Source organism: Phlebotomus papatasi, chromosome 1 (genome assembly GCF_024763615.1).
Source record: "Phlebotomus papatasi isolate M1 chromosome 1, Ppap_2.1, whole genome shotgun sequence".
NCBI classification, from domain to species: domain Eukaryota; kingdom Metazoa; phylum Arthropoda; class Insecta; order Diptera; family Psychodidae; genus Phlebotomus; species Phlebotomus papatasi.
Window position 1 is genome coordinate 47806579 of NC_077222.1, and position 121896 is coordinate 47928474.

General features: G+C 32.9%; 4 protein-coding genes and 1 long non-coding RNA gene across 23 annotated transcripts in view; 3 read left to right on the forward strand and 2 right to left on the reverse strand.

Moving 5' to 3' along the window:
- LOC129799485 (SRSF protein kinase 3-like) overlaps window positions 1-34818 on the reverse strand; it is a 50196-nt gene extending 15378 nt beyond the window's left edge. Inside the window, exons 1-3 of one of the 5 annotated variants that reach the window (XM_055843406.1) lie at window positions 34663-34818; window positions 19838-20592; window positions 7745-7960 (exon numbers count right to left, since the gene is read on the reverse strand). In XM_055843406.1, coding sequence (XP_055699381.1) covers window positions 7745-7960; window positions 19838-20460 — 839 coding nt within the window. In that variant the 5' untranslated portion in view covers window positions 20461-20592; window positions 34663-34818. The other 4 variants (XM_055843404.1, XM_055843407.1, XM_055843405.1 and 1 more) reach the window with 4 other exon arrangements.
- Window positions 27530-34661, forward strand: LOC129799489 (sulfite oxidase, mitochondrial). Of its 2 annotated transcripts, none has more exons than XM_055843426.1 (8): window positions 27530-27993; window positions 31097-31290; window positions 31363-31480; window positions 32952-33290; window positions 33360-33675; window positions 33733-33925; window positions 33990-34190; window positions 34245-34661. In XM_055843426.1, the coding sequence occupies exons 1-8, from the start codon at window positions 27959-27961 to the stop codon at window positions 34550-34552; spliced, it is 1704 nt and encodes a 567-aa protein (XP_055699401.1). In that variant the 5' UTR covers window positions 27530-27958; the 3' UTR covers window positions 34553-34661. The 2 variants fall into 2 exon arrangements, with proteins under 2 accessions (XP_055699401.1, XP_055699402.1); XM_055843427.1 differs by having other exon boundaries at window positions 27535-27993; window positions 33378-33675.
- A 41-nt stretch (window positions 34819-34859) lies between the features above and the next one.
- Window positions 34860-43438, forward strand: LOC129799499 (cyclin-dependent kinase 8). The gene is made up of 5 exons (XM_055843450.1): window positions 34860-35165; window positions 35254-35695; window positions 35759-35972; window positions 36029-36299; window positions 42664-43438. Exons 1-5 carry the CDS (start codon window positions 34962-34964, stop codon window positions 42865-42867), a joined length of 1335 nt encoding a protein of 444 aa, XP_055699425.1. The 5' UTR covers window positions 34860-34961; the 3' UTR covers window positions 42868-43438.
- Window positions 43439-52993: 9555 nt separating this feature from the next.
- Window positions 52994-113188, reverse strand: LOC129799487 (LIM domain-binding protein 2). Of its 14 annotated transcripts, none has more exons than XM_055843416.1 (10): window positions 110745-113188; window positions 108593-109286; window positions 66435-66528; window positions 66211-66313; window positions 61441-61613; window positions 61049-61267; window positions 60566-60689; window positions 60049-60078; window positions 59587-59714; window positions 52994-54992 (listed from the first exon to the last, which is right to left on the reverse strand). In XM_055843416.1, the coding sequence occupies exons 1-10, from the start codon at window positions 110749-110751 to the stop codon at window positions 54741-54743; spliced, it is 1824 nt and encodes a 607-aa protein (XP_055699391.1). In that variant the 5' UTR covers window positions 110752-113188; the 3' UTR covers window positions 52994-54740. The 14 variants fall into 14 exon arrangements, with proteins under 14 accessions (XP_055699391.1, XP_055699390.1, XP_055699389.1 ...); XM_055843415.1 differs by having other exon boundaries at window positions 60557-60689; XM_055843414.1 differs by having other exon boundaries at window positions 59584-59714; window positions 60557-60689.
- Window positions 90452-91343, forward strand: LOC129799502 (uncharacterized). The gene is made up of 2 exons (XR_008751516.1): window positions 90452-90606; window positions 90671-91343. It is a non-coding gene; the product is annotated as an uncharacterized LOC129799502 (long non-coding RNA).
- Window positions 113189-121896: the final 8708 nt, after the last annotated feature.

The following is a 121896-nucleotide window of genomic DNA, read 5'->3' on the forward strand; positions in this document are numbered from 1 at the left end:
ACTAAAATCCCAAAAGCCAAAAATCCGAACGCCGATATTGTAATTCGATTTACGAACGAATTTAATCGTTAATAAACCGGAATACATCCAAAAAATATACAAAATGATAATTCGTATGTTCGAGCATTCCGCAAAGCTGGGACGCTTTTCCATCTCTTTTTCCCAAGAAAATCTCTTCATTGAATTAGAAAAGATAGAAAAAGCGAACTGGAGACGATGTAGGTCGATAACATATCTTTTGATTTTAAGGAGGATCTCACTCCAACTTTCAATCAAAGGTGTTTCCTATTTCTCACAGTTCACGAAGAAATTTTTGGGTTTATCGGGTTTAGAAAAATCTCTGTGTAAGGTAAATGTACCGTCAGTGTTCCTCGGATCGGAAGGTTGTCCCGCGTATCGACACCCCAAAGTAAAATGTACTTTTGAAAATTATTCATTGTATTTTAGAAATTTTCTTTAGCAAGATGCATCTCGATAGCTCATATTTAATCTACAGAACCAATTTAATCGTCGAGTTTCAAACAAAATTGCTATTATTTACCTAATTTATTGAATCACTGTATCAGAGTCTTATCAAAAAATCCTCCATTCATCGCTTTCTTTATATTTCACGCGAGAATTCATCTGCAAGAATATGAGGAATTAGGTTTGATTAAAATGATTTACAAATCTGTCTTAATTAAAAAGTGAATATTCAGTGACTCTAAGCTCACTATCAATACACATTTTTAATTGTTTCGGTAAGGAATATTGAAAATAAATAATTTTTTGCGAACAAGTACGTTTTCTTTCATCTGTTCCTCGAACCGGCACATTTTTTTTCGTGGAAAATTGCGCTCAACGCGCTCAGCTGTCATCTTCACAGCCATTATTAGATGTTTTTGTTGTGATAGAACAATTTACCAGTGAAAGTTTCATTAAATTTAACAATTTTAGAAGTAGTATCATGTGAATACATAGTACACAGTGTAAAGATGACAAAGAAGCTTCAATGAAGCCTTGTAGAGTGATTTAGATGCCAAGAAAGCAGGAGAATCCGCATCAAAAACATCTGCCGATCCGTGGCTCACCCCTTTCCGATCCGTGGAACACCTGATTAAGTCCCTTCCGATCCGCGGAACACATTGCATCCTTACAATTACACCTATATATTATTAATTTCCGTAATTAGCAAAAGTGTCAATACACGAAAATGATTAAATGGATAACTAATATATCAATTGGCATGTAAAAAAATACCAAATAGTGTTTTGGAACTCATATATTCAACTAAATATGGAACACGTCTCTTAACATTTCGATCCGTGGTACACTTCCCTTATATCTCTTCATATCTCTCTTGCTTTACTGCAAATTTTCGCCAATTATCTAGCGATAAAAAAATGTGCAGGAAAAACTCATCGTATAATCCTAAAACGAACAACTAATTGGTGTTTCGCAGATCTAATTTACACTAAAAACACTTTGCAATGTAATATTTTTTTAGAAAAAAAAATTTCAATTTTTACCTAATATTTTATGTTGTGATTTCACTTGGAAATTCTGAGGAAAATAATGGGGAAATGTGCAAATCATTTAATCACATTTGCATGATATTTCTATTAGAAAAATGTCCTTTCCATTCATAATTCTTTTTATTTTTTTGCTGTTGAGGAATATAATGCGATTCTTGGTAATCCATCATAAAATGGGAAATTATACATTTTAAGCTGTCTTTCACAGATATATCCAACATTCGAATTGTTTCCTTCTATTTTCTTCTCATATACATACCATTTGATAGTTCAAATAGTGAATTTTCTGAAGGGTATTTCAGTGTCAATTTAGTTAAATTAAACTTAATTATTTCCAACCAATTTTGAAGTTATTATCTTTTGCGTGTGTTTACCAATATAGAGTTGTGTTTGCTAAATATTTTCCGACCTAATTTTCTCACAGAAACCCCGCAGAAATTGTAACTTCGTAATCGAATCTAGCAGAAACACCACTCCTTGGTAGATGAAAAATAATAGCTTAGGAACAAATAAATTACTAATTGGAAGTTCTTCAACTCGATCTAGAAATGTTTATTTTTTCTTTTTTTGTGTGCAAAGTTTGGTAACATCGTAATGAATTGAAAAAAAAATTATTGATTTTGTAGAGTGAAGAATTTCTTTCAAGCACCACATTATAATTCCATTAAAAAGAAAATTCTTTTTGCAATTTCTATAAATAAATTGCATGAAGTGAATGCAGGAGAGAGCCCTATTGAGTGGCACTGAGTTGAAACATTTAATTTCATTACTTGGTGAGTGCACTATTGCCGTTGCACTCACTTTTGTTGAGAATCTTCCTATTTGTATAAGACACAATTTTCTGATTTTCTACCAATAGTCTTTCCCAACTTTATATTTTTATGAAAGGAAATGAAAAAGTATGAATTCCCTTTCATGAATTCTCCTCTTATATATGTTGTTATTGACTATTGAAAATATATTTGATTTCACTAGACTTCTTTTTATACTCTTTTAATGCAATTCAACTCTCTTCATCTTTGTAATTTTATTTATATTCTGTAAAAGGAAATAGTTCTATTTATATGCAAGATTATCAAGCTGTCTGAATATTATAACTTAAATATATGAGTTCTTTATCTAAAATGTTTGACTTTCTTAGAAAAAAAAAATTAAGAAAACTTTGTTTGATACCAAATTTAAACATAAATATGCCTAAAGAATTAAAAAATCTTAATTGATTTTTACATTACTCAGTTTTTTTAATTTCCATTAAAATTAACTACAATAGAGAGAAAATATTATCTGTTTTCAAATCAATTTTGATCTGAACATGACAGTGAAAAGTTTCATAAAATTTAACGCTCTGAAAATACGTCAAAAGTGCCTGATGCTCATGATAAATTGCAATCAGGTGGCACACCTGAAATGTTTCATATTTTCAGGATTGAAAACTAAACGTCTATAGGACACGTATTCTATTTATCTATGGCAAAATGGTGTATTATATGTTCTTTTGTAACAGTCAATAAACTTTACGCAATAAAATTAAAGATAATCAATCACGCTATTGAATTAGAGGGAAAATAGACATAATAAAATCGATAAAAAAATCGAGGTACATAAAAATGTCAAGATAGAATGTGTTTTATGTAAAAGCAAGTCAAATTATTTTAATGAGAGAGCTACAAAAGTTATAAGGGCAAAGTGTGTTCTGTCACAATTATGAACTCATAAAGTTAATAACATCAGAGAAATATTTTATAACACGTATTAATTTTTAGATCACACATTAACCGATTTAAATTATCTTTGACGGAATTAGATAGGAAATCCTATGCTCTCTAACTTTTTACAGCATTAAAAGTTTGTTCATTAGCGTTATTGGGGTTACTGGCGCTGAAATATCCATTTCGAACTTGTAAAATAATAAAGCTTTTAGTAAAATGTACATAAAGCATGGTTAATGTTGTGTTTTCAATAATCATAAAAAATAGTTATAATTATTATAAACAAGAAACTTAAAAAAGACCTCAGTATTAATTAAAAAATTCTGAAGAATGCTGTTTAACTTGAAGTAGGTGTATAAAGTTTAGAAAGTAGTAAACAAAATTATTTTATTAAGGAAATTTAAAAAATTCTTATCAGAGTTCCAATAGGGATAAACGATTTTGTCCAATAATTAACAACTTGGGGAGTAAAAAATCAAAATGGTTCGTAAATAAATTCAAAAGTTACAGTAAAAATTCAATTTTCGTCAGTGTAAAAAGTAAAAGTGATCAAAAATCCTTTTGAATCCAACCGACGATTCCAACTCCTTAATTTTCCGTTTGCCAAGAGTATCTCAGTAGGGGAAACCGGGGCAGAATTTGCCACTGATAGAATTAGACAGTGGCATGTTATAGTTTGCTTTAGAAGGAATATTGAGGAAACCATTATTTATTCAAAGAAAATACCTTGACCTTCCTTCCTATGAAATATTTATCAGCCTGATACAAACATTTTTTCTACGAATTATTACGCAATGAAAAATTTGATTTGCTGGAGAATCTACCCCGGTCTCCTCTATTTGTATTTAGAATGTTTAGAATTAACGATTTCTGTTTCATTTCAAATTAATGATTAAATTTTATTTTTGATGCTCAATCTGCTGCAACCAATGTATTGATTTAGTTGTATTTTTACCGACTTTTAAACACTTGCCAAACACATACACACAAAAAATTATATCAAAAATTGGTCAAAGAAATATGTTTAAGTAGAGTTTGTGAGAACAATGGTAAAAATATCTCAAATAAATTTATTTTCAGCAAGAGAATTGTGTTTATTTATATATCTAATTAAAAATATGTCAGTGTTTCTCCTAAAGAGATAATTGAAGTTTAAATGCAAAAATGTGCTCTCATCAAGTTTATAAGAAATGTTAAAATTTCAATTATCTTTCTACTACTCGAACACCATAGAGAATTTATATATAATGTACCGTAAGTGCGAGTGACTTTGTCCCACGAGGGTGACTTTGACTCCATCCTATTCGTAAGCCTTTCTTTATTTCTAACATTTAAGAACGGTTCTCACCGATCAGACATGGTAGATTGGATTCTCAAGTTCTAGAAGTAAAGAAAAGCTTACGAATAGGAGAGGCTCAAAATCACCCATAGGGGACAGCCACCTGCACTTACAATTTTGAGTTATATATAGTTCGACTCCTTATCCCCTAAGAGGCCGTATTTTGACAAAATTTTGAAATCTGAAGTTTTGAGTTTTTTGACGTCACAGAGTTCTTCCGTCCGTCCGGCCGTTACCACGCCTAGAGCCCAAATGGTCAGAGACAGAGACTTGGAACCTTCAGTTGACTCTGGGACCATTAACATGCCCTTCGCTTTTCTCCCACTCTCCCTCTTCCCCTCCGAAACCATGTTCTTTTTGGAATTGATCGAAAACGCGTCACATGATTTTTTCCCTTTTCGATATATTTTAGAGGTCATCTTAGGAGGAAATTTCGTCCATAAACGAAAATACAGTTGAATCATTCCTAAAAATGTTATTTCAAGATCGAAAATCGAAAAGCACTAAGAGCTCTAAAAAAAATTCTGAACCGTATGGTATCATGATAGGAGTTCGTTGGAAGGGTCTTGTAATTCCTGACAATCTTAGGCCAATTTCAAACTTTTATGAACCGGCCATAAATCGGTTCATAACCGATAACTAATTTTTATCCGATATTCAATTGTATTATGCCTGAGGTATTTTGGGAAATGTTTTGAGAGATTTATAAATCGGTCCAAATCGGTTGTAAACCGGTAATGAACGAGTTATGAACCGATAAGCAATTTTTGTCTGAAAAGCATTTCTTTGGTATCACATTTCGGCTTATTAGAAAACTCTTGGAATTTATAACAAGTCTGAGACGGTTCCAATCGGTTACGAACTGTTAAATGGTAATAATATGAAAGTACTTTTGAGGTATAGCATTTTGGGTACGTGTTCGAGCATTTCGCAAAGTATTTGCTTTGCAGACCTTTCTTCTTTTTAATTTCTTCTCTAAATTCCTCATGAGCATTTTCTAAATTGTTCGTTATTGAATTATAATAAAATCTTTGAAAAATAAGGAATAAACATAACGGATTTTGGGCTAGCATCATAATATTTATTCAACGGGCTCTCTTAATCAATTAATTTAAATTTCAATTATCGCTTTAATTCTGAGGTGTGCAAAAACCAATGAAACCGAATTAACGTCAAAATAAGTTTATTACAGTAGAGTTTTGACGATTTACGTACGTGTTTCATTTGACGTTTATTCGGTTTCAACGGTTCTTGCACGCCTCTGCTTTAATCAATCTACTTGTAAAATGTTGTTACTGAAATTTAAAAAAAACCGAAATTTTTTTTAAGTATTATCAACTTAAAAATCAATGTTAAATCCCTTAAAATATTTATGTTCTATCACATTCTCTCATTGCTTTACGCTTTGAATACTTTTAAGCACTAGCGAATCAGATAATGCGATGGGTCTAACATTCTTCCTGGGATTAAATATTTAATTATTTATGAATAATTGTTTAAATTTAATTTTCTTTTAACAAATCTACTTCCTGGAGTTTGCTGGAGTAACTTTTTTTCTTATTAAAATGGCTAATCTGTTAAAAATAAAAAATTGTAAAATAATTAATTTCAAAATATTAAGCCTTCTAAATAGAAAAGTACGTATAATACCGTAGTTTTTTTCTCAAAATCATTAACGAAATAAAGATTCAGAGCTATTAAATAATTTTTATCACACTGACTGAGAGATATCCGAAAAAGTTAAAATAACATTCCAGAAATGTTAATTGTACCCTGCATTATTGATCCGAAATCGGTGTAAATATTATGCTTTTTAGGTGTATTATGGCTTAAGGTTACCCTCTTTCATGTTAATTTAACACTTAAAAATGTGTAAAATAACATTAAAAAATATTGATATATTTTTACACCTAAACAGTGTTAAAGTTACGAAGAAAAAAGTTAATCGCATCCCCTTTATTTCCTCAGTGCATGAGAAAAAAATATTTATTGAAAATTTAAATTAATTTCTCACTTGTGTGATTCGAAATATATTTTGAAATTTTCCAATGAATTTAACGAATTTAACAATCAGTAGGGGAGACTGGGGCAAAAAGTCACAAATTGAAAATTTGAAAATTCAAGATCTTCCAAGATAAATAAGATAGCGGCTTAATTTTTTTTCCATAGATGGCCTCCATAGACCTTCTTCAAAGTCGTAAGTTTCTTGGAATTCGAATAAGGTATTCAGAAAATAAAAAATATTGAAATTTTTAGCACTATTTTTGAAATGTTTTCCTTGCAACAGATATCAATTTTTACCTATTTATTTTCCAAAATTGATGCACTGGTAAGTATTTCCTAAATGATTTGGATTCTTTGAATACGAAACCACTATCTATTTTAGAATTTTACAAAGATTCTTTTTTCCAGAAATCCTTTTATTAAAAATGACCACTTGGGGTGAAAAGTAACAAAAGGTATGGAGCAAAAAGTAACAAAGACGGAAGCAATTTCTGATGTCTCACGGCGAGAAGAAACATAATTTCCGCATCTCGCCGCTTTTTGTTTGCATTGGTCAAACGATTAGTAGTCTCTTGTGTTTTTTTCTTCTAAAATAGCTTGAAAAGCGCTTTTCTCGTTCAGACAGAGAAAACTATGTTTTAAAAAGGTGTAGAGGAATAAATTTCCTATGAAATTATGTCACCTAGCTATTTGTTTTTAAATTTACAAAAGCTCGTAATAAAGGAAATCAAAATGTGATAATATCCCATGCCTGGTACTATTTGCTCCAGCATTTTTGAGAATGGTCACAAAATTACCTTTTAGAAAACAGCTCGATAAATGTATTTCCTTACAAAATAGAGGAAAATGACTTTCACAAAGCTGTAGAGCGGTAAATTTCCTATAAAACTGCACTAATTAGAAATTTCTGGGGCGGTAGGATAGCTTGTAAAAAAATCCGTTTTGTTACTTTTTGCCCCAGTTTCCCCTATTGAGATTTTTTCCGTGTAATCCTCCCATGTAATATCCTCTCTAAAATATGCGAGATACAGTTAAGACAATAAATCACTGTGTGTGTGAAATAGTGAGTATAATTAAGCTCTAAATGCTTTGAGTTTTAATATGCCATTGTAGTGCAGCATGCACGCAATCTCAGAGCAAATCTGCAGGGATTACAATAGGATTTGAACATCACTCACTCGATATCCCAGCAGAGCCATACGGTGGAAAAGTGTCCCCATCCCAGTTTCCTCACGACACGGTAGCGATTGTCGAATACGTCACCAATCACGATAGGATGGTAGCCTCCTCGACAATACTGAGACACATCCTCCTGCTCTTCATCACTCCCATATAGGCTACTGTCCGGGGACTCTGCGTACAGTTCATCCGTTGTTCCGGATCGTGGCTCGGATCTAAGGACAAAAAAAAACAGCAATTTTTTTTTAAATTCATCAAATGATTTTGTGTATGGAAAATTTGGAAAGGAGGAAGAAAAATTTCACACACACATAGCTTGATGTTGGTTGAGTCATTTTGGGGCTCTTGATACGAGGTGGTGGTTTTGGTGGCAGAGGCGGTGGAGAATCGCTTCTATCGCGTCCATGGGCCACCATGATGGGCCCCATTGAGACACATTTTCTCTTTTTTGTCAATAGACTTCTGTCCCATTTCTTCTTAGCTCCCTTAGGCTTTTTCCCCAATTCACCTTCACCCTCAGTCACTGGGGTCATTTTTATCACTTCTTCAACATCATGGTAATCTTGGGGAAGACGCATTGGAGATTGAGTGGCTTTTCTTAGGCCCTGCAGCACATGGACACCCATACACCGGGACAGAATAACCAGGAGGGCTATGAAGCCAACAATGTGAGTAGTGCAGAGAGTGAGATGACTGAAATCTTCCAAGGAATCAGAAGATGGTGGTGTCATCTCAGCTATTTGAGTCTCATGAAATCGCTGATGGAGACTCAAGTGGGATGTTATTACGCTCGAATGCCTGTACTTCTCTTCAGTCGGCAGAGCAAAGGACTGTTTGGATGGATTCTTTGGTGTTGAAGGTGCTTCATATGAGTCCCGGCTTGGAGTATCATGGGGATATGAAATAAACTCATGACCCTCACATGAGGAAATGGATGAAAAGGTATTGATCATTGAGGTGAATTGGTCTCGTTTCGTGAGTGAAGCACAAAAATCACGACTTGTATCACCCGTCATGGAAGTTTCCTTGTCAATCAACTCTCTCTCTCTCTGTCCCCAGGAGAAATGTTATACACAACTTCCTCTTCGTTCTTTTCCTCGCCCACCCACACAGCACAATCACACTCGAAACTCAACGTCAATCTTTGGCAAATTCACGCGTTTTGCCATTCATACACCAAATGCTATACAATTGGGATTGCACTTGGTATATCTTTTTTTTTTGTTTCTCTCTACACTAACAGCAACCATCCAATTTGTTATTATTTTATTTTCTATTTCATTGCATAATACACCCCCGCCAGAAAGTGTGAAATTTTGCACAGTATATATGTTCCACTTTACTAATTTTGACGCCAATACCAAAGCAAAGAAGTTGCATATATTGGAAGTTTTTCTCAACAATTCACTCTACTATTTTTTTTTTCTTTTGAGATTTACCGACAAATATATATATATATAGCTTTAAATCACTGAACTGTATCACAAAATAATCAATGCACAATTACTGGTCAATATTTTAAAGAAAACTTTCCATCCACCTTAATTTGAAACACAACTAATTCACCGAATTGAAAAATTTTAATTTATTCGTGCCATTATGTAATACACTGAGGGATATTCCTCTGCAAAATATTCATATTATTAGCATAAAAGTCAAACTGGGAGGAATTGTGTCACCCTACATAGACAGAGGAAAAATTATCACACATTTGAGACACATAACTATTTGAGAGTAAGAAAAACACTCCTCTTGGTGCCCTGCCCAAAAAAGAATTGCAGAAAAGAGAACACAAAAAAAAACCGAGGCAATACCAAGGATTCTTGTGGACAGTGAAAAAAAAGAACCCTTCCCTTTGCTGTCCTTCGAGGACTGAAGCAAACACACCAATAGTGAAAATGTAGGACACACAAATCACCCCGGAAAGATATAAAAAAAAAGTAGAAAAATTATGTAGAGAACCTCAATGTAGACCTATTTCGCGCAAATGACTGAGGTTTGGGGGATATTTGCTGAGAAGTATTAGATGAAAATCACATGAAATTTACACACTCCCAAATGCCATTTTTCTCATCCGGCCTACAAAGAAAAACTTTGTATAATATACCGACACTGGTAGCACAAAAATTTATTTTTAGCAATAGACGCAGAATGTTTTCTCCCATAACTAAATTATACTTCGTTATTTGAAAACACAAGAGTTGATACAGCATTAAACAAACACTAGCTGAGTACAACGCACCTCTCAAATGGGATGACTACAATTAGATATTCGCATGAACTTTCCCTTCACATTGAATTTTCCACACCACTAAATTCAAACCCATTTTCAAAGGGTTTTTAATTGCATCGACAAATTCACTGAATATTTCACGGATACAGCACAAATAATCCCTTTCTAAGCTTCCGCAGCAAAGAATAAAAAATCACGTAGGGTAAAAAAAAAATTCAATTAATATTTACCTACCCCAATTGAGGAGCCATATCTAAGGAATATCTGCAGGATAGCTTTTAAAACAAGAGTCACTTGACACCCAACACAAGAAGAGATTGATCGGGTATGAGTGCCAACGAGGACGTTTAGTCTGAAGGAAAAAAAAACCGGCACGGGTCAGAGAACACCGAGAACACTGACAAAATGCAGCAGAAGTAGTAGAAATCTCCCAGGGAAAAAGCCACCCTTTCTCGTACACTGCAGCCCCAACTGTGGAGCCAGCGAGAAGTGGGACACACACTGCGAGTGTCTGACGTTAACTTTGAGTGCTGGAGTCTCTAGCGCGGACGCGCAACTGTGATGATGGTAGGGTGACCATCATGCTGTTCGTCAGAAGACCATTCACCACATTGCTTACATCCACGACGGACCAGTTCTGTCCCCAAAGGAATTAATGATCACGCCACCCAAACATAACACATAAGGCACGTAACATAAAATTTATGAAATACGTTTCTTTTAATACATCATCCATTTTCTTCATGCAGAAATTTGCAAATTAAGCATTATTCCCATGTAATTGAATTATTAATCATTTAAAATATTTCAGACCAATCTCGTGCTCTGATTGGCTACATCTTTGCATACTTTCAAATTCTAGCCAATCAGGAAACACAATAGAACTAAATTATTAAAATCTCATAAAATATTTTAGTTGCACTGTGTTCTCGAGTTGGCAATAGATCTTAAAAGTATTCAAAGCATTTTAAGTTCTATCCATACACAAAATGAGATGGAACTAAAATATTTTATGGAAATAAATAATTTATAGTTTCTTTGCAGTCTCTGATTGACTAGATGTAGATTTTTAAAGCATTCAAAGTATTATCTACTAGATCCACTAACTATGTTATCACACTTGCACATTAAAATTTTAATATGATTCACATTAATTGTCGCTGGTGAGAGTCCAAATGTGTAATTTGTGTGTTTCAATCATTTTATATTCAAAATTTGATCTATTTGTTGATAAAAAGGTAGACTTGGCCCGCAAAATTTGATGTAAATTGATTTATAGCATTAATGCGAAAAATTGATGCGATTTTCTCTTTAATTTTTTAATGTGAAAAATATTTATGCTTTAGGTAAATTTAAATTTATTTTTGCAGGCCAAGTCCACTTCTTTATCAATAAATAGAAAAACCCCAAATATTAAATGACTCAAAGACACAAATAACATATTTGGACGCTCAGAAACTTTACATTATGAATCACATTAAAATTTTAATGTGAAAGTGTGATAACGCCGTAAGAGAACAAAATTGCACTGCAATCAAGGGGGAGATATTTAGGCGAAAATGTGTACACCACTTCCAGGTACTTCCACAATTTGTATGGAAGAGGTCTTCGCACTACCAAAACTTCACAACACTCTCGAAAATGTGGCAATACTTCCAACACTTCCTGCACTCCCATGCACTTCTATTACTTAGAAATCAGAAATTTATTTAATCTGATGAACAATCTAATTAGGAAAACTTTAAAATAATTTCAAGAAATTAATTTTTACACATATTTTTAGAATTTGTCTTATATTTCGATTTTCTAGCGCCAGATAAAAGGAAATCAACATATTTTGATTTTTAATTATTGAAACTGTGCTGAAAAGTCTGCAAGAGTCTAAAAGTACGAGTGCAACAACTAATTCAGCACATCAGATGTATTTTCACTTTTTATTAAGCTTGATTCTCAGTCTGGTTTCAAAATTCTTTAAAATTTAAAGGAACGGTTTTTGATGATTTACTAATCAATTTTTGTAGCAAACTTGGCTAGTTTTTCTGGATCTTTTTCGCTATTGCGATATTAGTGCAATTTCTAATCACCTATCGACAATAGATCCAGAAAAGGTTCCTCATAGCAACATAAGGGAAGTGTACCACGGATCGAAATGTTAAGAGACATGCTCCCATATTTAGCTGAAAATATGAGACCCAAAAAACTATTTGGTAGTTTTTCGTATTCCAATTGATACGTTAGTTATCTATTTAACTATTTCCGTGCATTTACACTTTTATTATTTGCGGAAATTACTAATATATCGGTTTAAATTTAAATGCAAGGATGCAGTGTATTCTACAGATCGGAAGGGGGTGAGCCAGGGATCGGCAGACGTTTTTGTTGAAGATTATTGTGCTTTCCTGGCATCCAAATCACTCTACAAGGCTTCAGTGAAGCTTTTTCGTCACCCTTACACTGTGTTCTGTATATTCACAAAAAAACACTTCTAAAATTGCTTAAATTAATGAAATACTCATTGGTAAATAGTTCTTTCACAACAAAAAAGGGACAGATAATCCTAACCGGCTTATGTAGGTGAGATTCTTAACGTGAGCTAACTCGGAGTGCATGCAAATTCGATTTGATGCTGAAGTAGGGAGACGCCATTCAGTTATCTTGAATCAAATTCGTGAAATTATACAAGTTTTGTATTTGAACCAAAATGTCAAGGATTTGGATGAACTGACAGAAAAATGTTATATGCGTGAAATGTAGACCAGAATGTTCTCTATAATTTTGCCGTAGAACTTGAACTCATCGACTACTCAGAAGCCAAGATAAGCGAGGTTTTTTGTTTCTTAACTCGTTTTTTCATCCAGAGTGCCCCAACTGTTCATTTATTGAACTTCACCAAAATTAAAGAATTGTTGTATTTTGCGGGACTTTCCATTTAAACCCCTATTTTAAGTGTCTCGGTGGAGTAGAGGCAGTCAAATTGGCATCTGAGTGATTTCAAAGCGTTATTATGGGAAAAATCATTTTTTTCACACTTAAACGGCAAAATCGGAGTGATAGCGTAGTCTGAGTGGAAAATGATGTATGGACGAAATGTAGAGACAAATGTGCTCTACAATTATGTTGAAGTAATCATCAAAATCGGTTCAGCGACAGTCGAGATAATTGAGGTTATGTGATATTGAAATTGGTTTTTCGACTGTGGCGCCCCTGGTGTTGGTCCCACGAAGTTCAAATATTTTAGAAAGTTGTAGTATTTGGTGAGATCTTTCGTTTAAGCCCTTACTCATCAAAATCGGTCACATAGAACCGGAGATATGATTTTTTGAATTTCGTGAACTTTGACCCCTCATATCTCCGGTTCTATTGAAACCACAGCGCACATACGCACCATTTTGGAAACGTCCTAGACTGGACTACAACATACTAAAATTTCATTAACTTGCACAATGCCGTTTTTGAGAAAAGTGACTTTGAATTTCGATGAATTTTGACGCTATCACAGCGCCACCTGTGGTGACTTTTTGAACTTCCATCTGAAAGTGCTCATCGATACGAAACCAAAAAGGTAAAATTTAGGCCGCTATGTTAATTAGAACCGGAGATAGAGGCCGGTCAATGTTCGAACTTTGACCCCTTATAGCTCGGGTCAGGGGTTATGGATCGACTTAAGGTTTTTTTTTGTTTGATAGGTATAATCAACGGCTACAACATACTAAAATTTCAGCCCGATGCACAATGGAATTTTTGAGTTATTCAACTTTTAAGATTTAAAAATTTTCTTTTTAATAATAGCGCCCCTAGCGGTGGTTTTATGAACTTGCGATGTTAGAAGGGGAAGTGGCATTTCACGAGAGCTTTCCAAAAAGCCCTCACTTTTTAAATTCTGACGATTAGAACCGGAGTTAGGGCCATTTTAAAAATTTTTTTTTGGACCCTTATAGCTCGGGTCAGGGGGGTCGGGGGACCTTAAGTTGGGTATTGATGGAAAGCTCTAAGGCCCAGCTATAACATACTAAAATTTGAGCCCGCTCGATGCCATAGGGACGGAGCTATTGAGAAAACAAAAAAAGGGGGGTCTTCAAAATGGCGGAAGGAGGGGTGGGGGGTGGGGGGTCAATGCACCAAGTTGCAATTTTCACCCGATATATAACCTTTGCCGAAAACCGCAAGTCGATATCTTTTTTAGTTTAGGAGCTATTAAGCTCCAAAGAGCGGCCGGCCGGCCGGCCGGGAACGTAAAATAGCCACATATATATTCGTGATCAGGAAGTGCTGAAACACGTTTTGGCCAAGTTTGAGCGCGATCGGACGACATGAAATTTTGTTAGGATTATAGTAGGTGAGATTGTTAAGAATCTCACCTAATACCAATATTGGCCGTGAAGATGACACCTGAGCGCGCAGGTTTAGCCCACAGGTTTAGCCTTACGATTTAACCCTTTAACGACGAGACACTTTTTACAGACTGAAAATCAACAATAAAAATTAAACTGAGAGACATAATCAATGATAAGTCTTACATCTAACCTTGGAAAGTCCAACAGAGTCTGATTCGGTGTATTTTGCGCTTCTATGAACGACAGGGACAAAAATAGCTCAAAAATTTAAGTAATTTTTCTGACAATACCAATGAATAAATATTACGCATGAGTATCGTAGTTTTTATTGTAAAACGGGTTTTGCTTAAAAAAATTAAAAGTATAAAAAATAAATAAAATTAATTACGAATTTGAGAATTTAAAAATTCGCCATTTTTGAGCTCAAATATTTACTAGTCAGGAAAAATTATTTACTTTATGAGACACCGGTGTTCCAATCGTCCTTAATGGGTTAAGTTCTCTAATTTCTTATCAGGCAAAATATTTTGGAAAAACTTTAACCTTATGGGGAATGTATCCATTGATTACAAAAAAAATGCTTGTGTTAAGATTTCGAGGCATTTGGCAACTAAACTGAACATCCAGTTTAAAATCCATGTATAACATGTATCCATGTATATATCCATTTTTTTTTAATTGGTGATTTATATATATTTAATATATATATTATTATATATATCATTTACAATCACTCATATTGTAGTATATACTAAACAAATATATTTATTCTAAAAAATTGTTAAAATCATATTTTATTCTATTTAGTTACTATCGTATAATATGGAAACGAGTGGTATTTTTGGACAAGGTGCTTTTCGGGACATAATATGGGTATTTCTGTACACATAAAAAAATCCTCTAAATATTTGTTTTCTTATTATTTTTAAGTTCTGAAATTTTAAGCTCTTTACCTATCAGACAAACATAAAACTTCTGAAATTTTATTTAATTTGAAGTGTGAAATACGCGTGAATTGTGAATATCACATTCCACTTTTTACAAAACCTTCAGTGTGATCAATTTTGCAGATGTCAACACAAACAGTGCTGAGTTTTTTTTTCGATTTATGCCACTTTACAAGTGAAATTTAAACAAAATTTTTATGAAAGAGTGAAGTTTAAACCTTCTACTTAAAGGTAAATAGTCAGGCTCAGTGACATTTATTTGCTTAATAGCGATTTTTGTCTGTCCAGAAATACCCAATTGTGCCGAAATACACCATACTTACTTCTTTACATTTTTTGCTATTTTGAATAAAAAATTATGCATTTTTCAACATTTTTCGGTAAGAATCTTATTCTGGATAGAATAAGGAGCATAAATATTTGTATCAACAAAGAAAAAATAATTTGAGAAGTCATTAGGCTGTTTCAAATTTAAAAGTTCTAAAAAGTGTCCCGAAATACCACACGTTACCCTATATCAAAGGCAAACTAGACGATTTGGAATAATTGATTTCGACGTAATTGATATGCCAATTGTTGCCAGGAAAAGAATTTTAGTTGCTCTAATCCATCAACGACGTGAGAAAAATAGCCCAATGAAGGTGAAAACAGTAGAAATGCATTTTATTTGCTCTTTTATCGCTTCATTGCAATACAACGCTTCGCTTTGCGCAAAGTTTTGCAAGAAGTTTGCCATCGCTCCTCGATTTTTTTATTTTGATATTTGCTTTCAATCTCTTTCCAGATTTGAATTCTGGATGACAAATTTTTTTTTCTTGAAGTTAAATAATATTATGGTTTATAGCGTGAAGCGTTTGAATAAAATGACGAAAAACATTCGTGTGTTACAGTGTCCCGCCGCACCCTATTGGGCATAGGGGAAGGTTCTCAGGCTTTGCAAATAGTCTGGCTTCGCACACTTCATATTTTTCATATTAGGGCTGAAGCCCATATAAGTCTCGAAAAAATTCGGGACCTTAAAAAACTCTATTTTGTCTTAAATTAAAGCCCTTATACCTTTTCATCGGCCAAACATTTCTTTAGCTGATTTTGAAATTTCGTATAAATCTATGTAATTATCTATATATATACCTACCTATAAATCTAATTGTCTTGATTTGATAACGATATCTATTTCTGTTTGGGTTTTATACCGAATGAGACGGAAGATAAACAGATTCTCTAAAAAAAAATGGTTAATACGTAAAAATGTACCCCTTATGTCTGGGTAGTTGATATACGGAGATTAAATTAAAGAATTTAGGTTGACGCCAAGGGGGAGATATTAGGATCGGAAGTGATGTACAAGTGAAAATGAAGTGCTTGGAAGTCTTTGGAAGTGAGAGTGCTTGAATATAAAGTCTTTTCCGTCTGATCCCGTATTTTTCAGATTACGTTACTTTAGTTGAGATTTTTAATTCGAGCGGGAGTATAATTTGAGAATGTTTGTTGAAATTTTCAAGTTTTTTTTTATAAGAATGAAATGGAGCAAATATGCTCAAATTTATTATAGCTTAACCCTCTATCAGGTAAGACCGTCTCAAGACGGTCTTGACAAAAGTCACATTTACAGCTATTACAGTTTTTATTTATTTAAAAGTGATATAGTGTCCACGAGGTCCCCGATAATAGTCCTACTAACATCTTTTGAAAGTATGAGCTCATTTTGAGTCTTCGTTTAGTTGCTATTCCCAGTTCTGTTTGACAGGTCAAAGAAAAAGCAATAAAAATTATTTGTGCAAAAAAACTCATTTCCAATTTCAAAAATACTGATTTTAAGTTAACTGACTAAAATAAATTAATTTTTTACTGAAAGATATGCCATTCTACTTTGTATATTTTATTTAAAAAATTCTAAAAAAGTAAGTGTGAATTTTACAAGAAAAAAAAGTTTAGAAAAAATATATAATTTCTCACCTAGCGCTTAAACTAAAAGAGATGCTGAAGAATGGATGATTTTTTCGACTTTAAATATTCAGTTGAATAATAATTTTCAAATTCATGTAGTGCCGTGCAAATAATGACATTGCTATTGCAGGTGACTTTAAATCAATTTTATATATATATATATATATATATATATATATATATATATATATTTTAAATTTATCTTAAATATGTATGTATTGGATTATTGCATAAGTTCGCAGGACTTTATCGCGAATGTCGTTAACGGGTATCCCATAAGTTACTTCTGCCATTCTTTTATTTAACTTTTTGCATATACAGGAAAGGTTTTAATGTCTTACATCTCTCCAATGCCAAAACTATTCTTCAAAAAAGTCGATTTGTGCTTTTGAGGACTTTTAAAAAATAAGGAACGAAAAAGTGCATTTATAATATTTAATGTTAGACTAATTTTGGAAAGGTCTAAGTAATGGACTTCTATAAAAAAAAAGCGCTTTAGGAGTTCATTTAGATGGTGTCCTTGCTCTTAGGATGATTGAAAAGTGACTTTGAAAATTTCGAAATAGGGATTCATGCTTCAAAATATCAATTCCATTTTAAACGGTCTCTAAAATTGGTGGTAATATTGTGAGTATCCTAGTGCAAGAAAATTTGTGGAATACAGTTGAAAAGACTGTTGAATATTGGAAAACAGTAATTAGATTATATTTCGCTATTAAGAAAAGGTTGGATGTATTTAAAGGCTCGATAGATGGATGCCACATTCTTTCACTGAATGAAATAAGGCCAACATTATGAATGTGGCCATTTTTCTCCTAATGTGTTGCGATAATGACCCTTTTCTGGATCGATTGGCGACAGGTGATGAGAAATTGATCTAACACAACCATAACGAAAAAGATCCTGGAAAAAACCCAACTTGTCGAAAAAGTTGATTAGCAATTGTCATAAATCTTTCCCAAGACTGCAAAACGTTACAATTTTACAAATTTTAAAATCAGGGAGAGAATTAAGCTCAATAAAATGTGAAGATATTATACATCTGCAGTACTGAATTAGTTGAGACATTCGTACTTTTGAATTCTTACAGACTGTCCAGCACAGTATAAATGATTGCAAACGACAATACATTTTTTAGAGACTATTTTCCAAAAGTAACTTCACTGGTCTCAGAGGAAAATTCAAAATATAAGCAAAATGTTAAAAATATGTGTAAAAATAAATTTCCTGAGATTGTTTTAAAAGTTGTCCTTATTGGATTTTTCATCAGATTAAATAAATTAACACTTTAAAACCCAAAGTGGCATTTTACTCCAATTTTAAATTTGGAGCTTCATATTAGAAATTTTATTCAATATTATGCTAAAGTGATAACACGAATGTGTAGAGAATTTAATTAGCTTCCTTTAAGTCGAAAAAATAGTTGATAACTTTTTTATTATTTAAAAAATAGGCAAAAAACTAAAAAATGGGCGCAGAATACCAAATTGGCGTAAAATGCCACCTTTTTTATATGGAGTTGGCGTTAAAAATGGACATTTGAATGGCTTATTCAACCTAAAAAATTTAACATTTTTTAAGATTTGTCACGATTCGAAAAAATCCCAAATATCCGTGAAAATGTTAAAATAATAATTAATTTAAAAATTAAATAATATAAAACCTAGAATTGTTGTAAAGTGGTACTGTAGAGAAAAATAAGGTGAAAATTCACTTTACGGTTTGTTTTTCTTTTTCGAATTTCTGTTGGAATTTCACATATAATTTTCTTTAAAAAAAACGCAAACTATTAAAAATTTAACAGGAAAATATATTTATATTAGTCCTAAAATGCTTGCCAAATTGCTAGGAAAAATGAAATTCAATGGAAATAGGCTTTTTGCTACGAGAATCTGTAAAAATTCACTTTGGCACTTTTTGTAAATTTCATAAAATTTATATATAAAAAATACAAGAAAATGGAAAAATATTTATTGGAAAAAGAATTTATGAGTCCTAGAACTGCTGTGGAAGTCTTACGGAACGAAAAACTATGGTAAAAATGATTTTTTGTTGAGAATATCTGCACTGACATTTTATGCCAGTTTGGTATTTTACGTTATTTTTTGGCACGGGTCTTAAAATGTTTATGATTTCTAAGTAATAGAAGTGCAGGAAGTGCTGGAAGTATTGCAACATTTTCGAGAGTGTTGTGAAGTTTTGGTAGTGCGAAGGCCTCTTCCATACAAATTGTGGAAGTGCCTGGAAGTGGTGTACACATTTTTACACAAATATCTCCCCCTTGGTTGAAGCAATAAAATTAACTATACATCCTGTATTTTCTTTCTAGAGACTTGAATTTAAATTTTTCTCGAAAATTAGAATGACGTAAACCATAAGTTCTTTTAGTGTGAGCAAAAATAATTTGCAAAAGAACCCTGCTATCGAAAATGCATTTGGATGATGGGGAGATTTAAATTGGAAGAATTGCTGTAAATGGAAACCTTGAAAAACAACCAAGTGCCAAGGAAATATCACTCACTCATCTTTCACGCTGAGAATTAGTGCATTAGACAAAGTTAATCTGCCCTAAGGCATTGAGGTACTCAATAGGGTCACTCTGTGGGAAATGGTTTCAGGGGCAATACTCACAGGCTGACGAAGGGTCCCCGTAGTGCTGGCATGTCGCGGCGTCTGTTGAGTGGTGGCGATAGCGAGAGCGACAGAAAGTCTTGCTGCTGTGCCTTACTCAGCGCCACGTCCACGGACGACAGGAAGAAGTGCCCGCTGGGTGTGGAAATAGCCGAGGACGATGCTACGCGATCACCCAGGAGACTCTGGAAGCGCGGAAAGCGCCGCGGATGGTGATGAAAGAGTGGTGTGAGAGTGGGCGGCTCAGCAGGACAGGATCTGTTGAGAGGGGACGGCGGCGGGAAAGTGATTTGCGGCGGGATAAGCGGCGACGCCACGGAGCAGCGAATGGTGGCGAGGCAGTTTTTCAGCGGATTCATGGAGGCCGCCACCTCCTCGATGGTCGATCGGTGGTGCAGTAGCAACGTGGGTGGTGCTGTTGGAGCCGGTGGCTGAAACAGCAGTGGCGATGTCGTTCGACTGCCGGCCGAGGTGCTGCCACTGCTGCTGCTGATGACAATGGCACTGCCCAGAGCCGCCGATGTCGACGAGATGGTGTTGGCTTGCGGTAGTACTGGTGCCAGGGTGGAAGTCTTGCAGTTGTCGGTGGTCTCGTGAGTGACAATCCGTTTCATCCACACCATAGACAGAGCCTCGGAGTCTTCTTCTCATGTTTCGTTGTGGCTTTTGGGGGGTGTTTTTAGGCTGTCCCTCTCATCTCTGCCACATCTTCTCAGTCTTTCCAGCACCATTCATGGGCTTCTTATCTCCACATTCTAACCAAGAGAAAGAACGATTTCTTTTTCTTTCCTCATCCCAGCTAGCTTTTCACAAGTTTCTCCCCCCCCCCCCAATAAACCAACCCACCCTTTGGACGCACGTCACGGAGAAAACCCCCTTGTATAATTTAACAGGGTCCTTCAACAATCAACGATAATTGTGTTTTTCATAAAAAGAAATATTTTAATGTACTGTAACTAAAAATATCAAGTTTGGTAGTATTTTATATCCTAAATAAGAGTTCTGCTCAAAATCAGTTTCATGTCGTAGGCTCTTATCCAAGAACTAAAGCAAATTGAAGCCAACCCTGAATAATAAAATACTTCTGCACTTTATGTTAAAGCCACTCCTACTAATTTAATTATGGTCAGAATATACAATGGTGGAAATAAGTATAATTCAACCCTATTATCCTTAAATAAACTAAACAAAAAAAGAAGTCCCGAAAAAATTCATACGTAGACCATAACTTCTTTCATGCCAACATAAAAAAATCGACATTTTGATTTTTTATTCTAAGTATTTTTAGAAATACTATAGAATTTAGTTTTTTAGGCTGGAAATAAGTATAATTCCACCACTGTATTTAGTAGCCCTGTCACTAAGGCAAAACCTAGCACATATTCCGTAAGACTTGTTTAGAAAAGCATAGCAAAGTACATTTCAAAAATGCACTTATTATAAAAGTGAGAAACAAAAGGACAAAAGAGAGGCCATCATCACCATTTGGAGACTATTCTTATTTTTAAAATTAAATTTTTATTAGTTGACGTGTAAGTTTGTTAAAAGTGATAGAAAGTTCAAAAGGTTCAAAATTTATTCTGGGCAAGATATAATATTTCGTATTTCTCACTATTCGGGGCGTGGCCTAATTTAATAAATAACTGGTACCTGTCAACTTTCGATGAATGCAAAGTCGTGTCTTGCTTAAGGGAAATTATGATAAAATTTTATTTTATTAGATTTTTTCAGTTCAAAACAGTCAACTTTAGTTGGTCCTAATTCTCGAAGGGGCGTGGTCTAAAATTTAATTTTGAAAGATATTACTCAGGACATTAAACACTTTAAAAATAGAGTGAAGATATTGCACCAGTATTAAATATAAAGAATTATATAATATAATATCTATAAATATTAAAATTGTACAAAATAAATTATGATTATTATTTTAGATATATAACTGAAAACTACGTTAGAAATTAATTTGAAAAATCATCTTTAAGTTATTTTTGAAAGACCCTAATTTTCATCAACAACCACCCACACTCGAAACTCCTTTCCAAGAACAGATCCCGTGAAAAACAAGACCTTTGGCACTCAAGACGTCAATAAAGGAGAGATTGTGGTGCTTTAATGAAATCCTAGTGCAGGACGAAGCCCATTCTAGCGATCAATCAAAACACCTCTCTGCACTTCCGTGACGTCCACATTAAATCGATTGCTGGCGTCCGTTCTTGTCTTCCCAACACAAAGGAAAGTTCTCACCGGAAAATTTGCCACAATTCCCCCCAATTCCACCAATAAAGATAGTCTCCAGCCCGGCCAGTGATAACGAATAAATATTATTTTGACCTCCAAAAAGAAGCTCAATCGAGAGAAATTAATTATTTCTCATTCATATTCATCCATATTTGCCCACAAAAATTTTCCGCTCCCCTCTTTCTTCTTTTTCCTCATATACAGCACAAAGCTTTACTTTTATACACAATGCACCATTTTAGCAATGCATCCCACGACTGTGGTTAAAGCTCTTGGAATAACCATCGGAATCTCTAGACACCACAGAAGCCAGTAAAAACCTCAAATGGATATAAGAGTCAATCACTCCACTTCATTCACAATAAAACTATATACCTATACTTTTCCAAAGAGTAAAATTGCAACTCTCACCCCTAAAGCCCCACAACACTTGGCAAGAAAAGAGAACCACAAGTTATCGTAACAATATAAAAATTTCCCACCCTTTAATTTATTTTCCACGGATTATAGAATAAGAACCTCCTTGGAGGAGTTGCTTCGGCAAAAAAAACAAGCAAAATTCTTCACAATTAGAGGAAAATTTTTGGTAAGACGAGGCTTTTTTATCAAACATTCGCACACACTGACTTTTCTGGAGAAATTTTCACACAGAATATCGAATATTTTCCACACGTATCCATCTCACTCTCATCAAACAGACACCCCCCGTAAAACTTTGACGCTTACTCACTCACACGCCTCAGCTTTTCACTGGAAATTTCACCGGATAGAGAGTATGGATGAAAATGTTTTCTCACTCCGGCACACGATTGCCGTGTATTGAGCTTTTTCCTCGGTGATTTTCAGGAAAATTCCCGCTCATGCGCTCTCATACACAGCAGCAGGTCTTCTATTATCAAAGAAAACACTGACATGGGAAGAGAGAGAAAAAAAAGCCCAAAAGCCCAAAGAAAATATTTTCCATAGCCAAATTGGAGAAAATGACCACCTAAGTACTTTTTCACCTGAGCTTTTTCTATGTAAATGACTTCTACAGCACAGAAAAAATTAATCATTGAACTTTAATAAAACTTGAAACACTAACCGGCCTTAAATTATTCTTCGGATTCTTTGTCTCTGCATCCCAAAAGTCATCCAATTTTGCAAACATTTGTAAATTTATATAAATCAAACAAATACAATTCAAAAGCTGCTCTTATTTTGAATGTCGCAGGTGCCTTTGCACGTGAGATAATAAGAACAGCTATTTGGTAAAAATCTTTTCGATGGAAAGTGGGCAATTTTTTCTGCACGTGCTTCTTTTACCAAGTACTGTTTATCTTTCATAAATATTCTCAAACAAAATCCATTTCAAAATTTTACAGACTTATAGTACTTTAGCAATCGAAAATCATGAACTTTTTACAAAATTTTTCTAACAAAGAAAATAACAAATTTCAGTTAAGAGACACTATAATGTAATGATTCTTCTATCCTCTTTTATTATACGATGATGAAACAGCTTAACCCTTTGCAGATGAATGGATTATCCATCGGTTTTTTACTCATACTTCTTAATGCAAAAGATAACATCACTGAGAAAAAAAACGGGGGTGCGATTAACTTTTGTTCCTCATAACTTTAACAGTTTTAGGAGTAAAAATATATCAACATTTTTTAATGTTAATTTTACACATTTTTTAGGGTAAAATTAACATGAAAAAGGGTAACTTGAACCCCTAATACACCTAAAAAGCATAATATTTACACCGATTTCGGATCAATACTGCAGGGTAAAATAAACATTTCCGGAATATTATTTTAACTTTTTCGGATTTCTCTCAGTGAGAATAAACAGTAACAAATTAATTTTGAGTTCACTAAGCAAATTCAATTTTTTTACTGTTCTTTTGGTTTTGGCTAGGCATCCATAAAAGCAATTTTAGTTTCCAAAAAAAAACTTTTTTTTAAGGAAATTGACTCTGTCGAAAGAAATGTCAATTTTTTTTATAAATTCATTTTAGAATTAAATTTATAGGTCATTTAGAATTAAAACTATACGAGTAAACAATTATATTTCCGTAGTCGTTCTTAAACGGTTGATCGAATATAGAATCCAAAGTCGAAAAAATGTTTCAGAAAGCTACAGATGACAAAAAAAAAACACATGTAACTAAAAAAATCTAGTTTTTAATTTCCTCTATAAGTTTTGTAAAGTATCCTTTACCCATTATTGCTCAATTGATTATCACAAAAAAATTACCAAGACCCGGTTGCATTGACCGGTTTAAATTTTTTTTAAATTAACACATATTTAAACGGTACAATGTCACTATCAAACTTAATAAATTTCTTAAAATATGCAAGTAATATATTTTTGAGTGTTTAAATTTTGTTTTTTTTTCTTCATTTCCAAGAAAAGATTATTGAGTATCCTACTCTACAGCAGTCTATTATTTGACCAAGAGCGCTAGGAAAAGCGGCCAAAAACGGTCGATAGGTTTAGTATTAAATTCTCTAAAACCCTTGAATATACATGTGTAGGGGAAACTGCGGTACTACCGAACACGGGGTATCACTGAACATTGCGATTTTTTAATTAGATAATTAGATTTCAGAAGACGATACCTGTATGAATTTATAGATACTATGGGGATACTCGTCCACTGAAGAATAATAAGTCGTCATAGTCCGAACCGAATAGTTTAAAAATAAAAATCAGTGTTTCGGTGCTACCTTATGTTCGGTGGTGCCCCAGTTTCCCCTATATAATTCAAATCAGCAACAAGTAATAAAAAGCACACTTCTTGTATAGTAAGGGCGTTTCAACTAGGAAAAAAATTTTTTGGCACTATTCTGAGGGTGCTCTACATGATGAGACAAGAAAGTTTTTCTTCTACGACCATATGATCAGACGCTGTTTGGAGGTGGCTGAACGACCCTCTCCTGTAGTGTAAAATCCGGTAAAATCAGAAATTTGTTCTACAGAGAGGGTCGTTCAGCCACCTCTAAACAGCGTCTGATCATATGGTCGTAGAAGAAAAACTTTCTTGTCTCATCATGTAGAGCACCCTCAGAATACTGCCAAAAAAAATTTTTTCCTAGTTGAAACGCCCTATTGTATAGTGACCCCAAAAGTACGAAAATGATCATTTTTTCTTTAGCAGGAAGCTTTAGGAAAGCTCCTACAACTTCTAAATATAATAGTTTTAAAATCATTAGAAGATAGAGGACACTTAAACATCTCTATTTCTTCAAGATTTATTGGGTTTAGACAAATAATGAATGAATTGAATTGTAGTGAAATATTTGTTTCCCTCCGGATTTCCCCTGCATATTAAAATAAAGATTTATATTGTCATATACATGTTATTGATTTAACCCTTCAAATGATATTTCCTAAAGCTCTGTAAACTACCGTTAATTTTAAAAAAACGAATTAGAATCAGTAGAACAAAAAATTAGTTTGAAATTATTGGGAAAAAATGTAGATTTACATTTTATTCACCACTTCCAAAAAATTCAAAAGGTAAAGTTTCATGTTCCAAAAGACCTAAAAAGTATTGTTTAATTCAGGGGTGTGCAAAAACCGTTAGAAACTGAATAAACGTCAAAATAAGTTTGTTCAGGTAGCGTTTTGACCACAAAAGTTTAATTTGACGTTTGTTCGGTTTCAAACGGCTCTTGCACACCTCTGCTTTAATTTCATCGTAGGCCTTTGATATGTCTAGAAGAGTTGTAGATGATTAAATTACGCGTTTTTTGTGTATAATATAATTCACATAAAGTAATTAGAATTAGAAAAAAAAGTTTGAATTTTAGAAAAAAACATATTGAAAACGTTAAAATGGGTACAGAAACAGATATAGTCGAGAGTCGGATGAATAGATTTTAAAATGAAAAGATCCTTAAAGGACCTGTTCATAAGTTTAGTATACCTTACTGCAGACACCTACCCCTCGCTGCACAATTTTATAAGCACTTTTTAAGGCGTATAACATCACCGAAAAAATTCTTTTCACAAAATATAATATTTGGCTCAAACTTTTCATAATGTATTAATAATTTTTCAAATGATTTTATACCGCATAAAAACTTTTTTAAATGCTATCAAAAGGTTTTCTACAATAAGACGTGTGATATCATTATTTGAATTTAATTTATATTTACTGTAAACGTCTTTTTTTCTAAATCATTTTTTTTGGAACTATCCATATTCCTACCCACCTACAATTTTCAATCGAGTTGCACCAAATTTTAACTGAAGCTACTCACTCAGGCACATTCTCTAGTAAACGGCACACCGGATTTTTGATCAATTGAAATTTAACATTGTTTTATAATGAGAAAATGATATTATTAATAATAATTTAATACTGTTTATTACTGTTAGTAAAAATCGAATCTCGATTAAAATTTCGAATATGCTTCCTTATTAAAGATAAGTATTTCTTTGAACATTGAAAAAGATTAAATTACGTTTTATGTGCAATCCAAAATAATTCCATATTTTGATAGCTTAGTTTCGTCTGGATACTCCATCATTTATAGGAATTATCCCTAATAGTAATTCTAAAAGCACTAAAAGGAAGCTCTCCTTGCAAATATCAGCCAGCCTTTATATATTCTAGTTTTGATGTAATTAGTAAACCTTTAATTGCACCATAAATGAGTTAAATGAGTTGAGATTCCAATTGCATATCTACAGATTAAAAGAAAGGCAATGTAAAAAAATAGCAGTGTGTTTCAAAAATATCTATTCCGTTACAAATGAGTTGGAATTGCAGAAAAAGTATCACTTAAGAGCCCGGTTTCCTAATTTTAATCATCGCTCTCTTTTGTAATCAATTTTGTCAATAAAAATTTTAAATGTATCACATGCTTTTCCCTCTTTTCTCTTGATAAAACTAACATTACATGAACATATACCGCAAGTGCCTCAAGCAAACACGCCAACAAAATAGGCTTATAATATATAAAATGTTATATGAATAACAGATTGTATAAATTGATTTAGCAAATCAGAACTATTGTATGAATATTCACCAATAAAAAAAATGACCATGAAATAAAAAAAAAGTTCCAGCCCGTGACAATGCATTGAAGCATTGCCGTGAACAGGATTCGAACCTGTGTTTCCTCGGCCACAACGAGGGGTCCTGACCACTAGACGATCACGGCTATGCCGGAACTGAGAAGTGCTGGATTGGAAGTTCCACTCTTGCTCCATCCATGTAATACTTTCTCGCTAATCTCTATAAAGCTTTTTTCACCACTTCAAAATTTTTTCTGCTATTAAAATAAAATTTACAGCTTCCATAGTAATCTAAGAAAAAAATTGAGTATCGCAAAAAGTCTCTGTAATAATCTTCTACCAGAGACTTCGGAACAGAGAGAGAATAGGAGCGATAACGAGAAAGACAGAGGCAAAAATATAAGACCTAAAATTACACGGAGGGGATTCGAGTTCGTATTCCAACAGAGTTTCTCAAACCTTCCATTTCATTCCAATTTGAAAGCAATCCATTGAGTGGCTAGGAATATTTGCTGACTTGCCTCACGGTCTCTCTGTTGAGAATCAAAGAAGAAATTAGTGGCATTCACAAACACTGAGATAGTGCTGCAGAATATTTTGAAAAAAACAATCAATTTTGTCAGCATTTTCGGCGTACTAAGTTCAGATAACAGACTGCCTCGACTGCCTGGACGTGATTTTGATGGAAAATATTCGAAAATCAATTCATTTTGATCAACTGTGCGTGGAAATCGTGACAAAATACCCCTTCGAAGTGTCTAGTAAATCGCAATAAATTTTGTAGTGTGTATAAACTACAGGTTGATAACCCATACAGAGATAACCAGTGTCTGAAATCAACATCCAACTGTTGACTCCTCAGATACTCAATGGCAAGATTGTCAACAATTTTGAGATTAAAGAGGTGAGATTGTGAAAAAATAGAGCTTATTATTTGTGAGGTTTTCATAAGAATTTTCATAAAAGTTGACAAGGAACGGTTAATTATAAATCAAGGAAAACCAAAGTAATTATTTGTAGCTGGTGTTTAGAATTAATTAGACAAAGAACAAAGAATAAGAATAATGTTTGGATTTTGTGTGAATACTTTTTTTTTTTCTACGACAAGAATTTTGAGCACTTTTTAATCTGAATTTATGGACTTTAACGGAATTTTGCGTAGAAATTCAAATTTTGCAGGTTTATATTTAAGTTTATTTGAAATAATTGTATGTAACTTAGAGTGAACGAAATTAAAAGTTTTCGGTCAATTTACTTAGAACTTTAACATCGATTTATTTGAAAATTTTAAAAGTTTTTATAAATAAAATAAACATGTGATTTTAATTTACATATACCTAAAGTTCTGCACGTCGTGTCTTTTTAGTAGTTTATGTAGTTTTTAATTGTGTACTTTGATAAGAATTGTCTATAATGCCCAACGCGCAATAACTTTTGTTTTGTGAACAAAAGTTTGTTTGTAAACATGTTTTCAAAATTTCCCATGAGAATGAGCGAGACGACTAGATCTAGATCTCAGTCACTCTCATTGAAATGTCAAAAACATATTTACAAAACAAAAGTTATTGTGCGTTGAACATAATGCCCAACGGACAATAACTTTTATTTTGTAAACATCTTTTTGACATTTCAATGAGAGTGAATGAGACCGAAATCTAGTTATCTCGCTCTTCTCTCATAGGAAATTATGAAAATATGCTTAACAAACAAAAAATCTTGTGTTTGTACGCATGTTTTCAAAATTGCATTTGAGAGTGAGCGAGATGATTAGATATAGATCTCACTCACTCTCATTGAAATGTCTAAAACATGCTTACAAAACAAAAGTTATTATGTTTATTTATCTATAGTCGTTCACTCTCATACGATTTTTTGAAAATATGTTTACAAACAAAAGTTAGTGTGTGTTGAGCATAATCATTATAATTTAAAATGCGTATAATTGAATAAAAAATCTATTAACATCGTGATTAAAATATAAACTACAAGATAATTTAGTGGGAATAATTTTTCGGTCTTACTTCAATAAAAATAAAAATAAAAATTAAGCAAGACAATTATGGCAACAAAAATGTTTTTAATGCTACCTAACTATTTTTAGATATATAAACCAGAAAGAGAATAAGCAGGAATAGAGTTAACTTCTGATTCCCTTTTCTCTGGTATCGAGAAGTTACCCAAAATTTTAATATTAGGATAGAAAAAAAAACGAAATATGATGGTATAATTTACTAAATTTTGCTTATCCTGTTTAGGAATATTAGTTTAGTAGGTTTAGATTATGCGATGTACTTTTATTCGATATTTTTTTAATTATTTATTTTACCATTAACCCAAAAAACTTTGACAAAGAATCCCACTATTAATAAAATCAACAAAATTGACAAACTGTTTACCGAATCAATAAGTTTTCTATTGTTTTTTTAGCACTTTTGTGTACCCAGCTATTTTCTTTTTTAATTGTACTACTTTTCATTGTTAAATAGCATTAAATGAAAATTTTGAAACTATTTTTTCTGTGAATGAAATCAATTTTTTTTGTTCTTGGTTGCGTGGAATCATTCATAATTTTTTTTTTAATAATTTTGATTTGTTTTTGCATTTACGCTCAGCAGAAATATTTCTTCACATTTTGTTTTGAAATCTTAAATTAGAACCTATTGAACAGATTTTATACATCATACAGGAAGAAAAAAGAGATATTTAAATGATTAATAATTTTATATAGAACTAAAGAAATTCGTAAAATCAATATTAGATACGCTATTGTCGTATTTACATCATCAGGCATAAAATTATAATTTAAATCGAGACTCGAAACAGTGTATTTGCCTTCTCCTTGCGTAGTGACATTATACAAATACTATCCATCTAGTTTGATTTATTTCAATTGCCAGGAATCTCAAATATATGACTCTGACAAAGCCATATTGCAATGTCAGGGTTACAGAATCGCTTTTTCCAAAAAGCTTTTAATCACTTTTTTCAGAGTGGAAAGAAATTTTATTGGATCCATTTCGTCCGATCATTACATTTTCTCATTTCACATTTTTTTTATTCGTTATTTAATGTTCCTAATTTTAGTGCTCGAACTAGAAAGCAGTATATAATAATCCCTCGATTTTAAGTTATATATATATTTCGCCTCCTTACCCCCCAAGGGGCATATTTTGGTACAATTTTGGAAATCTGAAGCTTTGAGTTTTCTGGCGTCACGCTGTTTGTCCGTCTGTAATCAGCGATAGAGCCCAAACGGTTAGAAATAGACTCGGGACCTTCTAAGGATCCCCCCATAATTCAGGATCGTTAACATGCCACTTATTTACCCCCCCCCCCCTGTTTTATGGGGATTTCTCGAAAATGCGTCGTGCAATTTTTTCATTTTTGGATTATGTGTTAAAGATTACCCAGGCAGACATTTCGTCCATATACGAATTTCTAATAACAGTTTTTCAACGTCAAAGGGTAAAAAGGCTCTAGAAAGCATATTTCTCATCCGAATGGTATCATGTTTGAACTCATTGGAAAGGTTTCGGAATTTCCTATAAAACAGAACTGGTTCATAACCGATAACTAATTTTTATCCTAAATTTATTTATATTATTCATATGATGGTATTTTGGGCAATGTTTTGTGTGATTTATTAATCGTTGCAAATCGGTTGTAAACCGGTAATGACCCGATAAGTAATTTTTATCCGATAATTAATTCTATTACTCTTAAAACTATCTTGGGGGATTTTTGGAGTGATTTATGAATCGGTTTTAATCGGTTGAGAATCGGTAAATGAAAGTACTTTCGAAGTATAGCATCTAAGTCACGAGTTCATTGACCTCAAATAAATTGAAGTAAATGATTAATGCAAACCAAATAAAACTTTGAAATGTGTAATAAACGATTTCCATTAAAGAAAAATTTTAAAATGGTTTTTTTTTTCAATTTAAAAAAAAACTTTCAAAATATAGGAATTATTCATGAATAATTGATAGTATTTTATTTTATTACAGATTAAATTCTCTGTTGGGAATCTACAAAAGATCACCAAGTTGTTTGCAAAGTATTCAAACAAACTACCGAGAATATCACCACGATCATGATAGGGCGAGGGAAAATTGGTGGGAGATTTCCAAAAATCAGAGATTTCTTCTTCTTACAGCAGGAGCAATTGGTGGAACAATTCTAACATTGAGCAATGACTTTGGTAAATCTCTTGTGTATTTCGGAAATTGAGCTTCCTCTCTCTAATAAAAATCCCTTTTGTAAATTTTAATAGGAAATGCCTCCGTGGAGGCTGCAGAGAAATATGATCCAGATATTGAAAAGCATCATAAAACCGTCCGCACGGATCTCCCAACATATAGAATGGAAGATGTTGCTGCTCACAACAATGAGTAAGTCTTTTCTAGTTTTTACTGCTCGAACTCAAAGAGAGAGCAGTTATATAATCGACTTTTTTTTCAACTTTGCACTGTTCTGGAGCTTAAACGGTAAGAGATATCGACTTCCGATCTTCGGTGACCTTTCTTCAAATGACATTATCTCGTACCCAACCCCTTTATTTTTCCCCCGTCCTCTTTCATACGTTCCCTATCCCTCAAAAATAGGTCAAAAATGAGGTTTTTCCAATTTTGCAAAAAAATGGCCCAAGCTTTTTCAATGATTTTTGGATATGTCTTAGAGCTAGTCCTGGCGAACATTTCGTCCAAACATATCTATGACCGGAAAATTCGCCATTTTGAATTATATTGAAGGTCAAAGTTCAATCACTTTGGAGGATCCGTTTTTCAACCGATTTGGTTAAATTTGGATTTTTTGGAAAGATATTGAAATTTTGAACCCGACTGCATCGGTCATAATCGGTATTGAACCGGTTAAGTACCGATTTTTGAATAATTTTACATCCCATATTATTAACATTCCCGAAAAACAAAGTTTTTCCAATTTTGCAAAAAATTGGCCCAAGCTTTTTCAATGATTTTCGGATATGTTTTAGAGCTAGTCCAGGCGAACATTTCGCCCAAACATACCTATGACCGGAAAATTCGCCATTTTGAATTATTGAAGGTTAAAGGTCAACTTCTTTGGAAGTCTCATTTTTCAACCGAATTGGTTAAATTTGGATTTTTTGGAAAGGTATTGAAATTTTGAATCCGACTGCATCGGTCACAATCGGTGATGGATTGGGAAAGTAACGGTAATAGCTCTGTTTTAAAAATTAATGATAAAATTGTTTTTCGCACTTTTTTTTGAAAAGAAAGAATTTTTATCTATTATGGGGGCGCGGGGAGCCACTGTCAAAGACACGTCTTAACGGTCACTGAATTTAAATTCTTTATATTAATTCTTTGCAAACTCCATTGATTTAGATAGAGTAACTATCCAAGAACACAAATTGGCAACCGGAATTCAAATTAGGAAAGAGACTGAAGGCTAATTTGAACAAATTCGACGGGATGCCAAATTTTTCATCCGCCATTTTGTGCAAAAATTTTGCATGACTTTCCACAAAGCGAGAAAAGAACAACAAAATGTATTTCCAATTAATTGAAGGACTAAAGTAGCTAAAAATTCATTCCCTACAGCAATTCAGATAACAATTACCGAAGAATAAATCATCTAAAATCACTCAGTTTGCGTATGATGTATAATACCATGGTAAGGAATGGGTTAAATAATTAATGGCTTAATGGCTTTCTCATTGTCTATAAACACGATTAAATCTTCAGTAACCCTATGTGCGTACAAAAAATATGCTAACGAAGAGGACTTTCTCGTGAGTTCGAGCATTTCGCAAAGCTGGGACGCTTTGCCATCTCTTTTTTTTATGAAGTGTATTTTTATAATGTGGATTTCTCTGTCCAGGAAGACTGGCATTTGGGTTACTTATGGAATTGGTGTTTATGACATTACCGAATTCGTGCCTAAACATCCGGGAAGTGACAAGGTGATGTTGGGTGCTGGGAGTGCAATAGATCCCTTCTGGCATGTTTTCCAGCAACACAACACTCCGGAAGTGCTGACACTGCTGGAAACCTTCAGAATTGGCAATCTGAATCCTGAAGATCAAGTCAGTACAAGGGATATGGGTGATCCATGGTCAGGAGAACCACGCAGGCATCCCATCTTGAAGCCAGCAGCCCAAAAACCTTTCAATGCTGAACCTCCACCATCAATTCTAATAGATTCCTTTATAACTCCCAAGTAATTCTTTTTTGGGATCTTCATGAGAAGATAATATAATTGAGGGGGATGCAAATTTTGTGCTTTCAGTGAATTTTTTTATGTCAGGAATCACCTGCCGGTGCCTGAAATCGATGAGAAGACCTACGAGCTCGAAATTGAAATTGAGGGAGTGAAGAAGGTGACCAAAATGACTCTGAAAGACCTGAAGAAACTACCCAAGCATTCAGTCACTGCTGTTGTGATGTGTGGAGGAAACCGCCGGTCTGACATGGACAATGTGAAGAAGGTCAAGGGATTATATTGGGGACCATCGGCTGTTGGAAATGCTGTCTGGACAGGAGTTAAACTATGCGATGTCTTGGCAAAAATGGGAGTGAAATCTGACGAAGAAAAGCATGTTCATGTGAGTTAAGAATCTTAGTAAATTTCTCAGGAATGATCATCTCTCTGGGTATTTCAGTTTGAAGGACTCGACACTGATCCAACTTCTACATACTACGCAGCTTCTATTCCTCTTGCTAAGGCCATGGATCCCCGAGGGGATGTTCTTCTAGCCTATGAAATGAATGGTCAGCCATTGAGCAGGGATCATGGCTTCCCAGTGCGAGCTATCGTTCCTGGCACCGTTGGAGCCAGGAATGTTAAGTGGCTTGGTGAGGAAATAGCCTATGAGAATGATATAGAGCTCTTTGATACAAAGTTCATTTCCCATTTCAGGAAAAATATTGATCTCAGACAAAGAATCTGACTCTCATTGGCAGCAGAAGGACTACAAGGGATTCAGCCCGAGTACCGATTGGGACACTGTGGACTTCTCAAAAAGCCCTGCAATCCAACACATGCCAGTGACATCAGCAATTTGCTATCCATCCCCAGGGGATAAGGTCAAAGTGGAAGATGGATTTATCACAGTTAAAGGTAAGAAAGAAAATTTTAAAAAAATAAATTCAAAGCCTGAAAATTTCATTGCAGGATACGCTTGGTCCGGAGGAGGATGTCGAATTGTGAGGGTGGACCTGACATGTGATGGTGGGGAAACATGGCATGTGGCTGAACTTGAACAAGAGGATTTGGCCAAAGCACCACCCGGAAGGGCGTGGAGTTGGACATTGTGGTCAGCAAAGATTCCTGTTCCCAAGAAAGCACGCGAAGTGGAAATTTGGTCAAAAGCAGTGGATTCCAACTACAACGTTCAACCTGAATCTTTTAAGAATACTTGGAACTTGAGGGGGGTTCTCAGTAATGCATACAGTCGAGTAAAAGTGAAGCTTGCAAAATAAAATCATGGGGAAAATCAAGAATTTTCAGGGAAAATGTAAGCCACATTCTTGACTTGTTGGAATGTTTGGCAAATTTTACAAATAACATTCAATAAATACGTGATACTTACAATTTTAGTGATTCTTGGTAATATTGGGTATTACCAAGTGAGGAAAAAGTTAAAAATTTTCTAGAATTCTGATGAAAATTGTTGGAAAATACGAATTTTCACGCACAAACTGGCGCAAAAAACGCCGCACTGATAAGGAATTACAGCTGACTTCATAATTGTTTATATTTAGTAGTACATCTATCCACCACCGTGGCGCTGGTTGTAGGAATGCTTTTCTGAGAATTAGAAGTGTTTGGAAATTTGGAAGAAAAGTGCAATTTTGTGGTAGTTCCTGGGCAGCCGCAGCCTCCAGGACGATGGATTACGATTTTAAGATGCGCACTCAAGCCGAGCGCACAAAAGTAGAGGACCTATTTGAATTTGAAGGCTGCAAAGTTGGCCGCGGAACTTATGGCCACGTTTACAAAGCACATCGAAAGGAAGGCAATGACACAAAGGATTACGCCCTGAAACAAATAGAAGGCACAGGCCTATCTATGTCTGCATGCAGAGAGATTGCGGTAAGTCTAGACAGATTGGGAGGGCAAAAATTCCACTGCCGGAGGGTATTTAATAGGATTTTCCGGGACTGTTTGGTTAATGTTGCAGCTCCTCCGGGAATTGAAGCACGTGAATGTGATCAATTTGATCCGGGTATTCCTGTCGCATACGGACAGAAAGGTGTGGCTTCTGTTTGACTATGCCGAACATGATCTGTGGCACATTATCAAGTTCCATCGGGCAGCTAAGGCCACCAAGAAGCCTGTGATGGTGCCTAAGGGGATGGTGAAGAGTCTTCTGTACCAGATCCTCGATGGCATTCACTATCTACACTCCAACTGGGTGCTTCATCGTGATCTCAAGCCAGCCAATATCTTAGTAATGGGCGAGGGAAATGAGCGGGGACGCGTTAAAATTGCAGATATGGGATTTGCGAGACTCTTCAATGCTCCACTTAAGCCCCTTGCTGATCTGGATCCTGTAGTGGTCACATTCTGGTACAGAGCTCCAGAATTGCTTCTGGGAGCCAGGCATTATACAAAGGCCATTGGTGAGAACAGCCTCAAAACTCTTTCTGAAGTTCTCAAATAATCACCTGAATTTTCCTTTACAGACATTTGGGCAATTGGTTGTATCTTTGCCGAACTTTTGACTTCCGAACCCATCTTCCACTGCCGCCAAGAGGACATAAAGACAAGCAATCCCTATCATCATGACCAACTGGACAGGATTTTCAATGTGATGGGCTTTCCGCAGGACAAAGATTGGGAAGACATCCGGAAAATGCCGGAGCATCATACACTCACAAAAGACTTCAAGAGATCAAAGTAGGCTGCAAACAATTTTCATTTTTTTTTTTATTTTAACGTCATTTTTCCGACAGCTATGCAAATTGCTCTCTGGTGAAGTACATGGAGCGTCATAAGATCAAGTCAGACAGCAAAGCTTTCCATTTGCTGCAGAAGCTTTTGTTGATGGATCCCAATAAACGGATTACATCTGAGCAAGCAATGCAGGATCCCTACTTCAGTGAAGACCCGCTGCCAACGCAAGACGTCTTTGCAGGGTGCTCAATTCCATATCCAAAACGTGAATTCCTCACGGATGATGATCAGGAGGAAAAGTCAGACAATAAGAGGCCAAATCCTCAGAATGTGAGTCCTTTGTCATTATTTACCATTTCTTTCAAGGCTTCTAGATCCATAAAGCATATGCTGCATGCTACAAAAAAGATTTCTTAAACAAGAAAAGTATCTCAAAAGTTGCTATCACTTCATTTTGCCAATAGTGGTTAAGAGGGAGAGTGTCATAAGGACAATAAGCAATGGAATTCATACAGAGAGTTTACAAAGCTTAGAACATTTGATCTATTTTTTTCGGAACTGCAGCATATGCAGCAAGCCAATTTTACGATTTTTTGAAGGCGTCTACACATTAGGACCAATTTTCGTCAAAAATTGCGTTTTTGACAGAAATTTGACGTTTTCCCCTACAACGTTGCAGGGAATTTCCTTCAAAAAAGCAATTTTTGACAAAAATTGCTCCCAATGTGTAGAGGCGGTAGAGGCCATAACTCTTTCCGGACCGCAGCATATGCTTCAAGCCAATTTCATCATTTTTTAACTTTTTCCGGACAGCAGCATATGCTGCAAGCCAATTTCACAATTTTTTAATCAAAAATATCTAAGCTCAGGAATTAATTGAGGTCCTACAAAAAATATCTTACATTTGGACATCCTTAGATTGTAATCATTCAGAAGAATAGGATTTTTATCAGTTCTGAATACTTAAAAAACATTGTTTTTCACTGAATATTCATAATGCTGCTTTGGGTAGTCAGAGTCCCAAAAAAGACGAAAGAGTTAAAAATATCTTTGATCAGGAATTAAACTGTGTCCTATAAAAATGTCTGAAATTTGGGCATCCTGGCAAAATAAAGTTATTCTAAAAGTCGCGAAAGAGTTAATATTGGCTTTATTTTAAAACAATCTTGTGGGAATAACAAAATTCTGCCGTAAAATTGAACTCGTGCTCCATAATAGATTAAAAAAACGTTTTTTCTCAAAAGGACCATCCATTGATCTCTAAAGGAATTAATTCAAAAATATGAACATTATATCCCCAATATTTTTGTACATTGATTGAATGGGTTAAGAGTTTACAATAAATAATATTTTTTGTCGAAAAAATAAATAAAGAAAATATGATTAAAAACCCACGTATAATAACCCCTAACGATAATAAAAAGGAAATCATGAATTAAAAAATTTATAATACTGACAAAGAAGAAATTGAAATGGTTCTAAACCTAAGCCGTATTACAACTTAGCATTACGGGTTCTATTTGAAAATATTTTTCATTTTTTTTGTCTTTAGTAACCATTTCGATTTTACTATTGATCAATCTACTAAGCAACTAACTAAAAATGGTTATTCCATTTTTAAAATTGAAAAATTTCGATAAACAAGAGTAAATTGTACTTTTCGGACTCAAAGAGAGCAGTATACACTCTGTCCCGACATTATGCACTTCGGAATTATGTTCCTGACAAGATTATGCACATACAATTATGCTTATTTGCCTACTTTTGGGAGTCAATTTGTGAAATCAGTTTTGAAATACGCCTGAATGTATACTATTTTGTGATTCGGGATATTTGAAAACACTATGCTTATTTTTACTTTATTTCTATTATTAAGGTAGAAATTTTAAAAATTCTATCAATTTATTGAAGAACTCTGGCAAAAGGATATTGTTTGTTGATGAATTTCTTTTAAACAGTTTAGGGAAAAGTACTCTGCCTTCGAACGTTCATGCTTTCGAATATTGCGAATTTTCTTTTATTTTCTTAACTCTTTCCGGACCGCAGCATATCGTCGGTTGCCTCAGCAACTGTGCTAACTGCATTTGCTTTGTGTCAGCATTCGTTGTAAGCAACGCATCGCTGCGCGGCGTTTGCAATGAATGCAGACACAAAGCAGATGCAGTTAGCACAGTTGCTTTTTAATCAAAATCACAATTTTTAATCAAAAATATCTAAGCTCAGGAATTAATTGAGGTCCTACAAAAAATATTTCACATTTGGACATCCTTATAGTTTGTAATCATCCACAAAAATAGGATTTTTATCAGTTCTGAATACTTAATGTTAGAACCGTCAGAGAATCGGTAAGGGCGGAGCCCTCAATGCAATCGCGTGGATGAGCGCCTTGGCCGCCAGAGATTTCTCCAGAACCCTCAGCGTTCCTCCTAACGATCTATACCCTACGACGATCCAACATGAACTAACTCTCAAAAATACTAATCCTCTCTACGATACCCCTCCCGTAGGGGTAACTCACAGGCTAACTAGGAACACTCCCCGTCAAATCATTGCTCTACCTGCCGATTTTACTCGGAGGTTTTTTGAATTTTAACGGTATATTCTAGTACATTCAGAGAAAATCTGCAGATTCTCGGCAGAATTTCTCCCTAGAAAATCTGCATAACCTCCATTACTTCACAAAAATATTGTTGATTTATGAAGAAACTGTAGAAGTTATAAAGAAAATTGTATGCTCTGCTTAACAAGCATTACCGAGTACACATTTTAGATAAGTAAAAAAAACTGCGAGCAAAAATACTAATTTCTTAAAAATCGCCAATCGAATGATACAAAAACATGAAATTTTGGTCGACACTCTGTTTAAAGTTTTTACTTCACTTTTCTCTACTTGTAACACGGCGTCGCAGAATTCTTTATTTTATATAAACACCGTGATATCACTAAGAATAACTCTATAGAATTTTGCAAACTTCAGTGAAAAATTTTTCCATCTCTTCTGACACATCTTGTCTGGAAAGTCTGGAATGTAGAAAAAATCTACAGAATATCTACAGAAATTCGTCTAGAGATTCGTCAGAAAATCTGCCGAAATATTCTGACGAATTTTGTCCCAAGCCCAAATAAAATTCGTAAGAATATCTACAGAATTTATCTGCAGATATTCTGTAGAGGTGTAGATTTTCTCTACAGAAATCTTAAAGATATCTGCAGATATTATTTGACGGGTCTTAGGAGAAATCGGCGCCGCTCCGAGAGACATCTATGATGTCAAATTCAAATACCAACGGGGGGTTTAACCGTTGGGGAGAAGCTAGTGCTAACATTAAAAAAACATTTTTTTTCACAGAACATTCATATGCTGCTTTGGGTACTCTCGTCCCAAAAGAGACGAAAGAGTTAAGAGACTTACCCATAATTATCACGTAATTAGCAATAATTCATGATAAGCTAACTGATTTCTAATAGAAATGTGAAACTTTCTTAGGAAAATTAAAAGAAAATTCACAACGTTCGAAGGTATGAACGTTCAAAGGGAGAGTACTTTCCCCTAATCTTTTTGCTTTTGATTACTTTTACTCCGCGCAAAATTCGTTGTACGGTCGATTCATTTAAAAAAATCGTCTGCGGGTATGCAAATTTTCTCGATGCATTTGCGCGTTTTTTCGGTCCCGATAAAGTGTTTAATTCCGGTACTGAGTGTATATTATATTTACAATCCACTTTTAGCTGAAATTCTTTACCATATCAGCTTTAGTGGTCCGAGGTGAAATCCGACCTCGTCATATCCAGCCTAAATGTTGGATGTACACGTTTTGACACTCATAGATCTCGAATATCATATGCGCTAAAAATTTATTTTCGTGGACGGACCGTCCTGCCGATTCCGTCCATCATTAAGCTGAAGAGGATGTTACCTAAGCTATTAGGCAATTTAGTTGGAAATATACCTCGAAATACAATTTTATTAACAACCGGTGAGAACGGATCACAATTTTCCGTATCCGCTGAGAAAAACTGCAATTTTCTTTTGGAGCACACTTTTTTATTCTTCTTCACGTCACACTGAGAAATTAACAGTAAAAATCCATTTGGAAAATCAGCCGACTTCCGATAACCCGGCGATATTCTATCGATATTCAATTAAATCGAAACATTTAAATTGTGGAAGTTCGTAAGGGCCTTGACAGACCTGAGGATTAGCAGAGAGACGGCTTAGCGTAATTATACTCGACATAATGGTTAAACTTCATTTCCATCATTTTCCATTAAGTCGTCTCTCGGTTTAAGTCGAAAGTGTGTCTAGGGCATAACGGGTTTAAACTCAAGCACTTTTAGAAAGAGAACGGAGAGAGATATCGATAAGCGGTTTTCGGCAAAGGTTAAATGTCGATGGGTCGCTAGAAGTAGGTGATATCAAATTCATTTTGAACCGCCTCCAAATTTTGATTGTTGATCAATCTCAAATTTTAGTGTGATATAGCTGGGTCTAAGAGCTTTCAATTCGAAAAATATTGAGCCTGCCAAGCCAACCCGAAGCTATAGGGTGGGTCAAACGGGTCAAACATTAAATTTTCAAATGGCCATATCTCCGGTTCCAATTGTCAGAATTTGATCAATGAGTATGTAGAATATCAGTAGTATGAGTATACCAAGTATACCGATTACACACTGTATCCCAACCCTTACTATATCCAAATTTACCGTACTCTATCTCTAATGTTTATTAACCGATTTCAATGAACTTTTTTTCTTTTGTTGGCCTTCCGCATTCAGACTATTTAAAATAGAAAATGACCAGTGATAAGCCCAGATAAACTTATGGTAGCTGAGGATTTTTTTACAGGAAACAAAAAAAATTACAGGAAACCTCTAAGTGATTAGATCTGAGGGTGCTTGCCTTGCAACACGGAATGTGTGAAATTTCGATTTTTTGTTGAATTTTACGTGTAAATAACCGCGTCGATAAAACTGTTCTTGATGGCTGAAATGAATGGACACTATGCCTAGAATTCAACTCAAAATCTAATTCTCACACATTCCGTGTTACAAGCACTCCGAAAGTTTTCTTTATAGAATTTTAGCTATCATAAACTTATCTGGGTTTATCACTGGTTTTCCAACTTCTCCCCATCTTGGGGTGACAAAAACCAAAAACATGTTTTTTTTTTTAACTTAATTCAAAATTGGATTAGGTGATTTCGTTCCCTTTCGGATATGTTTTAGAGGTAGTTTTAGCTGAATCTTTTGTCGTTAAGATACCTCTGACCGGAAATATCGCCGTTTTGAATTATACAAGGTTGAAGGTCAATCACCTGGAGGACCTATTTTTCAACCCATTTGATCAAATTAGGATTTATGTGAAAGGTTTTGTAATTCCAAAACCGAGTGCATGGATCACAATCGATAATAATGAATCGGTAATGACCCCTCCTACATTGACCTTATTTCGAAAATAATCTCTGTCTTCAAAAATGAGGTTTTTCTAATTTTTCTCAAAATTTTGGATTAGACGATTTCGTTCATTTTCGGATATATTCTGGAGGTAGTTCAACTGAACATTTCGACGTCGACAAGTTTAACCGGAAAAATCGCCGTCTTGAATTATACAAGGTCAAAGGTCAAATCGTGGGGGAAATTGCCGTTCAGCCTCAGTGGAAATTTTCGGAGGGAAGCTCCGTCCGGACGCGGCAACACAATCTGTGGAGTCTTCAACCCTAAGATCAAAAAACTCACTCTTCTACCAAAGCTTTCGATTCGACACGTTCCGTGTCTTCCTCAGTGGTCGAGTGATGTCAAAGATCACTGGGTTTCGTTATTTGGGGGATCTTACAGACTTGGCGGGAGGGTTTCAGGTCCAGGGTGCTCACACAAAGATCTCGGAGACACAGCACCAGACACTTTTCAATCATCAGGAGGTTGATGATTGATGACTGATGATTGAAGAGTGTCTGGCGCTGTGTCTCCGAGATCTTTGTGTGAGCACCCTGGACCTGAAACCCTCCGGCCAAGTCTGTAAGATCCCCCAAATAACGAAACCCAGTGATCTTTGACATCACTAGATCACTGAGGAAGACACGGAGCGTGTCGAAAGCTCTGGTAGAAAAGTGAGTTTTTTGATCTTAGGGTTGAAAACTCCACAGATTGTGTTGCCGCGTCCGGACGGAGCTTCCCTCCGAAAATTTTCAAAGGTCAAAAATTAATAAAATTATCCCTTTCGTGATAATTTTTTTTTTTCAATTTTGAGATAGTTTTCTGAAGATTTATGAACTAATTTAAATCGATATTGAACTGATATGCGCCCAAAAACGCTAAGAAGATCAGTGACAATGCCTCGAACACTTTGCCACTCCTTTCTTTGGCCTCTTTCCGGACCGCAGCATATGCTGCAAGACAAATTCGCTATTTTTTTTATCAAAAATGTCTAAGCTCAGGAATTAATTGAGGTCCTACAAAAAATATCTTATATTTGGACATCCTTATAGTTTTTAATCATGCACAAGAATCGGATTTTTATCAGTTCTGGTTAATTAAAAAAAACATTGTTTTTCACTGAATATTCATAATGCTGCTTTGGGTACTCAGAGTCCCAAAAGAGACGAAAGAGTTAAAACCGATGTTAGCCTTAATTTTAATAATTTGAAGAATCTCCAAAACAATTTTTTGTAAAATATGTTCTTTTAATTTATCGCAGATTCAGCAACAGCAGAACAATGCGGGTCAATCGAGTTCGCATGATCATGGAAAGAGGGTTCGCCTTTCGGGACCAAGTGGGCATCCGCAGCAGAATACACAGATGAATCAACAGCAAGATTTCCATCATCAACAAACGCAGCAGCAGCAGATGATGTTTAACAATTCACAGCAGCAACAGAATAACTTCCAGCAGCGCTTCTGAATTGAGTCTTGAGGGTCCTGGCGTGAGTGAATTAGGAATCTCGAAGAGTATAAAAAATATTTTTTTTTTTTAATATATTCTTCAGTTTTTATTTCATTCAGTAATAATTGATTTAGTTTACTTTTATAATGTAAGACTTGCACTCCGACACCAATTTAAATTTTACATAAATTGCATTCACCCAAAAATGTACGAAACACATAGGACTTGTCCAGCATTGATTCTTCCTCTGTTTACAATGTGTCCTGGAATTTTCTTTATTCTTTTTTTTATGTTTACTATAGGGATTGTATTCTCTTTTGCTCATTATGTTGGTGGTTGGTAGAAGAGGATGATTCTCACTTCAATTTTCGTTTTAGCTATTTTTTCTATAAGATTTCTTTTTTTTTTTTTAAATGTATTTGTAGCTCGAAATTACATTCAGTCACAGCCACCACTTTTTTCATCTTTTTTTTTTATTTATGAGAAATTTTTTGTAGGACAGAAAAACTGAAAAATTGTAAATTTTTTATAAGAGACGCAAATTGGAAAGAAATAATAATAATTAATAATAAAATGATATACAATGACATTTGTGGCTTTTTTTCTATATTTTATGTTGTTTGAAAATGAGATGTATTTTTTTTCTAATATTTACTCATTCAATCCTATTTGTTTAAAATTCACTTTTCTATTTTATCTTAATATTTTGTTTAAAAATAAGTATTTTGGTAGCGCAATGACAACTGATAACTGGCAAAATTCCTACATATTCATCATTTCCTTTTGAAATCCTGTCTAACTTATTGACATCCTTGTTTCGTTTTCTTTTTCTATAGCAATCTTTTTGCACTATTGAGATTTGAAGGAAAACAGCAAAGAAAATTAAAACAATCATGAATTAAATGCAAAGTGATGTTTTGGATATTTTCTTTCTATCTCTTCTCTCTGTGATCTACAACTTTTCCCCCAGTGTCTCCTGTCCATCCCAATTTTCCCATGCATTATTTTTAATGCTGGCCAAATAAAGAGAAAAAAAAGAGACCCTTATGACCAAAACAAAGTCAAGAGGAGAAAATTTAGAGGAGGATGGACAGAAAAATATTCAACAATAAAAATATTCATTGAATTGAAAACGTGACGAGGGTGAAACCTTTTTCTTCCTTTATTATACTCTTCTATTTTTTCTTTTTACTTTACGAAATATGAAGAATGAGATTATTGCTAAGAATATGTTCTATACAGAAGTTCACTTCACACTACATTTAACAAGTACGTCTTCTTCTTTTTTTTTTGTTCTATTTGGATATTATTCAAAAATTGGACCCATGCACACTCTTATTCATTCTTTTACAATACTTTTTATCTTTATCTTTGATGGGAGTTGAACAATAAAGATGCTTGTTTGTCTTTTTTACTTAACTTAAATGAACTCATGAGGTATCAAAAGGGTTAGTATATATTCATGATATAAACTAATTTTTTTAACCCTCAATTGCCCTTCTAATACAATTTTTAATAAGTAATTTTATATCATTGTATTTTTAAAAATGTCTGGGTTTTGCAGTTAATAAAAATATAGTTTAAAAGTTCAGCTTTTACTATTAGTATTCTGAATTTGTTGTAGGCCTTTACAGTATCAGACTCAAACTGTAATTTCTCTTCCGACGCCATTATAGTACAGTAGACTCTCGCTCAATCGGGCGAAAAATGTTGACAATTTTCACGTTTATTTATGAAGCAAATTTGCTCAAATTCGCTGTAGTTCCTCTTATTTTATCATGATTCTTTATAATTGAGCGCCTTTCAATTTACAATGACTTTGACGCCCAAATCTATCGATAATTTGAATGACATTTCCCCCTATATGCCCGATTGAGGGAGAGTCTACTGTACATCAGCCAAAGATATTAATTATAAAAAATATCTTTGAATATAACGTAAACGCTCCCCGTGAATTACCAGGAGTTGTCTGCAAGTTTTCATGAGTTCTCAAGGTTTCTTAGATTTTTTTTCCATGAGGTTCCAACAGTTACCCGACAATGAGTAGTCCTTTAAAAGATTTATAAAAAAAAATATTGGAAGCAGGAGGATGATATTTTTTTTGGAAGCAATGCATACATTTTTCTCATTAATTGGAATGCTTATTCTTCTCACTGATATAAGGATAAAAGATAGACAATTCAGGACAATAATAGTCCTAATGATTAAAACACATTCCAAGTATTTTTGCGATTTACTGTCTCATCTGTGAGAGGTAGTATGAGAGCATGTTGATTGTTTGGTCTCTTCCAAGGGGTAGTTAATTGGCTTTTATAGTGAAGCATGAGCACCAAATCGACTAATCGGCGCTAATATTTTGTCAAAAATTGCTAAATCGGCACAATCTTTGTAGAAATCGACAAATTGGTACGATTATTAGGGTAAATTAAGCTAATTCAAAACCTGCTCCAAATGGAAATTTTTCGCTACTCCAAATGGAAACGCCATTGTTTTCATGATAAATACAGTACTAAATAATTATATTTATATATTTTCTATACCACAGTTTCATTATTTAGTTAATTTTGCTCCAAATAAAGCGAAACTCCATTCATATTCACAAATTTTCATTTGTTAATTTCTCAGAAAAATTAAAAGTGTACCTTTTGACCATCGAATTTTTCATCGATCGATCATGTTTTCCAATGAAAAATACAATGAGGTGACTGTTGTTTATTCGTTTTGTTTAATGACCAGCGCAAAATAACTATTGTGTGTAAACATGTTTTCAAAATTTTATACAAGAGTGAGAAAGATGACTAGATCTATATCTCATTTACTCTCAATGAAATGTCAAAAACATGTTTACTAAACAAAAGGTATTATGGATATTATGCATTGGGCATAACACTTATGTCATATTTCTGGCTAATTTTAGTTAAATTAAATGTTAATCTTTATTGTTAACGGTACGTGAAGTTTTCAAATGAAATAATTGGCTATTTCGTGAACAGAAAGGGTTTTTCTGAAGTGTCTGCAAATGCTTCAATAGGAAACCCCGGAAATATGATTTTTTTGGAGAGATTTTCTTATTGTTTTAGATGGGAATGGAGAAAAGACCAGGGATAAGAATAAATCCTGCACTCAGGAGCAACTCAACAAGGTTTTGGAAGCCTTTCGTCGCGGTTTTAGTTACACTGTTTGCCTCTAATTAGAAACTTTCCCTTGTCTCCATTTGGATTAATATGTTTCCAATAGAAGCATTTTACGCTCGCGTATTTTACTTGTATTTAAGAAGTTTTCATATTATATCTAAAGAATTTTCACTAAACAGTAACATTCTAGAAGAGTTAAGGAGCAAATTTATGTAATTCTCTTAATAAAAAATATGAACTTAATGTGTAATAAATCTTCTGTCAAAGTTAAAGCGTCTGGAAATGGTTTTGAATTAGGACATTTACCCTACAAAGTATTAGCAGGTAAGCACGATTTTGTAAAGATCGACAGATCGGTGCGATCTCAGATCGGAAACGATATTTTCAAAAGAGAGGTAGATCGACACGATCATTAAGGTATCATCTTTGCAGAAGTCAAGAGATCGGCACGATTTTTGTATCGATCGACGTATTAGAACGACGTTTGCAAGTTTGTCATACTAGTCCGATCTTTGCAGAACATCTAAGTATGATTTTTGCAGAGAACTGCGGATCAAAAAGATGTTTCTAAAAGAACGGTATGATCAACACGATTATTAGGCAAATATTGACAGATCGGCACATCTTTGCAAAAGTCGACAGAATAGTACGATTTTTGTATCGGTCGACGGATTAGAACGATTTGTGCAAAAGATTGGCAGACCGGTACGATCTTTGCAGAACACCTAAGTATGATTTTTGTATATATCTACGGATCGAAAAGATCTTTCTAAATAAGCGTTAGATCAACACGATCATTAGGCAAAGATTGACAGATCGGCATACTTTTCTAGAAGTCGACAGATTGGTCCGATTTTTGTATCGGTTGAGTAATTATAACGATCTTTGCAAAAAATTGTCATACTGGTACGATCTTTGCAGAACACCCAAATATGATTTTTGTAGTGATCGACGGATCAAAAAGATCTTTCTAAAAGAGCGATACATCAACACGATCATTAGGCAAAGATCGACAGATTAGCACACCTTTTTAGAAATAGACAGAAAAAAAAATTTTGAAAAAAAATCGACAAATTGAAATAAAATTTTAGACATCAACGAATCGAAATGATCTTTCTGGAGATCAACTGATTTTGCGAAAGATCTCTAGTCAATCACGACTGTCAAATTACTGATCTTTCAGTGTAATACAATATCATCTCTGTAACGAAATAGGTAAAAATGGAAACATTGTAAGTCACGTTCTTGAATTAGATTATATAATTTTTAGTCAGGAAAAAGTGCACAATTGTCCTGAACTCCTGAACTCTTCCCTACTCCCCTAAATACTTATTGTTAATATTGAAGGATGCAATACTGTAAGGCCAAAAAAAAACTCAAGATGAAGACTATTACCTTGAGATTATGTAGGTCTAGTTAATTCTAAACATCTTTATTATCAGATAAAGATTTTTATTTACACAGATAAATACAAATTGTCTTTAAAAAAAAAAAACCTGAAACTCAGGTTTTTTCGATTTTTATTTTGGAGCTTTAAAATTATCTAATATCTTGACAAAAAGATATTAAGAATTGACCTACTAACCCAAGAAATCTCAAAATTTGTAGTTTTATAATATTGTAATAAATTAATTTGGAACTCTTGCCTAAAAAGTCCGATACGTTCATCTTGCTAAATATCCTAGTATTGCAAAAATTACATAACTAAACTAACTTAGAGAGCAATTGAGGGTTAAAATATTGTTTAATTTCAGAGATTAATTCTGCATTTAATGTTTTAGAATGGATTTTCAATTAAAATGCTCTGTACAACAGTGATTTTTTCACGCAAATTTATTCCCATTTTTTGGTACTTAAAGTTATTATAGTTTTGAATTTTACTAAAGTGATTTAATTATTTGTACTGATAAAATCCAAATACAAGGAATTTAAATAGGCAAACTTGGCTAGAACTAGGAATCTAATTAGGAAAAATCTCAATTTTCATCAACTTTATACTGAAACTGCTGCAATACCGAAAGTCTTTTTGCATCTTCAACAAATGTTAAATTTCATTTATAGAAATAACTATTTATCTATGTTAGGGTCTTGACAGACTTGAGGATTAGCCGAGAGACGGCTTAGCGTAATTATATTCGAAATAATGGTTAAACCACATTGCTATAATTTTCCACTAAGTTGTCTCTCGGCTTAAGTCGTAAGTGTGTCAAGGACCTTATTGTGAGTTCATAATTTTTCAAATTAATTTCAAGCAATTAATCAAAGGATAAATATATTTTCCAATTTCAGATTTTGTGATTATTTATCGGATCCATCATTCAAAAGTATTATCGATTTTAATGAAAAAAAATCATGGACATTGATTTTACAACGTAAAAAATCTATCTTGTTTTCATACTAAAATATTTTTATTTATAAGACAAACTTTCATCCCAGAACATCTTACTTTAATTTTAAGGAACACATCAAACTTTAATAGAAATATCTTCACTGAAATATTGTCTTTTTTTGAATGAAAAATATTATCTGAACGCCAACGCTAAGTATTCGATAAATCAGAAGTGTTTATCACAGAAAACAATCGTAATTCGTTAGAATTCTTAGAAAAGGTTTCAACGTTTAATCAACAATAATAATTGAGGATGTTTCTTGAATTAGATTTCGAGTTCAATAAATATTTTCAGAGGTCAAGGTAAATAAACATGCCTATTTATTTATCCCTCATTATCTTTTCGGAAAAAATTGTTCATTTAAAATATAAGTACTTCAGAAAATATTTAAGATAATTGGAGCTGAATTTTACAAGAAAGTTTTACAACACGAATCTTAATATATTTAACGTTACACTTCAATTCAAAGACTAATCTTTAATCCTTGAAAATCCGAGTTAACTTTTGAAGACTAATTCACAGTCAACGACAAAGATCTTTAATATTAGGTTGTAAAATTTTTTAGTGTATAAAATGCAATAGCTCTAAAGTAATAGTGTTAAAATGGAATATCAAACTCTTTCAAAGTTTCTTTAATTTTAAATCTCATAACCGTAAACTTTTTTTAAATTGTAAAAATGAAAAATTAAAACTATATTGCAAAATATTCTGCAAAAACTGTAAAAATCATAAATTTCGGTTGGGAAAGCTTTAATTTTGACATTATTGCCTCCGATAGATAAAATAGATAAAAGATTTAGATCGATAAAATTCCCATTCTTTTGGACTTAAAATTGGACTGAACTAAATTGAATTTATTGTGATGGTTAAAGGAAGAAGAAGAGTGCGAAAAAGTGAGATAGACATATGCAAAGTCTGTCAGCAAGAGAGGGATTAGAATTTCGATTTCATGAAATTTTCCTGATCTAAAAGGTGTGCCGGAGCCATAAATATTAAACTCAAAGCATTAAATATTATTCATATATGAATAATAGAGGGAACTGGGGCACCTTTGAAATTTGGATTTTTCACTTATTTATAAATAAAATTGAGCCTTATCGTGATATAATTTAGCTTCACAAACAGATTGAAAAGCTACGTTATATCATGATAAGGCTCAATTTTAATTAAAAATAGGTGAAAATCCCAATTTCAAAGGTGCCCCACTTCCCTCTATATTGAAGCCAATTAAATAATTTTGTCCCATTGCATCTTCTTTATCCAAAGCTTTGAATTCTTCGAATGCTTCGGACAATAATAAGCTATGATAAAGTCACAGGACATAATGAAACTTTAATATATTAAATCCCATAAAATATTTAAGCAAGATCGTTTTTCTGATTGGCCTAAATTTGAAAACATTCAAATATAATCCAAAACAGATAAAACGATGGGATTCAAATATTTTATTGAATTGAATATTCTTTTACATCTGCCTAATGTTTAGTGCTTTAACATTTAAGCTATTTATATTCCAAAGAATATTAACATTTCATTACTTTAAAATTAAAATGTCCTTTAAATTAGTTTATAAATTAAAGAAAATTTAAAGGCGTTTGACATAATATTTAATCTCAGACATTTAATAAGACATTTTTGTAATTTTGTCGTAAAAATAATTTAAAAAAAAAAAACAATATTGAGATTTTAAAATTAAAGATCTTTATTGGAGAAGAGGAATCAGTCGAAGGTAGACTAATTTTTAAACTTTAAGATCTTTTCAATGGGTTTTATTGTGAGTGGCAAAATCGCAAAATCTCGCGATTTCTTGCACGATTGTCGCAAGATCACCCGTTTTCTTGCACAAAGTTCGCAAGATCACAATACACTGGGGTCTCCAATATTCGGGTGATTGGGGCTGAAAATGACAGATAAAAACCATGCGAGGGTATTTTTTTTCTTATGTATTTGACAGCTGTCATCTGAATCGGAAAGCTCTGCGTGAAACAGTTATTGTTAAATTGCTTGATTTTCTGCACAGATTGCGACATCACGCGATGTTTACCCAGATATCGCAAGATTCTTTACAAAAACATCACAAGATCATAAAGTTTTTGCGCATAGATCAAGTGATTTTTTGCACAAAAACCGCAAGATCGCTCAATTTTTACGAAATATCGCAAGATCGCTCGGTTTTTGTACAGCACTAGATTGGAACATGAAAAATTGAATTGACATTTCGCTGATTGCGTTATCGTATTTGCATTTTCCTTTGTGTCAACTTTCACACAAAAGACGATCTCTGTATTGCAGCATGTACCAAATGCAGATGCTAAACGAGATACAGTAGACTTTCGCTCAATCGGCTCTTCTTTATTCGGACGAAAAATTTTGTTGACAATTTTCAGTTTAATTTGAAGCAAATTTGCCCAAATTCACTGTAATTTCTCTTATTTTATTGTGATTCTTTATAATTGAGCCCTTTTTGTCGCCCAATGACAATGACTTTGACGCCCAAATCTCTCGATTATTTAGATGACATTTTGCCCCAAATGCTCAATTGAGAGAGAGGCTACTGTACGACAACAATTGATGCAACTTACGATGTCACCCTTGAGTTTATCTCTTAATCGAGGGAAATCCTCAAAATAGATAATAATTTACTTTACTTACAATAGGGCTGGATGGGGTAGTTTTACACATGCATTACTTTCGAAAATACATATTTTTGAGACAATTCATAACTATCCAAAAACTGTGCTGCGTGTACCTATTTAGATAGCAAATACTGAATAGAAAATAACGAGGTACACTCTGTCCCGGCATTATGTACTTCGGGATTATGCACCTGATGGAATTATGCACATACAATTATGCAAGTTTGCCTACCCTTGGGAGTCAATTTATGAAATCATTTTGAAATACGCCTGAATGTATACTTTATGTTGCGACACAGGAAATTTGAAAACATTTTGCTACTTTTTCAGAATAAAATTTCAATTTCTTTTATTAGGGTAAATTTTTTTAAGTATTCTAACCATTATTTATTGAAGAACTCTGGCCAAACTGTTTTGTAATGCACTTCTATTAAATAGTTGAATTTTTTGTTTTGAGTACTTTTACTCCGCGTGAAATTCGTTCTACGGCCGATTTATTTTTTCGCGCGTTTTTTTCGGTCCCGAAAATGTGCATTCCTGGGACTGAGCGTATGGTTTATTTCAATATAGTACATAATCGTTTGGCAAATAGAGTTTAGCTGGAAAAAAATCAGCTGTGTGAACTGCCCCACCCTCCCCTAATCATAGTAATAATAACAATGCTGGCACAATATTCCATGAAAGAACTAGGCCTTCCCGCAAAGGGATTTCTAGATACGCATTATTATTTTTTCTCATACGGGATGAGGCTGTCAGTCCAATGTCCCGTGTAATCGAGTGAAGCTCACTGGATGCAATCTGAACACCCTTAATACCAGAAAAAAATTCATGATGACCTAAATGGGATTCGAACCCGAGACACTTGCATCATAGTACTCTACCACTTAACCCATTGAGTGCCTTAAATTAAAAAATCTTGAGTAACTTAAAATCACATTAAGAATTTCACTGTAGCATTTTTACTACACTGAGAGAAATCCGAAAAAGTTAAAATAACATTCCGGAAATGTTAATTTTACCCTGCAGTATTGATCCCAAATCGGTGTAAACATTACCCTTTTTAGGTGTCTTGGGGGTTAAAGGTACCCTTTCCATGTTAATTTTACCCTTAAAGAGGTGTAAAATTAACATTAAAAAATTTTGATAATTTTTACACCTAAAGTGTTAAAGTTATGAGGAAAAAAGTTAATTGCACCCTCTTTTTTCCTCAGTGTAGAAAATACTAGAATAAAAATCTATAAATAAGAATTATCATGATTTTTAGAAAATCCAGCTCCTAAAAAATATGATAAAAAATATTAAAAAGCCTGCAGTTGTTCAAGACTTAAGATACATTTCGAATGGCCATTTCAATTACGTTCTTGTCCTCTTTTTTTTAGATTTGATTTTAAGTTTTGTCTAATTTTTCCTTTAACATCCCCTCCCAAAAACCAAGATAAATGCAGAATTAATCTCTCCTTGAACCTTGAAAAATCGTTTTCAATTCAATGACATTTTGATTGCTTTTCCATCGAAAGAAAAAAAAAACTAATAATTCCATTTTATTGTAAAATGTGTCCCTTACTGAATTAATTTGCAAAAAATTGTGCTCTGTCGTTGAAAATTCTTTGAAAACAATCCCTTTCTCGTCATAAACCTAAATTAGTGCTGAAACCCAAAATTTCCATCGACAGAGCGCAATTGTATTCTTCCTTGAAATCAATCACTAATTGAGAAGTAACTTTGAAAAATAAAATCATTTCTCAAAAAATGAGTGATGTTTTTCGTAATTAAAAAAAAGAAAAATAATAAAAACAGTATAGAAGAGATATTTTATAAAACAATGTCTTGTCTTTGCTATTAAAAATATTTCTCTTGGCTGTCGTTAAAAAAAACAATAATTAAAATATTTTGTTTTAAAAATTAAATTGTACATAAATAGACAATTATTTTGGTAAAAATTATACAATTACAAAAAAATGGTCATTTTTATATGAAAGATTTGTTTTCTGTTTTTTTCTTTTTACTGAGAGATGTGACAATTAAATTTTGCTACTATTTCGCACGATTTTAGGGATTTCCTTTTTTTCTCATTCATTTTTCATGTCTTCAAAATGTGTGTCCTCATAGTGTTCTGCAATCGTTCATATATCTTTTTCACTTTTTTTTTACATTACATTGCGTGTATTGATTTATACACAATTTTTTTTAAATCAATTTTATCTCCTCATTTTTCCTTTTTCTTTTTTACTTTTAATCAACAAATACTGACTTTGTAGAGAGATTCGAGTAGTCTATATAAATTTATTACAATTTCTAATCAATTTAATTAAAATTTGTTGTAAACTCTCGCATCAATTCAATCAATTTTTCACCTAAGCACTATCATTTTTTTTATAGTATTAATAATATTCTTTTTTCTTTTTTTTATAATAGTATTTATAATCTTTTGTTTTACCTCCTTTTTTTCTCAATAATTTCTTGTTTTTTTTTTTAATATTCTGGGTCTCTCTATTTTTCATTTTTTTACTCTTCTGTTTTGTTTTTTTTAATTTTTCCGTTTTGGATATTCAGTAATTTCGATTTGTTTCCTTGTTTTCTTTCTTTTTTTTTCCTATAAACAAATAAATTGATGCCGTTCTTTTCGAGTGTCCACATTTCCTTACATTTTTTTTTGTTTACTTTTACACAACTCTCTTTCTCTCTCTCACACACACATTCGACTATCGTACTGTTCTCGTGTCTGATACAATTATTTAAAAATTTTGTTATTAAGTAATTTCATTGATTTACTTATTTATACTATTTAATTTAACCACTTGCTATTTAAGTTTTCTCGTCGAAGTAATTCACTTGAAATTGTTCTTTTTCTTAAAAGAAATAAAAGAATTAAATAATTGAAAAATTCTCCTTGTGGTGGTTTCTTCTCACTTTTTGTTTTAGACACTAAATAAATGTTTTTTTTTTTCTTTTCACTTTTTTTCTCAATGTAATTTTCACGCTTTTATTGAGAAAATTGTTTCACAGTTTTTTTTTGTGTTCTTGTTTTTCTCTAGAAAAAAATCCACATTGTGCTGACGTTGGATTTTGTATTTTTTCAAAATACAAAAATGACTTTTTTATACACATTATACACATAGATTTTTTTTTAAAATTTTTTTTCACTTTCTGCATCAACATTTTTCTAGAGTTGTTTTTTGTTGTTTCCAGCAACAATTTCTGCAGCTGCTGCAGATGAAAAAAGTTCATCAAGTGGAGGTTGTGTTTAGTGGATTATTGCTACTTTTATGTACAAATTGGTGAAGGTAAATTTTCTTTTTCTTTTTTTTAATGAACTTTTGGGTGTCTTGCATGGACAGAGAGAAATGTCCTTGTTTTTTTCTAGTAACACTTCACTTCTCACTCTCACTTTTTTTCATGCAAAAATTTAGCACATTTTTTCTCAGTGCAATTTTAATAAAAAATGTTTCTTGTCTCTGGGATATTTTATCAAAGGGCAAAAAAAATCTTGTGATCTCGTGTCAGTTGCACTTCACAGTTTTCTTTAGAAAAAAAGAAGTTCTTCTTTTTTTGAACACGGATAATTAAACACACACACAGGACACTCACACGGATAATTCGGAAAGGTGGCTTCTGTTCTCTTCTCAATAAAAAACAAAAGAGAGAACATTGTTTTCTTCTTTTCTTTTTTATATATATAAAATTTTTCTTTAGCTGGTGCTGGGATAGAGAGTGGACTGTATTGTTATCCGTCACTGTGAAACGGCGGGACTCTTCTTTTCCGAATCCTGACTGGACGGTGTATTCCCCTGGGGTCCACCTCGGTCCACATTCCACGAATTGGGCCCCGTCATCGGTGAGTCGGCATGGAAACCACCATGGTTGTCGTGCTCCAGCGAATTTGCGGCATCATACTGGGTATTCTCTAGCCTTGTTATCAGTCGTTCATCCTCATCACCAAATTCACCACCCATCAGTGATGGCTCACCAACCACCATTACATCCTGCAAAACACAACAAAGATAATGCACACGTATTTCCATCATGCCAAATTCCTGGCTTAATTAAATCCTCTCGCTCTATCCAGTGCTCATGCAACAACTATCAAAAATTTTCCCTTTAAAAACTTTATCATTTCTCTGTGAGATATTAAACCCATTGAAAAGAAAATCTTCCGCTTTTTGCTTAACCTCTCTCTCTTGCTTTTAGCATCAAATTCAAATATAAAAGTATATTTTGAGCAATTAATTATGAGATTAAGAGACTTATGGTTTAGTATCACTTTGACATTTACGTTTACACCCAGAATTACATTTTAATCCACTATTATTGCTTCAAACATTTATTTTCACAAGAAGATTTACCCAAAGAGATAAATTTGATGTTTTTTTTTTTCTTGCAAAAATTCGTACAAGATTCTATCAGAGAGTACATATTAGAATATTTAAATAACATCTAAATCCTTTACTTTAAATCTAGTTAATCTTGGCTGAAACATTTTGTTAAATATTTTGATAAGTTTAGCTAGAAAAAAAGATGTCAGTAGATAGGGTAAGTGTGCCAAATTCGAGCCAGCTTGCAATTTCGGCCACATTTTTTGTTCGTTGAATTTCCATGAATTTTCAGTTTTTGCATACTCTACAGATTATACAATGCAAAAGAATAACAAAAATTGTAGCTTCGACGAACAAGATGACTTGCAAAAGAGATTGGTAGAATTTCGGAGGGAGAAGGAACTATAAGAATGAAGGTGGCCAGAATAGGCCACCTATGCTATGTCTACATTTTTATTCATTTTAAAATGTACTAAAAATGATTTTAAAGAAAATAAATATGATAAACTCTTTGCAAAGTTCCAGTAAACACTCCTGAAGAAGAAGTAATAAAATAATTCAATTTCTATTAAAAATATTACATTTCAAACTTGAGACTTTGGCGCTTGCATGCAACTATGCCGAAATTTGGCACACTTAGGGGAGACCGGGGTACCTATAGCCAGGGGTAAAAGTAGACAGTGGATTTTTCTCGTTTTTCTTAAAATGTACATCGAGCAAAGTATTTTTTAATGAAAGTAGGAACACATCCCCATATTCCCAGAAATATTTATAACTCTGATCCTGTTATCCTACAATTTAGAAGCATTTTTATAAAATGGGTATAAAATTGTAGTTTGGATGTTACAGTTTTTGGACCAGCATTTGGTTTTCTGAGTTTCTAGTCAAGATTTCATAGTTTTACCTCGTTTCTGGTTTAATAAGCCTAATTAAAAAATATTTTTCACTTGGATAATAATTATCCACTTTTTTATATAAGATGATAAACACTGAAACAGCCCTCGGGGCAGTTGTAGTCACTCTTTCGTGGCGGGCTAAAACTATCAATGATTTTTCACTAATAGATGGATAATTGTTAGATAAAAAGTACTATTGATATTCCAAGCAATATTGCCATTTGTATGAGCAACTTGAGAAATAGATTTTTTCAGAATATTTGCATTAATTTTGCCTCAATTACAAAAATGTCATAAAAAAGTTGGCTAAAGCCCTTTTCTTTAGGTTTAAGTAACATATTTAGCATCAGTGGGCTTCAGTGTATCAAGTGAAACAATATTTGGTATCTCCAGTTTAAAATTTCATCTGGGAAACTAGTGGCAATTAGTACCCCAAAAGTGGCTATTTCTACCCAGGCAGGGGTAAGTGTAGCCAATGTGCAGTACTTTTTTCATTATCCTCTCAAGAAAAAGCCAAGGATTTTAGAGCTTTGAACTACACTGTTTCATATAGCCAATATCCTAATGCTACTTATGAAACATAAAAATATTAGACAAAACTTATCATTTTTTCACAAGCCACTCGCGAAAAAAAAGCTTCATTTGCTGGCTAATTCTACACTTGTCTCCCCTACCCTAATTAAAAACAAACCGTCTAAGCTTTGCAGAATGCTTGAAATTGTATCACGTCGCTAAGAAAGCAGTATTTACAGAAAAAAAAATATTTTGTAAAATTATTTGTAAATGTTTGTGAAATCCTATGGCAGACTTACGAAATGCTCGTGAATCGTATAACCCACAAACAAGTTCGTAAAATTTTGTACTTTTTTCACAAACATTGTTCATATAATGATTATTTGACGAAAATTTTTTGTACTTTTACAAACATTTGTCCGTAAATGTTGGTAAACACACAAAAAAAATGTTCGCAGAATTTTGTCATTTTTTCCTATTTATTCGTAAATTTTTGCCATACAAACTAAAATTTACGAACAAATACGAAAAAATGACAAAAGTTTACGACCATTTTTTTGTGTGTTTACAAGCATTTACGAACAAATGTCTGTAAAACTACAAAAAATGTTCGTCAAATGACCATTTTACGAACAATGTTTGTGAAAAAAGTACCAAATTTTACGAACTTGTTTGTGGATTATATGATTCATGAGCATTTCGTAAGTCTGCCATAGGATTTCATAAACATTTACGAATAATTTTACAAAATATTTTTTTTCTGTGTTGTAGGAGTGTTATTTATTAAGAAACATGTGTTTAAGTACGTCTGTGACCAACTACTACTACCCTTATCGGATAACCGGAAAAACTCCGAATCACACTGAATACAAACCGTATTATGACAAATATTAAATTTCAAAATAAGTAAAGGGTTCTCACTTAAAAGTAAAGGGTTCTCATTTAAGAAGTAGGGGAAAATGCCCATACTTCGTACGATCCCCAAGTTTCGTAACTAAATTTTTCCAATGTTTCTGAATAAATGTGACATTTGCAGTATTTATGTATAAATATCGTTCGAGTTGGTCACAATCCAAATTTGTAATGAAGGAATCGTACCTTTATAAGCTGGATTTAGGCTTATCATTGGCTCAGCTTATAGAGGTGCGATTTCTCCATTACAAATTTGGATTGTGGCAAACTCGAACGATATTTATACATAAATAATGCAAAATTTCGTTTAATAATTCTAAAACTGTATGTAACATATTATCTCGAAAATCCGTGAAAAATTTCGCGGCGCGTAAAAATTCACGAAAAATTTCGCTACCCGTGAAAATCCGCGAAAAATTTCGCCGACCCGTGAAAATCCGTGAAAAATTTCGCGGCGCGTAAAAATTCACGAAAAATGTCGCTACCCGTGAAAATCCTCGAAAAATTTCGCGACCCGTGAAAATCCAAGAAAAATTCCCAACCCGCGAAAATCCAAGAAAAATTTCGCGACCCGTTAATGTATAATACAGCGATGGCAAGAATAATAGGACCATCTCTGATAAATCTACTTTTTAACTCTTGTAATTTTCTATTCCAATGCGTTAAAATAATTTTGATGTAGAAATGTTCAAATGATATCCATACGTCGAATAAGTGTTATTTTGTTAAGGCCTCTTTGTTAAGTTAAGGCCTCTACACATTGAGAGCAATTTTCGTAAAAATTGCTTTTTTGACAGAATTTTGACGTTTCTATCTACAGTCGTGCAGACAATATTCTTCAAAAATACAATTTTCGACGAAAACTGCTCCCAATGTGTAGAGGCCTTTAGAGATCTCTATTTTGACATAATAGTACGTGAACAGTGATTCGGACAATAAAATAGGACCACTGTAATAAACTCAAATTTATTTCAAGCATTTAAAAAATAGCAAAATTTTTGTGTAATGTCAATAATTATTTAGCGGCTTGACAATTAATTTTCGAAGTTTGGATAAAGAAAACTATGAAAAATTGGAGCAAATATAGAACTTTCTTGTTAGAGGCTCTATTAGGTTTTTGAGGCTACGAAAGCATATGGAATGATCGTGAATATCTTAAGCTGATTACATTAAATTACGAAAATCAATAATCCATAACACAATATAGTGTTTACGTAAACATAATGGCCAGCGCACAATAATTTTTGTTTTGTAAGCATGTTTTTGACATTTCAATGAGTGTGAGTGAGACCTTGATCTAGTCATCTCCTTCACTCTTATAGGAAATTTTGAAAACATGTTTACTAACAAAATTTGTTGTGCACTGGGCATAAGACTCAGAATTTTGGTGGTCACCTAATACATATAATAATAATTTAAATATTTACTTTATGCTTTCTTTATCACAAAATTGTAGGAATATACCTCAACATTACTAAATTAACACTTTAGAAAATTGTCATTTTCTTTCCTTAATTTTTTCCTACTTTTGAAATTATTTTAAATTAAGGATTTTATACCCAAAAATAGAAATGTATGATAAAACATCCGAATGATTTATTAAATTTAATTTTCTACTAAATATTATTGAAAATTAAATAATTTTAAGTGCAATATACCATTACCGATTTATAAATTCTCAAACAAGTTTCTATAGATATATTTTTAAATTTACTCTATCTTTAATTTTATTAGAAACATTTCATTCAAAACTAATTAAAACCAAACTTATCTCCTTTATACAAGTGGGACACAATCACACTGAATGCAAATCCGAGGAAAGTTCTCTACTGAATCTTTTTTTTTATCAAATAATTCTCTAATTTTTTCTTTTAGCTGCACGAGCACCGGGAGCAACTCATTTAATGTGAAATGACTAAAATTGCTTTACGAAATTCAACTACCTGCGACGCTAAGGAAAAATTTGGTCCTGGGGAACGTTTTTTGCTTGGCACGGGTGGGGCATTGTTTGCCGCTCCTCCTGAATTGGAGCCTTTTCTTTTTCGTCTCTTATTTGCCGGCCTTTGGGTGTCTGCAATGAGAGAAAAGAGAAAAGAACCACATAGAGTGTATTAATTGTGTAGAATTTTGCAAACAAATATATTTTCTAAACTTAAAAAAAAACTATCAAAAAAACTACAATGAAATTGACTGTGCTTATTCTTTCTACGAAATTATTTTTTATCAAACTCAAATTTTCTTTTTTTTTTCTTTCACTGAATGTGATTATTTTTTGCAATTAACTAAGCAAAGGTATAATTTGTTTTCTGCATGTGATTTAATTAGAAGATAAAATTTTGCGATGATTTCAGACGATCATCCTTTTATTTTCTTTCATTCTTGGCTCAACATCTCAATTGACTAACCTTTTTTGCCGGTCTGATTTGGAAGTTTTTCTATAAATAAGAAAAGAAAAAGGAAAAGTCATGATATGTCTTTTCATAACAAAATTAATTAATGATCGTCTGAAGTCTGTCTTTTTTATATTTCTTTCTTTTTTTTTCAAACATTCTCTGATCAAATACTTCAATATAATATCATTGTATCTTTTTGCTCAAACATTAATTCAACTCTTCAATATTTTTTTTTCTAAAGAAATAGAAAAACAACAAAACAAAATTTTCTATTTGTATAGCAATTATACCTTATTGCGCAAAACTTTTTTCTACTTTTGCTATTAACTTCCTTTTTTTTGTTCAAGGAAAGTTTTTTCACCCTCTTTCTCTCTCTCTCTTACTCTTTTCAAAGAAAGAAACTTGAGAGTGGGTTACTATATTTTTCTTTGACATGGCTCATGCTTTTCTTTCTCTCTTATGGATTTTTCCTTTTATTCTTTTTTTTTCTTTTTTTTTTGGCATGAAACATAAAAAGTACCTCTCTTACCCGGCGGTGCAACCATTCGCTGCCACTTCTGAAATAACGTTGTCTTCAAGCAATCCCGCGGACTAAGCGCATATGCTTTGTGGCGCGACATCAGCTCTTGCATTGGTTCCAGGATAACACATAACTGTTTATAGTGTAGTCCAGAATGCCCAGGAAAGAGGTAGTAGTTTTTTGGGGTGAAATTTTTGTGTTGTCGCCAACATGAAATAGAAGAAAAACAGAGAACAGGGATAATATTGATTTCCACGCTTGGGAGGAAAATCATCCCAGACAAAAAAAAGCATTGCAAAATAAAAAAAGAAACATGGCTAGTATCCAGGAAGAAATTCACACAGAATTTACCCAAACAATTATCCAAGGGCCATTTAACCCCTTTCTCTCTTATCACAAAACTCAATAAAAAAATATAAGAAAAAATAAATAAATTGGGCTTTTGTGTGAATTGTCTTCATGTGGAGCCAGCAGCAAAATATCACCACTCACGCGTAGATAGTTAAGTGTTGAATTTGTGATCCCCTGTCGTGTGATATTCTTTGTCAATTGCTCTAAAAGTCCAGGATCTGGTTGAGGTGAATGTGTATGCATCCCGACGACGGTGCGTGGTATAAGTTCTTTGTGTGCCCGCACAGCCATATGCCACGATTTAATTCTCATGTAGTCATCGTACATGAATTCCAATATCAGTCGCCCTTCGGTGCAAACCTACATGGCACGTCAACAATTTTTTTTTTTCGTTTTTGTTTTCCATCCAGGAAACACATCCACAGCACAAACAGTAAGATAAAAAGGGAAAATAAAAATTAATTAGAGGACAAGAGTCAAAAATTGCAATTCCTTGGCTCATAATAGAAAATACTAACAATCTGCTGAGCTACCTTGGTAAACATGGGCTTCCCATGGTGCGTCACCATCGTACATTGTTCACAGTCTAATGTTATTGATGTATTGTGGAAGGACTCTTTTGTATGTTTCATATGGAAGTAGAGTTCTGTGACACCACCTTCAAATATACTTCGAAAGTACCGTGGTATCAGCGTTCGTCCTATTGCTGTTTTAACAACAACAAAAAAAAACACACGAAAAAAAAGAAAGGCAATTAGCATTAAACATATTCTCCAAAGTATCCAAATGCAATTGTGAGAAAAAAAATATTGTTGGTCGAAGAAAATTACACACTTAGAAAAAAAACTATAGTAATTGTTGAGGGAAAACTGAAAATGTGTCAAAAAGGTAATCATTATTCATCAAGTGGAAGAGAAGAAGTATAAAAACATTCTCTATCATTAATCTCTCTTTCTCTCTCTCCTCTTCACATGTGAACTTTGACATAAGTTGTTTAGAACTATGTGCAGAAGCAGGTCACATAGAATAATATTCTGGCCAAAATCTCTCACAAAACAATCTCATTGTCTTTCCTCACACCCTCTTTGTCGCAAGCACCACATCACATAAAACAAGATTGCTATTTGTAACACAGTCTTCTCTTAGTAATTTGTTTCTCTCCACTTTTTCCTATTACCTCTTCAACTCTCAAGCCCTAGAAAATCCAACTATATATCTTTTATTCTTCCACATTCACTGTCCCTGCAACTAACCTGATGTCAAGTGAAAATAGTAATAATAGAAACGAAGAGGAAATACATAAAAGAATTAACGCACAGATCGAACATGGATCAACAAAGTGACACATCAATAAATTAAAAGAAAAGAACAACAATCTTTTGAAATAAACATTGTATATAATGCCCAGCGCACAATAACTTTTGTTTTGTAAATATGTTTTTGAAATTTCAATGAGAGTGAATAAGATATAGATCTAGTCATCTCGCTCTCTCTTATAGGAAATTTTGAAAACATGTTTACAAACAAAAGTTATTGTGCGTTGGTCATAAAGATTAAATAAACAGATCCTTATTATACTTGTAATTTAAATCTTAAACCGAAAGAAAACTAATTACAAAATAATAAAAATATAGGGTCGAATGAACACCTCTTCGACAGGAAACCCCTATTGACACTTTTGTCAAAATGTTGAAATTTATTTAACCCTTTAAGGACGATTGGAACACCGGTGTCCCATAAAGAAAATAATTTTTCATGACTACCTAAAATTATTTTTTTTCTTATGTCTGTACATAATTGTAAAGTTGAAGGTTACAGGAATCTAGATTATTTTTTGCAAGTCTCTAGCTATTTGCTATGTAGTAAATATTTAAGCTTAAAAATGGCTAATTTTTAATTTCTCAAATTCATAATTGATTTTATTTATTTTTTATATTTCCAATTTTTTTTAGTAAAATCCTTTTGGAAATAAAAACTACAATACTCATACATAATATTTTTCATTAAAGCGAAAAATATCATTCATTGGTATTGTCAGAAAAATTACTTAAATTTTTGGGCTATTTTTGTCCCTATCGCTCGTAAAAGCACAAAATACACCGAATCAGACCCTGTTGGACTTTCCAAGGTTAGATGTAAGACTTATCATTGATTATGTTCCTCATTTTAATTTTTATTGTTGATTTTCAATCCGTAAAAAGTGTCTCGTCGTTAAAGGGTTAAATGTGTAAATTTTGTACAAAAAAAAAATGTTTGTATGAGGCTGATAAATATTTCAATGAATAGGAAGGGAAGTATATATTTAGAATAAAGAGTGGTTTCCTCAATATTCCTTCGCAGGAAAACTACAAGATACCACTATCTAATACAATATGTGGCTAATTCTGCCCCGGTCTCCCCTACATTAAAAGTGTTTTCGCCTCATTTATCGGTTAACAACCGATTTGAACGGATTTAGAAATCGGTTCGGATAAAAATTACTTATCACTACTTACTTACTTAACCAGTACACTACTGGATCATAACCAATTTGAATTGGTTCACACTTATCAGAACTTCCAAGACCTTGCTAACGAGCCCAAATATTACCTCATTCAGTTAATACGCTCTCTGGAGCTTTTTAACATTTGATCTTTAAAAACCGTTGAATATGAGTAATCTCTAGCATATCCAAAACTAAAAAAATACTTTGTGTCTAAAAAAATAAATGTGTCTTTATTAGATAGGATTTCAATAGTTGTAAATTTTAAATTAAAATTGCATAAAACTCTGAAAAAGGTCAACTCTAAAAATGTTCCTATTTGCTTTACTTTCGAAAATAAAGATTTTTAGGACGAAAAATACGTATTTAGGAATAGTCCTGTGTATTTTCAGATAGTCAATACTCAAGAGAAACTAATGATAATGAAATATATTTTATTTGAATATGGTTTATATTCGTTTAGCAAATGGGTATTGAAAAGGGATGGCAAAGCTTGCCAGGCTTTGCAAAATGCTCGAACTCGTGACTTAGATGCTATATCTCAAAAGTACTTTAGCATCATTTACCGTTTACCGGTTCCCAACCGATTTGAACTGATTCATATATCTCTAAAAAGATTCCCCAACATAGCTTTAAAAGTAATAGAATTGATTTTCAGATAAAAATTATTTATCGGTTATGAACCGGTTCATTACCGATTCAAAACCGATTGGAACCGGTTCAGTTTTATAGGAAATTCCAAGACCTTTCCAACGAGCCCAAACATGACCCCATTCGCTTGATAAATGCGCTCTCTAGTGTCTTTTTAACCTTTGTCCTTGAAAAATCGTTATTAGGAATGATTCAACGGTATTTTCGTATATGGACAAAATGTCCGCCATGGTAATCTCTACAACAAAAAACATGGTTTTGGTGGGGAAGGGGAGGGGTGGGGGAAAAGTGGGAGGCATGTTAACGATCCTTGGGTCAACTTATGGGAGTGTCCCTCGAAGGTCCCAAGTCGCTATCTATAACCGTTTGGCCTCTAGAGCTGGCGACAGTCGGACGGACAGTCAGACAGACGAACAGACGGACAAACAGCGTGACGACATTTCTCAGAAATAGTCTGAAACGTGAAGATTTGTTGAGAAAGTGGTCTCCGGTGGAAAGGTGGAAGGTGGAAATTTTGGGGGGTGAAAAAATCGAATGATTATTTAAACTGCTCTCTCCGTAGAGTTCGAGCAGTAAAAAATTCAGCTGCGTGAAATTTTTCCACCATCTTCTGAGATTCCTTGTAAAAATCTTTAGTTTTTTTTTATATTAATATTAATTTATGTATCTGCTATAAATAAAACAAATACCTACATAAAAAAATTAAATCCAATTTTAATGTATTATTCACTAGAAATTAATATTTCATCCCATAAAATATTTTGATTCCATCGTATTTTCTTACTGGCAAGATCTTTAATGGTGTCTACACACTAGAAGCAATTTTCGTTAAAAATTGCCCTTTTTAAAATAGGGAAAGTTTTCTTTCAAAAGGCATTTTTAAAGAAATTGTTCCTACACTGAGAGAAATCCGAAAAAGTTAAAATAACATTCCGGAAATGTTAATTTTTACCCTGCAATATTGATCCAAATTGGTGTAAATATTACCCTTTTCAGGTGTATTAGGGGTTAAAGTTACCCTTTCTCATGTTAATTGTAGCCTTAAAAAGGTGTAAATATAACATTAAAAAATGTTGATATATTTTTACACCTAAAAAGCGTTAAAGTTATGAGGAAAAAAGGTTAATTGCACCCTCTTTTTTTCTCAGTGTAGTGTGTAGAGGCCTTAAGCAAAGACAATCAGAAAATGATAATAGTATTTAATTATTATGTGAATTATGCTCACATATTATATGAATTTTTTCCAATATTTTGTTTTTTTTTATTTAATATCGTTTGTTCTTTTAAATACCAATATTTTCCGTACGAAAAGTCTTAAACTCACTCACTATAAAGTAACATTCAGAGATCAAATACTATTCTTCTTTAAACAATTTTTTTTTCTTGCAAAATATGCCATTAAAACACTAAAGGAACTCCCTACTATTTCACCCGTGTTTCTTCTTCGACTCTATCACCTTCTATACACAATTCCATCCTTTATTCTTTCTCATTTGCTGAAAATCGTGCAAAATACTCCCATCAGATAGATTTCACCTTGTTCTACCCAAGCGTGATATAACAGAAGGAGTAAATTCCAGAACCTTCACTTCTCTTACATCCTACTTTGCACCAAAACTATCTATGCAACAGTATAGTTTAGCAATAAATATATTGGACAGAAGAGAGTACAGATGAGAGGATGGGTAGAAAAAGTTCTTCGAAAGAAGAAAAGACTTTAGCTTGTAGCATTTCCCATTCCTTCAACAAAAAAAAAAAAAGAATCTGGGTGTTATACTTGAGGGGGTGAAAATATCCCATAGAGATTCTCTGTTGCTCTCCTTTCTTGCTGGTCTGCCTTTGGTTAATGTGGCGTGACATTATTATAATCTTGGCACATCTTTACTCCTATTTAGCGAGCATCCCAGCACAAAAACGCTCTCTTATACAATCTATATAGCAATATCCATAACACAATATTTTGGATGCACGATGAGCTTTCGCACCATATCACAATTATATATATGGGTCTGGGGTATAAGGAGACACGATAAATTTACGCTTTGTTACCCTCGGACACATTCTCAGTTTTCCAAGATATTGTATTCACACGAGCAATAAAGAGAATCTAACGCACCATTTAGGTGTCAAAAAGATAGAAACAAGGCAACATTAAATGAAATGAACTTACTATATCTCTTCGGTCCATCCTCCAGGCAGAATGTCAACGTAAGCGTTGCATCATCCTCAAAAAATTCCGTGGCAAAGGAATCCCACCAGCAATTATCACTTTCCTGCGGGAAAAAACACATACACAAAAATGAAAAAAAAACAAAGAAAAAAAGAATCAGTGATAAGACATAATTTATTGTTAACACTCTTTTTTGGACAAAATATTGCTGCAATTTTCCTTACCTCTGTTCTCTGCTGTAACCTCTTATTCAGTTCATGCACCCGATACTCAGTCTGACTGAAATATGATGTATGTCTTCTAGGTACACTTAAGGCTCTGCAAAAGAGAAGTAAATAAAAAAAAATACTTTTAGAAACTTCTAATCTCAGTTTATAGAAGAAAAATATATATATATATATAAGGATCAAAAGTCTAATCCTTTGTCTTGAAAATAAATTGGACTTCCCAAAGAAAATGTTATAGGAAATTTCAACATCAAAAATATGCCTTCTTGAAAATTCTGAACAACAATAGCAGTTCCCCTTTAATACATTGGTGACCTCCTTCAACCCTCCATCAGTCCCTTTTTCAACCTTCTCCCCCCCATCTTTTATCCACCCTCTTTCAACATCATCGAAAGCTCCGCATAAAGCAAGCAGAACGCAAAAAAGCATTCGACCACTACGTTTATCTCATTCTACCATTTACTACACCACCCACTTTTGCACACATTCATACATCAACCCCTATTCACCACCTCACAATATTTCTGTTTGCCGCACTACATTACCGCGGAATTTTATCAGAGTTGAACATCAACCAAATTATAGAGAAAATTTTATTTAAATCAGCATTATTTTATCATAAATATAAAACAAATTAAAAGTTTAATTACTATTGAAGTAGAGAATAATATAAAAAAAACATAACTTTATTTTAATATTATTCGAATTCAGTTTTTGATAGTTTATTTATTTAAATAAACAGTAAATCAAATAGACCAGGAACAGGAGGATATTCATTTCGCCTATTTATTTCATCATTATATTCTGTTTTATGATAAAGTGGTTTAATTTCTTAGATTCGATTAATTTATTTTTAGGATTGTGCCCTAGGTAAGCCCTAGAACTACAGAGATGTTCACAGCAAATCAAATGTCGATCATCCTAGATTCAAAAAAAAAAAAAAAAAAAAAAACAATGCCCAACGCACAATAAATTTTGTTTGTAAACATGTTTTCAAAATTTCCTATGAGAGAGAGCGAGATGACTATATCTCGGTTTCATTCGCTCTCATTGAAATGTGAAAAATATGTTTACAAACAAAAGTTACTGTGCGTTAGACATAATAATAAATAATTCTGATGACCCAAACATTTATAGTATAGAATTAATGTTAAACAGTTTTTAAACCTAAGTTCTATCCTATTTTAGCTCTTCTATTTTTTAACAACAATTATTTTTGAAAACTGTTTTACTTAGGATTACTTAAAATTATATATTAAAGGGCAATTGTTCTACAAGATGTTGAAACATTCCTTTAATTTCTTATTGTTGAGAAATTGCAGACCTTCCGGAAATAGGCAAAATCTCTAGTCTGAATTAGTTTCTTCTTACATCTAAGCATTCCCTAACCAGATATAGTCCTATTACTTTGGGTTTTGTTTACAAGTGTGTTTTTCATTCATGTGGATAGAGGCGCTAGTGTCTTTATCTTCGGCTAGCTGAAAATATATACAGTAGAGTTCCTCAAATTTGATCATTTGGGGGGTATAGATGACATTTCTCACTCCTCAAATTTAAACAATACTTTCAAAAACGTAACGGGATTCATGTAAAATTCACTTAACATAAATTTACGAAAATAACTTCAGCGAATTTTATCAATTGAATTTGTTGTTAAATAGGTGGAATTTGTTGAGGAAATTAATATAATACGACAATATTGAGATAACACCAGAGAAAAATAGTTTTAATACAGACTCCATGCAAAATTTCTTTTACTTAACCTCATATTTTACATTTTAAATGCAACCGTCGTTCAAATTTGAGAAACTCGACTGTATACATATACAAAGATCTAAGAAAACTTTCCTAGAATTTTTAGGTTGAAAACAAAAAAGCCTTTTTCGTAACTAGGGGGAAGTGGGGTACCTTTGAAATTGGAATTTTTCACCTATTTTTAAATAAAATTGAACCTTATTGTGATATAATTTAGCTGCACAAACAGATTGAGAATCTAAAATATATCCCGATTAGTCTCAATTTTATTTAAAAATAGATGAAAAATCCCAATTTCAAAGGTGCCCTACTTCTACTTCCCCCTGTGCATGTTTCAGCACTAATCTACCACTCCCGGGGCTTTGCTCACACTACCGGAAACGGCGCGGACAGTAGGTGGCGGATCACTGAACGACCCATGTAGGATTCTTGTAAAACCTGCCAGGTTCAACTGTGAATAAGCGATCATTCGTAAATAAACAATCCCTAACCATGAGCTAAACCGTGGGTTGTACAACTTCACAAAGCTCTAGAGGCAACACAATCTCTGGAAGCTTCTCCGAGGTTTCCTTTACCTAGAGAGAGTGAACTAAGTGATTTAATAGACAATCTCGATACCACACCAAAAAAATATCGTCAAACATAAGCTGAGTGATGCGTGAAAGAGCGCACCAAGAAGTTTAGACAATCAATGATCCAATGAGTATTTGCGGTTATTCTGGAAGCCGCATCAAGGACATCCTCAACAAGAAGGCAGCCAATGAGCACAAGATACAATGGGCTAAACGGCTTGTACGGGGATTCTGTAGCAGTATGACAATGCCATAAGACAAATTTGAAATTTTTCAAGTGGTAAATTCGGAAGAATTAATCAAAAATCCGCCTCATTCCGGTTACTAAAAGCTTCATAAACCTGCGTGCAATTACAATTCGATGATAAAGGGAATTTAAGTTGGTTCTACTCTGGAATTTTCAATGAAAATTTGTCATATGACATTGTCATACTGTTACAGAATTCCCTTCCTGGTCTTTGACGTTTTAAGCTATAATAGAGAAATGTGATCTTAAATCTCAATAATATACCAGTAAAGAACACTAACACGGGTTTCAGACCAAAGGCTTAGCCATATGGCTTAACTCCTCTAATTCCTTATCAGGCATGATTTTTTAGGGAATTGTTGTTTAGGATTAAATACTAAGGGCAAAAGATCCATTAGATTTTGAAAAATTAATAAAATTCCTTGTTATTTAGATTTTTGAGACCTTCGGGAACTGGGCTAAACCTCCAGTGTGAAGCCGGCATAATTGATCTGTTTACGGGAGACTGTGTTCTTGGTTCCCACTTTAAAGAAATAAGTATCAGTACATGTGAGATTTGCTAAAATTGTCTAGAGGACGAAGAGGACAATATTCACATCCTATGCTATCTAGCATTTGGGATACAGCGAATGATATTTCTAGACTACGTTTACCCTCCCTCTGATATGAAATGGTCATAACCTGGACCTTTACTGTCCTTTATTAAGGACACCAAAATAAGGCTCTGATAAATAAAGAGGGATGAGTACAATATACTGACCAGTTGCAGTGCCTAAGCATGCACGAAATAATATTAATTTCGTAGTTACACGGAAAATTCTTAAATTCTTAAAAAAAACAACTATGGAAAATAATTTTCCAAATCTGTTACAGATCTCCTTGCTAAATATAAGTCAAGTGCTATTTGCTTAAATTTGGAAGAAAGTCCTAAATATCCCGATGACAGATGAGATAAAATATGATGAATCGGAATGTATGAGAGCGGGTCAATATCAACTCTGTTGCCATTGTACATAGTCTGGGGAAGAACATACCATGGAGCCACAGTACTCGATGGAGACACTTAGTAGTATGGGGATTGGGTTGTGCTTCCTGTTCCAGTGGTAGTCTCAGCAAAATTCTCCAAACACACTGAAGAATCAGAGACAAACCATAATAGGACTTCTTTTTTCTTTACCCCATCCCCCCCCCTATGCCCGTAGAGGAATAAGAATGGTGAATGAGACAGAAAATACGGTGGTAACTGATGACGAACCACATCACCAGCGTGAATATATCTACCACCACCCTCACCAATTTCCCATCAGTCCTTGTCTCTCAACCATATTCTCTATGTTTCGTATATATATATAAATGTCTCTCATTCCACCCTCTCTCTCCATTCAATGGAACAACCACTAATACACTTCTTTTATATATTTTTCTTCCCCTACATCCTCAACAGCCGGCAGAACATCATCCCCAGACGGAACAATCTTGCTCTAGAGAAAGAGTAACCAGAAAGTCCTCATTGCATTTTCAACCCTCACCCCCTTCAAGAAAAAAAACACACAGAGACATTAGGTACACTGTCAGAAATGGTGAAACAGGATCCATATCTCTTTCACGCCTTTCTGTAATAGACTATTCTATCTCATATTATTCCTCACACATATTCTTTTAGAGAGATCCCCAAAGAAGGGGAAGATTTAAATCAATGCACACAACCATACCACAAAGAAACCATCCCCAAAAGAGACGGATAGAGTTTATGTATCCAGAGAGGAATAAATAGACGTTATACCTACAATTGGGTTTGTTGGGGGCGTGTATAGATGTAGTACGTATATTACGGGAGGGGGATTCATGTTGGAAGAATATATTGGGTTGTTAGAGGGATGTTGGTCGGGTTGTTAGCTATAAAACACCACAGGGTGACACATTCTTCGATAACAAACCCTTAATTTATATCCACATATTCAGGACTTTAGGAGGATGCACTTTCACAAAATGAAATATGGGTGGGAACATTCAAATGAAGATATTTCAATTTTTCATATTTATGATTCTGCGCATCGAAAAAAAAACAAAGAGAAAATTAAAAAAAAAAAAACGGGAAAAGAGTAGCAAATACTTGTGAAAATAATTGCAAAAAAAAAATGATGACAATTAATCACCATAAAATCAAATTCAATTAATAAAACATGACATATGATCTGCATAATAGTGATTAATATATTTTTCATACATTCTCAGTCACTTTTTTTTCTTCATTTTTGCACTTCTCCTCAACCAACAATCATCTGTCTTTTTCTCTTGTGAAAAATAACTCACAAATAAATCATTCACACGATATACTCATTTATAATTATTTTCATAAAGTCCATTACATATAAGTCAGATATTCCCATTTTCTAATTCTATTTACATATTCTGGTTGGCTTTGACCTTAAAGGCCGTACGTGATGGTGTATAGTTTATATAGGCTCTTCACTTTATAAATTCTCTCTCTAAAAGCCAAATCCCCGTGCGTCAATTGCAATCGTATATGTGTCGCGCTTTCCTATTCCTCAAAACTCTCTTTTTTTTATTATTATTATTATTATTATTATCGCTCCAGTTTATTGGTGTGTATAAGTGATGTGCGTTTGCGTGTATTGTTAAGTTATTCTAGAAGAGGAGACCCATCAACAATATTATGTTTTTATTATCCATAGACATATTTTTTTTTATATATTCCTACTTCTAGGTCTAGTCAAAACATCAAAACAATCATAACAAAACTAATATAAATTTTATATGATATCGTGGTCTGTTTCCACGTACAACGGCCTTCGAAAAAAAAATTGCAATAGCACAAATTAAATTTTTGTTGTGAAATTCTACAATTCTTAATGAACACACTGTATCACGGAGTTTATGACACTCTGTCTCACATTTATACACTACATCTAGCAATATATATATATAGATATATAATATATATATAACTTCGACGGATAGAATGATATGTATCCATCACATAAGAAGTACAGTCTATCTCTTTTTCACCATTTTTAATATGTATTGGAGAAGGAGCGAGTTTCTTTTAACAATGTGTTTATTTAGCATATTGCATCTGTATTTGTTAGGTCACAGAGTTTGGTAATTTTTGGTAGTATGAGAAAGAGAGACAGAAAGATAATCCTCCCGCTCATTCATGTTACAAATTTGCGTGTTTGATAAATATTTCTGCTTCTTTCTTTTTGTTTATTCCTTCTATCTGTCTCCCTTGCCTTTTCGTTCAATCGACAGGAGAGTGATTGAAGTATGCTAGAAATCAAGTACACTGTATCAATGAAAAACTTGTACTTTACTACAGCACACATCGGTTTCTAGCAGTGTACTTTATAGCCATATCCACGCTGTTGGTCTTTCATACATAACTTGCGTTTCATTTTATTTACTCAACGTGTACACAAAACACTATATACCCGACTATATAATGCCATTATATTTTAGATATACAAGATACGCTATATATTTTCTGTGCATGAGAGACAGGGTGAATGCAAAGATTTCTGATATTTCAGCTAAATTTCCAACATATACTTACAATACATTTTACTTGAAAACTGAAATGTTTAACAAGAGGTCCCTAGTATATGCTACACTCATAAAAATAATGTTCACTTCCCTTCCTCCCCCCCAGGGTGAGATATACGACAATTGCACAGAATCATAGAGAGTGACATAATCACCCTATTTCTCAACACGCTTCACCAGTTTATATATCAAAAAACATATAAATGTATTATATACATTAAGCTTTTATATTATGTAGCAAAAACGAGCTATACGGAGGGATGAGGGGTGCTGACATAACCTTAAGCATTTTTCTTTTAGAAACATAGAGAGACAACACAACAACTATACAAAATCATATAATGTACAGCAGAAATTTCTATATATATGTTTATATATATATGATAAGAACACGTTTAGAAATCCCCAATGAAAGCTATATCTTCTACAATACTTTCCACCAACCGCAGAGAACTTCGAATCATAAGTTCATTCGACAGAAATATCCTCGAAAAATACAAAAAAAAAACCCAAACCGGAGAAATATTACAAAAAATGTGTACCCTCACATACAATAAAAAAAAAAAACAAAGACTCTCTCTTCCACAAATAGTCGAGCAAACATGGTAACATTTATGCTACTCTTTTTCTCCAATAATGTTATTTTTGCCAAAAAAAAATACAACAAAAAAAGGGGGTATACGCAAATATTTGCGGTTGTTCAAATATTGTATCGCACTGTCGCCGCCGTGGGCTAAATCGGCGCTACAGTCTCTATGGAGACCACAATAATGACGTCACTTGTATATTCAACAGCTATTAACAGGCATCATATATTCCGACTACATATATTTGATAAATCCTGCCAGACGGGTAGTTAAAATTAAATCACCCGCCTGTTTAGACATGAGCACGTTTATAATAATCAATTTCTGCATTTCTAAACCATATTTGTTCATTTGACAATACTTTATGTCATACATATTGACATTTTATGACTAATTTTTGAATTTGAACTCAACTGATAATTTTTCTGTTTTATTTTTTTTTTTTTTCAAAGTAAAAATATCATTAAATTACAGTACATCTATACTTATTGAGAACACCCACAATTCAACTGTGCACAATTTTCAATGTACATGATCAAACCATTATATTTATATACGAGCTAAAACTATATATAATATATTTATAGATATAACCATTGTATAGATATCGCAGTAGAATGAGTGAAAAATATATACGTTAAATCTCATAACTATATATCTCGTATAGAAACACTACAAAAAATTTATATGTACCGAGAGAAAAACTAGATATAACCATTTTAAATTAAATATAAAAGTACATAAGCGGAATATACTTTTTTTTTGATATTTATTATATCTAGATTAAATATACATAAGCTAGAGAACATAAATAATACAGTACTAGAGAAGCATATAATATAGTCTATCTCTACAGTTTACTTTCCAAAGATGAATAAAACGCAGTACAGAAAGAAAATTGTATTTTGTATCTACTGAATTTGCAATGAAGGCAGGAGATAGAGATTAGCCTTGCACATGAGAAAATTTCAGGAAAAATTTACCAAAAAAAAGTGTTTTAAGAATATTTCTAAAAGTGTCTTTCCTATACGACCACTCAGAATATAAGTCGAATAATTCAATTTTTTACAAAAATCGTTTTATTCGGTTTTTGGATACTTCTTTATACCCTCTACCTTCCCTACGAATATTATACTTGAAAGATAATTACTTCACTGTGAGAGAAATCCGAAAAAGCTAAAATAACATTCCGGAAATGTTAATTTTACCCTGCAATATTGATCCAAAATTGGTGTAAATATTACCCTTTTTAGGTGTATTGGGGGTTAAAGTTACCCTTTTTAATAATAATTTTACCCTTAAAAAGGTGTAAAATTAACATTAAAAAATGTTGATATATTTTTACACATAAAAAGTGTTAAAGTTATGAAAAAAAAGTTAATCGCACCCTCTTTTTTTCTCAGTGTTTCAAAGTTATAGAGATTTTAAATCTCAAAAATCCTATACTCTGCATGTAAAATCGCAGCTTCAAATTGCTCTCCTGTAGATTTTGCCTACTGTGAGTTGTTCGTTTCTTATTCTGAGTGGTCAATATTATATGCAGTGCACTCCCTTATCCTCATAATTTCATATCTTAAAATGTCCCTTCAATTTCACAAACGGCACAAATATAGTGCAAGGTGTAAGACAAATAACGCTACACTGAAACTCAATATTTTATAGTGTATATTCTCACAGCACTGAATTTTAAATGTATTTTAAATTAATAATAAAATTTACCCGTTTAATGTAGAGCTCATACAACGCATACAACCGACAACGCTTAAAATGTGATAACATCTAAAGTTCTAAAACATAATATTACTACAAGTATTCTCAAATGAGCGAATTTAATTATATATATACAGTACATACTGTATATGCAAATAGTAATTACACGGAAATCTTGTTGGTTCTTTTGCTCTCTGCAGACAAATGCAAAGAATAGTGCCAATGTGTGTGTTTTGAGAATTATTAAAATATTTTCAACAAAATGCAAAGTTTATAATATTTAACTTCTTCACTCAGTACTTATCCGTAAAACATATTATGCTAACTTCAAGAAACAGTTTTTATTGGAAAAAAAAAACTTTGAAAGTTGTAGGAGTAATAAAAAAAACATAAATTTTTAAATTATGGAATTTAAAATTTTTATGTTAAGTATTATCCACATCAAATAAAATAAAATACCATAAAATATTTTAGTTCTATCGTGTTCTCTGGTCGGCTAAAAAGTAATCAAACATTTTGTAAAGCTTTGGCTTATCAGTGATTAAATATTTAGTTACATATTAAATATTTGGATAACCCTTAACCTATTAAGAATTATGAGAAATCTTATTGGACAATTTTTAAATAATGATTTTCTTGTTGTTTAGAACCAAAAAATAATAAGTCCCAAATTGGAGTTCATTCCAAAATTTAAAAGAGTTTGGGACCTTTTTAGTGATGTTTCAAAATAGATTACAGTGTAACTCCAGTAGTGTCAACTTGAACTCAAATTGAGTCAAATTAGTGTCAATTATATTTTTATTACTGAACTAAAAATATTAATATTTTTATTATGATATTTTCGAAGTTAAAATGGTTTTTTTTTGTTTATCAATGTATAATATTTTTAACATAATAAGCATTTATGTAAGGACATGGAAATTTTATGATACAATTCGGATTTAAAGGTGTTTAATCTTTTGTGAATGAAATATTTTTTTCGTGATTTGAAGTTTTTAAAGACCATTTAAAAGTTCTTTCGCCTATTCGTATATACAGCAAGAAAAGAAATAATACATTCAATTAAAATATTGAACGTAGCCCTTAACTATTCAAAAAAGAATCAGGAAAAGAATAAAGAGAAATGTGAGAATCATCAGGTAATGGGGATCTCAGTGGCGCAATAGACAAGACCGTTGGATGATCCAACTTGAATCTTGGGCGAATAGTTACCCGGTTTGACTCACAGTCGTGAGTTCGAGTACCCACCCGGTGCGAAGATCTGAATATTTAGAAAAAGACATTTTCACTGTGATATAATGTAATAAATATGCACCGCCTCTACCCAAAAACTCCGAGAGCACGGAAGAAGCATCCACCACTGCGGGGAAGGCACTCTTGGGCGGTCTACTACAATGGACTTAGCAGATTCTTCCTTCACGGGATACAACAACAAATATCATTAGATTGTAACAAATATCCCGATACAATTAATGCTCAACGCACAATAAATTTTGTTTGTAAACATGTTTTCAAAATTTCATATGAGAGAGAGCGAGATGACTAGATCTCGCTTTCATTCACTCTCACTCAAATGTCATAAACATGTTTACAAAACAAAAGTTATTGTGCGTTGGACATAATGCTGAGCGCATAATAACTTTTGTTTGTAAATATGTTTACAAAATTTCCTAAGAGAGTGAGCGAGATGACTAGATCTAGATCTCACTCTCACTGAAATGTTAAAAATATGTTTACAAAAGTTATTGTGCGTTGAGCATAATATTAATAATAATAATAATAATAATAATAATAATAATAATGCCCAATGCACAATAACTTTTATTTAGTAAACATGTTTTTGACATTTCAATGAGAGTGAGTGAGATCTAGATCTAGTCATCTCGCTCATTCTCATGGGAAATTTTGAAAACATGTTTACAAACAAAAGGTATTGTGCATGAATATTCAGGTAATGCTAAATTGAGAAAAGTGTTTTCCAAATCCCTTTATTATGTTTCGAGCACACCTTTTAGATCGGTAAAATTTCATGTGATTGAAATCTATATCCCTTTCTCTCTCAAATGTTTTGCATGTAGGGGAGACTGGGGCAAAATTTGTCAAAACGAAAATTTCAATATTCACTACTTTCTAAAATAAAACAGACTGAGGCTTGAAATTTTTATTATAGATAGCCTTCATGAACCTTCTTAAACTTACAAAGTTTCAAGGGATTCGAGGAAGGATTATGAAAAATAAAAAATAATGAAATTTTAAGCCCTATTTTTGGAATATTTGGCTTACAGAAAATATCAATATAGATTAGCTCAATTTAAGCACATTTCTCGTTAAGATAGAGAAAAATTATCTTCGACAAAGTTGTAGAGGAATAAATTTCCTATAAAAATATATGTCTATTTGATATTTTTAACGTTTGCGAGAGTAAAACGTCACAAATTATCCGAAGACTGACAAAATTTGCCCCAGCAATTTTAAGAATCAAATGTAAAAGAATTAAATGTGCGTTTTGCCAAGTTTTGCCCCAGTCTCCCCTAGACGTTTCATTCTCTCGCACTCGAAATTCGATTGAACTCAATTTAATTTGGTGTGAAGTTCAAAATAAGAAGATGAATCCAAAAGACTGGGATAGATATATGCAAAATATTTGAGAAAAAAAGGACGTGAATTTCGAATAGATGAAATTTTCTCGATCTAAAAGGTATGTCAGAGCTATTAAAAAACACGTTTAAATTAGTGTTATACAAAAAAAATTAAAAACTATCATTCTATGTGATTTGTCCTGAATATACTTGTAGTGTAGTATTCCCTAAAAGAGCAGTATTTTAGATCAGTAAAATTACATGAAGTTGAAATTTCGAATCCCTTTCCTTCTTACATGCTTTGCAAAAATTATATCTCATTCTTTTGCACTCTTCTTCTCCTTTTAAACATCACAAGAAATTCAATTTAGCTCAGTAGAATTCAGAGTGTGAAAAAATGAGATAGACATATGCAAAATATGTGAGAAAGAAAGGGATGTGAATTTTGATTTCATAAAATTTTCCTGATAAAAAAAGTGTGTCCGAGCCATTAATATTAAAATTATCAATTTAACTTTGAAATTAATGCATTATTCTGCCTAAAAAAATCAATTGCAATATATTACTAGTTCATGCGTAGATATCGTGTGTTATCCATATAGAAATGTCATTAAAAGTGTATGAGATACATTTTTCAGCAAAAAAAAAGTTCTGTAAAAAAATTTGGACAGAGAGATACAAATTGAAATTGAGATATACAACTGAGCTATGATGTATACTGTTTATTATGAGTATTTTTTTTAATAACTCATTCTTCGCTATAAAGAATTATGATTTATTTACTGTATTGCACTATAATTGACCATCACATAGAATACATTAAATACAGTGCTGCTAACACAAGATAATGTCAAGGTGTTGTGTTAGACAATGAGAATGATTCTACGCAGATAATGCTCATTCTTAATTTATATTTAGAATTGTGTAAGAGATTCCATGAAATTCACGTTTTTAGACCAATTCTCTTTATATCGTCTGAAAAATACGTTTTACCTCAAGATGTTTCTGTTTTTTTTTTTGAAAAATCGCACATTTATAGCGTTGAAATGTCGTTTTTGTCTTTCATTTTTTTTACATTGGTTCTCAAAAGAAAGAACAAATACAGCTTTGAGTAGACTATTACTGATGCCAAATAATATTTATCCAAAATCTTTAAAGTGTTTTAATATCCATTTTAACATTCTGCACACGTCGCCCAACAGACAGACATCCCCGATGGCAACAGTTTGATATTTTTGCAAGGTGTTCGACAGAATTTGGTCACGGGACAGCTTAACATAGGCGGTGTATAAATATAGTTCAGTCAGTTCTAAATTAATTACTTTGAGATCATTCTAATTATATTGTCACACACAATAGAACGTAAAATGCATCAAGTGGGAACCGCACATCACTTAAATTGAATACTTGCATAAATTGTCCAATTTTTTTGTTTTAGTATTTTGACATTATAATGTGACCTGTGCTAACAAAATGGTCGATTGATTTGGTCTTCACTGTCGGTGACAACAAGCTACCTTTGCCGGAGACAGGTGAATCGATGATGAAACTCTCTTAGTCGCGCGCGGTGCCAAGATATTTCCGTACTTTTTTTTCCTGTTACACTGTTCTTCTTTTTCCTCATCTTCTCTACCATTTACTGCATTCACTGTTTATCCGAATCACCACCACATTTTATCAGTGGTTGTTTGAAAGTTTCTCAGTGCAAGCACAGTCGTAAATTGCAATAAAACAAGGATATAGTTGGTGGGTCTTCTAAAGTTAAAACCCAAAGAGGGTGGTGTGGAGAATAAGAAAAACGACAAAAATATGCTTCAGTATTGAAGAAGAAAATAGATTTCGTCTTATTTCACACTCAACTAATACGTCGATAGTTGCAGGTGTTTTCACAGTTTTTCGTCTTTATTTCTGAAACTCACATTTTATTGCTCAAAAGAGCTCCATAATTACAATAACCATATACAAGATACACCCATAATATAAAAATCCAAAAATTTCTGCAAGTAGATTAACCACAATTTTGCCAGTAATTTTTTTGCAATAAAAAAATGTGTTAATTCAAATTCTTTTAGACGCCAAACGGGTAGAGATAGTAACTCTGAGTTTTTGTGAAATGGGCTTCTCCCTCCCTCAATACGGCAACACTGGGATAAACAGCATCTTCCCGTACATCTGACAAACCCTCAAAAATATGCTTTCTATTTTATTTCTAAAACGCATATAGGGTAGAGTCAGCCCTTTTGGCCATGTAAGCCCTTATGGCCACCTAAAGTAAAATCTCATTGTAAGGCAATTATGAGTTTATTTAGAACAGAAAAATGAGTCTTATTTCGTGACCTCTAATCTAACGGATCAGAAAACCATATTTGATTTTGTATCGACTTGATTAATTCTAAGTTATTGAAAGAAATTCTCGACAAGGTAAACGATCACAAAAAAACATGGGATTCTTAAGAAACTTGTTAATGTTAAGAGAAATTGTTTTGCAATAATTTCATATTTTTGATGAAAATAATTGATGTTATACAATGAAAGTCCATTTCTTAATTAACTAAATCTTATTGTGATATCATCCTTAATAAGATTTTCTAACAAATTAAATGAAAATCGGATGTGGCTAAAAGAGCTTACTTTTTTCGGCTGTGTAAGTACTTTTGGCCATTTTTTTTCCCATACATTTTACACGTATCGCACCTCGCGGATTTCAGTAAAAACAATCGTGACTTTTGACTGATTTTTACATAAAATAGAAAATGTGCAAAAAGTCGTTTAAAATACTCTAATAATCACATAAAATTAGTGTTAAATAAGAATAGGTCTTGTGCTGTATATTTGTGAAAGTTTTCGAAAGCTATTTCTTTTGTTATTTTATTAAAATTCTATTGGAAACAAGTTTCCAAAAGTGCTTACACACAATGGCCAAAAGTGCTTACAAAGTGGCCAAGAGTACTGAAACATGGATAGTTGTATAAAATGCATTTTTCACTAAAATATCCAAAAAATTTGGGAATTCTGTTGGATTATTAGGAAGAAATGGCTTTAAGGTATTTTTGTACAAAATTTCATTTTATTTAAATAAAGATTATAAAAATTACTAGCACATGAAACCTTAAAGTGGCCAAAAGTACTTACTCCACCCTAGTACGTTTTTTTTCTTTTCGAAAATATTTTTGACAAGTATTTTATCCGTATACGTCAACGATCTTGAATAATAATTAAATATACACTTAAATAGTGCCTATAGTTTGGTGAAGACGAATACTAAATATTTTGTTTAGTTTATTTTACATTATAATTTTTCTTAGATCTCATTCTAAGAACGGTTTTTTAGTAAATTTTCTCCTAAGGTTTACAAAGTTATTTTATTCCCTTTTATTCTGCAAATTTCAAGCACAAATAAATACCTTTCCAACGGACCCATATTTTGTAAGTTCTGTTCACTTAAGAAATTATATATAACGGATAATAAGACAAAGCCGAAAAAATAAATAATTAGTATATTTTGTAAAAAAAATTGACATGGTAGAGCGAAACTAAGACCAAACTAAGACCACTTGACTCTATCCAACATACTATGCAAGACCTCGATTATTAAAACGGTGTTGCATAGCTGTTATTGGCGAACCACTATAGCTAATATCCTTGAACTATTCATTTTAATAAGTTATCAAGATAAATCATATCATAATGCTCTGTGGTCTTGAATGCAGTGAAGGTCAATGGGTATAATTTCCGAATTTATTTCCAATAAAATTTCTGGTGATCGAAAGAAGATTCGTACTCAGAACTTTTGCATTATACAGCGGGTACTCTACAACTTGACCCTCAATTTGAGTTGAGTGCTCTCAATTTCATTAATGCAATATTTTACTGCGTGTATCAGACCGTTTCATAGAAACAATTCATATGGAAGTTAATTTTCAATACATAAATTCATGAATTCGAGCATTCTTGGAAGTTCTTTCTCTTCTTGATATCTTAACTCAGTTTCATTTCTTAAAATGGACATATTCAATAATGAAGATGCCCTATTTTGGAGAAATGAAGAAATGCCACCTTATGATTAAATAATAAACATTTAATTGCATAACACAAATACCAAACATACGTATAACACGTTCATGGAATAATGAGAGATTTTTTTCCAACTTGCCTCCCATACAACATATTTTCAAATGCATTAATGCACTCTCAGCAATAAATGTCGACAATTAGTTAGGAAAGAAAACCTATATCATACCCATTCAAGATGCCTCTTTGCCCAGACACTGTCATAGACGCTCTTTCTCTCCTTTACACTCTCACTTTTCCAACCATAAACTTTCATTCTTTTTTTTTCTTTATAAGAAGACAATAGTGACACAAAACGCAACAATTTTCCATGTGAACACTTGAATACCCTCACCTTCTGTCTATATAGCCAATATATCTACGCACCATCGTTTTAATGCTATATCCCCTTCAATTTCTATAAAATGTTTCTCACAAAATTCTACACACATACATATATAACTATGTTAAATTTCAAAGTGGGAAAATCCACCCCATCGCAATATACACATCCTGATAGTCAATATTTCCATACTACACTCCCAAACTACATGTGGTGTATACTGTTAGATTATGCATATATATAGTGATAGTACATCACATTTTATTACATATATGCATTAATCCATAAGTAACACAGAACCATATCCACCATCATCCTTTCCTCATTCAAATATTGCTCCACCAACTAAGCAATTCACAATGAGATTAAATGTGTACAGTGAAATTCATAAGGAAGTGTTTCATCTCCCATGTCGTTATATGAACATTTCAAAGGTCTTTCTCTCATAATGTACACGAAGATTTCCAGGACTTTATAATATTGTCAACAATCATCTTCTACTTTATATTCGCAATTTATTTCTCCATCATTACTCATGTAAAGCATTGAAATCCTTTAATACACTTTATGTTGTTTTTCTTTGACAATTTATACCTAAATCTATCCAAATATATTTAAAATTGGATTTAAGTTATAAGCACACTTAAAATGAGTTGAGTTAACGATTATTGTGGAGTCACGACTACTGGACATTAGGGAAAAATGCCCATGCTTCGTCCGATCCCAAGTTTCGTAATTAAACTCATCGCACCCATTTTTAAAAACTAGGGAAAAGTGCTCAGTTTGAGATCGTACGAAGCATGAGCACTTCTCCCTATACACTTATGGACAGTTTGCAGAAATCTTAAATTTTTACTTAAAACCGAATTCGAAAAGTCACATAATTAATGCCTATTATTTGATGTAATTTACTCCCTCCGTTCCGAAATAAGTCACAGGTTTGGGAAAAAATTGGGATTAAGGGAAAGTTTGTTGGTAAATGTTTTGTATAACAACAATTATCTCTTGTAAAAAACTATTGTTAATCTTCTTAAGTAGACTTCTTAAGTAGATCTTAAGTAGACTCTCACTATATAATTCGGGCATATGGAACCAAAATGTTATCCAAATTAAGAAAAAAATTGCACTTTTAATGATTATTATAAATTCTACAAAAAATCTTAATATTGAAAAATTACAACGCAACTACGAAAAGCCACAGAGAATTTGAGCTAAATTGCTTCATTTTACAATCACAACTAAATGAAAAAATGTCAACAAACTTTTTTTTTCTGGAGCCCCAAATTAAGCCTTTAAAGTTTAAAGGCAAGAAGGTCAAAAATTGGGAGTCAGAAAAATCAGTTTTCTGACTTCTTATTAGAGCAAAACATAACTTTAGAAAGCCATAGGAAATACCTTTTTTGGGACACCAGTGTTTTAAACGTTTTTAACTCTTTAAGCTTTAAGGAAAAATGGGACACCGGTGTCCCAAAAACAAAAACAATTTTTTTTGACTAGAAAGTTATTTTGTCCTCTAAATAGTCCAGAAAACTAGTTTTTATTTTTGGGTCAGCGGTGTCCTATTCGTCGTTAAAGGGTTGATGTTAGATCGATGTTAAAAGAAACGAATTAGCGAAAGTCTACTGTAAAGTGGTTTAAGTCATTACAAACATCAAATAAAGATAATTGTATTTTTTTTCAAATCTATGGTGTTAAATAAACTGATTTTACTGCTCGAATTCGAACGAAGAAAGAGTGCAGTATTATATATATAATCTCTCGATTTAACACTCCAAAATTTCCACTTTCCACTCACAGGACACTACTTTTCTTAACATATTTTCGTATTTCATATAATATCTGCGAAATGGCGTCATGCTCTGTGTCCGTCTGACCATGCAGTGAAACAGTCACAGATAAAAGTTGCCTAGGAAGCCATTTCGTTTATATACGAATATACTATTAAATCATTCCTAATAACGGGTTTTCAAGATCTAAAGTTCAAATCGCTCTATAGAGTGTATTTCCCACCGGAATTGAGTCATGTTTGGGTTTGTTGGAAAGGTCTTGGAATTTCTAACAAGTCTGAACCGAATCAAATTGGATATGCACTGGTAATGAACTTATTATGAATTGATAAATGATTTTTATGAGAAATACAATTCCATTACTTCTAACTAAGTTATTTTGGGCGATCATTTGAGTGATTTATAAAATGGTAAATTGTGCGAAATTACTTTCAAGGTATAGCATCTAAGTTACGAATTCGAGTTTTTCACAAAGTTTGACACCATTTACCACCCTATCTCGTATACACATAGCTTTTTCACTTGATAAATTTGAAAAAAAAGTTAGAGTAATTCGTTTTTATTATTTTTACTTTCTCTATTTTGAATGTGTTAACGATAAGTAAACGATACTAATTACAGTAGGTTTTCGAAAAAAAATCCGAACTTGTAATTTACAGTCTCATAATTTGCATTAGGGGAGGGTGGGGCAGCTTCAAGAATGTAAGACATCAGAAAATTAGCATTTTTGAAATAATCAAATATTTTGGAATTTTAATCTAATTTTTCAAATTTAAAAGACTAGAGAAACTAGATGGTAATTGTTTATTTATAATTCATAGTCGTTTGAAAAATGAGTTTTGATAATAAGTTGAGCTGCATGTACTTCCCCACCATGCCCCATATTGAAGCTTGTACGATGAACCTGTCGTTTGATGAACTTCTTAGAAACTCCATGGCATGAATCTTTAGTTAATTTAGAAGAAATCAATCATTGCATACGCTATTGACATACGGTTTTATTTAGTTCTTCATGCATATAACATTTCATATATATATATATATATATATATTAAATTGAATGATATATATACAGTATGTCTCAGAGTTATTCAAATATCGATATTTCAACATATATGTACATAATTCCTTTTATGCTTTACTTTATGAAAATATACTACATATATTTATGCATGAGATTGCAAAAGACGTCTTTGGCAACGAGATATATTCTTCACGTGACTTTATTTACATATGGTAGAGAGATGTGAAAATACTAGAGAAAATGCATTCAGTATTTCCACCCTGCTGACTTTCAACTCTGTCTGTAAGCTTTTATTGAGAAGCTTTCAACTTGTTCTGAGAGATCCAAAATCTCTCGAAGGGTATTAAAAAAAAGTAATATGCACTGCAAATAATACACTTATACAGGATGAGCATCATACAACTGTGAAAGTTTTCCGCAGTGGTATCATTTACAAAATGGTGTCATACTTTTGATTATTATTAAAAAAAAAAACTGCTCTCTCTTGGAGTTCGAGCAGTTAAAATATACATCAAGGTAAGAGCGGAGCCGCTTGATTCAAGGGTAGTTTTCTAAATCGTTCTCTAAACTAATTGCAATTATGCTCATGATGCTCGTAGTGTAAGTTATGTCAAATGATACGATTGTTTCTTTAACATGAACATTTTTCAATAGTAAATTAATTCTTCGGGGAGTCTTTCTATCGGTTAAAACAATCTCTGTATCATTATAAATTTTCGTTTAGGACTGTTTCATGAAAATTTTGTATATAAAATGTGATTGAATATAAAAAACATATAAATTTTTCAATTGTTAAAGATCTGTGGAGGAGTATTAGTAAGGTTAGTAATGACAAGTTTACCGAATGGCATCTGAATTAACTGACATTTCCATGGTAACAGTAATAATTGTAATAACTTAATTTGGCGGTAATTTTTTAATTAACTTCGTGTATCTGCAGTTCTTTGAAAAAGTACACAATGTTTTTCCGTCTATTCGTCATGAAAACTAAGGACAGGCAGATCTTCTTCAGACTTTAATCACACTTACAGTAGCTAAATGATTAAAATCTTATTTTTGTTTTTTTTTAATATAGGGGAAGTGCTCATAATTTTGGACAGTCTGCTTATAAGCATCGAAGTTCCAAGTTTGAAGTGCGATATTTTCTATACTAATTGACATTTCTTGTTACTCTCTTTTCAGAAGGATTGTTTAGAAACTTAGCAAGCTATTTATCGTCTTATTTTTATTAAAATTAGTTTTAATACGTTTAAAAATGAATTGATAAGTAGAGGTGACCTTGGGTCTTATTTTGGACAACTTGTTTATTAATTTGGCCAACTTGGCTGTAAATTTGGACAGCTAATCCGCCTCAATAGGATGCCCATTGTTCTTTATTTGATGAACCAATCTTACCAAGTCCTCTTCCTGTTCATGTAAGGAAAACGTAGAATGTCACAGAAGCCCGGAAACTTTCCAGCAATTGCTCACACTGAATTTTCAACAAAGCAATTTCAACTCAAATCATATTCAAATTTTAACGTATTTAGTGTTAAAATCTTCCAAAAAGAACAAATATTTAGATAGAATTCATTATTCATCAAATATTGGAATAAAAATCCATCATTTTAATCAATTTATTTTTAGTGTCCAATGTTATCCTCAAAGTGTCCAAAATAAGAAACTGGACAAAATTATGAGCATTTCCCCTATAGGGCCAGCGAACAATCCTCGATCGTTTGCATCTGGTTAAGAAAATTGTAATATTTCGAATGTTCATTAATCTACAACATTAAAGCAAAATTTTCCTCACAAGTCTAAATCGCTTTTTTTCGACATTTTCAAACAAAAAAAATTATTGCTGTCAGAACTAAAAAGTCTCATTCCAATGCATTCAACGAATTATCTCTAAAACCCAACTAAAAAGGCATCTAAAAATCCCCGCATTCCCCTAATAATGTGCTTTGATATTTGTTATTCAGTCAGATCTACCTAGATCTAGAATATATCGAGAGCTTTTCCATTGATACTGTTTCAACATTTGAAAAAATCTAGTGTATTTAAATTAACTAATATTATACATTGGGTACATGGTATGAAACATCATACATATTGCTATGTGATATAAACATTCGAATGATTATTTGACTTTTTTTTTGTACTTTTCAACTTGTGGCTGTGTATGACGTTTGATGTGTACATTATCGATGTGTGACATGAGACATTTTGATGAGGACGAGTATGCGCGCATAATAAATTTTCAAAGTATATAGAGAGAGAAAATGCTTATGGCTGAATTATACATAACACGAATGACTATCTATAAATATACATATCTAACTATAGATATATAGAATAATGTGGAATATATAGTTAAATCTACATAATGTATATAATTTTATTATCGCACGAAAATGTACATATTCTCTCTCTCTTCTGTATTATAATACTACAATACAACTTATTCGTATGAAAACCTACATCTATGACGAAGAGGTAGGTGGGGAGCAATACAGGGAGATGGTATGAGAGAATTATTTTATGTGTGTAATGTATTATAAAAATAAAGTATCTGATGGAAGAGTTTTACTGAAAATTTTCATTCCTCGACGTCTCTCCTGAATATTTCTTCACATTATGCTTTTTTTTTTCAATTTGCTCTCTCTTTCTCAGCAATTTTTTTTCTTTTGCAAAAAAAAAAGATTCCTCTCCTTTTTGCCTTTTATTTTAAACACTCAGCATCATTGCAGCTCAACGACCAGAATTGATGCTAAATTTAAATATTACAAGGAGAATAATCATCATTTCACACTGTTGCCATTCAATAAGACTCATTATCAGATTGGATAGTAGAACCGAAATATAGGTCATAATTTCACAAGCATCCGTAGCTGCAAAAGATCACCCAAGTCTCACATACACCATGCATTGTAACAGATAACTTTTGCATAAAGTATCACAGTTTATCTATGAATATATCTTGTTGTCAAGCTTATGTTCGGTTTACAAAAATCCCCAATTTATTTTTTGTTGCAAAAAAGAAACTAAACTAAACTATACAGAGGATGAATGGAGAAAAAATTTAAAACAAAAAGAAAAACTTGACGACAAAATGATGCAAAATCTAAAAAGTATAACATCCTGAGCATGCAACGAACGTCAGAAACTCTTCAGTAAAATTCACATGGCGGGACTAAATGTGTGCAAAATCATGGGAGAATTTATTAAGAATTCTTTGGAAATGAGCCATATCTAATACGTCAGTGTATATTGCGCGTGTTAATGTACGTAGTGTAACCTTGTATCCATTTAAAAAAAAAAGCTAATTGTTTATTTTAAAAAAAATTTGCCGGGAGTAATATATAGATTAACTGCGTGAACACCCCTTTTCTAAAAGAAATCTTTCAAATACCTTATTATCTGTGTTAGCTTGAAAATGGAAAAGTCTCCTAATTTTATTGAGTGATTTTTGGTGATTTTGCTCAATCAATAAGATAATGATAAATGGTGTACTGAAAGTTTACACAATCTACGTAATATGTGCAATCGGATACGTAATAGATAAGATTAGGAAGGTTTTTTTTCTTTATTTTCTTATTTCTTGTCAATGAATATAAACAATAAGGCATATGAGATATGAGCTTACAAAATACTTCAATTGCGATAGAAAAAAAATTCCTCCAATCCATTCTAATTTTTTTTTTCGTACAAATATATAAAAAAAAGAAGCTTTGGCAATATTGTAGGCCTTTGACCGCTTTGAGCTGAGGTTATTCATAGTTAAATTGAGAAATAATTCTATTTGGTATTTTGTTATTATTATTCGTCATAGGAGAGAGAAGGCCCTTAGCACAGATGAAACATACTAAATTAAGCATACCAGAATACCGCCTAGTCCCTATATTTTGTCTCTATGTACCCCAGAACAACGTAGTTGAAATACATTCGGTCGGTTGCATTGATTTTTCATTTTCATTTGTATGTATACATATATAACTGCTGAATCTTGCTTGCCTGGCGGGTTGTTGGCTGGTTTGCCTAGCACCCCTCTTCATCCCATACCCACCTCTCATACTCTTTAATTCATTCGACACACCAATATGACTACTATATCCACCACACACAACTATATCCACCCATAATAGCCCACCTTCGGGTCCAAATGCTATATTTATGTACATAGTATACCCATCATTGCCATATAGCAATCATATACATAAACTCACTCAGTACATAAAATATGATATCAGGGAATATAGCTATATGAAATAGAAGAGAGAATCTTCCACAGAAGAGACACCCTCTCCTGGTTTTGAACACCGCAATACCAGAAGCAATGGAACCTAGATGTACCCAGGATTCGCACTTTGGATTTTATGTCATAGCAAAAATGTATCTGTACATTTTATCCCTCTCCAAGTAAACCTATATAGTACGTATATATTGCATATAATCAACCCCGCGAATCTCTCAAGTCTATCTATATATGTATATATATTTATATATTGCTTCTACGTATACATATACACAATGAAAATGTAATGTACTACATACCCCATTAAGTTTCCAACATACTAAAGTACATTCATTAAAAGGGTGTGTAATATTTTCCAACATGTATCTAAATTTTCCGATTGACAATAATTTCATACATATATAGGAATTAGTTTTACAATAATAACAATTTAGCATACACCATAATTCACAATTTATAGCTAGGACACTTATGGTCAAGGGCCTTGTAATCAAGTTGTATGATTTACTAATACTCCACATTTACATTATCATTAAGAAATTAATATGAATTGGAATCAGTAATAGACTTCAATGTACTAAGTACTCAGAATTTATCACACTATATTGAGCAATTTCTGCGACAGTATCACAGAAAACACTTTCTTGTATCCCCCTTGTAGCTTCTTGAGAATAGACAACATCTTGTCACATCAGCTACTTAGTACATTAAATAGAATCCAAGACTAGTAACATTCGGACTATATTATATAATTTATTTTGCATTATTCCTATTTAAAAAAATATATATCTTAAAAAACTTTAAGAAAAAAAAATTGTTTGACAAAATAATCTAAAATTAAATTTAAAAGCAACCTAAATTAAAATAGTAAGCTATAGTTTAACCCTTTAAGGACAATTGGGTCACCGAGACCCATAGAGAAAATAATTTTCCCAGACTACATTGTTATTTCTTTCTAATATTTATACGTGATCGTAAAGTAGACGGTTGTACGAATTTAGAATATTTTTCGCAAATCTCCAAATATTTGCTATATAGTAAATATTTAGGGGAAGTTAGGCATGGTTCGCACGTTTTTTCGAACTCCATTTTCAAGATTTTTTTCCGACTAAACTGTGAAATGCACCATGGATTGAGCTACACCAATAAAATCTCTTGTCCTTTAGGTTTCTATACGTATCTAATTCACTGTCGCAAAATTTATGGTTTTTCCTAGACAGGAAAATGAAAAATGTATGACAAATTGTGCGAACCTTGCCTGTGAAGGCAAGGTTCAACCTATGGGTGGTATAGGTTCGTCATTGCAGTTTTTCCTGGAATAGCTTTTCCTCACAATAAAAAATTATTTATCGATTGTTAGATTTTAAATCCATGAATCCGCGAAAACCATCACTTCACTAAAAGAATGTTCCTAAAACACATTTTTCGGCATTTATCTGAAGCACTGTTTTTCTTGAAATTGAATGACGACAAATCGACTGAAATGTGAAAATTTCAAATGTGACAACCCTAAAATTTATCAGCTGTCAATTTGTCATAAAAAGTAAACAAACGAGCTTTTTGTTTTGGCTTAGTAAAAACAACATTTTTCTCATTTTTCATTAGAATATAGAGTAAATAATTTAATATTTTATCTTTTGTTAATCTGTTTCGTGCGTAATCAAAGAAGGTTGAAAGGTTTCAGTACTTTTAAGTCTGTTCAAGGAAAAAACCGTGGGTAAGTGAAAACATTGTGTTTCCCTAATTGTAATTGCATAATTGGCATCTTTCAAGTTAATTAGGTATTGGGAAGTCGAGGAAGACATCCAGTAAAGGCTGCAGAAAGCCAAGAAACTCGAGTAACCCGAAAGGCAGGAACTGGACCAATGGTTGTGAATGACGAGGGCAAGGACATCAATCCTCATATCCCATAGTACATCCCCATATCGTACTATTGCTCAGCTGGTCTACGCTCAGTCACATATCAGCTCCCGTAGAAGGAAAAAGAGACACTGTACACATAGATCGATGGTACAATAGGGGACAGCAAAGTGGTCACAAAGTACCGAAAGAGAGTAACTGACTCATTAAAAGGATTGTATGGTGCATCCGAAGAAGAACTGAGGAAAGTTCATTGTAGCCAAAATTGCTCACTATTACTTCATTGATTACGATGGGAAGCATGACAGATGGAATTGATACAATCCAGCGTATAGCACAGAGAAATTGAGAAAGTATCAGGAGATGAAGACTGCCTATGAAGCCCTGAAAGCAGCCAAGCTCAAAGACAATCTCGATGCTGAGCTAGATGATGCGGAGGATGAGGGCAGATTATATATATTTTATGATGTGGTTATGCCAGGCTCTAAAATGGACACCATAAGGAGAGAATAACAGAGTCCGAACTAATGTAAAAGATTTTTTTAGCCTACTACGATACCACAAAATATATAAAATAAAGAATATTTCTTTTAATTTGCTGATTAGTTATTATTTTTCTCTTTTAATTTTCTTGTCTTCCCTGAGCCTTTTCTTCAACTCTTCCCTTTTGTTTTCCTCATTGAGGTTAGGTTCTCATTTTCAAACAGCTGGAGTTGCCTGATGGGTTGGCGAACCATAACACTTTCAGAGGTTGAACCAATACGCAGTGTAGTATTTGCGTAATTTCCTCCTTTTGAGAAATAATTTTCCTCCGTTGCAAAAAATTATTACGTAAATATCAACCCACATTAACCCTTTATCCATTAGTGTAAGTGATTTTTTCTGAAAATGAATTTAACTGTGAAAATTCACACGAAATATTCGCCATCAAAATTACCCATTTTGGGCCAATTTTCTATTTGTGATTCTAGACCCCAGTCAAGAAGAACTAGGCTGCCTAGTTTTGCTGTGATGATCAGTTTTATGATTACCTATCTTATGGCTATGAAATTAAGATTTATCTCCTTCCTAACAAAGAGAAAACATGGATTGTTCGAAGGCTCGCGCGTGCGAAGCATGCCGAACTTCCCCTAAGCTCTAAGGTGACGAATTTTAAAATTACCACATTTATATTTTTTTTTAAATTATTTTTTCATATTTCCATTTTTTTTAAGCAAAATCCTTTTGGAAATAGAAACTACAAGTAACTATACATAATATTTTTCATAAGAATGCAAATTATCACTTTTGGTATTGTCAGAAAAATTATTATATTTTTCAGCTATTTTTGTCCCTATTGTCCAGTCCATAAAGGCAAAAATACACCGAATCACACTATTGAATTATTCAAATTTTGACGTAAGGCGTTTCACAGATTTTGTTAATAGGTTTCATTTTTATTGTTGATTTTCAGTCAGTTAAAAGTTTCTCGTCCTCAAAGGGTTAAATTATGGCCTCAAAAAGACTTTCAGATCAAAGACTTATAGATAAGTTTAATGCTAAAACATATGCTTAAAGGTCGGTTTATATGATCTCAAAAAGGAGAAACTGAACTTCTAATAAAATGAAGTCGTAGAGTCCAACTAGACTCAGGCGGCGACTCAGGCTAATTCTCGAGAATATTTATCCTGTAAAATTTGGCAGTAGGGGAGACCGGGGTACTTTTAGACAGCAAAAATGAGGCTTTTTTTGCGCATGATTTGTAAAACATGATAAGGTTTGTCTAATGTTTTTATGTTTCATAAGTAGCATTAGGACGTTGGCTGTATGAAACAGTGTAGTTCAAGCTCTAAAATCCTTGACTTTATCTAGAGAGGATAATAAAAAAAGTATGACACATTGGCTACACGTGTCCCGGGCTTGGTAGATATAGCCACTTTGGGGGTACTAATTGCCACCAGTTTTCCTGACGAAATTTTAAACTGGAGATACAAAATGTTGTTTCACTTGATATACTGAAACCCACTGATGCTAAATATGTCACTTAAGTCTAATGAAAAAGGCTTTAGCAGACTTTTTTATGACATCATCGTAATTGCGACAAAATTTATGAAAATATCCTGAAAAAATCTATTTCACAAATTGCTCATCCGAATGGCAATATTGCTTGGAATATCAATAGTACTTTTTCATCTAACAATTATCAATGTATTAGTGAAAAATCATTGATAGTTTTAACCCGCCACGGGAGAGTAGCTACATCTGCCCTGAAGGCTGTTTCAGTGTTTGTCACTTTTTATAAAAAAAAAGTAGATAATTTTGCCCAAGTGAAAAATATCTCTTAATTAAATTTATTAAACCAGAAACAAAGTAAAACTTTGAGATTTTGACTAACAACTTAGAAAACCAAATGCTGGACCAAAAACTGTAATATCAAAATTACAATGTTATACCCATTTTATAAAAATACTTCTAAATTGTAGGACAACAAGATCAGACTTATAAATAAATTTGGGAATATGGGGATGTGTTCCTGCTTTTATTAAAAAATACTTTGCTCAATGTACATTTTAAGGGAAACGAGAAAAAATCCACTGTCTAATTCTACCCCTGGCTAATTGTACCCCGGTCTCCCCTACCTATTAAACTTTCCCAAACTTTCATACATTGAGGGCTTATCATCTATTAAAGATGCCTTGCATAAATTTCCTTTACCTAATTCTTTACTGCTAAATTTTACAGACTAAGTATTCTTGAATATCAGCATGAGTCTATTTGGGCCCTTACACAGCCTTCAGATTAGAGGTTTAATCTCATTTTGGATTATTTCCCATTTCTATAAAATTAGCATTTTATAAAAAAAAATTATAAAAAATCATTTTATAAAATAATAATAAATCGTTTTCCATAATGATAAAAATTTCCCCAAATACGGATTTGTATATTAGGAGAAAATCAATAAAGTGTATTTTCGGAAGTTTATTTATCTTAAACAAACTAATATTTCTTCACAAATATATTCTTATTGAAAATTTATTTATAAACAGATTATTATAGCCTTTTAACAAAAATGTTATTAGACAGAAAACTAAGACCTTTTAAGTTTTTAACAAACTTTCTTATTCAAAATTCTCTAATTCATTTTTACATGAGTAAAATGTAATTATTTTAGTTATTTTAGTTAATGGGAAAATTTGTCCCACATTGCATTGTTTTTCATACAAAATCATTTGAACAAATTGAAATCCAGTATCATTAGTATTTAAATAACTAAGTTTTAATATTGACCTGAAAATATTTCTCAATAATATCCTCATTCGCGCTTGCAAAGCCATTCGAGAGACGAAATGACATGAGGCTTTAAAAACGTCCGAATCTTAACCCATTAAGGACAAGTGAGACACTGGTGTCTCAAAAACAAAAACTTTTTTTTTTACTATAAAAAATTATTTGTTCTCTAAATGGTCCGAAAATTTTGTTTTTTTATATTTTTGGAACACCGGTGTCCCATTCGTCTTTAAAGGGTTAACAGATTCTATACCTTCTGAACTGTAAAATTTAATCTTAAATCTGAGGATTAAATTATATAAACCATATAATACGGGTTTTAACCCAGTTTAATTCTCTTCGAGAATATCTACACCAATATAATTTCTACACCAATAAGAAATAAACAATTAAAATACTTAATGTGGCAAAACCTCAAACCTAATGATATTATAAGGCTTTTAATTCTTTACATGATTCTTAAGTCTAATAGGACTTCAACGATAACGAAAGTAATAGGAAGCCAAAATATAAATTGAACAGTTCAAAAAAATAAGCTTTTTTATCATTATTATTCAAGTCGAGATATAAAAATGTTTATAGAGTTTCGACGGTTTATAGAGACCGTTTATAGAGTTTATAGAGACGGACCACGTCTACAGCGTTAAAATTAGCCGCCATCAAATCTCCTGTGTGTGTGTAAGGAAGGAACTTCAACACATATTAAGAGATAATTTCTAGAGGTCCCAAGGACTCACTAAATCTTTCCTCACGGAGCTAAAAAGAGAGCTGAACTTTATATTGAAAGAATAATAACGCAATCTATCAGGATACTTATAACAAGAATTTTAACCCTTTCGTTTATTTGGAAATTTCGAATTTGGGTACCCAAAAGAAAACATTATTTTTTAGCTATTTCGAATTAAATAAAAATGGTTCCTATTGGATAATTACAAAGTAGAAGAACATCCAAATCCAAGAAGTTTTTTAAGCGAGTTTTAAGATTTTTGAAAACTAGAAAGTTTTTTTCAGTCTTAGCAGAGTCTGTCCTAATTCATAAACATTTTCAAATTCTATTCATTTATTTTTTATTAGAATTTTGAAACTAAGTATTTACACAAGTTTTATTCTATAACTCTCTAGGACGAGACTTGGTATATGAGACATTTTGTAAATTCAAAATTAAATTACTATGTTCTTTTCCATCGAAAAATCGATTTTACCATAAATTTTGGATTGAAAACCTTTTTTGGAAAAGCAAGATTATATGAAATTAGCTTGCTGGATATCTTATGGTCCAGAAAGAGTAAAAGGATTACGTAGGGTCAAGAAGATTAAAAAAATATACCGTCGTTGCGGGTGACTTTGCACGTTTTTTCGCTGTTTTTCAACTTTGCCCTCTAAAAGTGGATAGTTAAAGTGAAGGGAGGGGGGGTTTTGAGTAAAATTATTTGTATTCAGTTGTTAATGAATGGATTTTGTGCCACTAGCATTAATTTTATAAAATTTTACTATGTTTAAAAAAATCAAGAAAAAAGGCTTGCACTGGGGATAAGGTGCGGGTGACTTTGCACTTTTTAATAAATACTAAAAAATCAACAATTTCTGATAATAAACGACAATGAAGATCTTCACATCTAAGGGTAAGATGCACGAGATCTACAAGATGACATGATCGCCATCTTGATTTGACGTTTCTGTCCGCCATTTTGAATAACTGTCAAAACCTAAAACTGGTCCGATTGGCTTGAAATTTTAGTATGTTGTAGCTGATATCAAGACCTTTTCAGAAGGTATTTATGTTCCGGTCTACGTCAAGTATTTACCTTGATACAGAGGCTCAAAGTTTAAAAATTTGAAATATTCATATTTTGGCGATCTTTATTTTCTAATTCTGATTTTTAAAACCTAAACGAAATGCCTCAGTAACCATTAGAAATGCTTGAGGCTTTTATTTTATATATTTATTTACTCTTACATAATTAAAAAAAATGAAAAGTGCATTTATTTATTTTTTTATTTTTTTATCTTTGCAAAAGTTTTTCAGATCTTCAAATAATATGCTGTTATAAATAAAAACATTACTTTTCTTTTTGTTTGTTATTTAGATCTCATCGCCTAACGATAATACTGCCTTTTTTGTGATTGTTTCGATAAAAGAAGCTCTCCGTAGTTCTGTATTTATGAAAATGTCAAAATTTTGAACTTAGAGCCCCAGTATCCAGACAATCGCTTGACCTAGGTCGGATTTTATATATGTTCTGGAAAGGTCTTGACATCAGCCAGAACATACTAAAATTTCAGCTCAATCGGATAAGTTTTTTGTTATGACAGTTATTCAAAATGGCGGACAGAATCGTCAAATCAAGATGGCGACCATGCTATCTTGTAGATCTCGGTCATTTTATCTTAAGTTCCCAATAAATTGGATAATTTTTAGCCAAATACTTTTCTAATAAAGCTTTAGAAAGACCATTAAATACAATTTAATAACATAAATCGTGCGTTCTTAGGAAGACTATAGTGAAAAAAAGGAATTTACTAAAAATAATGAACAAAATCGAAGTGGATTATTCTAGCCAGATAAATTTAGAATAGATTTGGACAATTTACTTCTCTGAAATCGATTTTAGAATTGCATCTTCAGATAACTTTTTCGCGGAGTCGTTTTTTGACAAAATACCTATACTAGGATTTCATTGACTATTACTGAAACTACAAGAATCCTTTTGAGGATCATAGTACCTTACTTGGTACTTAACATATCCCTATATACTTTGACATGGTAGACCGGATCGGTGAAGACTATCAATAAGTGTTAGAATTGTTCAAAGTCTCACAAACAGCAGAGTGCAAAGTCACCCCCCGAGTGCAAAGTCACCCGCAACGACGGTATAAGGGAAAGTGCTCTCCCTTCGAACGTTCATGCCTTCGAATAATGTGAATTTTCTTTAAGTTTTCCTAAGATAATTAAACATTTCTATTAAATATTATTTAGCTTATTATCAATTATTAATAATTATGTTAAAATCATGTGGAAATCTCTTAGGAAAATGAAAGAAAATTCACATTATTCGAATGCATGAACGTTCGAAGGGAGAGTACTTTCCCCAAATATGTATTTTCTTTAATTTTTTTCATCATAATAAAAAAAAATAATTCAATCTTTTAGGCATATAAAAGTACAACATTTAAACTATATTTTCTGAAATTTGTATTTAAAAAAATTTAAGATTCACCTACCATTACAAGTACCTTCGTTGGACAAGATTTTCGGAATTGGTTCATCTAAAATCCTAAAACTAAATATTTTCTATTAGCTGACAAATTAAACAAGTCCTTGAATAAAAGATTTTATGTTTACTTGATCACAACTTATTTTATAAAATGAAAAGTAATGTAAAAGTTAGTCAAAAATGGTATTTTTTGCATACAATTCTGACAATAATTCAAATTTCATTTTCTTCAAAAATCCTTCATTCAATGACTTATCTAACTCATCAACTTATAGGAAATATTTGGTTTTTGGATTTTGAATAAATCAATTCTGATAAATCTTATCCAACGGTAAGTATGTTTCTTTTTCAAAAATGTCTCCGAAAATCAACTCCCAGAAGTAGAATTTAAAAAAAATTAAAAGAATATTTTAGAAAATATAGTTTAAATGTTGTACTGTCATATGCCTAAAAGAGCTTGAATTAAACAATTTTTTTAATTATGCTGAAAAAAATTAGAGAAAAATATGCTGTTTTTGTCTATTTGATCCACGTAACCTCTTAAAGAAATAAAAATATCTTGAGCTTTACTTAACTGTTTTAGATTTCAAAGAATTGGTTTAGAAACAATTTTAAACTTCTAATATGGTATATTCAAAGTTTATTCAAGTCCTCAAAAATATGTAGATCATTTCATCAACTGTTGGTAAAAGAATTGTAAGGCATGTGTAATATAAGGCATAGAACGTGGTCTTTTACCTAATCTCACCCCTTTTCGACATAGCAGGTATATCTTTTAAAGAAAACTAGTTTCAAAAAGCAAACCCATATCTCATATCTAGTAGAATTAAAAAAAAAAGCTCAGTGGAAATTGACTCTTCCCAAAATACATTGAGCTCGATTAGCATATCATAATTTGTCACCACATATTCTATTGACCTTCGAATCCCAGAATTTATTGGTATATGTTGAGATCGAAATACAAATAGCAATAAATTTCTATATACACACAACACAACATGAAATATTGCCAATGATCTCTCTGAACGTAATAACTTATACGTGATTGCAATAACTTCTAATTTGGATTGAGATGTAGGATAATCACTATATAAAAAGCTAAAGCACTAGTAGTTTGGGAAAAATTCTTAAGATGACCGATAAAAAAAATTATTCAGTGATCGATCTTCGTCACTGTCTTGGCGGATTGATGGTGATCTTGTGTGTATATTCGCTTCAAAATTCCCAAATAAAGTTTACTTGTCAATTTCTCTTGTACTCTCAAGCATACTTGTGCAAAGTGCTGGCTTCGCCCCAGTTAGTTTTCTTATACATCATACACGCATACATCAGCACTTTTCTTCCTCTTTTTTCTGTTTATTTTTCCAATCTTTCTTATACTACATATTTTTTCAGGCTTTCCACTTTGTTCATATGAATGTCTTATGCTTCTTTCAGTTCTCAACATGAACATTTATACCTGCGTATCCAATCTCATTGCTACTACTTCTTTTCATATGTAGTTGTGTTAAATTAAACACCTTCCGCGGCTCATATCTGTATATTTTATATGTACCCATCTCGCTATACTCTACACACCTTTTCTATATGGATCTCGCAACTAACGATCATCTTGCTAGTCACTCGCCCATACCCCTCAACTACCCAATACATACAAATGTCTTAATAAAAAATACACAGAACCGCAACTAAGTTCAGTTTTGAGATCTAAATTTTCATATCTGTACAGAGAAAACTCTTACTTGTATTAACCATCTATAACGATGACGACAATGATAATGATGATGATGATGATATGACGGTAAGCATCATTGCCAGCGATCCACGTTTATTTGGCTCGCTTCTCGAGTTCAGTGTGAACCAGAGAGGATGCCTCATTTATAATACATTCTCACAGACAATACGTAACAAAACCACTAAGAATACTACACTGTTAACGCAAAATTTAAACTCCGATCTCCAAGAATAAATCACTTTTGTTGACACTACTCTAACGGATTTACACATTTCATGTTGTAATTTTAGCAAAAACAAATTGGTACAAAATTTAATACAATATATTTTTAAAGCATCAACAAAGAATTATGCATTATCCAAATTATTCAGGTACATCATTTTGACCATCATCATCGACATGAAACAAAAATATGTCATGGACTTTGATGATTATGTGTACATAGTCAATAACGTGAATGCTTCTATACAAAACAAAGATAAATATTTACCTTACAATTACTATTTCACGAATAAAATATTTAACTCTATAAATTGTATAGTTAAAACCTTCAATGAAAGTCATTGATATTAATCTCCAGCAAAAATTTCACTTGATTTGAACTATGTAGCAAAATCTATATTTCAAAACAATACATAAAGTTTGAGGTATTGAAAGAGAATACGATCAAAATAATGTTTTACTTTAGAAAATTTGCTTTATGTCTTGAAGCTTCACGAACCATGAGGGGATCATGACCTCTCAATTATCCATTCCTCTCTTCGTTAGCATAGTCAAGTCTTTTGGGATTGCAAAAGTATTATAGAAATTTGTTACTGGACGCTCTTACATGGGTCTATATTTTTTTTTCCCTCAAAAACACAAAAAGCATTATGATCAGTTTACGAGTGAAACAGATGAGAGCTAGTGAACTCTATTTGAAAGTCATACACCAAGGATATAACTTTCATATTTTAAACTTTTGTTTACCAAATTCAATTATTCCTCTGAGTTCCATGAACAGCACGATCTCACTTTACTAATAAAGTTTATAATGTAGCGATTCATCAGATACTGTGTTCAAAATGTTTCTTTAACACTAATTCTTATCCACAATCCTTAAGATCACGCAATAAATGATATTATGAGAGGGATTTTTGGACTGTTTTAGCTTTAAACCTTGATAACACAATCGCATGTGATTCAGATTTGACGCTACATGCCATAGAGTAACTAATCTTTCAATACATGCATTGAGGAGGTTGTTGGTCACAAGCCTTATCGAATTAAATGTATTGAAGCTCACTGGATGAGATTTGAACACATTTAATGTTAAGAAAACTTTTGGTGACGAAAAATTGTTCTGAATATCTGAATTAAACACGATGTTACTAGCATTACACAGCGGGCGCCCGGAAGACTCAATGAACTTTTTGTCTTTTTGCTTGTTTTGTGGAAACGTTAAAATTCTGCCAAAAATGTAATTTTTGAAGAAAATTGCTCTCAATTATGAAGAGGACATTAAGCACGAGACACTTTTCACTAACCTAAAATGATCAGATTACACTTCCATCAGTTTCTGACTAATCTGTCTCTCGGCTTAAACCGAAAAACGGCTTAGTTAACGGGAAACTGATTAGCAATGGCATCTACCAGACTAGAGAAAATTATGTCCATATTGAAGAGTTTTTCCTACATAAGCGTAGGGAATCTGCTTCAATATGTAGGGGAGACAGGGGTAGAATTAGCCAGCAAATGAAGCTTTTTTTTCGCGCATGATTTGTGAAAAAATGATAAAGTTTGTATAATGTTTTTATGTTTCATAAGTAGCATTAAGATATTGGCTGTATAAAACCGTATAGTTCAGAGCTCTCAAATCCTTGGCTTTTTCTAGAGAGGATAATGAAAAAAGTATGACATATTGGCTACCCCTGCCCCGGCCTGGGTAGATTTAGCCACTTTCGGGGTGCTATTTGCCACCAGTTTTCCAGACGAAATTTTAAAACTGGAAATACCAAGTGTTATTTCACTTGATCCACTGAAGCCCACTGATACTAAATATGTAACTTAAACCTAATAAAAAAGACTTTAGACGACTTTTTTATGACATTTTTGTAATTGCGGCAAAATTGATGAAAATATCCTGAAAAAATTTATTTTACAAATTTTTCATCCGAATGGCAATATTGCTTGGAATATCAATAGTACTCTTTCATCTAACAATTATCCATGTATTAGTGAAAAATCATTGATAGTTTTATCCGGCCACGGAAGAGTGGCTACAACTGCCCCGAGGGCTGTTTTAGTGTTTTTCATCTTATATAAAAAATTGGATAATTATTATCCAAGTGAAAAATATTTTTTAATTAGGTTTATGAAACCAGAAACGAGGTAAAACTATGAAATCTTGACTACAAACTCAGAAAACCAAATGCTGGTCCAAAAACTGAAACATCAAAACTGCAGTTTTATACCCATTTTATAAAAATGCTTCTAAATTGTAGGATAACAGGATCAGACTTATAAATATTTCTGGGAATATGGGGATGTGTTCCTACTTTCATTAAAAAATACTTTGCTCAAGGTACATTATAAGGGAACCGAGAAAAATCCACTGTCTACTTCTGCCCCTGGCTAATTGTACCCCGGTCTCCCCTACATAAATTTTTCTAGTTCTCTAGATGCCATTAGTTAAACTATTTATTTTGATTATAATTACGTTAAGCCATCTCTTGGCTTAAATCGAAAATGTGTATAAGGCATCGCATTGGGATGTAATTTTCTCTGTCTTATTAAATATAAACTTATTAATTAGGGTTGAAAGAACACCTAATTGTTAGAGAATTCTTGTTGGTAGTATCGGCAAAATATTGAAGTTTATTTAATGTATCTAATAAAATGAAAGTAGTATGATATTTTTTAATTAATCTACGTTTTTCTATACGGTTAAATGTTGAAATTTCATATCCTAAATAGACAGAAAGAGTGAAAGAAGTCATGACACGAGTTATTAAAGTGTCAATGTTCCTTCGACTATATTAACAAATCTCCGAGATATATAGAATTAGAAGTGGATAGGACAGTTTTAATCTTTCACAGTTTCGAAAACTATTACTTTTTACAAACAACTATTGATATTTAGGAATTAAGTCCCATTAAATTGTATTGAGATATTATCATTACTGCGTAATATTAAGATGTCGTAGGGTAGATTCAGCCCTTTTGGCCACCTAAAGTAAAATCACATTGTAAGGCAAATATGAGTTTATTTAGAACAGAAAAATGGGTCTTATTTCGTGACCTCTAATCTAACGAATCAGAAAACCATATTTGATTTTGTATCGACTTGATTAATTCTAAGTTATTGAAAGAGATTCTCGACAAGGTAAACAATCACTAAAAAAAACATGGGATTCTTAAGAATCTTGTTAATGTTAAGAGAAATTGTTTTGCATTATTTCATAATTTTGATGAAAATATTTGATGTTATTCAATGAAAGGCCATTTCTTAATTAACTAAATTTGATTGTGATATAATCCTTAATAAGATTTTCTAACAAATTAAATGAAAATCGAATGTGGCTAAAAGAGCTTACTTTTTGCGGCTGTGTAAGTACTTTTGGCCATTTATTTTCTCATACATTTTACACGTGGCGCACCTCGCGGATTTCAGTAAGAACAATTGTGACTTTTGACAGATTTTTACATAAAATAGAAAATGTGCAAAAAGTCGTTTAAAATACTCTAATAAATCACATAAAATTGGTGTTAAATGTGAATAGGTCTTGTGCTGTGTATTTGTGAAAGTTTTCGAAAGCTGTTTCTTCTGTTATTTTAATAAAATTCTATTGGAAACAAGTGGCCAAAAGTGCTTACACACAATGGCCAAAAGTGCTTACAAAGTGGCCAAAAGTACTGAAACACGCATAGTTGCATAAAATGCATTTTTTAATAAAATATCCAAAAAAAATTGTGAATTCTCTTGGATTATTAGGAAGAAATGGCTTTAAGGTATGTTTGCACAAGATTTCATTTTATTTAAATAAAGATTATAAAAATTACAAGCACATGAAACCTTAAAGTGGCCAAAAGTACTTACTCCACCCTACCTCGCATTGGAAGATTTTGCTAAGTCAAACGTAGATCGCCCAAAAGCGCTTCTCTACAAAGTGGACCCGCTTTTTTCGCCCCCAACCCCGGATTTTTTTTTTTTTGTTGATAAATCCAAACTCGACTTAATCTCATAACTATCATATAAGAGTCGGGACCGGGACAGGTATTATTCCGCCAAAATACTGACGCCTTTACCAACTGTACAACGAGATCATTACTCGTCTTAATAATATAAAATATATACAAATTGCAATGCAGCTATGACATTACTAAGGGAATGCTTTCAGGTTTCGCACACATTCTGGCTTCAAACTCTTCATATTTTTGGCTAATTCCTTTAATTAATCTGACCTAGTGGCAATATATTTCAATAGCTAGCTGTGGGAAATGAAGACGAAAGAGAAGACTAACCGTCAAAAGTAATTTGAACTGAGCGATGAATTTGTAAGATGAATTTTTGTACAATCTTTACTAAAGTGCAAATGTGGCTACCAGAGAAACGACGCGTGTAAAAGTATCTCCATAGAGAAAAAAGATATATGTTAGTATTATCCTCAATTTGATTGAAATCCCTTTGTTAATAGTTTAATTAGTGTACGTTTACCAGTAATTTAAAAAGTTATCAAAGAGAAATACCGAGTTTGTGGAGAAATCTCAAATAGACTGTCATGCATCTAGCCAGCAACGTTTTGTTGATAGCTGTAGAAGAAAATGGATAGAACATCACCAGCGTATCAGACTTTGGGCCCATAGAATGCAGCAGAAGAGTCTTCTGCTGTTTATCCAGAAGAGTCTTCTGGATAAATAGCCTGTTGTGGCCACTCAGCCAAGATCGACAAGTCTCGGAAAATTGGTCAATTCGAGCGGATGGTCCATTTTCAGGTTGGTTATTAAGTTCGAGGGGGTTTTCATATGAAGAGTAGAGTAATTCTAACGAGTCCTTGGTCATTATTTAGGTTGGTAAAACCCACACTACCCCATAGCAAAATTCCGCAAAAATTCCAATGGAAAACTTGCGTCCAAATGGCTAAATTCGCTGGAATTTGACGCTAAAATTCCACTAAGTTTTCCTATGGAATTTAAAGCCGGAAATTCCATGGAAATCATAGTGCTCCATGGAATTTACTAGTACGACATGCTGGAATTCCAGCGTTAAATTCCGCGGTATTCCGCGGAAGATTTATATGGAAACTCACACGTGAAACGTCCGCGGGATAAGCTGGAAAAAACATATGGAAATTTCCACTATCTTTCCATAGTGTTTTATATGGATTTTTCCACTAGTTTTCTGAAATGTCAAACAAATAAAATGGTGTTGCGACAACTTTTAGAATTTGTTTCCAAACCTTCCGCAAACATTTCTAGTGATTCATGTGGCAATTATAATATAATTAATTATGCGACACTGCGTTTCGTGTAGATAATAATGAAGTGATTACATTAAATAGGTCGCCAACCTAAAATAATACTGTTTTTATGTTAATTAATAAATATTTTCGAAAAAATTATTTTTTTTTACAAAATATTTTTTTATTGCTTAAAGTGTTAATTCGTTATTGCTGATTTAGTAAAACATATTATAATCCTCGTAATCTTTGCTATTTCTTTAATATTCGGAAGTAAAATCACGAGGTGCATGTGACAGCTTCATTTTTTCTCCATTTTATTTTGGTGGAAAAATCCACATAAATTCCATGAGCATTTCCATGGATGTATTCTATATGAAAAATCCAGCATAAATCCATTAAATTTTCCTTGGAACCTATTATGGAAAATTCCTATGGAATTTTTTAAGGCAAATAGTGGAAAATTCCGAGGATTTTTTCGCTTGTTATTCCTATTCCGCTTTCTTTTGCTATGGGGTAGCCTTAAGTCACACATTTCTTGAATAAATTATGTCATATTCATTAAAGGAATATGGGAAAAATATGAAGTGTTCGAAGACTAAGTGTGTGCGAAACTTGAAAACCGTCCCATATTGTTGATTTCAAAATTTGTTACTATCGTTCTATTTTAATTTTTTTTCAGTTAAACCTTAAGCGCATGGAGTGTATCATTAAGCGAACGCAAAGGGTTCTCTTTGATGATGTAAGGGCCTTGACAGACCTGAGGATTAGCCGAGAGACGGCTTAGCGTTATTATATTAGAAATAATGCTCAAACTACATTTCCATCATTTTCCACTAAGTCGTCTCTCAGCTTAAGTCGTAAGTGTGTCTAGGGCATAACTCTATCAAATGAAATATCGAAAAAACCCTACCGAAAGTACACTTTCAGACAACTAAAACGATTTTCGATTTAGATCATTCACATTTGAAAACCGGAGCATCTCATAAAAATCTTTAACAATACTTTTTTTTAATGTAATGTACAATTTATACAGGCAGAAAATGTGAAATGTACGTGACTGTACGTCAACAGTGGATTTCCCCACACCCACCCGTTGCTTCCACCTTTTCGAGAAACTATTAAATTTTGTGTTTCACAAATCTACTTCCACCCGTTCAAGTGAGAGAGAGATTGTCTTCAATTTTCTCTCTGTGCATTGTGCGGTTTGTAAGAAGTATTAAAGAAAGTGTTTACTGACCGAGATTTCAAATAACTTTTCGAATGTACAGTATAACGAACTTTGTGAACGAAAAAAAAATATATCCATAGAAAGATATATACATATTTTTTGCTGACACAGCGCAAGTAAAGTTGTCAGAAACAGCGAAAAAAAAGTACCCAAGTTTAGAATGATGATTGTAGAAAACATAAACTTCCGTTACACCCTTTTGTTACTATAAAGTGGCGCAGATATCCCATAGAATTCCTTTTGAAATTCCATAGATACCAATCATGATGTCTTCTGACCGCAATTCACATATTTCCTGTTTCTTTTTTCCTCCTTCTCAATTCTCACTCAATACCTCTCACTTCATTCTCAAATTCTGCACAATCCCTGAAATCCTTAAATGTTTATCACTTCTCATATAAGAATTTATATCACAGGCTTAACTATACATGAATATATGAAAGAGAGCTGAGTGGAAGAGAAAAAGTTAAATTTGGGCTTTTTGGAGAATTTGCACATTAAAGGCAATTTTTCATAACATGCCTAATAATGGGGTTTTAGGAATTTCCCAAAAACCTTCATATTGTCAATATACGCAAGAGATTATTAACTTTATTTTTAGGTCATTGCTATTAATAGAGATTCATTGGAATGAACATGAGGATACGTCTCACTAAAAATTCAATCACTTCCGTGATCTCAACATACGATTACCAGATATTTACACCACAAATTACCCTAAAAATAGCATTCTAACTTGGCTTTCCAAATGATCAACTTTTTCTTCTTTTTTTTTTATTATAAAATACCGCGCCAACAGTTTCAATCTAAACATTATGTTGATCTCCCCCATCTACCTATTTGCCATATTATAACCTATCCTTGGTTTCATCTTTCTAAGGCAGAAAGAATAAGTGCAGCAAGAATAGACATCTTGGAAACATTTAAGTTTACTGCACAAACAACCCCACCCCAAAATAAATATCTTTCCCAATATTTTATGACCCGCATTTTATTTTTAGTCACAAGTGAATAAGTTTTCTTTCGACATCTTTTTCACCCTCCACCAAAAATCCCTCAAGCGCTAAACAGCTATACGAAAGACTTCTCCATAAAACTTTTGCTCAACTTCCTGGCGACTAACCTTGAATCCTACGTACACCTCGCATTACCTATCTCTTCTCTTTGGGTTCATTGTAATTTTCATACGACGTTCAGCTACTTCTTCACACTGTTTGATTTTCTTTCATTTCTACCTCTCTTCTCTCTCTCTCCCTCTCTCTCTCTCTCTCAGTCTTTTCCTCCCTCTCTCCTAACCACCTCTTGTTCTTTTCTACTTTTTTTTTTCTTCTTGTTATTTAAAGAGGTCCAGCTACCAAAAAACCATGGCAAAAAAGAATCAAGAATCCAAGCAAAATAAAAGGCAAAAAAAAGAGCTACGTGAAAGAGAGATGAATAGAGTTCCAGAGTCAACCAACCAACAAACGAGTGAAACAGTCTCGCAAAAACAGTGCAAGATCAATAAGAGTTTTATAAAAACACAGAGAATATAGGGTTTGTTTTTACATCTCGTCGTCGTCACCCCCTGACTCTGTATCCCGTGTGACTCTATCTCTGACGTCTATATATAATTCCATATTATATATAGCTGCAAATATACTTTTATATCCATACTTAGGCTACCTCACTCTTTCATTCACATGATATCCCCAGCCGATCCTTCAGTCTATCTCTCTCATTCTTAACTCTCAGCGCCATCAAGCGTATAATGTGTTTGACTGTATATGTACGGTGAAGTGTATATTCGGAGGCACTTGGCGTTTATTTCCCTCTTTACACACCACATTCTATATACGTACATAGCTATTGTACATAAAATATAATGTACTGTATATATCTAAAGATACAGATTCAATATATATATATATAGCAAGTACGCTATAAAACTCCCAGAGAATCATGGAAGCCTCAATATTCCAACAAACATATACATACTCTCTTTCACACCACTTCGCGCGATATGTCCTCAAAAACATCCAAGAGTAAGCGAGGTGGCGAGAATAAAGAATTTAAGAGACAGAGAGAGAGAAAAAGACGACGCAATAAATTCAATAAAACGACGACTGTATGTTTCTATACGTTATGAATGTATTGTATATATAATGTTACGTAGCATACCACATAAGAGTCTAAGAGAGTTTAACTTGCAAAAGTATGTGTAGTATTGCTTATGCTACGTGATGTAGAGAGAGGTACCTTGCCTTGTGATAACGTAATAAATAAAGTACACTCTCTAGCTTCGTAGAGCGACAGCGCACAGAAAGAAGCAGGCATAAAAAAAAAAGAAAAGTTCAACTTCCAACTTCACGAAAGAACTATATACATACATATCATATACGTATATATATTTATATATATATATATACATATATATATGGATTGAATTTTTTCTTTCCTCTCTTCCTTTTTTCTTGTGTTTCGTGTCGTTTTTCTGACTGCTTCTTTTTTTTTGTTGTTGCTCCTCATATCTTCGTGCCTTTGCTCTCTTACTCTGTCTCTTTAACCATGGGGATCTGCCATCCCTTTCTCTCAATGCTACCTCTTCTCTCTCTCCTCACTCACACTCCCTTCATGTACACCCCTCTCTCAGTCAGCTCAATTTTCCTCCAGAGAGACTTAACATCTCTTCACACTCTCACATGTTACTATACTCATCTAAGCTAAGCAAAGCGGCAATGGCCAAATTGCATTTGTATCAGAGAAAGAGATAATGCATAGAGTCGCCACTCTTTCTCATCCCAAACACCTTTCAAGTAGACCTAGGTAGTTTTGTTACACGATTCAAAAAAAAAACTAGTAATCCAAAACTCAATATCCCAATGGAAATGAAAAGAAGAACATCTCTCTTCTAACGCATATGCCACATTACGAAATATCTGTATACTAAATACTAAAAATATGAAAAAATATTGACTTACCCTTGATCGATACGGTCAACAGGTTGAGGTCCTCCCATCATATGTCCAGGTCCCATGGGACCGATGGGATGTCCGGGACCATGACCAAATGGTGACCCGGGCGGCATGCCAAATTGTGGTGGTCCACCGAAGCCACCAGGACCACCGGGTGAGGCGAAGTGAGGTCCACCACCGAATGCTGGTCCCGAACTACCCGGTCTTCCATACTGGGGACCACCAGCTGATGGTGACCCAAATGGTCCACCTGGTCCAGGACCGGGTCCATTATATGGTGGACCCGCCGAATTTGGTGGTGGAGGAAAGCCGGCACCGCTGACATTTTGTGGTGGTCCTGGGCCGGGGGTGGATGAACCCGAAGGTGCCGGTGATGCTGTATATTGCGGCGTGTTGGAGCCGGGTGGAGGACCCTGATAACCGCCAACTGCTTGACCACCACCAGCACCACCACCAGCTCCACCAGCACCACCGCCACCACCACTTCCCCCACCACCCGCCGGTGAGCCCTGGCCCGCAGATGGGAACACTGACACAGGACCGGTGAATGAATTAGGGCCGGACGGGGTGAAACCACCCCCAGATCCGGACGTCTGGGTTTCTGGACCTGGGGGTGCACCTTTCCACGTCGCCCCAGAGTCCTCCAGCGTGCTAGGCAAACTCAATGGCGGCCCAGCAGCCACTCCGCGACGGCTCAAGCCTGAAAAATATATATAATTTATAATATACTAGTCATAAAAATTAAATATTTCCACTTAAAACCTATATTAGACACATTAAGTAAGCTTTTTTGATGTCTTGTCATTTATGTAATAGTAAAATTTTAGATTGGAATTGATATTACAATGTGACTCTAATAATGGTACCCCATAACATTTTTCAACAATATTGAAAAAATATGTTAAATTCCATTGTAAATGTCAAACTTTTAAACTATTTTTGTTAACTAAGACCTATATTAACAAAAACAAATAATTACTGAAAAATTCTCAGGAACATGAATAAAAGCTCAACATGTTAAGAAGAGTATTAAGAGTCATACATACTCTTTTCCATTTCTTAAGATAAACACTATGAAAATTTATTAATAAAATCAAAAACCATGAATAAAAAATTACCATATTTTACTGAAACTATACGAAATGTATATGCCAATTTGTTATCATTAGTAAACCGCGATAAGAACATGAAATTATACAACAAGCATTTAAAATTTTTCATTGTTGTCTCAAAATGTTGAAGAAAACTTACGAAAAAAAAGTGTCTGATAAGGTACCCAGGAGATAAAAAATGTAATGTTAAAAGCATATTTGCATACTTGTACAACAAAACTGATGTTGTTATATCTCAAATATATCTCTTAATTTTCATTAATTTTAATTGTAGAATTTTAATATATTGCAAGAATTTTATTTAACAGAAATTAAGACTAATCTTCTATCCAAGACTAGAAAACGTTGTACACTATTTCTATATATTTTAACTTAGAAAACAAATGAATTTATTTATAGCACTTTTAATAGTCATATATATACACAAAATATCAGTAATGTATAGATGAAAATCCCTCATCATGAGCTATCGATTAATGATAATATTTACAAACATTCCTAATGCTTACTGATAGCAAATAAAACACGTGAAATGAACACTTTAAGAATCGATTGCAATTTAGAGAGAGAAAAAAACTGGCCTAAGAATACAACATATCAAGTGTTTCTTTTTAATTTATAGCAATATATTTAAGGCAAAAACAAAGGAAATTCCCATTTTCCAGAACTAACATTCTACATACAATAATTGCTTCTTTAACACAAGAACGTTGTCTATGGAACATTGAATTTTATCAATGAGTTGATAACTCTATTTCACAACAATTCACTAAACACTCATTCATGTAATTCTTTTTTTCTCTTTTATTTTACTTATTTTTGGAAATTTGCTCTAGTTCGCGTCACAGATATCCATCCACTCTCCAGTTATTTCAAGTAACCGAAAAAAATTGTCTTTACTTTGAGAAGCAGGTGGAAGAGTGCGAAATACTGTGTTCATTTCACGCAATTTGTACTTCTTTTTTTTTTGCAGAAATAACTAGCAAGACTAAAAAAAAAACTATGTGTTTGGCAATATTGAATGATTGGAAGTGACTTTCTCTAACCTAACATTCCTTTCTCAGGTGTATTGAGAAAGAGCGGAGAAGAGGTCCTCCTCTGCGGGAACGTTTTTAAGTAATCCGTGATGAACGATTAAATAGTTTTACAGAAGACAATTTTGAGACACGGTGAAAAAAAAGCACTTTTCGACCGTTTTTTCTTTTCTCACATATTCCACATCTCTTGCACATACACACACATGAACACCTTCAGAGACACGTCTTGCTTCTAGCTTTCCCGACACCACAAATTCTTTTTGAGATCACTTCTCCGCATCCAGTTCCTAATTATTATTTTTTTTTCTTTATGCAATTGCCATTTATTTATTTTAAACTAGTATCAGGCCCTGCTGCAACACTAATTTCATATTGGACAAGTGTGCGGAGACCACTTTGGATTTTCACTGTCCTGTTTGTATCCAATGTCAATTGGCCGGTTCGCAGCAACCGGATACTGATATGTCATGCACAATACTTCCATCGATTTTTTCGTATGCCAAAAACCAAACGTTTTCTTCCACAGTGAACTACACTAATTTCTCGCCAGCCAGATATTTCTATTGAACAATCTTACTATGTTCCCATTGGACTGCCACAAATTTGTTATCTATTTCAATGCATATTGAGACCTAGTCTATAACTTTTCTGTAATGCTTGATAATGTATTTCCAGCTAGTGATTTGGTTTTTCTGTTTGATGCACTCAATGCATTTTTATGTTACTTTCCTTTTTTTTTTTTTGGAAAATTTGTGCAAATATTTTCAAAATCACTAATATTTTTATATTTCTTTACTTTGTTCTTTCAATGCACAAGAGATTTACTTTAATGGTTATTTTTGATGCATAAAATCGGTCACAGTGCGTTTTTGTGGTAATTTTAAACTGGTCTATTTAGGATATTAAACGAAAATATGAGGAAACATTTTTGGTAACCAAAAAGGCTCGTTTTGTTGGTAATTTCTTCACACTCTCCCTCTTTTCTCAACCAATTTCAGGTAATTTTCTTTCCTCATGTATTACAATTCTCTATGCATTTCCCTGTAGATTTTTTTTTATATTTTTATAGTCTTCCTTTGTCATCCCCAAAAATTTTAAGTAGAATATTTCTCGAAGATTGCACTCGTATAATAATTTTTTCCCTATATTCACTCTTTTTTATGGAAAACACACGAAAATTTTCGCTGCCGGTGGGCAACAATCGAGCGCAAGAGGCTATTGTACAGGGGCGGAACTCCAAACATTTACAAAAAAAAAAACAGAGATTATTCACATTTCACATGGATATTTTACAGGGAAAAACCACTTATTAACCACACAGTACATTGAATGTGATGATTTTTCACAAAATATCTCTCTACGACTGTTCACACGGCAAACGCTTCTCTTGCGATGTCTTTTTCATCATCAGACACACAACTCCACGACGACGCCATGACAATATTTGATTCTTTTCGGGACAGTGTGAGTCGCTACTTTGCTGAGCACAGGCATGTCAGCCGATGCACAAATACGAGGCGTCAGCACCACCCGAATATCAGCCGATTGGTAAACGTCATGATTCGTTTACATTTGAACATCTTGCGCCACTAGTCGGTGAATAGTTTAAGTAACCTCCCTCGCTCAATCAATGCTCCAAACGGAATCCCAAAAACATCCACTTTACCCCATTTATCCCACGATTTTCACCATTTTGACTTTTCTTTACACACCCAAACCACATAGCATCCTAATGCAGCAGAAAAAAACACCCTCGAGTACGCATGAGACAGAAAAATGTCCATTTTTCGCCCGTCACTCCGAGAAACATCTCTCTAATATGATTATATGCTACCCAGTACCCAACCGCCAATCATATAAATAATTCCAAAATAGAGAATATAAATATCTCTACATAATGCAATATTTAATTATAAAAATTTATATTGAAAAAAGTTTTATTTGCATTATATACATATTCTCTGCAATTTTGTCGATGGTGTGAGGTGAATATTTACTTTTATTGCACCTACCAATGACGCACACAAACTAAACACTCTTACATATGCTTCAAAATATTCACGCATACTCATAAGCGCCCACTAAATCTGTATATATATACGGAAGCTCTAAACGTGGCTACGCGCTTTCGTTTGTGCTTCACGATCAAATATGAAAAGCACACACAATTCATGTGAAAAAGCTAGATCGAAGGCTAAGATACTTTACTCTCAGGACGAGAAACTGTCACTATCTCCTGCTTTCATAAAAAAAATATTAACTATTGTTTTTTCTTTCAGTTATCCCATAAATTAGTGAACAAGATCAACGTTGTCTGAACATATATAGCATACTAAACTTAATCAAAGCTTTTATTTGTTCTGATTTAACCCATTCGCATTTGTTTCTTTAAAAAATGCATAATTTGTTTATGCGCTATTGATATCTAAATTATTGCCGGGAAGGGATTTCCAGTTACTTTATTTCTTTAATTACCGTAAGTGCGAGTGACTTTGTCCCCTGCGGGTGATTTTGTCACCCCACCCCCTTTTCGTAAGCTTTTCTTTGATTCTAGAACTACCATGTCTGATCGGTGAGAACCGTTCTTAAACATTAGAATTAAAGAAAAGCTTACGTACAGGAGGGGGTCAAGGTCACCCGCAGGGGACAGTTACCCGTGCTTACGGTACTTGAGGCCTCTATATATTGGGAGCAATTTTCGTCAAGTGTGTAGACTAGTGTAGACTCCTTTTAGACGCCAAGATGGCGTCTACATACTAGTAGAAATTTCTTTAAAAAATGCCTTTTTAAAGAAAATTTTCCTATCCTTATAGGCAGAAACGTCACAAGTTTTTAAAAAAGACATTTTTAAAAAAAAAATTCTAGTAGTGTGTAGGATGCCACTGAAAACGTCAAAACTTTGTCAAAAATGTAGTTTTTGACGAAAATTGCTTGTAATGTGTAGAGGCCTTTCCTAACCAGCATTTTCTTCTCTATAATGATTCAATTCAATTTATTGGAAAATAATAGAACAATCTGTCCTCTATACAATTAGTATAACTTCATATTTATGGTAAGTTTTAAACTAAAAAAAAAGTAAGTAAAACTCATGTGGAGCACGAGGAGCACGCGGCACCAACAAATCTAAGGATAAGCTCCCTCTTCCGCTCGCGAGGTAAATTATTCCAAAGAACGATTCTCTCAACAAATAGGGAGTCGCGGAGAATGCGACAACCTGAACTGGGCACATGGAGACACGAAGTCCTAGTTGATGATCCAGTCACCACAAGCTCCGCAAGATACCGTGGCATACCAACACATAGTAACCGTGAGATAAAGTCTACAGCACGAGTCTCCAGATAAAAAAATAGAGGAAGACCAGAATTGAATCCACCCAAGGAGAAATATGATCAAACTTTCGGAGTCCGAAGACATACCGCAAACAAGAGTTAAATGTCCTATTCGGTCGGGCCTGTGTTTCAGCATTAGCACTGAAAAATATTCAGCCCCGTACGTGAAGAAAGGGACGATTAAAGCTCTTAATAGAAGCCTTGTACCCTGAGGCGTGAAGGACTGAAGGCGTCGCAAAGTTCACAAAGTGAGGAAAACTTTCCTGCAAATCTCAGCCGCATGATCAGACCATGTCAGAGTTTCATTTAAAATAATACCCAGGTTCCTGGCCCTAGAAGTGAAAGGGATCACCTCATTTAAGAGATAAACTGGGTTAGGTTCAGGATTCCTCCACCTGGTGTGAATGATTGAGGCTTGAGATTTAGCAGGATTAAGAAGAAGGCCGTTGCAGTCAGCCCATTGACCAATTCTTGAGAGATCATCATTGATGGCCTCAAATGATCTTTATAAGAATTCTCGAAGTATGGCATATAGAACCACAATTTTCTGAAATAACGCTTGTAGAACTTCTAAAATAGTCGGAGAGACCCTTATTTATAAAAGTGACGCACTTTTAAAGAGTTCCAGTTAGTTCTTTAAACGCTACTGCCAATGAAATTGAAGCATTCTATCACAAAATCTTATAGAACTACACATTTTCTGAAAAAAATGCTTATACGATACTCCAAATTCAATTTTTAAACAATTTTCAATTTTTTTTAAGAGAATAGGTTAGACAGAGATACCAGTATTTTTCCGCAAATATATAGATTTTAATACATTTTACTTTCAATAAATTATAGTGAATAAACGAATTAAGATAGAAAATTCAAACTAAAAGGAAATGATAGAATATTAAGTTCACTCACTTTTAGGCATAGTAATTGGTGCATAAAATGTTCTATTTAACCGTGTAAACAGACGGAATTCCCACGGGAATTCCCATGAGATTTTTCATTCCGGACGGGAATTCCGGATGGGAATTCCCATATTGAACTGTCAAATTTTTACCATCCGCTCTATGCGCCTCTGGTGGACTTCAAGCGCAACACAAAAATGCTCCGAAGATTTGAATTTCAAATTTTGTTTTTTCCGAATATAAATAACGGAATGTGTATTTAGAAGATACCCAGCAAAACTTCGCTCTGCAATTCTGCACTTTTGAAATTTTAACGTTTCTTGTCATTCAATCGGATACTTCGTGTGGCTTCGGGATAGTCGTGCGACTTCGTGAGCATCGTGAATTTCTTTCGTGTTTTCTAACCATTTCCTTCCCCTTCGTATTTTCTATTATGGCTGATTTAATAATATTGTATTATAACATTATAATAATATTGTAAAAAAAGAGAGTATTCACGTAAAATTGTTGAATAAAAATTGAATTTTAAATAAATTGAAATACATATTTTTATTTAGTTAAAATAATGTTTAGAAACATTAGAAAGGGTAGAAGAAATGTAGAAATCATCTAAATACTCTAAAGAAATTCTGCCGATAATTTTAAAATCTTCTATAGAAATTCTGCAGAAAATTCTGCAGAATTTTCATACAACGATCAGATCCACCTTAGAACAAAATTCTGCAGAAATTCTGCTGATTTTTCGGCAGTTAGTAATTCAAATCTGACGAATTTCTGCAGAATTCTGCAGAATTTGCCGGGTGGGTATTTTCGAGGGGTAACTCATTTCGGGGAACTCGAGCCAATTTAGCTGGGGAACCCATACATTTTTTTCAGGAAACCCGGGGAACCCATACATTTTTTTGGGAACCCGAGCCAATATGATTGATTATGAATTACCCCTTGGGTATTTTACGTACTTTATTTTATTAAAGTGGCTTTAATAGACCACATGGATATTACTAATATTATCTATTAATAAATTTCATGGAAAATCTTTTAAAATATCTAGAGAAATGATTAGAAACGTTGTTATAGCGAAAATATCTCGTCAAGAACCCCCAATTAAAGTGGATAAACCAATGACTGGCTTTGGATATCTTTGCTGATAGGACCTATTGATTAATTTTAGTTTAATTGTAGTGCTAATAATTTAAAATTTTATAAAGTGTTAGAAGAAAGTGTATAAAATATCCCTGGCAGACCAAGCAGTCAATTCATTCGGAACAGAGATGTTTACAAAAATTAGTTAATTGTATAATAATTGAATACAAATTGTTTTAAAAAACAAGAAGACTGTAAAATATTTTAAAATTTTATTTCCAAAAAAAAAGTAAACAATAAAAAATATTGAAGTAATATTTTATATCCGAAAAGGCAGTTTATATGGTTTCTGGCTATAATTTGCATCAGTGAACTTCGATAGTTCTTACTATTCTTTGTATTTACTTATCTACATTATTATATTCTTTGCATTTTTTTAATAATGGGATTTATTGAAAAAGATAAATTTTGAATCTGCCTTTCCAATCATTTAAACCTCTTCTGAAATGTTACTGATGAATATTTAATTCAATCCAGAAACACTAATCCTTTCAAAATTTTTATAGTATTATTATTCGATTTCAAATTTGCTTTTAAAATCAATGTTTTGATCACTACAGGAGATTTTACATGTTTTTTCATATATTATTTGCTTAAAAACACTCCAAATTAAATTTTCGGAATTCTCCGGAAGCAAAAAGCTATCTCGAGCGAGATAGCTTTTTTCCATTTTAGAAAATTGAATATTTCACCCTCCAACGGAAAATTTCTATTTGAAATTCAAAATATTTCAAAACATTCGGGCAGTTTCGTGCACTTTTGTAGAGGGCGCTTGTATAGCAAATTTACCATTTGCTCGTGGGAATTCCCGTGGGAATTCCCGTGGAAATTCCGTCTGTTTACACGGTTAGTGGGAGAATTATTAGAAGATCGAAAAAACAGAGAAAAATGCACAATTTTGGGTGCACTTTTTCAAAAAATCTTTAAAAAATATACTAAATTTTCATCGTAGGTTCTTGATATGTTCACATATGAGGATGAAATTTTGCGTCATTTTAGCTTTATGTGACTACCACCGGATAATTAGGATCGGAGATATAGGGTAAAGTGGTACAAGTTGGACAGTGGTACAATTTGGACAGGGCTCTTTTTATCTTGATAAATTTAATATTTCATTTTTATTTGTATATTTTTAATGCTTTAGTTTTATAATTTGGTTTCTTGTGCTTAAAACCAAATTTTGTACTGTATTTATCAAGAAAACAGCCATGTCCAACTTGTACCGGCGAATTGTCCAACTTATAACACTAATTCCAAATTATATCACTTTACCCTAAATGTTTGAATTTTATAAAACAGCAAAAAATTAAAAATGCGTATTTAAAAAAAAATCTAAACGTGACCCGGACAAACGGATTTCAGATTTGAGACTCTTAAATGACCCTCTAACAAGTTTTGGAACTCTCGTCAAAGACACCTACAACGTGTCGCACAGTGATTCCCGCTATCACCCTCGTATGAGATCACTAAAAGTTCTTAGTTTCATTAGGCAGCTAATTTGCTAGTTGGGATAGGAAGAATACACCGACAGAGTTAAAAATACATTTTCTTGTTTTACGGAGACTTATGCAAATTTAGTGCGCAATGTTACGCAAGAAAAATTTGACATCACGTAAGTTTGATAATATTTTCCTTTAATCCTTTTTCTGATTTCTGCATTTTTTTTAGATAGTACTTTTCTGAAGGTTTGTTAATAAATTCGTGTTATGAATAATTGAGATCTACATTATATTTATGTGGTGCTCCTTAAATATTTACACATATCATAATAATATAAAATGAGAAGCAAATACGTCACGAAGATTTGCAAGAAAGTACAGGCCTTTCATTCATTCATTCATTCATTTTCAACCGCTTATCCCTAGTGGGGTCGCGGGCCTTTAATTTAAAGTACAATTTAATCTTACGTAATTCGGTTAATTTTGAAAACATTGTTCGAATTGTCTGGGAGATCAGAAATGTTATTCATACTACGCACGTGTTAGAAATTTTAAGATTCTACTGTGATTCATTTACATATTATTATATATAAACCCATATATTTATCATTTTGAATTCAACCGTCGTTGTCTAAATTTGAGATAACCAAATTTAAGACATTCTACTTAACTCTTATCTGCTTATCTGGGCTTATCACTGATCATTTTCTATTTTAAATAGATTGAGTACAGAAGAGTAACAAAAGAAAAAAAAAAGTTCATTAAAATCGGTTAATAAACATTAGAAATAGAGTTCGGTCAATTTGTATACAGAGTTCTTCAAATTTGAACATTTGGGGGGTATAGATGACATTTCTCACTCCTCAAATTTGAACGATATTTTCAAAAATGTATCGGAATTCATGTGAAATGCACTTTCCCTAAATTAAGATAAATAACTTTAGAGAATATATCAATGTCATTTATTGTGAAATAAATGGAATTTGTTGCGGAACTTAATATAATACGATAATATTGAGGAAGCACCAGAGAAAAATAGTTTTAATTCAGATTCCACACAAAACTTTTTGCACATAACCTCAAATTTTATATTTTGAACTCAACTGTCGTTCGAATTTGAGGAGTTCAAATTTGAGGAACTTGACTGTAGTAAGAGTCGGGATATAGTGGGGTGGGGAATGGATACGGATGCGACCTACTGTTAGAAAGGTCTCGATCTCAAATACAATATACTTAAAATTTAAGAAAAATCATAATCTAATTTTCGAAATATTCGGCATTGGATTTTCAAAAATCGATTTTTCGATAAATCGGATTTTCGATTAAATCGGGTGAAATTGAGGGATGTAGAAGAAGAGTTGTAATATTTAACGAAAGTTTTCCAAAAACACCAAAATTTTTCAAATAATCACAATTAGAACCGTAGATAGGGAAGACCAGGGCAGAATTAGTCAATCGAAATTTTTCATTGCGTATAATTTGTAAGAAAAATGTTTGTAACAGGCTGATAAATATTTCAATGAATAGGAAGGGATGTGTTTTCTTCAAATAAGTAGTGGTTTCTCTAATATTCCTTCTACGGCAGGCTATATAACATCCCACGGTCTAATACCATGCGTGGCTAAATCTGCCCCGGTCTCCCCTATGGCCATTTAAAAATAAAATTTTTAACACCTTATAGCTCAGATTAGAGGGGTTGGGACGACTTAAGTTTTTTTTTTAAATCGAAAGCTCTTAGGTCCAGCTATACCACACTAAAATTGGAGACCGATTTATGACAGAGGGGCTGAGTTATTGAAAAATCAAAATTTGGGGATTTTTCAAAATGGCGAAAGGAGGTGGAGGGGTAGATATGACATCATCAACTTCTAGCCACCCATCGATATTTAACCTATGCCGAAAACCGCTTGTCGATATCTCTTTTCGTTCTCTCTCTAGAAGTGGTTATACGACGGACGGGACGTACGTCCACGAAAATCGTTACAGAAATGTGAAAACGTATTTATATAAAGTTTGTGCACAATCTGACGAGGTCGTATTTTAACTCAGACCACAGAAGCTGAGATTATAAAAAATCTTAGTTATTTATGGAAAGGATCTTTAAACCATCATCTTAAACTTTCAGTGTGCAATATCTTGGGAATAGTTTATTATTAAATTTTACGTGCTAAATATTCTCAAAGATCAATCTGCTGAATCTATTAGATTCCGAAGGCTTAAACTTCCTTACTTGGTTTTTCTTTTCCATTTGCCCATATGATACAGTGAGAAAGTCTAAAACTGTTAAATTAGAATTGATTTAAAATTACCCCATTTTACCGTAATTTAATTGTAGTCCTGGGTCTCGGGACAACCGATTATTCACTCTGCAAGACCCAGGATACGGAGCTCAATTGCTCCCCTTTCTATGATCTGATCAATACTGACTCTCTTTCTTCTCGCATTCACGATACAATCTTACTACACGAAGAGTAATCACACACGATTTTCAAAAGATTAGCCATTATGATTATTTTAAAAGAACTGAATCCTACATAATTAACATACATTTCTAAATATTATATGAAAATACTAAAATAACTAAATTATTACGTTAGTATAAGATTAACATAATTAATTATTGTAACTTACCTCTAGTTACAGCTGAAAAAAAAACATTAATCAAGTTTTCCTCGGTAGTATAGTGGTCAGTATGACCAAAATACATGAAATATCAAATTATGTTTATTAGTTATTAGTTTATTTATTAATATTGGTTGCCATGCATGTCTTTTAATTTTTACGGTATATTACAGGATTTTAATTTTTTACTTACCTTTGGTTTTATGTACCTGAAACAGAAAGAGTATTCTAATTAGCTTAGTTTTATTAAGTTTAAACATTATTGTTATAGCACAATCCTAGAATTTTATTACTCAAACTCTAAAGAAAGTGCATTATAACAAGTTATCGATTATAAATTTATTTAATTCATTCTCCCTATGTCTCAAAAAGTTGTATGTTAAAGAATTTTTTTTTGTAAAATAAGAAATTACTTTAAGAAATTCTTATGTTATTTATAAAAATCTTAAATATTAACATACATAAGGCATTTTCAGAACATTAAACATATATCTTATAAGATTCCTTATTCTCAATGATTTTACCGGAAAAAACAATTTTCTCAGGATAAAACTTTTTCCTAAAAATACAACTTTTTTGAGACCAAGGGAGAATAAAATTATCACTTATTCGCAAATTCTACTTTAATAAATATATTTATTTTTTTAAAAATATTGTAAAAAGAATTAATTTCTAATTCACTTTTTACTACTTTTATAAAGTTGTTCAAAATTAAAACTTAAAAACTTGCAAAATTGAAATAGGTTTGTAAAGTCGAATCTCGTTGTTTAGTCAAAGTTTCGTATTTGTTTTTTTTTTCAATATTGTTTAGGTTTTTGAATGGTCTTGGCTTGCGGTTCTCTTTTAAATGTAATTAAAGTATATTTTATTAATCTGCAATATTAATTTTTCGAATATTTTTCACTGCAACTGACAACTGCGCAGTTATATTGGAATTAATCATTTCTTTACAAATTAGAACAAAATTGACGTATTGATAAATTCAAAACCTTCGAAGAATAGATCAAATGATAAGATAGCGCAAAGGATAGAAACAGCACCCAGGTTCCCGGATCATCTGCATTGAGCATAGTCATCTCATCACCTCGTCAAACCCGCTCCCCACCCAGAACAGATACATCGGGAGTTTGGGGAATTTTTTTTACACAAAAAAAAAGTCTATGTATATGTAAATAAAACGCTAGTCATCCCTGTATACTCATTTTCAGCTATTTACTAGCATAAATTATGTATTTCATTATACGTATACTTGGAGCATTATATGGGCAACTCTATGTGCACGGCGCACACGTAGTGTATAATAATTTTATAAGAGGCGCATCAAATATAGACGACAAATTGCGCATGTGTGCATACAATTCAATATAAAACCTCTCCATGCTGAAGCTCCCCGTACATAAAATCATTTTATATATATATATATACTTTTCATCGGGCACATAATCCCTGTATTAGTGTGGTGTGTCGAGGCATTATATTGCGCACATAGAACTGGTATAACTATACGTATATATACAAAAAGGTATGAGTAGAGATTATTGCATTGATTTTTATTTTAATTCTACAGGCAAACTTCAGGAAATTACCAATGAAATCTCCTGCCATTTGCTGAAAATTCATTTAGTCAGTAGAAAAAAAAACAATTATATATGCATCCCTATTGATTGGCACGAAATACTTAACTTAAAGCATCCTTATGCAATACAGATTCATTAGAATTCACCATAAA

What these genes read in the sequence shown, in the direction of transcription:
- LOC129799499 (XM_055843450.1), top strand. Translation starts at nt 34,962, where the DNA reads ATGGATTACGATTTTAAGATGCGCACTCAAGCCGAGCGCACAAAAGTA. An exon ending in AAAGACTTCAAGAGATCAAA is followed by an intron (nt 35,973 to 36,028) that starts GTAGGCTGCAAA and finishes TTTTTCCGACAG; the next exon opens with CTATGCAAATTGCTCTCTGG. An exon ending in AGAGGCCAAATCCTCAGAAT is followed by an intron (nt 36,300 to 42,663) that starts GTGAGTCCTTTG and finishes AATTTATCGCAG; the next exon opens with ATTCAGCAACAGCAGAACAA.
- LOC129799487 (XM_055843409.1), bottom strand. An exon ending in CAACACTTAACTATCTACGC is followed by an intron (nt 60,690 to 61,048) that starts GTGAGTGGTGAT and finishes CACTATAAACAG; the next exon opens with TTATGTGTTATCCTGGAACC. An exon ending in AAATCAGACCGGCAAAAAAG is followed by an intron (nt 59,715 to 60,048) that starts GTTAGTCAATTG and finishes CTCTCATTGCAG; the next exon opens with ACACCCAAAGGCCGGCAAAT.
- LOC129799489 (XM_055843426.1), top strand. Translation starts at nt 27,959, where the DNA reads ATGGCAAGATTGTCAACAATTTTGAGATTAAAGAG. An exon ending in ACAATTTTGAGATTAAAGAG is followed by an intron (nt 27,994 to 31,096) that starts GTGAGATTGTGA and finishes ATTTTATTACAG; the next exon opens with ATTAAATTCTCTGTTGGGAA. An exon ending in AACATTGAGCAATGACTTTG is followed by an intron (nt 31,291 to 31,362) that starts GTAAATCTCTTG and finishes AAATTTTAATAG; the next exon opens with GAAATGCCTCCGTGGAGGCT.